This window comes from Pomacea canaliculata, linkage group LG1, assembly GCF_003073045.1.
Source record: "Pomacea canaliculata isolate SZHN2017 linkage group LG1, ASM307304v1, whole genome shotgun sequence".
NCBI classification, from domain to species: Eukaryota; Metazoa; Mollusca; class Gastropoda; order Architaenioglossa; family Ampullariidae; genus Pomacea; species Pomacea canaliculata.
This window is the reverse complement of record NC_037590.1, coordinates 19,372,590-19,488,848: the sequence shown is the minus strand read 5'-3', so window position 1 is coordinate 19,488,848 and position 116,259 is coordinate 19,372,590. Positions and strand designations below refer to the sequence as shown.

At 37.7% G+C, this 116,259-nt stretch overlaps 7 protein-coding genes and 1 non-coding gene across 13 annotated transcripts; 5 read left to right on the top strand and 3 right to left on the bottom strand.

Moving 5' to 3' along the window:
• Positions 1-10,581: 10,581 nt before the first annotated feature.
• Positions 10,582-14,308, top strand: LOC112565866 (D-beta-hydroxybutyrate dehydrogenase, mitochondrial-like). Of its 2 annotated transcripts, none has more exons than XM_025241728.1 (6): positions 10,582-10,744; positions 11,361-11,723; positions 12,527-12,739; positions 13,075-13,257; positions 13,537-13,669; positions 13,853-14,308. In XM_025241728.1, exons 2-6 carry the CDS (start codon positions 11,612-11,614, stop codon positions 14,157-14,159), a joined length of 948 nt encoding a protein of 315 aa, XP_025097513.1. In that variant the 5' UTR covers positions 10,582-10,744; positions 11,361-11,611; the 3' UTR covers positions 14,160-14,308. The 2 variants fall into 2 exon arrangements, with proteins under 2 accessions (XP_025097513.1, XP_025097504.1); XM_025241719.1 differs by having other exon boundaries at positions 11,355-11,723.
• Positions 14,309-14,934: 626 nt separating this feature from the next.
• Trnas-uga lies at positions 14,935-15,016 on the bottom strand. Its single transcript has one exon. It is a non-coding gene; the product is annotated as a tRNA-Ser (tRNA).
• A 170-nt stretch (positions 15,017-15,186) lies between these two features.
• Positions 15,187-20,823, top strand: LOC112573145 (dynein assembly factor 5, axonemal-like). Its single transcript, XM_025253239.1, is given in 11 exon segments — positions 15,187-15,608; positions 15,611-15,856; positions 16,376-16,618; positions 16,825-16,911; positions 17,332-17,564; positions 17,786-17,995; positions 18,165-18,308; positions 18,611-18,779; positions 19,335-19,633; positions 19,893-20,241; positions 20,502-20,823. Coding segments are annotated over 11 exon segments (2,505 nt in total). The 5' UTR covers positions 15,187-15,226; the 3' UTR covers positions 20,645-20,823.
• Positions 20,824-21,042: 219 nt separating this feature from the next.
• LOC112572807 (von Willebrand factor A domain-containing protein 3A-like) lies at positions 21,043-38,298 on the bottom strand. Its single transcript, XM_025252703.1, has 33 exons — positions 38,166-38,298; positions 37,700-37,855; positions 37,438-37,534; positions 36,916-37,043; positions 36,456-36,545; positions 35,970-36,024; positions 35,387-35,488; positions 35,123-35,229; positions 33,753-33,878; positions 33,161-33,269; positions 32,644-32,709; positions 32,198-32,329; positions 31,835-31,973; positions 31,312-31,415; positions 30,219-30,394; positions 29,863-29,982; positions 29,320-29,394; positions 28,612-28,706; positions 28,237-28,482; positions 27,819-27,937; positions 27,577-27,696; positions 27,219-27,312; positions 26,838-26,942; positions 26,394-26,491; positions 26,134-26,252; positions 25,738-25,880; positions 25,266-25,410; positions 24,327-24,471; positions 23,618-23,769; positions 23,272-23,398; positions 22,749-22,846; positions 22,476-22,537; positions 21,043-22,182 (listed from the first exon to the last, which is right to left on the bottom strand). The coding sequence occupies exons 1-33, from the start codon at positions 38,231-38,233 to the stop codon at positions 22,130-22,132; spliced, it is 3,771 nt and encodes a 1,256-aa protein (XP_025108488.1). The 5' UTR covers positions 38,234-38,298; the 3' UTR covers positions 21,043-22,129.
• Positions 38,299-38,494: 196 nt separating this feature from the next.
• LOC112574837 (2-oxoglutarate and iron-dependent oxygenase domain-containing protein 3-like) lies at positions 38,495-42,866 on the top strand. 4 transcript variants are annotated; one of them, XM_025256171.1, is made up of 10 exons: positions 38,495-38,723; positions 39,027-39,075; positions 39,380-39,429; positions 40,221-40,296; positions 40,534-40,576; positions 40,971-41,035; positions 41,484-41,540; positions 41,778-41,931; positions 42,270-42,393; positions 42,706-42,866. In XM_025256171.1, the coding sequence occupies exons 2-10, from the start codon at positions 39,038-39,040 to the stop codon at positions 42,846-42,848; spliced, it is 750 nt and encodes a 249-aa protein (XP_025111956.1). In that variant the 5' UTR covers positions 38,495-38,723; positions 39,027-39,037; the 3' UTR covers positions 42,849-42,866. The 4 variants fall into 4 exon arrangements, with proteins under 4 accessions (XP_025111956.1, XP_025111944.1, XP_025111959.1 ...); XM_025256159.1 differs by having other exon boundaries at positions 39,380-39,606; XM_025256174.1 differs by having other exon boundaries at positions 38,495-38,727.
• A 347-nt stretch (positions 42,867-43,213) lies between these two features.
• LOC112575382 (ras-interacting protein 1-like) lies at positions 43,214-54,688 on the top strand. Its single transcript, XM_025257252.1, is given in 13 exon segments — positions 43,214-44,364; positions 45,529-45,589; positions 47,171-47,995; positions 47,998-48,381; positions 48,384-48,945; positions 49,375-49,594; positions 50,023-50,060; positions 50,759-51,029; positions 51,663-51,879; positions 52,264-52,430; positions 52,764-52,908; positions 53,380-53,514; positions 53,741-54,688. Coding segments are annotated over 13 exon segments (3,858 nt in total). The 5' UTR covers positions 43,214-44,343; the 3' UTR covers positions 54,553-54,688.
• Positions 54,689-55,408: 720 nt separating this feature from the next.
• On the bottom strand, positions 55,409-85,686 carry LOC112564963 (integrator complex subunit 1-like). Of its 2 annotated transcripts, XM_025240146.1 has the most exons (46): positions 85,399-85,686; positions 84,961-85,245; positions 84,168-84,364; positions 83,327-83,464; positions 82,942-83,089; positions 82,406-82,523; positions 81,971-82,157; positions 81,573-81,718; positions 81,123-81,264; positions 80,716-80,898; positions 80,253-80,352; positions 79,424-79,544; positions 79,110-79,187; positions 77,923-78,080; positions 77,679-77,775; positions 77,303-77,394; positions 76,667-76,727; positions 76,158-76,233; positions 75,224-75,348; positions 73,954-74,083; positions 73,602-73,778; positions 73,167-73,316; positions 72,596-72,775; positions 72,155-72,250; positions 71,861-72,028; positions 71,412-71,523; positions 69,470-69,637; positions 68,677-68,919; positions 68,114-68,146; positions 65,312-65,433; positions 64,911-64,970; positions 63,543-63,596; positions 63,052-63,147; positions 62,691-62,898; positions 62,130-62,262; positions 61,528-61,785; positions 60,889-61,272; positions 59,574-59,703; positions 59,337-59,470; positions 58,533-58,722; positions 58,179-58,306; positions 57,378-57,586; positions 57,112-57,182; positions 56,847-56,938; positions 56,496-56,605; positions 55,409-55,992 (listed from the first exon to the last, which is right to left on the bottom strand). In XM_025240146.1, the coding sequence occupies exons 1-46, from the start codon at positions 85,439-85,441 to the stop codon at positions 55,862-55,864; spliced, it is 6,462 nt and encodes a 2,153-aa protein (XP_025095931.1). In that variant the 5' UTR covers positions 85,442-85,686; the 3' UTR covers positions 55,409-55,861. The 2 variants fall into 2 exon arrangements, with proteins under 2 accessions (XP_025095931.1, XP_025095936.1); XM_025240151.1 differs by lacking the exon at positions 68,114-68,146.
• Positions 85,687-85,953: 267 nt separating this feature from the next.
• LOC112561600 (NAD-dependent protein deacetylase sirtuin-1-like) lies at positions 85,954-111,435 on the top strand. Its single transcript, XM_025234178.1, has 10 exons — positions 85,954-86,251; positions 88,393-88,451; positions 89,384-89,492; positions 94,786-95,030; positions 95,277-95,429; positions 97,430-97,577; positions 97,733-97,812; positions 98,270-98,456; positions 98,758-99,774; positions 100,591-111,435. Exons 1-10 carry the CDS (start codon positions 85,984-85,986, stop codon positions 100,869-100,871), a joined length of 2,547 nt encoding a protein of 848 aa, XP_025089963.1. The 5' UTR covers positions 85,954-85,983; the 3' UTR covers positions 100,872-111,435.
• Positions 111,436-116,259: the final 4,824 nt, after the last annotated feature.

The window sequence follows — 116,259 nt, the reverse complement described above, 5'->3', positions numbered from 1 at the left end:
TTGTAGAGAAATAAGGTTTGTTTAAAACAGCCACAAAGAGATCTAAATAAAGAGTGGCAACACTTGAGCCGACGGAACTTATGATGATCCTAGATTGTTCTTCATAGATCCTGTATTCTAATTATTTGTTGTCTGTTTATCAGGGGAAGGCAGATCGCAGCGAATGCTACGCAATCACACGTTTTCAATAAATTCGATATATTTGGACAGTAAAAGAAAAGTCTAACCAGGCGTATCTAAGGCGAACTGCGGCTAATTAAGGTGGGAGCCATGCGACTACACGTACAGAGATCATATTGGTCGGCATGGCCCACGAAGGAATCGCTAAGCGTCGCCCTAGTTTACCTCGTTCTAATGGCTGATTGTCAAAATGTAGAGGGAATAAGTTCAGGCAATACGAAAGTTCCCTGGACAACAGAGAAGGCAGCTTGAGGAGTAGATCGAATAATAGCACGACATTGGTAACGACCACGTATTATTATTATTATATTACTTCCCTGTCTCATATTTTACGTCTTTAATCATTAGATACATAAAAATATTTATCATTAAAGCAAAAAATACAAAATTCGAAAATGCATGACATTAATAATCAGCGATGCCACAAGTGCGATCCACAATTTTTCCAACTGTTTGCTTAACAGTTGACCGTTATCCGATTTGATGGATTTTGGAAACAGTATCTGCGCCATGTAACTAAAGGTTGACAGTTTTTTCCGACCTTTCCGATCCTTGGCCCGTTAGTACAGAATGTTGCTATGGACGCTCCGACATGCGCAGTGCGTACACGTGTGGACACCGCCACCCACACTAGTTACTCACTCCAACTTGCTGCAGCTCCCCAAGTGGCACATTAATCCAGCGACCTCATGCACGCAACGTTTTCTAAAGGTTCATGCGCGATAATCATTGTGTCCAGCTGCCCTCTGCAACCTGCTTGTCACCCCGACGACCCGCCTACCTTAGGTCTGGAAATTGTATCTGCAGACTTGAACCTTAACATCTGCAGGTGTAATGCCTTAAAAAGAAGAAGGAAACAAGGCCGGCCCCTTCACAACCGCGCGGGCCGGGTACAATCAGATACCCTGCCATCTCATCAAGCCTAGTCGAGCACGTTTCCCCCCTCACCTCGGCATTTCGTCCTCCCGCGTGTTTTCCGCTGACCAGCATTTTTTATTTATTACACTTCCAGTAATCGTTTCTGTGAGTATGGACCAGTGACTTACTAATGTGGGGACCGATACGAACATCGCCAGTGAAAAGACACAGTTAAAGGTGGAAACACTGAAATGACTTTAATTGTGAGGTGCAACTTTGACAGCGAAAATTCAGGAAATCCTTGTGAAGAAATTTATGACACTATCTTCCAATGACCGAAACTTTACAAAGAGATTCATTCACGTTCTATGAAGTACGGTTTCGGAGCAACAGCCCCGCAAGATGACGAAGGTGCCGGACCATCGTCGGTACGATAATTTGTGACAGCGCGAGATAAGGAAGGAATATTTCAATTTCAATTTTAAATACCGTTTTTCTATTTTAAATGGAATACTGTAGTGGCGTGGACAGATCTGCCGTTGAAAGCACCACTACTCGGCAAGTCATAAAGGCCCCCCACAGCTCCCCCTTCCCCCGTTTTTCGGCGTTCTTTGTCGGTGACGACACCATGCATCGCCACGTGTCCCACTTTCGCCCCCGAAACGTCTGGTCACCTTATACCAGGGATATTGATACACGTCCTCCATGACCCCGGCCCCGCGCGGATGGTCGGCCCCAGGCCCCGCGTATTCCTAACGCTGCCTCTGACGAAAAATATTTACTTCATCTGTATTAATGAGTTTGTGAGTACCAGTTACAACGTCCTCTTATCAGTCTTGGCTAAACCAAGGTGAGATACGAAAATCAAGACAATTGTTATCTCTAATTTTAAAGGGATTTCGTGAGGTCTTAATTATTTTTGCTATTTGAAGACAAAGAAGAGCGCATGCGAAGTACGTTCGATTTTGTGTCATGTGATCTGAGACCGATTCAGATGCAGGTGAATGACAGCCTTCTCCAAACTGGATAGAAGGGTTCTAGAAAAATCGACAACACAATGATTTCAGACAGAATTAATAACTGTTTTAAGAGATTGGTGTAGTTATATTCATTTCATTCATATAAACCTGGCCAATTAATTTCTCGCGTTCTCTGTCATTGTGAAGGAACTTTTAAAAAATTTTATGTGCTCTCAATCTCGGTATTGTCAAAAACTACTTAAGAGAGAATTTTTTTTTATAACTTTAACTAATTCCTTTACGCTTTTGAAAAAAAGTTTAATCGAACATTCAAAATATGATTTCTGATATTTTAGTCTCGAAGAGGATTCGGGGAATTCTGAAGTGGTTTCTGAAATCCTCGAAATCTTTATCACTCCAGTTATACTTTCTTCCTCCACTTTTTTTCTTTTTCTCCTTCTCTCTCTCCTTTCTTTCTCTTCCAGCAAAACGTTGAGCTTGGAACTTAATTTATACATATGATACACAACTGCCCATTAGCAAACGGTGATCACTAACATGTACGTGTGATACACATGCGCCTTGACTCTTTTCTGTGCCATTTGCATATCTTCATATGCACTACAACGAGATGATTTTACTTTCGTCCATCTGTCTTTCTCTTCCCCTGCCCCCCTCATGAGGGGGCTCACCACGGAAGTTGCGTCACCTTTACCTGGGGTCATGAAAACAGATAAATAACGTGTAAACATTAAAACTGAGTTCAGATGTCCGACACTCGACAGAAATTTATTTCAGCGCAGGATATTTCTTAAAGCAGAAAGCGAAATTATATAAATTTCAGCCGGAAATGTTCCTAACATTTATTGTTAAGAATGAATTTATGACCATTTTATTCAGATCACGATTTCTTCTTAATTTCCGGACTGGCAGCCTCCCAACAAACTCTTCCCTTTATCCATCAACCCACCCACACTTCCACTGACCTCTTGACCTTTTCTATCATCTTCACGCGCAGCTCCACATGCAGTTTCTGCGTTCGAGCGGACTTGCCGCATGAAAATAGAGGTGAGAAAAACAAGATGGCCTTCACGAGCACGTGTGATGTTACTGCCCGACAAACAAGCTTAGTGCAAGGTGTGGAGACTGCCACACCTGTCATGTTAGCAGACGATATATTGATGTCACACGCTTGTCGTGCCGAGCACGCGCTCCCTAGACCTCAAGGACACAGATGAAGAGGACAGATTCCGGAAAAAAATAATAAATCTGTCGGAATCTGTCTGACAGTAAATGCCGGTAAATGACTTCGCTCAGGAGTTGTCCAACCACTATTTTGACTTCTTCTTTTTCTCCTATTTCTTCGCTTTATCTTCTTATTATTATTGTTATGATATCATCGTGTGTATTGAATATATATATATGAGTTATATAGACATGTGCGTATATTCATACAAAGATAAAAGAACAGAAAAGGTAATAAATCAGAAAGAGCACAATAAATGTGTGTGCGTGCATGTGTGTGTGTGTGTGGTGTAGGAAGATGCTTGGTTTTGGTTGGTCAACGCCATGGTAACAGTGAAAGACGTTCACACTCACACAGTACGAAAAAAATAGGAGGTGAGTGAGTGCATACATAAACATACAGGGTTACAGTTGTAGCATAATCATATTAATCACATTCAAGGTTTGCAAGTCAGTGTCTTCCCCCCCCCCCACCTCCAAAAAACCCTCTTTGATAAATTCCTTTGTTTCGCAATAAAGTAGTGCTTCCTTTTCCTTTTTAGATCAAGGACTAAATTAAAAAAAAACTTGTTCTGTTGTCCTCGTAAATAAAGCCTAATCATTTGTCTTTCTCTCCAACGTTTTTTGTACTTTTGAAAAATCACGTTTCTAGCTTTGGTCCAGGAAGTTGGGGGAGGGGCAAAAAGATATTCTTGCCTCCTCGGAATCTTTTTTGACGGTGCGGCTGCCCACCTCCCCCCACTTGCCCCACAGGTTCCTCCGCCACTCTGTATTTGTGTGCATGTGTGCGTGTGTGTATGGGTGTTAGAAAGAGGGAAAGTCGAAAAAAGGAAGAAAGTAACAGAGAAAAGTGAAAAGAAAAGCTCAGAATGTATTCGCAGAGCATTTGGGTGAGTTTTTTTTTGTTGTGCTTTGTTGTCTGTGTTGAATAGAGAGGTTCTAGGAGTACATTTGGGCGGTTTGTACGGTTTTGTTGTGCTACATGCCGTGCTCAACGTGACGTTTAGTGAAAGATGTCCTTTTGGTAGACAGTCCCACATGTGTGATCATTAGGCTGATCGAACGTTTTCATGCTTAGTCTTTCAAGCATGCCAAGCCTCTGCTGTTCTAAAGTCAGCAGAAATTTGTGATTACTACGAGAACGATTTCCTACTCAAATAGCTAGACTCTTAAAACTCCCACCCTCATTTTTTTTTTATTTATTTATTTTTTTTTTTTTTGCTACTTACCAATACCTATCCGACACTGACACGTGCATTTGTGGGCTAAGATCTACTAGACTACTTATCTACTTTCGAGTCATTTCGAGGCTTCGACAGGTGTTTCGTCCAGTCAACGTGACCACGTGGCGGTGCCTCACGCTTGGCCTTACAAATTGTGTCACGCGGAGACCTGGGCGTCCTGACGTTGATGGAGGAGGACACAGAGCGACCTGTCATAAAGTCTGCCTGGAAACAAGTGGAAAGAGGTCACGGTGGCTATATTGCTGGCGATGATTATTTTTATCCGTGCATATTTAAGGTAGTAAGCACTTTAATATTGGTTTACTGCGCGTGCGTTAACACTTTTTTCCGCAGTTCCATGCTCTCCTGTCCTTAGTCCATCCTAACGGTTAATCAAATCCGGCCACAACAAGCCCAAACATTCCCTCCCTAAATGAAAGGTCTGGATAATTTTATATTAAATATTTTAAATCTGCTTTCACGTTACACGAAGTTTCCTTCTGGAGCACAATTTTTGCGAAATCGTGTACTGCCAATGTAAGTTGTAAATAGAGGTGAGAAGCGACCACACAAAGGACGACAAGCAGACGAACAGAAATGGAGATACCATCCACTGACAGCAATTAGAACCTCATCAGACCTCATCTAAGATTAATGATGTCTGTTAGGTGACTTTACGTTAGTTTAATGACGAGATTCCCAATGGTTAACGATCCTCGTTAAACTCGAATGTGGAAGAGAGACTCTATGATTTATTTTCTTTAACTCGATTTTCGAAGGGAATGATCTTTTACATTCCTCCGTTGCTAAGCACAAGGGAAGAGAGGAGGATGAGGTTTCGGTGGAAAGACACTATGCTAGCGTTACCTTCATTCTTCTTGGGTTTGTTTTGTTTTTGTTTTATTTTTCATCCTCCTCCCGACGCGGGAAGAGGGAAAATCCAGCGATTAAACGCCCCGAAATCGTCTTCAGACATCGTCCTGGCGAGAAATTTGACAACTTCGTTCACAGTTGTGTTTTTCTTGTGCGCGCTATCTGGGCGACGGGAGAGTCGGTGTGGTTGAGTCAACAGCCCCGCGATGCCCATCTTTTCCCTCCCGCTTGACAGTGTCTTCCGGGCCAGAAACACGACCGATAACCCCGTCTCCAGCACCACTAACGCATAACGCCAGTTGTCTGCCCAAAGCAGCGCGTGCAGTGAGGGATTTTCTGTGGGTACAACCGAGTGTTGAAACTTCTACCAACCCCCTACCTCACCTCCAACTTGTCTCGAAAAACGAGCATTCCCTTCCGATATTGGTGTAACATGCTTTATCGTCCCAAGCCCTTGCTTCGGACTAATAACTAATCAGTTGCCTCAGTTATCAAAACCTTTCTGGCACCAAGGAGTTCACATGAATCATGGCCGAGACCGTCTTTACGACAGCGTTGGCAAAACACTGGTCTAATTTGTCAGACGGAAGCATTTTTTTCCCCTCCTTCGCCTCTGTTTATCTCACCTTCTATTTCGGTGCAATTTCTCCGTTTCATAAACATGGACTGATTCCATGATGTCCAAACGCCACTCCCCGTGAGGCGCCGCGTGGTTACAGCTTCAGGTCACGTGACAAGTGGCCTTTAACCCTGCGTTTAGAGGAAACGGAAACGACATGTTCCCACGTATCCCAATAAATCAAGAAGGGACATGCTCTGCTCAAGAGAATGACTTCATTTTTGAAGAAGTGCATCTCATTAGTGCAAATAATTTAATTGTTTTTGTGTAAAGTTCTTTACCTGTGAATTTTGAGACTTAAAACTGTGCAGTGAGTGGGTGAGCAAGTAAGTGAACGTATGAGCTAATCAACCAGTCTGAATACCCCAACAATCTCTCTTCTTTTCTTTTATTATCGTTTTTTTCCTCTGACCATCCATGTGATCAGTTGTCGACGTTATTGACTAAACAGCCTCTCTCCTCTTGTGGTTGGCAAATGGTTACCCAAGATAAATCTGACAAACTTAGATAAACTTCCTTGCCCAAGTCACCGACTGATTTAGAAATAAACTCAGACCCAGAATTCTAGGGGCTCACTCCAAATAAGCCTAACCCTAACACACAGGGTGACAACTTTTGGCTATTTTTTCAATAGCTTCGTTGTCTCTAGCACTTTGCTTTTTGTTACACCTGTTCAATCTTCCAAAGCATCGGCTTTGTAAGATAGTTTCCCTTGTCCGGTTGCTACTTTTTGCGACAATACCCTGAATGTAGCGAAACATTTTACAATTGCTGTCCCTCCAGAATGATCATTGCAAGCGAAGATGGACAAATCTCGCAAGATGTCCAGAGCCAGAGGTCTTGAGACAGTCTGAGAGTGAACTTTGAATACAGGATGCTCTACTCGCCATTCTACAATCATCCCGATTATTCTCTTTATTTAGCGCGGCATCGTCGGTCAAAGGAGAAGAATAGATGCTAAGTGTATTATCATGGAAGAGACAGGAAAAGGTCTCGATACATCAATTTAATATTCAGTCCATTCTTCTGTGTGGGCATGAAGACACACCATGCTCCTTGTCCAAAGCTTTAACTTTTCATCAAACCTGTCTTCGCGAAGTCCTCAGTATCAGGTGTCTATAACGAATCTCCAGCTCCAAGAGTTCTGGACATATCCAGAGTGGGACACATTATCAAGACCTCTCAGAAAGAAAATAAAATACAATAGACACCAATTCCCAATTCTGAACTGGAAACATATCTTCCAACAATTTGATGCAGGACATTAGACTCAGATCTGAAGACCATTGTACGAGGCCAGGACAGCGTCTGTTGGAGACTTATTGTTCGAGATGTATGCTATAATCGGAGCATGCATTTTTATCATACGCACCCCAGTGACCTCTTCTACTTCCCTACTCCGACAACTGCTTGAACCTTTTAGAATTTGTCAATTTCAAAGAAGAACTTCTAATGTCCAGAGCACGCCATAATGGCGACGCGTGTTGTTTGTTAACTATTAGCCAGTCTTTGACTCTCGAATAACTAAGGCACAAAAGTCAACATACTATTAAAAAGCCATACATCAAGAGAAACTTTCACAACATTTCTCTCACAACGTGGTCCCTCTGTGTCGCTTATTAGCGCATCGTTAATCATCCTTTTCTTCCTGACCTTATCTTGAGGGTCTCTTCGACGCCAAGGCATACGGACGTAGGAGGCCGATAACGCCAGCGGCCTTTACACGACCTGAGAGTGCAGCCCTCTTCACTTGACCTGCGCGCGCACTTATCGTTACATTTTTTTAACGCGTGCGCGTTGACCGATGATGCAGCAGAAAGAGAAGCCTTTAAAGTCGGGGCTGGCTAATGATAAACCGTATTCAACGCCAAACACAGGCACAGGTAGAGCTCATCATCGGAAGGAGACTGCGAACGGGAACTGATCGAGCCAGAGAGGTGGCTGCCTGGGCTGGATTTCTGGCGCCCGACGAGGACAGAATCTATGATTTTCCTATTAATGCACCATAAGAACAGATGCTGCGGCGCCCAGATAGGTTCCTTGTTTACGCAGGAAACGCGTGGTACGAACAACCACAACCTGTTAGTGAAGTTGTCTTGATAGACAGGCTCCATCTTGAGACAAAGACGCGCTTATGCAGAAGGCCCTCCAGGATGTCTGCCCCTACATTCGAAAAAAAAGTGCAAAGGTTGTCTTTCATCGGAGTGCTTCAGAACCTATTTTTACTCGACAGATCACCTGTGATATGCGGAAGGGCATGGGCAGAGGGCTGCTGCATTGTCCGTTGCCAACCAACCTTTTGCCATCCAGCCACACAACTCTCCCATCCCCCCCACCTCACATCTCATCTCCGCGCCCTCTTTACCATCCGTTCCATCGTATCCAGCCCTTTTGCTCTTTTACTGAGCTTTAGAGATTTTTATTGGCTGAAATGAACAGCAACGCCCCGCCCTCAGACATGAAACTGTTGCGTTTGTAATAGGAAATGCCAGTGATTTGCCAGAGCACCAGCTTGTTTTTTGATGGGCGCCAAAGTATTTTCGCTTTTTTTGTTTTTGCGTCTCAGTTTGAACAGAATCCTCCTGGGAAAGTTTTAGCTCTTAATTACGTGACTGCACGATGGCGCTAGTATTTCTTTAGTATGTTTTATTTTTTAATTAGCATTTTGTAAGTACGTTGACCCTTGCAGGTTCATTTTCCCCCAAAAGTGTTTGTGTTCGCTTGATCTTCATCACCGTCGTCAGTGGAATCTGCGCAGGGTGGTGGGTAGTGGTTTGCAAATGGCTATAACGGACGTCCAAAGAAATTTTTTTAAGAGCAAAGTGACATGATTGAAAAAATGTTTGTATTTTTCCGACTGTTGTATGTGGCATCTTCGATTTGATAGCTACTGTGAACTACAATAATAAGATTTTGTATATGTGCATTTATCTTGGTGTTTGCACCTTGTATTTGATGTTTCATGCGCGCGTGCGTAAGATAGAAAAGGTTTATGTATTACTCGCTTTCACAGTCATTTATGGTAAGATCAGTGAGACGATGGCTGATAGTGACAAAGAAGAGTTGAAAAGGAAAAGTAGTTCCGTTATGTGAGGTCAGTGAAATCAAAAGACATCCGCAGTTTCACAAGTGCATAGTCACCTCCTCTCTGTCACAATCAAGTCAAGGGTTTGCCGTTATGGAGACAGGACAGTCAAGGAGAAAGTTGAAAGTCGTAGATCAAAAAAGCCGCAGGAAATGAAACAGTCCAACATAAGGAAGAATATGCGAAAAAAAAAATTATGAAAACAAAGAGCACTTTAATGAAAAACATATGTCTGCTTCAGAAACAAAAAACACAGTGAGTTAGTTTTCCCGCTCAAATCAGTAATGCGAAGGGGCATCACTCTGCTAGCAAACCCAAAAGACACAACAGAGACCGTGACATCTTTCTAAGAATTCCGCGTTTTGATAAAAAATCTTTTTTAAAAAAAACCGTCACGGATGAAGTTTATGTATTCCTTTGATTTCTACGCTTCACACGGCAACGCTGACAGCTTTAGTGTTCTCGGTGAAAATACAGACTTTCAACTGAAAAATATACTTCTTAAAAATATATATAAAGCGATCTCAAAGGGGGAAAACCCCAGAAATATTGCATTTATTTTTAAAATTTGTAACTGTGATTACACCTTCCAATTCCAATTAAGATCTGCTGGCGTTAAATGTTGTCAAAACGCTATCTTTTTAATGAAAATCACAATAAAATTATTTTTGTAAATCGAAGTAATATGCAATAGTATATTTTGAAAACGAAACCATAAAGCGGCTGTTATTTTAACAAAGCTATACGCTCCATGTAGTTTTATTATGAGGGAATCAGATTCATGCATAGTAAGCAAACGTAGTTTGTTTTTTTTTCTTACGTATGATATAGTGACAGATCATTGTGATCAGTTTGTTTTTAATTATCTTGGTATAGGAAAGCCCAAGAAATAGAGTTAAACAATTTATTGAGTGGCAATGCACTGTGCATCTATCTATCTATAAAATTAAGTGCAGTCCGTAATTTTGTGGGAATGGCAATGAATAACAATTGTTTTCACTGTTATCAAAGTGTCAGTGGGAAGGATCTCGCTAAGTTTTCTCGGTAAACTCTACTTGGCTGGGTTGGTGCACAGGTCGCGAATTACTACATAAAGTGAGAGATCACCCAAATTTTCCAATTAAATTTATATTTTTGTTTGATTTTCTTGTCATTTGTTTGTCAATTGCTTAATTGACAGACTGACGAGTCTTTCTTTACTATGGAAAGTTCTGACATCGGAAGTCACCAGTCTTAAATTTTGTAAGTGTTTAAAAAAAAAAAACAGCGCTTACATCGTCGTCGATCTCTGGTAAAATAGCGGCCACTTGCTCAAACTTACGAATATCCATCTGAAAAGGAAAATGGAAAAATTATTTTGAAGCTCAGTAAAACACCGTCTAGTTAAGGTTCTACTTATGCAGTGCAGTGCAAACAGCGCCAGTACAAAGTTGTATTCACTATCATTCGACACAGCGGTCTTGATGGTTCTACTGGGCCAAGGGAAGCGACTAGTGATAGATACATCTTCTAGCTAAGATGTGTTGCCTCCCTTTGTCTTGGCGGACGAGGATGGTCGAGTGGTTACGACGCTGAGCTCCGCGAACAGAAGCGAGCCCGTGTAGTGGAGCAGACTTCCCTATGGTACCTGACTCCATAGAGGGTTGGGGAAGGTGAGGGAAAAGAGAGGTTCACCGCTCTCACCAAGGTGACTTCGAGGAAAGTGAGTTCTCTAACTCTAACATCTCACTCCCAGAGGACTAGAAAATGTCAGTGTGGACGACCTTCACCTTTTACCTTACCTTGTTCTAAGCAGTGTGTTTGCTACTCGTGTTCTTTGTGTGCACGGACGTGTATTACAAGTTATCGTGGTGTGTGTGTGCACGCGCGTGTGCTAGAGAGCGACATAGTACTTTAAGTAACAGAATAATTGACAGAATAATTTCTTACTTATCGTCTCAAGTAAGATTTCTTTAATTTTTTTTTTTATTTCGAGAAAAAGGAAATATTTAATTTCCTGTTTTTAATGAAAATCAATGTTTATCGACATGGAAAATGAATGAGATATTAACTTACTCAAAAGAGAGCAGACTGGCTTACATTAGGGTGTAGTGATGCCAGCGATTTTGACGAACATTTGAGGTTTTGTACAATTCACTATCATGACTTCAAATGTGAAAAAAATGTTGCTTTTGCTCTTAATTAGACAAATATGAACAAACGTGTGACCAAAGTTAGTAAAGTTTCTATATGACTTTAAAAAAAAATTGCTAAAAATTGTTCCAGTGTTTGTCCATTTTTTTCTGATTAAAAACAAAACCTTTATTTGCAAGCCACAGGCGCAAGAAAGTTTCACAGGCAACGTCAAAGCAAGACGATGTGCAGAAACTCCATCATGGTGGGCAGTCTCGGGCTGTCTTGATATTTAAAAAAAAAAAACTGCGAGTGGATCATAATCTTGCCCGAGAACGAAACTAATCAGCCACGTGACCAACACTCCAGATCCTCAGACGACAGATTCTCACGACTGCGGCCCACGTAGCAGAAGTGGTAATACACGTGAGGCGGTTGGAATCCGCTGCTACTAAAGATGCTTCACGTCCTTGGTGCTCTGGCTTTGGCAGCTGTCGTGCTTTTCCTTCTCAACGTTATCGTACGACGAAGAACGGTGATCCCTGGCGGGAAAGCAGTGTTAATAACAGGTGATATGAAGCATTTCTCTCTCTTGATCTCTTACTTTCTTTTATCTACTTAAAAAAAAAAAAAAGACACACACGTGGGAGCTTTCTGATTGTGTTTGCTGTTGGCCAGTACTATTACTAAGACATCAGTGAACACATGACCGGTTATATTTACGACCCTTTGAACTATCGTTTTCTGTTGGATTACATTAAGTTCAGCATGTGCATAGCTTGCCTATTTCTTATTGGCTTTCTCACTTTCTTTCTTTCTCTCTCATATGTGTGTATAGGTGTCTGCTAATGTACCTTGCTGTGTTTGTTTTCCCCTTGAAACAGCTGATAGGCTGTGCTGTTTTAAATTTGAATGACTGAAAAAAAGTGTTAAAACTTACTAGTACGACTATTATTAATAATAATCTTCAAGAATTTAAACAAAAAAGAATGTTGATCGTTTGGAAAAGATTTTCATAGTACAAAACCAATTGACCGAAATGCACCGGATGTGACTTGAGTGTGCGAGTTGAGGGTCGTGACCCTCGCCGTCTCAGAATAACATGTCCGACCCGTTTGACCTCCATGTCTTGGGGGCAAAGTGCATTCGATAATGAAGAGATAAACATGTCCTCCTCTTTGTCGCCACCGCCAGGATTCCCGGGATTACATGACGTGAGAATGACGTCAACAAACCCGCGTTATCGAGGCCAGAACTAAAATTAGACAAAATATGATAGAAATACAAATTGATTCAATAAGCCAACTTCTCACGAAAGCTGAAACACTATTTATTGCTGTTAAAAGACTGTCTCTCTCTCAATACCCACCAGGCTGTGACCATGGCTTTGGATGCATGCTAGCCGAAGCTCTGGACATTCTGGGTTACCGGGTGTTTGCCGGGTGTCTTAACGCTGCAGGAGATGGCGCGAAAGAGCTGAAACAGAAGACGTCATCAAATCTCGTCATCGTACAGCTTGACGTCACTAGCGACGTGCAAGTGGCTGAAGCAAGAGCCACAGTGGAACGTAGCCTGGATGGCTGCTGTAGGTGGTTGATTGATGGTATCATTTGAAATAAGTGTGACAGACCAGTAACACTGTTTCAGATCATTAACAACACTGACCAAGTACACGTACTATTTTGTGGTCCAAAACATGTTAAAACAAAATTTAAATGAAAAAAAAAGGACTATCAATCTACGAAATGCCTACTACGTTTTAAAAAATTAGAAAATCAGATTGGTTTTACTGCTCACACACACACACACACAGTCTTAGTAATTTTCCGAACGTTTTTGGAAATTGAAATGTTTATCACATTCACATAATTCCCGAGTAAAGGGAACCAAGGAACAATGTCAAGTTCTGTTTTATGGCAGGCATGTGGGCGGTGATCAACAATGCTGGCATCGCAGCCTTCGCAGAAACTGAGTGGTGTTCACTGGATGCCTACCAAAATATGATGGACGTCAACTGGATGGGTACTGTCCGGGTCACCAAGACTTTTCTTCCGCTGGTCCGTGCCGCTAGAGGACGCATCATCAATGTAGTTAGTCTAGCTGGTAAGTCATCCATAATAAATAACCGGATGCCTAACGAGGTGCAAAAGTCCCTGCGCCATGATATACCAGTAGTACTTTGTAATGTCATAGACTACCTGAAAGAGAGATGCAACCACAATGAAGCTAATGTTTGCCAGCTACTGCGCTCCTATCATTCCGCTGGGTCTGAGGTGCTTCGCTAGAATTAAAACAACGAACAGTCGTGCATTCCTTTTATTTTTCACTCTTTGTATTAAACGCAAACACACCTTTCTGACCTCTGACACTGTTTTCATTTAGGACGTATAGCGCTTCCAGGCTTCACTTCATATTCTTCCTCCAAGTTCGCCCTCATCGGCTTTTCCGACAGCCTCAGACGTGAGATGATCAAGTTCGGGGTCAAAGTCATTACCATTGAACCCACGCTCTACAGGTATCCACAGTGTCTAAGTTTATTACGTTTACGTGTTTACCTGGACTCTGGGCTCTTAAGCAGTTATTTTTTGCTGCCTATTGATGATGCTTACATTCATATTGTTATTTAAAATCTGATTGGTCTCTTTGTCACTCATTATTTTGATATTTACTTGTGTTTCCATATTCTACGCACACCAAGAACTGCCCTGTCTGACTGTGACGCACTGACCCGCCAGAACGAGAGAATGTGGAACATGGCCTCGGAGGAAGTGCGTCACGACTATGGCGAGACCTACTTCCGGAGTTTTCTCACCAAGCTTAAATACGTTCCTGCGATTCTCCCGGCAAAACCTGAGAGAAGTTGTGGCCGATCTTGTGCACTCGGTCACCTCTGCGTACCCCTACACCCGCTACGTGCCCGCCCTCTTCAGCGCTCAGCTGCCTTCCGATACCTTTGCTTTGACGCCGAATCTTTTCGAAGACTTCGTGCTGACTACGCTGCTTAAAGGAGGGGCCAGTCCGTCCTGTGAATCTCCACACAGATCCCTCAAGTAGTGTGATCCAGAAACGACATTTTAGAAATATTTGTACTTCTTTTATTGTGAAATCGTTGAAGTTATTACAATAAAACAATGTAAAGTTTTGGTTCATATAATACCTAACGATTGCTGTACAAGATGAGAAGAGAATTTAATTATAGCTATATATGTTTAATAAATATAAAGGCGTGGAAGGAAACTTCCACACAATCATACACCATGCGGGCAGCACGTTCATGTGAGCACATCGTCCTGCTCTCCCAGTACACTGACTGAGGGACGACAAAGTATTAGTGGAGAGTAGAAAACCAGAGTGCCCGGAGAAGACCCTTGCACAAGGCTTTCACACAAGTGTGTCCCAAGACGAGATGTGAACCACGGACTTTAAAATCGGGTCGTTGTTGGTCCGGGCCTTGACCGATCCCGCATGATGTTTTGTCAGCTTTTGCTAGTCATGATCCTGTCTACGGGCATGTCTGTTTTTGGTGGTGCCATTCTCATCAAGCCATATTACAATCTTTCCCCCATTGAGCCACTTTGGTCGTAAACACGTGGATACTGGACCATGGCCGGTACTCCCATCGTAAAATTTTTTTTTCTCAAATACATGTACCGTGTTTACATTCTGATAGAAATAACGTTGAGGAATGTATATTAAGGGACAAATAGCATTAGGTGTTATATGCATTTAAAAACACACTCACAAACAAACGAAAAATAGGCAGTGAGAAAAAAAAAGTAACGCTGCGAGCAGGATTCGAACCTGCGCGGGTATAACCCATTGGATTTCAAGTCCAACGCCTTAACCACTCGGCCATCACAGCTCGTGCACTGCCCTCTTCTTGATAACAATATGATATTACGAGATCTAGCTAACCGGTGTGTCTGTTTTAGTTTAAAGAAGTAACTTTATTTATTTATGCACATATCCACGAAAATATCTAGAAATATTTGCATGCAGTCACAATAAAAAGAAATGTCCCATAATCCAGTTTACTACACCTGGTGAAAGCGAGGCGTTGCGATCAACAATCATGGCGGGTGTGGAGGAAAATTCCAGCGCAGTTTTGCAAGGGATCGCTCGGCATGTTAACTGTTTGAAAGAAGACAACAGAAATACAAGGAAGAGAGCATTAGAAGACATTAAAAAAGATACCCAAGGAAGAAATCCTGCTTTTGAGGCTTCTGAACTACAACTTGTCTTCTCAGAACTTCTGAAACCACTGCTGAAAGGATTTTCTGATCCGGTCGAAAAATGTCGCGAGTTAAGCATTGGTATTGTTCAGTGGTTTCTGGAGAACGTGCCATGTCCCGAAGAGAGCCTGTCCTATGTGTTCCCAATACTTGTCCAAAGACTTGGTCAGCAAGAAATTGTGGAATCGTCCGAAGAAATTCGATTCAAGCTTGTCGAATTGTTTTCATTGCTACTGATAAAGCTGGACCAAAATTGCCAGTCTATTTAGATGACAGTATAAAAGTTCTTCAGAGAACACTTGTCGATCCATATCCAGAAGTGAAGAAGGAAAGCTGTAAGTGCGCCTCAGAAATAGCCAAAACTGTGCCGCAATATTTCTATTCGACTTCAGAGCATTTAATAAAACCTCTGCTTCTGTCCATTACACATCAACACTCCAAAATTCGAGCATTGGTTGTGGAAACTTTAGGTGAGTGTGCTATGAAGTATCTTTTATCAAAATTTTGCTGATGATATTATTTTTTTCAGATTAGAATGCAAAAGAGAGAGAGAGAGAAATGTACCTTCTGCTACCAGTATCAAATGGTGATCTAAATAAGCTTTTTTTAAAGTAATTTAAATTTATGTCAGTTTTTAAGATACCATATATGAAACAGTCTTTAAGCAGAGCATGAAAGAAAGAGAGGAGTAAACTTTTCAGTTATAATTTGACAAGGCTGAGATAAAAGTTAAAAGTAGAAATTCCTTAGTTATTTGTTGGATTTTTGTATTTTTAATATGCTCTTTATATGTCTTTGATTGTCAGATTGTATTATTAAAGGTAGAAAAGGAGGTACATTCAATTGCTGCTGAATAGGTTGCATGACACTTTCAAGCTTTGCTGCACATTTACCTCTTCACTTTCATCTCATTTTTATAATTATTCAGATTATTTCCACTGATTTTTATAATGATTCATTCACATATTTGCACAACACATTTTTATTAGGTGATGTAATCCGCTATGGCCATAATAAGTCAGTGGATCAAGTAACCAGCCATTTTGCTCAGCGTCTGTTCGATCAAGTTCCAATGGTGAGAAAAGCAGTGACACAGGTTGTGGGAATGTGGCTGCTAGACCTTCCTGATCGCTACTCCTTCCATCACCTGTTGGTACCATTGCTACTAACCAGTATTACTGATGACCAGCCTGAGATTTGTGAACTCGCTGACTCTCTCTGGCATGATGTTGGTGAGGAGACCATCCAGATATTTTAATCATATAAGTTTAATGATATTTTTAAGTCTTCACAAATGCTGTACTAATATATGATCTTATGGGGTTTTTTTTTTAAGACTCTTGTGAGAGACATTTGTAAAGTTAAATGTTAACAAAATTAATCCTTTTTTTTCCATGTTAAGCTTATTCTAAAGCAAATCATTTCTTTAATTTGTCAGGCATAAAGTATGAACAAGAGAATGAAGACGATTTTAAAGATAAGCAAGATTTTGTGGCACCACCACCTTCACATTATCCACCTCATGGTGAGTGAGAACAGTTGTATTAACCTTAACTAGGGTTTTTTTGTGTTTGTTTATTTATTTATTTTATATTTCTTCACCAGTTATATAACATATATACCCAAGTTGGTTCCTTCTTCTTAGAATACCAAAAATTTTGCCATTGTTTACATCTAAAAAAGAAAAAGATGATTGTAGGAAGATACCTTAATACCACTAATGGGCTTAAGTCTAAGACATTCATGAACTTATACATATAGCCTTTTCTATACTGATTGTCAGGAATATCAGTATGCAACAAAGAGTGTTTTAAAATTTATGTATAATATTTTATCACTCTTTAGCATTCATATGTTTCCCGGTCCTTTGATTGTGTTATTCATTTCTGGTATTTTTCTGTTCTATGCATATGATGCAGCATAAACATGAATGTTTTCTGTGCAGTTGAGCGCCCCAATATTGGCTGCCGAGTGTTGGTAAACCGTCATGCCTCCAAGATCTTGCCTGGGCTTATGCGTGACATTTGCGATTGGGTAGTAGAGACTCGGATCAAATCTGCAAAACTGTTGTACACATTATTGATTAATTTGGAAGAGTATACGACACAGCACATTGAAATCCTTATTAGCGGCATGAGCAAGGCCAGCCTTGACGAGGAAAAACGTGTAGTAGAAGAGGTTAGCAATCATATCTTCTAGGCATAATTTTTTTTATTATATGAACTGAAAAAACTGTTATTAAGAAATTATATACACTAATGAAAAAGAGAGAGATTGCATGTGCGTGTCTGTGAATGATGAAGATATATATACATATACATTTATTGCATGTACTCAGTTTTGTTTTCTGTGTGTACTTTTCGTAATATGTTGCAAAGTCAATCATCCTTTTTTTCCAGGTAAATAAAAGTGCAGAACTTGTTGGCTACTTTGTGAGGCCAGATATGTGGTGCAAGGTCATGCTAAAGACTCTGAGAATGAACCAGTCCTATGGAAACCTTTTCATTATGGCGGGCATCCTACGAGGTTCCCTGGCATCTGAGCTGCTGCCATATTTGGAGGATATCTCTACTTTGCTAACCAGCCCTGAAGTGTGTCATACTGCACAGGTGTGTTAATATGCATATGTGCACACTTTGATTCAATTATGTGTGCACTGGTGTCTTTAAATATGTGCATGTGTGTTCATATCTCATCTGGTGTCTTATTAATATTTATTCTTTCTGTATGCAGATCCTTATTATTTCACTCTGTTTTTAAACTACTCTTTTTCTTTAGGTTGAGGTTCTCACCCAGTTACTTGCATGTGTTGAGGCACTCGTTAAGGTCATGCAGTCTGAGACTGCAGTCATCAGCCAGAAACTTTTTGACCTGATCATCACCGTCATGGCACTGACAAATGATGGGACAGTCAGGGATAAGGTAATCTATCTTTCGTTATTTTTACTGCGACTGTCATGAAGCTGTGTAACTCATCCTACAGTACAAATTTATCATTTCATCAGAACACATTGTGTTTATGCAATTATATGATTTTAATAAATATGCCAAATTTTACTTAGAAATTAACAATAGTTGTTGAGGTAGCCTTTGTAACTATTCAGTGCAAAGCATATTGATGAAAGTAGTGAATAAAAGGAAAAGTATTATTTGTATGAAAACTGAAAAATTACAAGATTTAAATGTAATGACATTTATGGTGGTTAAAATTTGTTTTGCAACAGGCAACAAAGTTGATACAAGATATCACAGTAGCACAGGGTCTTGGATGTAAAGATGAGTTCTTCCGTCAACACACTCACCCCCTGCTTCAGTCCTTTGGAGACAGCTACATAGCTTGGACAAACCACTCACCAGAACGCCATATCTTCAACACTTTGTTGATAGAAGCAGGTTGAGAGATATCTACATGCAAATTTTCTAGCTATTCCTTTTACAGCTTAGTGGGTGATATTGATGCGGCCCTACGCTCTTCAAGGAGTAACAAGGGCTGAACTAAACTAACTTAGTGGCTGATATCATTAGAAAATAATTACTAATAGTACCATACCATAAATTCTGTATTGAGAAATCTAGCTTGGATGCTGTGACAGCTGTTGAATCGGGTAAGCCAGCTACTTGAAAATGAGCACCGACATGAAATTCTTCCAGGGGCACTGCATGACTCTTGCCTTTCTCAAGTCTCTTATTTCAATCTTGTGGTTGAGGATAAACACTGTGCTTACTTGGAACTCATTTTGGTATGCTGGGCATTGGGTGAAAACACAAAATAGATCCCATCCAACTGTTGTGTTCATGTGAACTGGCAGAAGCGAGAGTCAACAGTGGTAGACAACACAGCAATCTATACCATGATTAAACTCACAGTTCAGCTAAAAATTAACTTTTACAGTATTTTCATTTAAAGTATAATTCTTTTCTCTAAAAAGGGTTATTTTGAATTTCCAGGTCCTGTAGTGGGAGAGCTGTTAGAAGAAATTGTAGCAATATTTAAAAGCTGCCTTAAACCTGAAAAAGATCCTGAGGTGCGGTTGAAGTCTTTTGCCTTGCTGTCTCAGCTCATGATGAATGCAGCAGACACACTCAATTCTCAACAGAGGTTTGAAGAGTTTGCAGTAGTCATTGTGAAGGATGTTGTGCTGCCTAATTGCGTATGGCAGGCTGGACGCACAGCTGCTGCAGTCAGAACAGCAGCTGTGTCTTGTTTGTGGGCCTTGCTTCAGAGTTCTGTACTGACATCAGACAAGGTGAGTGGGGCACCCTGATAAAAATTACCATACCAGTTACCAAAACAATAGAGTTAACAATTATGCTGACAGGTATAACACACACAAATTACCAGTGAAACATTGTTTTGCTGAGTAAACATCATCTGGAAAAAAGTCGTCTTCTTCTTCTTCCTATTTATCCCCTTTGGAGCATACAGCGAGAAAAAGCCTACAATTAAAAATTATTTTCAGGCTGATGCTTGCAGTCAAAGAGCATAATTTGCTTGTCACGTTTCAGTTGGAGCCTGTAGCAGAAGAATTGATCACTCAAATGATCACTACAATGGATGACGACAACAAGAGCACAAGACTGATAAGCTGTCGAGTGCTGACACGCACCTTCGACACAATGGGCAATGCTTTGGATCAAGATCGCCTCCACAACCTCTACCCTGAACTGCTCAAGCGGCTTGATGACAGCAGTGATGAAATACGCATGATGGTGACTCGCACCTTTTTAGCGTACTTTGACTGCTTTCAAAATAAGTATGATGTGGGCCTGTACAGAGCTCACCTGGAGGCTCTGTACAAAGGTCTCCTTGTGCACCTGGATGATCCTGAGGAGAAGATACAAGAAGGAGTGCTGGGTAAGTCCCCAGAGTTTTGTTTCATGCTTTTTGTTTTATCACTGCCCTCTTTTTTTTTTCCTTAGGTCTTGGTATAATAATGTGTCATGGTATTCATTTTATTTAATGGTTTTTGTATCTTGCTGCTTTTACTCAATGAGAAATATTTGAGCCAGATTTTATGAGCGAGATATGAAAATCTCATATAACCTTTAGGAAGGAAAAAAAAGGGTCATTTAAAAAAAAAAAAAATACCTGATCAAAATATGTTTGGATTGCAGAGGTTCTGAAAAAAGCCGGTCAGCTTCATCCAAACCTTCTTCTTCAAGAAGTTGAAAATGTAAAACACAAGCACCGAGACCCAAAATTTTGTAACAGGCTTATACAGCACATGCAAGCAGTCCTTGCTGCTGGATCTAACTGAAAATATATTTCAGAGCATTTGGTTTAAATGTTTTGCAGCTGGAAAGCATTCATTGAGTATGAAAGCACATTTATGTCATGCCCATAACATTTATCATTTATTCTTGCATGATTATTTTATATAGACTTTAAATCTTCATTGTTACCTTCCCTTATACGAATAAAAGTGTTGAAAGTGAGTGAGTTGTGCTGTTGAAAACAAGGCAGAAAATCTGGCATAGATTCTTAGAACCAAAGATTCAGACAAAGTTAATCACAATTACAGTGATATGCTGTGATGTCTATTTTCCACCTTCATTGTTTTAAGATATGTTTGTCTTTGTAGTTAAAACCACAAAAAAATACACACTCAAGAAAATTCACGCGCAAATGAATAATTTAAGAAAAAAGAAAGCTCTGTACAAGAGACAGACACAAATTTTTATTTTTGGTCTATCAAAATCAGGTCAATAATTAGATTATCTCTGGCTTTATGAGCTGCATATGCCATATCACAACTTTTAAAGAAAATTCTTACTCTTTTTTTTTTTACTCTTTTTACATCCTGGCACTCAGGTCAAAAGAAAAAACAAATAATAACATACAAATAACAGCAGGGACAAAAATCCCAATTCTGGAGTAATAAGGGAGCTGGCTACTGAACTACTATGTTTCCAAGTACATCACCAATATTTGCATGGTTGCATCTTTAAATCATGCTTAATGACCATTTCAGCAATCAAGCCTAAGCGTAAAAGATGTACACGAGAACTTCTTTGCTTTTTTAACTTTCCAGAGCTTCTTTTTAATTGTTGCTATAAAAATTCAGGTAATGATAAAGGTAAAATTTATTAATGCAAAATTACTTTTGATTTAAGAAAGTTATATTTCTTATTTGATAATCATTAAAATAGCTTTAATGTATACTTTACACTGCATCATTGCATACTTGTAAGGCTTTATACATATATATCAAATAAAATAAATTTATAGAGCACTGTTTACCTAGAATACTACTCTGCAATTAACAAGTAACAACTATAATGACATCATGATACTTATAGTTTAGAACTTTGAAACATTTATTGGACACATCATCTATTTTCTTACATTTTATCACAAAGATGATGGGACAAAAGAGTCAAAGATGCATCGGAATATACACCTGCTGCAGATGTCAATTATTGTCATGCAGATCGGCAACTGCTTGTGGACACAAAAGTGGTCACAATTATGCAATAAATACCCCACACTTATGCAGTCTATAAATGATCTGTCATACATTATACCCAAGAGAGTACACATTGCACTAAAGACCCTCGTAAATTACAAATTACCACTGTTGCAGCAAGCTGCTGCACCTTTCTGACAACGTTTGTAGAAATGGAGTAACAGGCACAAAAGTTAATTTGTTCTCAATGGCAAATCATTGGCTTTTCTGTCTTTCCAATGGGTCCATTGAAGAGTGTGCTCTGTTCGTCCACAGAGTTTAGCTCTCAAAGAAACTTTACTTTGACGTGGCATGTGGGCGACCAACAACAAATGCTGGCTGATCAGGAGCTGTTAATAATGAAAAAAAGTCTCATGCACTTGTCACTCTGATGGCTAAGATCCAATGTGTCACTATTTTAAAATGTGTATTGTCTGATTTAAAAATTGTTTCCTGCCTTTTTATCATGTAAAGTGTGATAAAGCAATAAAATTGTAAAAGAATACTGCATGCAATATAGGAGACTCAGACATGCAGGTAAAAAAGTTTTAACAAAAGTACAAAACTTTTTTTTTTTTTTTTTTTTTTTTTTACATTTTTATATATCTCTTTAAGTCAAATGAGATTCCATTAAGGTACTTACGCTTTCCCCCTTTTGTGATGACTGGTTTCTCAGAAAAAGAGGTTTTTGATTTGTACATGTCTCTGCAAAATTGATTACATATATATTACAAAAATCCTGGGGTTTATTTATTATGGCCTTAGACTAGATGCAGGTCTAAGTTCATAATTTTGCAGGCAAAATTGTTTACTATCACCTGCAAAAACATTATGTTTTAAAATTTTTTTAAAAAATCTAGAGTCAATAGAAAAATTTTAAGCTGTAAATGATTTAAGACCAATTATGAAAACTCACTTGTAGATTTTGGCTTGTTTTAAGTACTTTCGAGCAAGTGCTATCTCTTTTCCTAATCTGCTCAGATCATCACCTTCAAAGTCTGGCAGATGTGGATACTACACAAACAGAAATACCCAAAGAAACAAGTTACATTTAGACAAGACAAAACAAAAATTTTCAGAATTATTAAAATTCAAAACTCAGACTCAGACTTTTTCTTTGGATTTAGCCCATGTTTTATCATCATCCCTTAACCACCTGGACTCTGAGCTAGCTGGCCCACCCTTGGGTTCAGCTTGCCAAAATCTGTCATAGGGGATACTAAATAAGATAACTACACTCACTTGTCAGATGGGCATTACTGGGCTGCACTTTGAAAACTAAATGGCTTGACATGCTCCAGAATTGATCCAAGGGAAACAACCTAGAAATACTCATCTGCTTGTTTCAAATTTCATTCCTTATTTTTAAAATAATGTCCTGTAAAATAAAACTTTCATCATTCTAACTGAAAAATCTCTGTTAAAGAAAACTGGCATACCTCATTATCATGAAAGCCTTCTGAGAGCAACTTATGAGCAAACATATCGGGATTGAAATCATCTGGACATCGATGGTACCTTCCTCCAGTCTCTTGGGCCAGTAGATGCAGAAAGCTATTTGCAGTGCTGAAAATTTTTTAAAACAAGCATGACTATGTGTTTGAAAAAAACACGTCTCAAGTGTTCAGAAAAAGTAAAAATTCCAGAAGAAGAGAAAAATTATTATTTACAGCTCTGACATAGGAAGAAAAAAAATGAAATTGTCATTCAAAAATAATTTCTACTCTAAAAATTTCATTTAAGAAAAAAAGACTTTATCTAAGCCATATTTTGCATTTCATATACCTGTCAGAGCAGTTAAAGGAGATAGTGTTCACGGGGATATCACGGTCTGCATTCATGCGAGCAACCTCTCGTAGAACTAATGAAGTGCTTGTGTCTGGCTTGCCATCAGTCAATAGGTAAATTGCTTCAATGGCTGAGTCTTCAAATGCCAGCTATAGTACCAAAAAAAAAATATCAAAGTGTAAATCATTTGAACAAGTTGTATCTGTTTTACAGAGAATTTTTTTCATTAGACAGTTAAATTCATAAAATGTAAGTAAATAATTGAAACTTCAGGGAACAAATATGTAGTACATTATCAACTCCCAATAATCAATGCAAAGACACACCACCAGTCCAATGCTTCAACTGCTCAGATACCAGGCAAATGATTTTAAATCTTAAATTAGGGAACATGGACAGTTGGTGGCAAAATGATAGTAATAGTTGTCATGTGTTCAGATTTTGGCTCTAATGCCTCTCTCCCTCTAGATGTTAACAAGGCTGACTGTTTGTGGTCATCTCTGGGTACTCAGCTGTTTCCAACACTTTGTGTGTGTGAGAGAGAGAGAAAGAAATGATAGTAACTGACTTAGCAAGATACACTTGATGTCTACTGAAGTGCGCTTGTGCACCTTTGTGCTGTTCATGTAAAGTGGCTTAAGCCAGCTTCCATTGGCAGGGAAAAATTATCATCTAAGCACATATAAAACCTCTTAACATAACTGACTTGCAGAGCCTCTAGAGTGCATGTGTTCCCATTGGCAGTCAGCATGGATGTCCATCTGACAGCATCATGACAGTTGCTCTCTGTGGCAGGTTGAATGGTGTTTCGCCACTTTTTGCAGGACCCAGAGAACTGGATAATGTTGAACCTGCAATATGAAGTTATAATAGCACAATGTATAAAGTAAAAACACAAGTGAAGACAGGAAAGCATCTAGCTGCTACTGGCATCAGCTGAATTATAGTTACCCAACAATCTATACATAAAAAAAAAGATGATTTGAACATTTTTATATGTCTGTGCACCCGCATGCATGCGTTTGTGTATGTGTGTGTGCATATGTGGCTGCATATATAAAGGCACATTTTTTTATGTCTAACCTCTTTCATAAGATATCTAGTTAGTAGTATAAAACATGACAAGCATACACGCACACAGGACAAGTACAGGCTTGGCGGTGGGGGGTAATTACTGCCCAGGTGACAACCCTGTGACCAAAGGAGAGCGGAAGGTGGTTGACTGGTGACAGGATGGAGGTGAGGGGATATTTTGGAGGCAAGTCAGACGTGAAGGTCGGGTGAAGAGGGCAGGAGGACAGAATGTGAGGGGACAGCATAGAGGGGAGAGCTAATTTTCATCGAGAGCGTATATGTGTTGTGGAGGCTTTGTTTTAGCCAGAACTATCGACTGGTGTTAAAGTAAAAAGACTTGGAACCCATGAGAGTGTTGTGTTTGTTTTTGTGGTGAGATCGGGAAAGCAACCCCATCTACCCTGTTAAATCTATTCATCAGTGTCCACAAAGTTTTTCATTGTCGCGAATAATGAAGGTTTGAATCTTGAGTCACCCCCAGGAGCCACTTTCAGAAATAGTTTTTGAATGAATAGGATTTTGTTTCCAAAAAAAATTAAGAAAGGAGCCCAATCACTGAGAAAGAACTTACTCTATTTCCATCTTGTATATCTGATCCCACATGAGAGATGCAAGTTCTCGCTTCAGCTCATTTAGACGTGACTCCATAGAACCTGACGTATCTACAAGCAGAACCAGTTTCTTGTGTGTGAGTGTACCAAACACCCGATGACTGCCTGCAGCACAGTGAAACAAATCTTAAGCATGTAACTTTATTGTACATTTTATCAAAGTCTTTTCTATACTTTTATTTCAATTTTATAAATTAAAAATAATTTCTTACAATATGTACACAATTATACCAGTGTCAACTTTCCACCTGATTTCAAGGTGATTCGGATAACAGTCAAAAAAAAAAAAATAGGTACAAATTACGATGTTAACTTTCAAACTGTTTCCCATCTGATACAAACTTAATGTCATTTTACAGAAGATACTTCCTTACTTAAACAATGCATAGTTATCTCTACAAATATCCCGTGCCCAGAAAACATGATCTGTACCAGATAAAAGCCACTGCAGCCGCTTGAGATAGCGCCGGAGAATGCGCTCTACCTGCACCTCGTACTCGTTCAGTTCATGTTGCGTAAGTTGCAAATGTTTTAAGGTTCCTTTAATGTTGACAGTGGGAAAGATGTCACAGTACCTTGTCAAAAATGAAACACCTTCAACTTAACAATCTACAAATGTTTATCATTAGAAATCATGCAATACTAAGCATTATTTCTGCAATTTTTATCATCGCTAGTAATAGCACTGCTGCATGATTATAACATAGCAATTTTGTGTAAGACTGTATAAAAGAAAAAAAAATTATGACAGGCAGTTGATGAAGTTCACTTGCTTAAGTAAAAACTAAGATATGTAGCTATGAAATATTTTAGTATAAAAAAACTTACTTCGCTGAAACCTGCTTTCGCAGAGCTTTGACAATATGCTCACTGTGTTTGCAGTCAGGACCAGAAATAAGGTGATTTAGGTCCAGCTTCAATCTGCTGAGACTGTATACTCGCATCCACTGAAATCATAACGATCATTTTGCTCATTACTTGTTGCTAGGTTTTGAAGAAACAGTCACCATTTCAGCTCAAAAGATTGCATAAATGATAGAATATAACTCATATTATTGGAAGGCCTTTAAATAATTCAGTCACCAAACCTCTTTCGTTGACACTGCATCCTCCAGTTCTGGTAGAACAGGGGCTGGGATTCCCTTTCTCGCAGTCTTTGGTTGAGGATATTCTTTTGTCACACAACCTTTGATATAACAACATATGACACCCGATATTAATTACGTTCCCGACTTAACAATATAGGTTAAAGCATCTTTTAGATTCTATTCATGTGTGAAGATGGGTGGAAAGGACAGAGAAATGTTTTAGATGAAGGTATGCATGAATTTTTCTATCTCAGTACAGGAGAGAGGTTAACAAGGAAAGGCTCAAAATGCAGGTATGGACCACAATTGAGTACTAGACTTCCACGTATGGTTATGCTATTATGCACTGAAAGGGCAAAAATTAGATATGATAATTATATATATATTATGGGTGAGTGTAGCAAGAAATTCTGATGTGTAAGGATAAAATTATCAAATCCACACCTGTTGCATGCTTTTTATCCTCAATAAAGAAGTGGGAAGTTTTCACTTGCCGAGACCTTACAGACAGCATTGGATCCTTGGCAGAGGATGGTCGAGGTTTGGTTTCTAGACATGCAAGCAAACCCATTCAATTACTTTATACCTGAATCAATCAAAAAGTCAAACAAAGAAATGTAGTTTTCATTATTTTATTAACATTTAAGGATTATGAAAGAAGTAAACTAAAAAGGTATATTTTATATTTAAATACATACATATGCACTTGCGAGCATGCACACACACATATGCATAATATGGTGATATGGGGGATATCTATCTTTGCAGTGTAATTTTACAACCTCAACATTGGTTCATACTTAATTAACTGTGGGCAGAGCTTACGTTTCGATGCAACATTAGTTTCTCGGGCTTGGGAAGCACTTGATGGCCTCCATGAAATAGCTCGCCGCTCGTACTTCTCATCCCCATCCTCTTTCTACAAAATCAATGAAGACTTCTTTATCAAAAGTTCTGTACTTTTATCATTATAATATAATGGCTGATGTAAAAGATAATATATGCATGATATAAAAGTCTTTGCTTTTGCAATGTGGGAATGCTTGAATTTTTTTATACTTGAATTTGTTCTGCTCTGAGAGAAGGTTTCTCAGGATATGAGTGGACAGAAAATGGCTAGTAGTTTTATTGTGCATGTCAGAAGATGTAGATTCTATTTTTTTTTTAAAGTGACAAAATTTACCTGTTTGCTACTGCTGCCAAATGCTGTGTATTTTGGTGCAGGAAGCGCCCTCTGTTGCTTGAACAGGTCTTGTGGTGCAGGAAGAGGCAGAGCTTTCACATCTTCCACAGCAGGGTACTGCTACAGATTTGACAAGCAGGATCCTCAATAAAAATTTTGATTTAGTGGCAGAACAAGAACTATTTATATTTAGGTTTATCAAAGAAACATGTGGAGTGTGACTCCGCTCTAAATTGACTTACAGTTCTCTTTTTGTACTTTTTCTTGACAGATTCTACAAGCATTGCACACTTGCGAGAGAAATTTAGTGCTCGGTCAATTTCTGAGTTGATGCGCTGAATATCATCACTTTCAATAATGCCTGAAAAAAAGACAAAATTATAAACACAGTTAGTATTAAGTATTATACTTCATCATATAATAAAATATAAACAACACTAAACTGTTCTGATAATGAAATGGGCTTCTCTTTGCTTATAATGTTTTAGAAAATATGACTATCCATGGCAATACAAATAAAATTATAGAGCATGGGTTCTGAACAATACACATTCTGTTAAAGAACAAAATTAGTAACAATTTAACTAATTCTAGTCCTAGGATAAGAAAATTAACTCCCTGACAAATATCGATTCATTAAAACATCTGAAAGAAAACTACCTGTTTCTCGGAACCAGTGAAAGCGACCACCAGTGCAATGTGCTAGCTGCCTGAGACACTCAGCAGTACGAGTGATGTTTGCATAACGTCCTGGAATGGCCCCACGGTCATCGTAGTCATCAACATTGAAAAGAATTGTGTGGATGGTAGCACCCCATGCTGATGCTGTTTCTTCAGCATAGCTGATAACAACATCTTGAGTCTGGTCAGGGACCCCACTGGTGAAGACATAGATTCCTTGTACAACTGTTGACAGATAAAGAAAGGTACAGTGCAAGTACAATCATATAATACAATATTCAATAATACACTATGCTAAGGTCAGAAGAGTGAGTTGAAATATGAAATATACAGTATCACATGACCCATACTCACACACATGGTGCTTCTGTTCTTCATCATTCTCCATCACTAAACGCAAGGCCGACAAAAAATTGCGACTTCCACTGCACTGCATCTCCAGCACCCATCTGCCAAACCAACAATTTGAAATCCTTTAATCTCTTCTACCAAATACTATAATAATTTTGAACAGAAATGACAAAAGAACTGTGTAATGTGTGGGTGTTATAGGTACATTGGTTGTTTTTGCTGTTGTGCAGCGATTTGATAATACAGAATGGGGTACTTTAGTAAGGAATGAGGATTTACCCAATCTTTTGCCATCTTTACAATCCTATCTATATACATAAGAGTGGATGCGTCTATATTTACTAGGTGTATGAGTGCGCCTGTTGTAGAAGTGTGCACGTCTGTTATATGTGAATATTGAGACATGCATGGATGTTGGTTATTCTGTTTACTTTAGTATATCATTTCTGTAAACTGTTCTTGTTTTTGGAAAAGCACTTTATAAATGTTCATATTATTATTATCTTTGCACAGGAGTGTATTGCACAGAGCAAGATGCAGCACACTGTATTGCTGTGGAGTAATTGACAATAGCAGTTAGGAGAGAGTTGAAGACTGACACCTACACATTCTGTGTATTCGTGTGTGGGTGCTTTAGCATGCACACAGAATTATGCACATGCATGTGGGTCATGATGAAATAAATGATGCAGTTTGCATAAAATAACTCACTTCCAAGCATCTTGCAGATTTTCAGGTGTTGGTCTCACCATAGTTGGCTTCCATGATTTTGCTTTGCCTCCAAAACTGACCACCAGAAATGAACCGTCAAATTTTTATTTAAAATATTCATAACAATAGACTTATTTAACAATAGCTGAATCTTTTGCTTTCAGGAAATATGTAATGAATCTTTACCAGTTTGTACTTCTCTTGAAACTCTTTCTTATTTCAGTTCTTTACATCATCACTGCATACTGTCAGAATTGTATCTTAACATATAATGAGACATCAAAGTCTTAGCACAGGAATGCCTACACCTAAACCCATTATAATAATGATGAAAATGCACTGAAGCAAAATCTTTATTTTAATCCACTGCAAAGCACACATACATCAAGTTTCTCTGGAAATCACTTCAAGATATATGGCAGGGATTGACTTTTGGGAAAAATGCTCTAAGAATGGCAGTATTTTCCTTAGTGGTCACTCCTTGGGTTACTGCAGGGAGACAACTAGTAACAAATTAATAATAGAAATACTGAAAAAGCTCACGTGATAATGTTGAAGTAATCTTTGTTTGCTATTTGCTGCTCTAGCAACAGGCGGACAGAGTGCTGGATGTGCACCAGGTATGAAACGTTTGACACTGATGTGTCAATCACCAGAACCACACTGCCAAAAAAAGGAAATAGAAGATAGAACAATTTATAGATCCAATCACACATTTCAAATTTCTAGTCACACATTTCAATTTACATGTAACCGGTGTAAAAGATTAATGTAGTTTTATTGATCACTCTTCTAGAAAATGATATTTAATTAAGAAAAATCTTGCCATAATAAATTAATAAGTGGAAGAAGTTTCACATGTCAAACTACACTTGGAATTCTTATAACACCGCTCTCACTTTTTCTCCACTATTGTTCCAAGGATCCTGCGGCTGCCACTGGCCAGCCAATCAACACGTCGCTCATAAAGAGAGACAACCTCTTTCAGCTGCTTCTGATACTCAAACAGTTGCGTCAAGTCTACATGTATATTCTTCGTGGATCCATCGTGCCAGGCAAACTGAACCATTGCTTTCTGAAATGGCAGAAACCATAATATTTTGTCCCAAAAGATCTCATAATAATCAGGTGTCTAAAGTTCCATAATGAAATTGTAGGAATTAGATGAAAGAAAGAAAAAAGAAAGGAAAAAAAAAGAAAATACAGTAAAACCTATTAAGACTTGCTTAATTCCATCCAAATCGGGTGGTAACTTAGAGGGGTTGTACAAAGTGAGATCAACCAGTCTGCTTTCATTCTACACAAAGAGATTTCAAACACATAAAATTCCAGTTCATTTAGTTAAATCTTGAAACAATGCTCTTAAAAACCATATTATCATGCTGTTTTATCATTTTTGTTTTCACTTGGTCATGCTTATTCTCTCATTGTTGGGTTTAACTAAAGATTTACAGGAGAACTAACTCCAGTAAAGAGGATTTGATCAATACATATGTACCCTGGCAGACAAAGATGCTCTCTTAGACAAAATTTTTATTTTTAAACGTAATTTCTGCAAAAAGTCACAATAAAACACAGTTGGTCACAATAATTTTATCTTTCCAAATGTATATTGCAAAGTAACTATTTTTATTTAGCTCTATTGATAATTTTTGACATTAGTTTGGGGAGGTAATCGTAATAAAGATTATGTTTCTATATAACAAAAAATGTCCATGAAAAATTTTTGGGTCGGAATTGGGAAGGTCTTAATAAATTAAGAGATTTTACTGTATTTTTTTCATTTGCCCATAGTCAGGTCAAATAGAGATGTAGCATTCCAAAGACAACATATTACCTAGTATGACAGTTGCTTAAAAAGAATCTTTTTCTTGCTCATTATCTTTATAACTGCTGACAACATAAAGTAAAGATTAAGCTATCACACTTGTTATACATAATGATCCCCTGAAACATATACTGTAATGCAATGTCATTGCAGATGTTACTGACCTCATGAACTTGAGACTGAACAGCTCGCTTGATGACAGGAATGAAATCCTCACGGTAGGAATAGGCATTAGGTGCCAGAACTTGGTACAGATCAAGATGCTTAGCTGAAAAGTTGACATACAAATTTTACCAAAAAACAAGTGTACAACACATCACTGACCTAAATGTGAGCCAAGGTAGCAAAGAAAAAGAAATCTTACAACTGAATAAGACTTTCAACAGTAAAACTAAGACTAACAAAATTGGAATCTTAACCCTAACCCAAAACAAAAAGAAAAAAAAACCAATTCACACATCTAAGCGATAAGGAATATAAACAGTATTTGAACAATTTTCTTCAGACAGTCTGACAGTTAAAAAGCATTCTAAAGTTCATTGTTACTGACTGTACTCTGTATTTTCAGATCATCAATGGATGATCTCAAACATGGTGGCTAAACAATCACCAAGAAAGTAACAAGACAGTTTCATTTTAGAAATGAACGAAAACAAGCAGCTTTTGGTGAAGAATCTTCATGTATACCTTTCATCCCATGTTGTTTGAGCCATGCAGTAGAGCACCTAGGCTGGAACTTCTGCACTTCAATCCTCAGAGGCATATCATGACCAGGTGGACGTGGCAGGAAACGTGACTGAGGCAGTTTAGCCACTTCATTTGTGATCTGCAATTAAGAAAAACCCTTCAGATGTTGTTGTCATACTATTGCTTTGTGCAACCAATATTTTTTTAACTGTTTAAATCATCAGTCTCCCATTAGATCCCATATGCAATTAACATCCTTGGGCATAATTAATGAAACAATGCAGATCTTTTTAGAGGTTTCAACTTAGTTCAAAGTGTACCCACAAACACAGCCTGGTAGAGACCTCAGTTCATTTAAAGTACCTCATTCATAATGCTGATCAGAGCACTACCCATCATCCCCTGGCGCATCTCTTTGATCTTATTGATGACATCCTGAGCGCTGTGAATTTCCTTAAGCAGCAGGCTAATGTCTGTTCCAGTGTAAATCTGCTCCTGAACCAAACAAAAGCTAGACCTTTGTGTATTGACCATGCAAGTGGATACAGCACTATGCCATCAACAAGTTCTACAAAAGAAACTACAAGCTAAATTCCATTTTAAGACAATGTGCCTTATTTATATTACATAACATCTAAAATTTTAAAGACATAAGTAAAATGTCCTACACAATGCCAAACAATAAAAATGCTGTAATATCTATGAAAGTTACAAACTTAGCACTTTCATTCATTGTATTGCCAATTAATTTAGTCTACACCAGTAAAATATGTGCTGAACAAAATCAAAGAGTACTGCTTACAACCCACCTCACAACTTGCAGTATAACAGTGGTATCTTCCCCCTGAGGCTTCAGCAATATTTCTTAGGGTCATCTGCATCAAAGGAATAAAGGCAGAATTAAATTTATTCTTAAAAATTACCAGTTACTTAACAAAAAGTAAGATAATAAATCAACATTTACACTTTTCATCTCCCTTTACTATCAACAACTGTTAAAACTCTCCAAGAAATATTCCAAGTCAGCTTGAATACTCATATACCTTAACCTCTCCATGCTTCTATAGTTAGTTTTAATTAAACACTAATGCCTCAAACATTAATATTGATAAGATCCTGAAGAAATATATTGATATATTAACATTTAAAAATTTACTGCGTAAAGTATGGGGACACATTTTTTTAAACAAAGGTACTTTAACAGCTAAAAATACTATAAGAAAACCTCTAAAATGCTACAAAAGATATTATCATAGTTAAGTAGGTATGTATATAAATATATTGTGTGATAAAGGTAATCATACTTCTAAATATGATGCTAATTACATTTGTGACTGTGTTACTGCAGTCATAGGCAACAGTGTGCAGAGGAATCTTCATCCCAATACCCATTTGATATATGAAATCACAGAGTAGTTCTGACTGCTGGTCAGGCCTAATGGTCAAATGTGAAGGCAGAAATTATCAACAGTGACTTAGGTAATAAATATAGATAAATAAATAAAATTAGAAATGTAAAGATTAGCTGACATATCAATGTTTTCCAAGACAAACACAGTCTCTTTCACCATCAGTCTTCATTGCATGTGCTCTCTCATCAAAATATGAAGCAAAAAAATTTTTTTTACACATATATATATATAAACAATTTTCATCTACAGCAAATAGCTATTTCTTTCATATGGTGATAAACAGGATTTTTAATGTCTTCATTTTGGATTTTTTATGGTTACTTTTACTGAAATGACTTTCAAAGTAGAGCTTTTTACAAGTAAGCAATGAACTATTTAATCAGAATAGTTTAAAATTATCATTGTTCAGAAGTTTTAAACTGCACAATATCAATCTTAAAGAATCAAAAGAATCAACAAAGAGAAAAGACCAACAAAACTTGATCCTTGTCTCCAAGGGCACTTACACACTGCCTAGAATGATGACAATGGTGTCAAGGTTTGAAAGTTTCATGACATGCTTCATGACTTTTAGCAAGTTGCTTCCACCTAGTTGTTTTAAGCGTACAACCCACTCCTTGCCTTCCTCAATGCTGCATCAACATGAATAAAAAGTGTGACATAGAAAATGTGAGTGTATCCATCTACGTATGGATTGTGTACAATTGAAATGAACTCATTAAAAATCTTTTCTGAGAGGAGGAGAATAATTCCTGTAAAACTGCCAGAAAGATTTCTGACAATTTTCTCCACCTGTTGCACAACACACTCAGAAGAAAATGTAATATAAAAATAAAGGCATGGCAGAATGAAAAATATGAAAGTAAAAATGAATATGTGTAATAATAAGATTTTTATAGCACATTTACCTACTATTAAGTGGGCACAATGTGCTCAAAAGGCACCAAAACAAAGTGAAATGCACAAACAAGGAAATATATATAGACTCAAAACAAGTCACATAGAGCCCAAAACTGGTCAGCAAACAGACATGGAAGAAAGAACACAACATAAATGAATTAGTGTGAGATCTTGATCAAAATATGGGGGAGAAAGTTTAGTTTGAGCACTGGGTTGGAAGCTGTGTTTTAAATAAACTTTTGGGGAGCAACACGGTAAAAAGCAGACTATGGTTATCACTTCCTTGAGCCATTAAGGAAGCATCAAAGAGCCCCATAGCAATTTAGAAACTCTAACAAGCAGCATTTCAATCAACTAAATGTACATGCACAGATCTGAAATCTAATGCACAGAAAAAGTAGCAAGAAAATATACATGGTTTAGAGATCAGAAAAAGGAAGATTGTAAGGTCTGCAGAAAAGAAAAAGACAATTTTCAGTGAAAGAGAACATTTAATCCTTGCTAACTTATAGTAGTTTTTATATGCTGTCATTTTGCAAAAAGTATATGTATAGCCATACTTTTGCAGATAGCAGCTAGCAAAATATATTGTGGTTTTTTTTTCTCACCTCCCACTCAGAGGAACAAAGATGACAGACTCAAATTCTATCTATTTACAGCGAGACAGGGCAGCCAGCCATATGGAATTTACTTGTGAATATTTGTTGGCCTTCTCATATGCACATAACTTATTAGTGAATGGTGCATTATTTGATCATAATATTTAGATTTTTTAATGCATTTTATGTGAAAAGTAGTCTCAGTGCATTTTACACAATACGCACACTAATATAGACTTCCATGAATAGAAATAAACCAAAACATAACAAAAATTTTACAGAGAAGTACAGCACTGCATCAAGTTATCTGATTTATAGGTACACAGAAGTGAACTATCAACACTATGTTTGTATCCAAAGATCATCAGATAACTTACATGCGATCATTCACATCACGAACAACTGGCCACAAGGGCTCAACATCAGTTCCAAAGCCCACCAGGTAAAGTGACTTCTTCTTGGACAACTGTTCATCCAGCAGATGCTATACATAAAGAAAAAAGATCATTTTGCATTTATTTTGTATTAAAAGCATCTTGATAGCAATTTCACAAAAGAAGCTCATCATTATCTGAAGAAGATCAGAAAAATTCTACTGTGATTAAGATGCATATGTTACACGCTTCTTAAAATATGCTTACAATAAGTGATTCTTGGAGAACTGTTTGACGTCCAAATCCTAAGTTTGCATTGGAAGAGTCTATGCACACAGCTATCCGTTCCCCTTTGACATGTCCAAACACCTAATTGAAAATGAACACTTATTTTATTGAAAACAACAAATGGAATAAATGTAACCTGAAAAACAAAGATAAAAAGTTTCCTTTAATGAGCAGCAGAGAAATTTCTGAGAACAGCATCCATACACAAACAGATCTGTTATCACAATAGCAGCATAAAATGCTGACAATGTATGGATCCCATGGTGAAGTACATGGGACCCATATACTTTCTATGGAGAACACACATTTGAGTTGCTAGAAAAGGCATGTCTACTATTTTAGCAGGCGGTATTCTGAAATGCCCATCACGTGCCACAAAGTCATATATGCTACTACTTAGATGAATCTTACAAACAAAAATTAGAACAGCTAGTTGCCTAGTGTAATGTTTGTTGTGTTAATAAAACAATTAACCCCTCAACAAAACCAATTATGTAAAAAGAAAACAGATGAAATGTTAACACATCAGTGTGTATACAGAAAACAAAACTTGCAACCTTACTCTTTTGCTTCCTTGAAGAAGCCACTTGATTCTCTTTGTATAAGTTTCAATGGCTCTAAAAATCAAGTGACAAAAAGTCATAATGTTTTGAATACAACACAATACAATAAATTTAACTAAGCATTTAAAAACACTGTGAAGTAATTAACAATACTGGACAATTACAAAATAAACATTAGGTCATGGCAATATGCATTTAGTTATGAAAAGCTCAAAAAGGACATCATCTAATGAAGAAATTATTGTAAACATTTTATTGTAATAGTTATTGGACATTAATTATAAACAATAGCAGAAAACAGAAGATAATCAGTGGACTAAAATTATTATTTTGCAATCAATAATAAGTAATAATTAAGAAGCATAAAAATTATAAAGGCAATTAAATATTTACCAACAGATTTTAAAAAATTAGTAATAAAGTCTAAAATTTTAGCTAATAATTTTAACATCACTGCTGGCTTTCATACCAAAAAGGGTACTCACACATTTAGTTTATATTCAAATTCATTGACATCATATGCATCAAATTCGATATGCTGAGTCACTTTTCCTGTGTCCTGGTCAGGTGAAAGTCTACAAAAGAAAGAATGGAGTATTATATTCTTGTTAATAGCAAAAGACATTATTTCAAGTGTTAGAAGAAAAATGTTAGAACAGAAATTTCAGAGGTGCATTATCTCCTGAATCAAATAATAAAGAATGATATATGACAAGGTAACACACATGACTTCATATATATGCAAGTTGTATGTTGAGGAGATGGGTAAGGTATAGAAAAAGAAGAATAAAAGTGAAACAGGGACAGGCAACCAAACAGAAACCATATAGAATCTCTCACTCTTATACACACACACAGAACACATACACGCACACACATACACAGAGAATTGAGAAAATAGACAGGAAGTAGAAAAAAAAACCTGTGGAAACTTAATGCACTCACTTGCCAATACGTCCTTTATCAACAAGATCTTTTAATGTCAGCTTCAGGTGCTCAACACAGTGGGTTTGTAGCCATTCTTCAGAACTTTGGTCTTCAGCTCTCACCATAGTCAGTGCTTGGTTAAGCCTCTGGAAGTTATAATGTATAATTAACAGTATTTTCATACTTATCTGCAAAAATAAGTTGTTGTTTATTATTAAATTATTAATAATTTATTTTATAATATTAAATATCAACAATATCGAACACTGAATTAGGGAGAAAAAACTGTTAGCTTCCTCTCTTTAGTGTGCAAAAATTGTTCTCCTTTACAATTGCATTCCCAACTTCCAAAACTTATTCTCTTCATAAGGCACATTTAAATGGTTAAGATAAAACTATTAAAATAATAGCTACTTTATTAACTCATAAGCTTCATATTATCTTCTCATTTCTATATACATTTAAAACTGGCAAATTGAAGAAATTCGCAAAATGAAAAAAATAAATGCCATTTCCTTGTAATGCTCATGTAAATCTAACCTGGAGATCTAGAGTTTGATTGACATGTGTAACAGTCAATGGATGTGGAGGCCTTGCATTTTTAACTTCCACATCTTGCCACTCTCTCTGTGGGCCACTATAAACAGTAGAAAACAACAAGAAACAGCTCATGCATCATGAGTTTTTACTGATGGAGCTCCACATATTTATGGAAAGTATTTGTTACGTAGAATACACTAAACGACTAGTGCCAGCAAGAAGTACTTCTTAAAATACAACTTTTGGAAACATTTTCTCATACCTAGTCAACTCAGTATCATCACTGTCTTCACTTTCCTCCTCCTCCAATTCCTCTTCATCATCATCGGCTGTTATATCTGTCACCTCCTCTTCAGAAACTTCATCATCTTCCTCATTTTTCTCTCTTTCATGTTGATCTGCCTTCTCCTTTTCTTCTCTGAACAAACGCATTAAAAAATTATTTTAGACTACAGCAAATGACAATAAACCAACACTGTACGTACATCGATTGGACATTTTCTGCAGATTAAAAAAATATAATATAAAGAAACACAGAAGCTGCAAAAGTATTAATACGTAAAATTCACATGTCAACCGGTCATATTTATTTAGGTTGCTTTCTGCTTTTATTCGTTTTATTGTTTTATTCATTCGTATATTTTACTTTATATAATAGTAGATATATAAGTCATTCATATATAGTTCCCTAAGACAATTAATTTTTAAATGTTAGTCGTTAATCTTACCCTGAATCATCTGCAAAAGAAACGTCTTTAAGCCTTCTCCGAGAACTTATTCCAAAAATATTTTCCATGGTAATAAAGTCAGCAAAGAAACAAGTTCATGTAAACGCGTCGTCCATAACTGTTTTGACGCTGTTGCTATATAATAATCAGCTCTGCAGCGAATATATTTTTGTCAGTTGGTTGAATAAAAGTTTTTGCCATGAGCAAGATTTCGTACTAATATTAAATTTTAAGGCAGTTAATATAGAGCAAGTTATAATAATCTAGGAATACAACACAACAGTGAATTAACGCCCAATAGCTTTATTGGTTGTGATGATGAGGGGATGGGGGGGGGAACTCAGAACCGCAGTTGCTGTCACAGAGAGGAGCAGATGACGCTTCAGCTTTAAATTATTTTAATAATTTTGTTGTCTTCTAAAATAAAGAGAATTGATAGAGGCATATTCTTTGCTTCCTGTGTGTTTGCTTTTTAATAGAAGTTGAAAATCAGAAGTGCTCTACGTTGTGAACATTGTACCACGGATATTCGTGGTTGTACGATCGTCTCAGGACCATGCAAGTTAAAATCTGTCTAAAATCTCCATTTCATCGTCATATTCATGAAGCTAACCTGTAGCCATAGTTACGGAATCACATTAACAAAATCTTGCCATGTTCTGTACCGTCTAAAAACTGAAGTTTAAAGTCAACTTTAAATAGCCATCTATCTGCAAAGATTACAATGTTGATGACTTGATGACAATTTTTATATTTTACTTAAGACTCATCTGAAGTTTAGATTTTTTGTATATTAATAAAAACACAGAAAATAAAATAGAAGCATCTATTGTTTTCCCTATATTTAGGCTTTCATTTCAGTTTGAATTGCAATGGGAAAAGAAGACACGCGAAAGAGAAAATCTACAAGGTTTGTGTAGGATTTATCTTAGCAAGCAAAAAACAAAAAGTTTTAAAAAACTGACATTTGCATATTAACAATAATGAACACAAAAATATTTTTATAAGAATATGCCTTAGATGATCACAATAATACTATTCGTAAAGTTTTGACTATGTAGTTATAGAGACATTAGACTTTAATAAAATGTGCTTTACAACAAAACAATCACCATCAGATTTAAATTTTAATTCATGGTAGAATTTGATGTTGTGTATATGTGTGTGTGTGAAAAAGATTCGAGAGATAATTTATAACTTTTTATTTTTAACAGAGATCCCAAACCATCGGTGTTGCCAACACCTCCAAGGAAAGATTACAGAAGTAAAGTGATATATCTCCTCCTTATTCCTGTTACATTTTTTCTAATCCGATACATGCTGGTTCATTTTCTTCTTGTCGGAGATGATTTTATTCAGTTTGTGGGGAAAAGTCCAGCCAGAGAAAAAGTTGCCGTTACAGTGCCTTGCTCTGCTGACTATAATGGTGAAGAGTTTGAAGGTAGGCATTGATTTCGGCTTCCTCTGGCCTTGTATCAGTTTAGTTACATATGGCGCAGCTATAGGATGTACACATCACTACGGCAAGAGTTTTATGTTTGACTTTTCAATATTTTTATTGTTAATACGTGATTTGTGCTTGTGTTTACATGCAGCAGGTATGGGTGTGTGGTGTGTGTGTGAATGCGTAAGTGTTGACAATTAGACTTTTATTCAACATTTTTTATGGGGCCATTACCTATCAAAATTGGAGCACATTTTCAAGACTATATTGGAATATATTTTGATAATTGATAATTTAGAAATATAGTTTCAGACTGATACCAATAGTGTGGATTGAATATTTTGAAATAATGTGTAGAAAAATGAATAGAAAGAGTAAGAAATAAACTCTGTGAATATTATTGTTTCAACAATTAAACTGATGAAGAGAGATCTATTTTGATTACCTGATAAAACTTTCTTTAATCTTCAAGTATATCTTTTACTCATAACCAAATGAGATTCATTCTAGAAGTTGGAGTCATTCATGATGCACAAAATAGTGTATATATTTTCAATTATATGACAGTTTCTTTTGACCCTTTCCTTCTGTATTATTCTATCACAACTTAGAGTGCAAACCAAAGAAGTGTGGGCGGGTGGTGATGGACAACTTAGTTGCAGAAGAAGATGCCAGACATCTTCTTGGGTATGTACTGTAAAGAATTCACTTTAGTCCATGAAGAAATTAAGACAAAGGAAAAATCAAAGGGCTTTGTTTGTCTTGAAATCTAAGGTTACGTTTAAATAGGAATTCTTACCTCAGGCATTTGAGTCCTTCAATTTTAATGTTCGGTTGAAAAGAGTCTTTGCATGAGATTGTTGCAATTTATGTGTTCTGTGATATTTGATATTATATGATAATAAAAACTTATTTTGTGTTTAGTGTGGCCAAGCGTGGTTTGTCTCTTGGAGGATCTCATGGAGGTGTAAGATAATTGTTCATAATTATCTTTCCATGTCATATTTTTTTACATGCAATACTTAAGAACATACAATACTTAAAACTTTTTAAAAAATTGCAAAAAATTTTTATTGTAAGTTTGAGAAAAGATAAATATAAGCAGTATGGGATCAAAATGTCTTTTAGATGAAAGGGTCTTTGGGATACAATTTTTTAAGTGGAAAAAAGATTAGGATTGAGTGTGAACTAATGTAAAATGTAAGTGAAGATGCTGTAGTTCTAACTGTAATGTAAAATATAAGTTAATATCATGTAGCTGTTGCTGTAATGTAAAATGTAAGTTTAGATACTGTAGTTCTGGTGGCAAGAAACAAGCATAGCGCTTAACATTATAGATATTTTTCTTTCTTTTTTCTAAGGCTTCTATCCTTGATTTACACTCAGGGGCACTATCAGCAGGAGAAAGATTTATCAACATTTATAGGTATGATGAGATTGTCTGATGTGTCTTCTGGGTATTCAGCTGTTTATAATGTGCATTTAATTTAAAGAAAGACTTTGTCGATGTGCTAGCTGCAGATTTTGTAACGTCACTGGGGATTGAAGGGTTTGTGAACAATATTGTACAGAAGCTTAAACTTAAATTTTAATTACTGGTTTAATTTCATTCTTTCTGTGGTAATCTACTCTTTAAAAAATGTTGAAGCATTTGCAGAGAAATGTAAAGTTAGACACTAGAAAGTCAAACTTAAAAGGTCACTTAACCATCATGTAAACATCTACACAGTGGAAATACTGTCTAAATGTTTATACCAAAAATATCTTACAAAAAATGATAAATGTTTTATCTATAGCATAGCATCCAAAGTAATTTTTAAGTGAAGAGAATTTAATAGTATTTATGAATTTTTTTATACCCTTTGTTGTGTCAGCTTGATGAAACAGCTAGATGAGCAAATCTTTGCAGAGGAAGACTTTAGAATATACAGGTACATTATTTTAACCCCATTTTATTTTTTAGTAAATAACATGATGTAACTTGTAAAATATCTTAAGCATGATTTTTAAAATGCATACATTTACTCCTGAGATACCTGTGCACACAACGCATACTTTTTTTGTCAACTATTTATCATTGTGAAAGAATATTTACACTCCTGTTTCATTACTTTTATTAAAGAATCATAAAATCCAAGGCCTTCTCAAATACTTTCTCATTTACACAGGAAGGTAAAAGACTTGATCAAAGAGGCGATTGCAGAAGAGTTTGAAATCCCAAAGCAAAAGTTGTTTCTCACTAAACCTACGTTCTTCTCACGCATGAATATGACTCCACCAAAAACAGTCCACGATGAGTACTGGCATCCACATGTTGACAAGGTATGATTGTCTTAATGCTTCTTTGCTGTTTCTGCTGAAAGGTTTGTTCATTATGAATATTTTATCTATAATTAATGTAATAACATTTGGAATTTTTAAAAGTGAGTGAGAAAATATTCTCTTATTTTGTTCTCATTTGTGTATCTTGTCATTGAGTATTTTCAAAACATCTTCAGTCTTTCTTTTTATCTATTTTTACTTCATTTGTCCTTGCATTTTTATCTCATGATTTTGTGTGTAGTGTGTGTGTTTTAATTATATCCTTTTTCGCGTATTTGCTATTTAATATCATATATTTATATTTATGACACTACATGGCTGGAAATATCTGTTACTAGGAAACATATGGCTCTTTCCATTACACATCACTGCTATACCTGTCAACATTTCAAGATGACTTTGATGGTGGGCGATTTGTATTCATTGATAAAGATGGCAATAAAACTGTGGAGCCAAGGTTAGGTAAGCATGATCAATAAAAGAGTAATGTTTGAAGATTTTTGTGTGTGTAAAATAAGCAGATACAGGAGTGCAGAGTATCTGGAATATACAGGTTGATGTCACGTGAGCATGTGTAGAGATTTGTATCAAATATGCAGACTTAGAGATTTTTGTAAAATATGATCTGAATGTAGACAGCACCTCAAGTAAGCTTTTATTTTATATAAATATTTTGATTCTACTAAAGAAAATATTTCATTTGATTGAAATTGATGTTCATTCTACATGACAAAATCATAAAACCATACACAACTGTCATTTTTTTTTTTTCAGGGAGAGTGTCATTCTTCACTTCAGGCTCTGAAAATGTTCATTTTGTTGAACGATTAAAAGATGGTGTTCGATATGCCATCACCGTGTCCTTTACTTGTGACCCCAGACAAGCTATTTCAGACCCATCTTTTGTCATGAATTAAAGTTCATCTCTGCCTGTTTGCTGAAAATGTTTTATGAATGTCTGTGCTGTGTGATTTCTTCTTTGTCTGAAACCATGGAAGAGGCACTTGTAGAGCATGAAAATTGGATTTTCTGCATAGATCTGAAGAAGAAGTGTAAAACAGTGATTACAACAACAGGAGTAACAAGATTTGTTCATATTTTAATGTACACGTAATTGTGTAAATGTAAGTGTTCTGTAAGATAAAATAGAAATTTAGTGAAGCTGTATCTCACTCAAACAGAGTTGTGAAGGAAATCTTAAGTTGAAATTTAAGAGCATGAATCATATTTGTTGACTGCTGCTTTTTTTTTTTTTTTTTTTTTTTTTTTTTTTAAAAAAAAAGGAAAACATAGCAGATGTTGCCTGATTATTTCTTTGCTGATAGAGTTAGACACCATGATGAGGAAATTCTAAATCTTCTAAAACTTAAAATGTGTCCTGCTAGATGAAAAAAAGGATGTGGTACTGTTGATCACAGTGACTATTCGGCATTTAACACTTGCTTTTAAAGTGAATTAAGACTGCCAATAAACATTATTTTATCTGAACTCTCACTTAACAATATCCAATCAAACTTCCAGTTCCACAGATTCTGAAAAGTCATCTTGAGTCTTTATTATATCAAATATCAAGTGTTTTTGTGTGTTTGCTTTATTTATTTTACATTTGGAGTTAAAGGGGGGTTGTTTTGACGGCTGAGTAGCCTGCTTCTCTCTTTTTTTGACCACACCCATATTATCAGATTATTGTTTGACAAACGTGATCGATATGCTGTGATATGTTCATACTGGTTTGAAAGTTTTTTTTTTTAACTTTTGAGTGGCGGGAGGAGAAGGCACAGAGTTGTAGTTTAATTTGTGGGTGACGTTGAAGGTTGAGTTTGGAATAGCAGCCAGTGCAATACTCATGGAACATGGTGCTGCTGAAATATGTTTACACTGATACAGGAAAGACTGTCAGCTCGCTTAGTGTTTTTCCTCACTATTCGATCTCTCGCAGACTGGTGGACGGATGTTCACAGAACCATTCTCGCGCTAACTTCATCTGCTCACTTCCCACGATTGAAATGTTGCGACAGCGCTGAAGGAGCGACACTGTGCACAAGCACTGCCTCGCCTATTCACCTGGGAAGTAATCAACCCTCAATATTTGTGCTCCAACAAAGGACGAAAGGTGGGAGGAAAAGTTGGGGTGGGCGGGGGTGGAGTTAAATTCCCTGGCCAACATACGGACACACGTAGCAGACGAAGAATGCTGCGCCCCCTACAGGCTAATGCCAAAACGACGCGAGGCTGTGAACAAGACCGTTCTTTGCTTCTTTCGCGTGGTCAAGAAGTGGGCAACAGGATTTTCCCAATCATCAATGTGGCGACTTGTCGAGTTGAAGGCAGGCAGGAGATGCTTCAGCCAGGGGTCGCTTCAGCAGCGTGACACTAGGAAGGACGTGGAGCAAAACCACCGGGGCGATCAAAATGCCGGTCATATTAAAAACGGTAATAATTATTGGTTTATTTTGTTAATGCAAACTTCTTTCTTTCATGATCGGTACATAGAATTCGATAATTTTTTTTTTTTTTTGCAGCACCACATATTTCGCATCTTAATTTAACTTGCTATTGTTGGTGTCCACCAATATGAAAAATGGTGTCAGAGATATCAAGAGAAAATCAGACGTAACTATAATACCTCACATCCTTCTGTCTGTCGGACAGAATCAATCAAATTCAACACATCGATGCATGCTTCTTGAACTGCATCGTGGTTACGTGGGAAATTTATGAAAAATCCTCAACATTGTTGTCACTTTTTCTGAGTCTATTTGCATAAAAGTAATGGATGAATTTATTTGGTGGGTGGCTTCGGATGTCTCTTTTGCGAGGTCAGCACCAAATACCTAAAAAAAAAGAGACAACAGAGTGGATTGAATCAAGAGGCTAATTCAGCAGGTCATCTAGCCTCATATTTTCTCATGTTTACTCAAGGCTCTCGGCCCTAACGCCGCCAAGTGCATTGGCTGCTGGCCGAGTTCCCCACCCTCAACCCCGCACCGAAAAAAAAAAAGCAAGAGTGGAAGTCACGTGGGACAAGTCGTTTATATAACGCTGTAATAGCCCCATCCATCCCTCTCTCTCCGGTCTTCCTACACACAGATTCAAGTACACGCACACACGATTCGAACAACAAAGTGGATAAATAACAGAAGATAAAATGTTATTAACATTTACGGTTATGAGAGGGGAAAACCGAAAATACAACGAAGAATGGATCGATATATATATATATCTTTAGTTCTTTTAGATGAATGAAATACAACCTCAGTTTCTCCTCAGTGCACTCAAAAGACGGCGCTGAGTAAGGTTTGGATTTCCTGGGTTGCGCTAAAGAAAGCGCAGTTGTAATTCTAGAATAAATGGGATAATGCTGCACTGCCTGTGTCCTCCACTTGCATGTTTACTACCTGCTTATTTGCTTCAAGTCGGGGCGCCGCAAACAAAAATCAAACGGTTCAGTCGACTCGCCCGGCATGAGAAACTGTAGTGTGGTCTGTGGTCTCTCAGTGAAACAATTAGGACATTATAATTTTTTTAATGTAAGCTTGGACTGAAGATTGTTACATAGGGTTTGTAACGAGTCTTTTATGCTTTGCTGTGTTGCAGATCCAAGCAGAAGAAGGAGCTTCCTTTAGGCTGCCCATGTCATCGTTAGCCTCTACAAAGCGTATGTACATTTGTAAATCGCATGGTGGTAAGAATTTAACGGAGAGACAGCTAGAGCTAGGATATATGGGCCTTTAGAACAAATAAACCAGTTCATTATTTATTCATTCCTTTGTTCAGTGCAATTCCTGTTTTATCGAAGCACTGCACACAAAGCAAATATCTTTTTTAGTATATATGGTATATCTTAGATAATAGTATATTCGCTTTCAGGTTGTATAAATAATTAAGGTCATTTCAACGGACAACAATTAATGAACCATAGTTCAGATACTTCGAATGCAGTTATGTAATATTATTTGGTGAGTAGCTTAAAATTAAAATTCTTGTTTTACAGCGGCTATGCTGACAGAGATATTTAAAAACTTTCGACTTGTGTTTTTTTTTTTTTTTTTTTTTCTTCTTTGGAATCTTTCTTTCAGATTGTATCTCAGTTTAATTCGTGACAGACTGCACAATCAACTAAGAAGTTTCCGAAAAGCGGATAAGCAGTATATACAATTCTACTTCGCTTAAGAAGATGAAAGAAAGCCGTTATTTTCAGACACGTTCTAAAACATAGTTTCTTGAATTTTTCACGAGTATTAAAGAATCTCTTAACGCAGACGACAGTCCATTGATCGCAGGTAATCTCCCCTTGTGCGCACGCAGGCAGGAGTCGTCTACCTTGGCTGGTACAAGGCTTTGCGTTTTGCTGCCAATCCTCGCCAGCGAAGAGCGAAAGACAACACTGTAGCTGTAGCTCCGATAGCCATGAGGATGGACGGGACCTTTTGTCACAACGACGTGAAACATAGCTAGACGTTTGTTCCGGCAAAACAGCACTTGACTGCTACACTAGAATCGGGCTCGCAGACCTGGTCGTGCAGTTTGCCAAAGGGACAGCAAGCTGTGCTGTATATAACAACTCGACTTTGTGTTTTTTTTAAACAAAAACTTTTTTCGGCTTAGATTGCTTCGAGAGAAATCACCAGTGTTTACTCACGCTGAGCACATGATGATGGAAAAGTATTACATGAATTCATCCCAGCATGGGCGCCACATGAATTAAAACTGTAACTTAACGAAGGAATAATGGTTACGGAGGAACACGAACGACACGCATTGAATGCGGTCTACATCGACACAAGTTATCAATAAAATCAAATAAAAATGTTCACCCCTAATTTTATTAAGCCCGGATGTCACTTTGAATCACGGAGAAAAGCAGAGGGAGGTGTGTGTTTGGGGGGTTGTTGTAGACAGAAAACGCCAAAGTGAGTCGATCATTCCTTACGCCCACTCACAACGCTCGCTCCCTTTGAATAGACTGGCAACTTCAACTGAAACAAGTAGGTGTATTCTACATACGCGAAGAGGTACATTTTAACGGATTATGTGCAGACAATTTTTTCTCTAGTTTATTTAGTTAATTTAGTGAAATCCACTCAGTTCATCCGGTAGTAGTCACCACTTCAATTTTTTATTTATCAGTAGGAGTAAAAAAAAAAGTGCATTTAGATGTCCAGTACTGGAACGATCTACTGTAAGCGTGTTTTTGTGTGTGTTTTGTTCTTGCATACCTGGCCTAAACAACTACCAGCTGGTGTCGGCGTCACAAGAAGCACAAAAAGCAACAATGATAAAGACGTCCACAGTGAGGACCACTGCGCCGGTCAGCTAACAGACGGGCCAGTTGCCAACCCAAGCAACGACAGGCTGGCGCTAGGTATAGGCCCACTGAACAAGTGCAAACCGCCTATGGGCCGAGGGCAGCTCTCACCTGCCACGAGAGCCAGGAGAACCCCGTTCGGAGCTGGAAACTCAGCGCCGTCCACACCCAGCACCGACAGAAAAGGGGCCACCAAGCCTTCTTCCTACTTCGACCGGCTGGGCCTGACGACGCTAGTGGGCGGCGGGAGTGGAGGAGTGGCAGGTCAGGGGTCAAGGCTTCTAAGCCAGAATCATCTCCGACGCCTGCTAGTTGCGTCTACGTCTGGCAGCGAAACTCGCGAGCGATCGGGCGGGAATGAGGGCGGAGGCTGCGAGATGTCGGTGGAGGCGTGCAACCCGGGAGTCATCAAGCTGTACGGAGAATCACTGGTCCATGGAGCGCAGTACAAATCAGTGCTGGCCTCCACACGCTCCACGGCCCGCGAGCTCCTACGACAGGCCCTCGAGCGCTACGGTCTGCCTCCCGCGGAAGTCAGCAAATACGTGCTTTGCGAGACCGTGGGCATCATCGGTGCGGGTGACGACGGAAGCGGCGAGGACAGCGATCGAGAGGTTTTCCGCCCCGCGACAACCAGCGAGCTGGACAACAGTCCCCTGACTGAATACGTGCTGGCCAGTGGCGGCTGGACGCCCGTGTATCATCGATTGCTTCACGACGACGACAGACCGCTAGAATTGCATGCGTACTGGAGGCCCAGAACGGCTTCCACCGTCGCTTCGAGCTGCGGCGGCGTGAGGACGTCGCGCGGCATGGCGGTTCTGACGACACTTCCGGTCTGAACGACAACGCGCGGAGAATCATGAAAGCGAAAGTGTCGCCTGTCGTCGTCTCGTCCGCGTCACCTTCTTCTTGCATCAGCTCGGCTGTTTACAGTCACGCGGGGACCTTCGCGAAAGTGCCGCAGACACAACCTTTACAGCTGATTGAAGCTCAGTCGGTCGGGCATAACACCTCGAAACAGTGTCTCCGTCTGTCGGGACTGATACACACAACAAGGCTTCTCAGTCTGTCGGGGTTGGCGCGATCAGAAAGGTATCCCAGACAGTCGGGGCTGGCATGCTCATCAACAGTCAACCGTATACCTTCTTGTGTCCCGCGGTGTGTCCGTACTTTCTAACTTTGCGTGGGTACGACGCCACCAAGGACTTCGTCATATACCCTTTGAAGGCAAAGACGCTGACAGTAGGGCGAAGCCGTGGACAAGAAGATGACATCGTCTTGGTGGCCGACGATGTGCAAGACGTCCATTGCCGCATTCAACTGCACACGTCGCCGCCAAATCATCCACACAAGCTTCACAAAGAAAGGCATTACTGGTACCATCTTCAAATAACAGTCATAGACGGGGCACATGTGTACCTGAACGGTCGTCGCGTGGATCACTTTGTCACGGTCGTTCCTGGGGATCTGCTGGGCATTGGCCAGCATTATCTGTTCCTGTACAAAGATCTGACAGCGGGGTATGATATACCCCAGACCCTGCCCTGGTACCCGGGCGCCTTCAACTCAAGCACCAGTGGCTTCAAAACCGACACGAATTTACCAACCGATCTGGAAGCAAACCAAGATCAGCCGAGCGGTCTGAATGGTGAGGTTCTTTCTTCGGAGCTCCATTATCGAGACAAGCTGACCAAATATTGCAGGTTAGTTTTAGTTTTGCCTCTAGTTGTCATCGCTTCTCTTGCAGCAAAAATAATACCGTTGTGATGCTATTAAGAAGATAATAAAAAGTGTTGGAAAGACTCATCCTCCATGTGGCAGGTCATCTTTCATCTTTACATTTTCCCAGAGGCCTCCATCCAGCTTGACTTTTGCCCATAGATCGAGGAGCGGATTAATCGGTACATCCTTCCAGTCACTTCACTTTCAGCAGAGGGCCCTCATGCCTAGGATAGATTTTTTCCAAAAGGCTGAATAGTGCCTGATTTCCACGATTCATTGAAGATGTCAGAAGGTTTTTTGGAGGGGTGGTGGGGGAGGTTCTTTGTTTTGGGAGAGAATCCCTTGGTTTTAGATGTTTGTTACTCAGTTGGGTAAACCGTTATTCAAACTGTCTCACTCCGATCTTTCAGTGTCGGAGAGAGACCACTCTTCCTGGCCTATGCGAGGCACAGAGAGAAGGACGTCGTCGAGTACATCGCCAACATCAGCTGCAACGAACGGGGAGACTTCCCCCTGACCAGCGCGACTCTGCTGCTGTGTTGCTATGTGTACGTGGCGAGGCATTTCTCAAATGACCAGCTGACCATATTCTTGAAACAAGTACTCGAGGCAGTGCGCAACAGAGCCGGCGTAGGTTTTGAACTTCTGTCTGAGATACTGACATCCATTTCTTTATGTACATCACTAAGTCTTTAAAACATAATGCGTATCTACTTCTCTCCTGGATGGTGGCGTGCTTGTGTGTGTATACCATCAAGTATTCTCCCAGCTGTTGTTTCTACAGCTGAATATTAAAATGTCCAAATGTGATTACATGCAACATTAAAAGGCCGAAACGTTATACACCTAACGTTTTAAATCCCAAATATTTCTCAGCAGAGTGTTGACTAAAGGCATTATCTTGAGATGTAGGCTTTTTTCCACGGGAAGTCGTCGAGACACATCCATTAGAAAATCTTTTGTCTTTTAGAGGATCAGTCATGTTACTTAGCCTCGAAGCAGTGATCAGGACAAACAGCGTTAAGCAAAGTCCTGACGTGTACCCTCTTTGATTGCAGGTAGTATGCGAAACCTTGTCTCAACAAAAGTACAAGAGGTAAGATCTAGTATTGGTAAAATGTATTGGAATATTTGATGACTTTCAAAAAAGCACAAATCGTTTACTGTATTTAAAGCTACAGATATCAGTGATTTAAAATTGACCTACAAAGCGTTTGTTTTTGTTTTTTTCAACATTTGCTACACTTGAATGAAAAGCAGAAAGCGAGGCAAAGGACTTGGGAATCACATGGGCCCAACTGAAGGGAGTTTTCCAAAACCGGGTCCACTGGCGAGGTGTTGTTGCGGTCCTATGTTCCTCGAGGAAGAACAAGGACTAAACTAACAGTTGAATGATGTTTTTATTTCAGCTTAGTCAAAACTATTGTCATTATATGTGTTAGTTTTAGTTTATTCCTCGAGGAGCATTTATTGTGTGTTAAGCAATAACCCAAAAGTTTTCTTTGAATGCTTTAATGTTTGGCTCTTTTGGCGTGTCCTTTCCAGTCTTCCCTTTTCCTCGTTTTCATAACAGCCACTTCATTTCCAGTCTAACAATTACATATCAACCATTTATTTGTGTAGAAATTTCCTTGAGTTGTTCAGAACTAAAATATGGGATCCTTCAGTGTTGGAATTTGCTGGAAGGGTTGCTCTGTAAAAATATCTGGAACCTAAGTGCCCAAACACGATCGTATCTCAGAAAAAAATATGCTGCAGCAAGCATATTAGCTGTATGAAAACTTACCTATAAAGAGTTCTTACACAGCGCTGTGTTCTTGTACAGCACTATGTTCAAGCTGGAAAAAGAAGAAAACCAGAGTGCGGCGACCCTCTCTTCGACTTGCTGTGCTGCCTTTCTAACGTCACGCACCTGTACAGCCATCTTTCTTCCCAGGACTTCCGGCCTCCTTCCAGTGACCAGCAGCCTCATTCTGAAGTCACGGAGACCTTTCATGAGGTCACTCAAGGGCTGGAGGAGGCGATAAGGTTCATGTTTCAGCAGACTGTCTACTCCGTCACTAAGGTGAGATGAAAAGATTTATGTTTCAGCAGATTGTCTACTTCACCATTAGACTGGGATTCAAGTCATCGTGGAAGAAAGTTCTGGGGATCGTCAAGCACCATGGTGCATGTGACGCTGGATTTGCTCCTAGAATTGCTACGTGTCCTTGCCGAGTGTAAATAAGGACGAGTTATCTGCAGTTTCACGTGTCTACGCAAGCAAACAACCGAAAAGGCGGATAATCAGCACAAAAGTGAAGAATGGATGTCAATGGAAATCATCGGTTATGTAATCCATCTCTTCGCTTAAACAAAAAACAAACAATAGTCCACAATGTACCTTAAATGAAACCATCGATTATGCAATCAAGGAAATGTTATCTTCTTTTTGTTTGTTTTGCTTTGTTAAACGCTTTCCAATACATCTGGGCCCGGTACATATAGACAAGGTAACTCTCGATGCATAGAAACAGATATTCAAAGGAAAATGAATTGATAGCTTTGCTATCCTTTGTATCCTTTATGGTGCAGACTGTTCTTTCACAATGTTTTAGAAATACAAATTTTAACATGTCAAACGAAGGAAAGGATACAATGGAAGATTACGCAACAAAGACAAACTTGCTTAAGAACCCTTCTCGCTGGCTGCTTTCAGGAGCTGTACATTCCAGTGGAAGAGATTGTGTCTACCCCGTCCGGACTTGACACAGGTGACCGGTGTGCAGCGACCATGGCGCGAGTGCTGCACGTGCTTCAAGTGACGTCAGACGTCGTGAAAAGCGTTGGGCTTCACCGTCTCGTGATCATCCAGCTGCTGACATACCTGATGTTCTATATCACGACGACTGTGTTCAACAAACTGGTGATGAATGGTAGAAATGCTCTAGCACCTGTCTTTCTTTCTTCACAAAGCAGAATTCTCTCGTTCAGCTAACACAAACTTCCTCTCTTAATGCTTTTGTCCGTTTCACGTGGGAGGCGGGAGCAAGTATTTAAATGTAAAAAAAAAAAACTATTTAATTTTTTCATTATTTTCATGGTTTTTTCTGCAATGCGTAATATTTATTAAACAAGGAAATTTTTATTATTAAACACATGAAATGTGTAGTGCTGTTAGAGTTTATGAAAATTAAGAACAATCTCGTAACGCTTGGTCCTTTTTGAGACACTTTTTATCATTTATGTCTAGTCATCCAGATATACAAACAAACTTACACACATATACATTTAACCAGTCAGTCTTTGGTATGGGTCAGGTTCTCAGTACCTGTGCTGGTCGGTGGGCATACAACTACAAGCGTGTGTCAGCCGCCTGGAGGACTGGGCAGTATCCGTGGGGCTGGGGGCGCAGTACCTACAGGTGGCCGAGCAGCTCGTGGCACTCGTGGACCTGCTGGCAACGTCTCGACACACTCTCTTCCGGGTAGATACCCCAAACAAGATTTTTATGGGATTCCTCTTCAGAACAGATAATCGTGTGATCACTCTTTTCTTTAGATTAGGGATGAGGAACGTCCTTCCCACGGGCCGCGAAATCATTAAATTTTGGTCTAGCCCGGCAGATAACCGCAGTCAGCACTCTAAATTCAATAATTTCATAGTAAGATATATTTATATTAAGTGATTCATAATAATAAATTTTAATGGACACGCAAGAAACGTCTGTTGTGTAACAGACAGCATGCATACGAATACATGACGGGACAGACACGAATGCTTCTCATCAGTTGCCCATAGTCCTTGGTATCGGTTGCAGATGGACTGGCACAGCTTTCACAAACAGTATTCTCCCCTGTCAGACGCACAGTTGCTGAGGGTACTGAGCGGATACCGGGTAGGAGACGGACAGCGGCCCCCAGAAACCTGGCTACCCTCACAGGAAGTACAACACAGTTCTGATGGTATATATATAGTTAATCTTTTTAATATTTAATTATGTGAACGACTGCAGAAACATATACCTGCACTTACACAGCAGTAATACCACTTAAAGAACAGACTGCGGGAACGATGTAAAATGATCTGTAAATTTAAATCCGCTTAAAAATGAATCTTGACTACCTTGAGCAGACTTCTACATTTATATTTATATAGTCGATCTCATTCTCTGCTGGTCTTTCTCAAATGTTGAAAAGCTGTTATATTTTATAACTCAAATTTCGGAAACTTACACAAATAATACCATTTGTTTCTTTCCACGCCTCACCCCTATCCTTTGACATTTTGTGCCAGCTCCACTATGTAGTGCATCGCGAGTTGTCCCACTATGTAAGGACTTTGCACATACTCAAATGCTTAACCTTTTCTCTAAAGTCAGGCGTGCAGTGTTTGTAGCAAGATATAAATATTATTGCTATATGGATTGTTCTCAGACGTGTCCATAGCAATGACCTCTCACCCTCCCTTCGTGATGCCGCGTGATGAGGAAAGCGGGAACATCACTGAACTGACGCCCGCTTTCTTCCAGCATATGGAAAGCGTCCAAAGACACTTTCTGTCCAAAGAAGGCAAGTCAGCAGCTGACCTTTTCTATCCCCCCAACCTGCCTCATGTCGGTCTATCCGGCTCTGTGTGTGATGTGCAAGCATATGACGCAAACCGCCCTGTCAATTTAGTGGATATTAGCTTTTTTTTTAAATTTATGTTTATATCTGTAGCATAAAAACAAATCTGAAAAAGTTAAGGATTCGTTTGCAACTGATCTTGAAGTTTCCATATCTTTTATTCTGTAAGCAGAGATAAACGTTTGCGAACCCAGTTCACCAGCAGATAAGACCAGGACTTCCTCTTCTGCCTTCTTTTCGAGCCAACCGTTTCCAGACACATTTTTTACCTGTAACTCACCTGCGGTCGCTCGGCCATGTGGTCTTCACCCCCCAGCTTCCCCATCTAATCCCTCTGAACAAATGTTGGGGACTGATGTGCTTTCATGTACTGGTCACCCACAGGATGTGCTGAGTTTTGACACCTATGAAGATGATCTGAACACTCATTGCGTCGCTAGTGAACAGCCAGTGCCGATCCCTCGGAGAGGTCTCTTTCACACCGCAGAATCCTCACACATTACCACCTCATTTGCTCCCACAGAACCAGAGAACCATGAAAACCACGGTCACGGCAGTCATCTTTTAGTCAGCATCTCAAATGTTGACTTTTGGCAAAGAGATCTGAACGGAAACGCAACAGATGGTTCTTTTCCAACCCACCTTCCTGTCAAGACGTCAAGCGTCACCATGGACACCACAGCTTTAGACTTTATATGGCCCTATACCCCATACAAGCAGGACCAGCAGGGGGACACTCCTCCGTCCAGCCCTCGGCGGTTTACGGGGGAACAAAGCCTGCCCCAGACGCAGCAGAACAGGCCGGACGTCGTGCAGCTGGCACAACACTCGAGCTGCAGTCACGTGACCAGACTTGCGCGATACCCAGACGACATATACATTGACGTGAGTCAGCTGGAGGCCAGTGGCAAGGCCCGACATTTGAAGGTTTTGTCCCTAGAAGACGGGGCAGGACCTCCAGCGTCCCGAGGTAAACCATAGGTCCCGATGATTATCCTCCGAGGATTGTGACTCGGGGTATAGCTATCACCCCAGGTACCCAAACCACCGATTCATACCTAAGGTCCAATTTTTACATAAACATTTTTTTGTTTTTACTTGATTGTATTTCTTCGCTTTAATGACACGATATCTTCAATGTCATTACTGTACTAATAAACTATTGATACTAACCAATTTAATTCTTTTTTCTTGATTATGAATACTACTAATTTAAATTTTTTGCACTTTTGCACGAGATGCACAGAAGTTAATATATGTTTTTAAATATCCTTTGTTATTGCTTTTTTGCTAATGTGATTGAATACACTTTTTTCAGACAGTTTCTTACATGCAGTGTGATAAACTGGATCTACATTTAATCCCACTAGAAACTGAAATGTCTAGCGCCTAGACGAGAAATGCTCTTAACTTCCATAGTAACTATAGAAATATGTCCATCAAGGACAAAATGACTGTGTAAGCACGGTGTAGGTTTTTCAACAGTGTAAATGCTTTTGAATATGCAACTAAACTGTTGGTGGGAAAAGAAAATATGCAAGTAAGCTTTTCATTAAAAGCATGGATCTAATATTCACACTGTGCAATCAACAGGATGGCGCAAATGCGACTAGTAATGCTAAAATCTCTGGGGTTTGCTGTGTTGTTAACACGTAATCGATCAGTTAATGAATTATTATGCTATCATGAAAAGTTCCTGATAAGCCTATGTTGACATTAATTTGCAGAAAGGATGAAATAGAAAGTATGATAGTCCTGAACATTTCATTTTCAGGCTGGAAAGACATTTCTTTATCATCATCAGAACCTCTCAATGTGGTAAGGTTTTGAATACATGATATCTTTTTATGTGATGAGTTTAGGCTCTTTATTTTGTGTGCAGGATGGATGGTTAAATTGAAGCAAGAAAGACTGATGTGCTAATTTTAAAAATTAAGGTAAAAATGATTGCAAGATATAAGCTACTAACATGCACTTAATGCATGTTACTTAAATTTTTTTTTTTTTAATTCACATATAGACCAGATCTCTGTCATTCAGGTTACATGAATGCACAGGCTTCATCAGAATTGGAGATGAAGCGTCACATCTGTAAATCATAATGTTTCATAAGCCCATTTCCAGCTTGTAGTCCTTAGCTTTAGATGCATCCTCTGCTGACTGCAGTGCAAAAATAATTCTGAAGACAGGAACCACCTCTCTTATTCAAGTGAAGACAATTTTTCAGGCACAAACAAATCTGTGTGCAGCCCATTATTTTCTCACATAAAAGGAAAGAAGAGGAAACCAATCAAGATGATGTTGAAGACAGCACAGTCTCTAAGTTAAGGAGCTGTAGTGTATCATTGATGTAAGATGAAGTATCTATCGATGATACCACACCAACATTGAATGCCTCCTGTAATAGTGTCTGCGCCTCATCTGCAATGAAAAATGAAAAATACATTTCAAACTAAACAAAAAGCTACCAACAGCATGTGCAAGTGAAGCTGGGGTACATGCTTAACAAACACATTTCAAATGTATTACATGAAAACAAAAGTGAATGCCAAGATTGAATAATCTATAGATAATATTCATTGTAATGTTTCTCTAAAGGTTTGTGTGCATGCACGTCTTGGTTTGTGTCTACACATGTCCATAATTGTCTGTATGGCAACTGCAAGCATTCATGTCTTGGTGCGAGTCTACAGTATATCAATGCCTGTTTTGATATTGTCTTTGTGTCTCCACATGCCTGTGTTATGCGTGCATGCAGGGACATACACACTTATATGTCTATTTTTACACAGAGGGAATATGCATGAATAAATCATGTTTCAAAATGAGTAAAGACACATGTAAGTTACATATTTTACTCTTTTTTAAAACATTGAGGCATCCAAAAATGTTATCTCCCTTGTTTTTTCCGTTACGTTGCTCACCCTGGCACAAGACTGTAAACTCTGGCAGGTTCCTAAGTGCTGATGTTGCAATGTCTGGATTCTCATGGGCAAGGCAGTTTAAGAAGCATGACAAAAAACTGTGAGCCTTCCTGTAAAAATTGTCAGAAGGATATGGTTCTGTACAGAGAATTCAAACATGGAACAAAGTACACCTAAAATAACTAGACCTCTGATTACAAAGGCTAAGAACCATTTTGAAGCAGAATTTGATCATTAAAAATAACCCTATGTAAACAATTCAACTCTGTCAAATCTTTCAAATCTAAAAATCTGGTACTCAATGATTTTCAACATTGTAAGTCTCTGATCATGCAAGTAAATGCTGCTCACCTGGGAGAATGATGGATATAGCGCATAATCAAGCTGAAAGCTGTGTTACGACACCGGTCATTTACATGAGTTGTCAGACGCTTAAGATCACTCTGCAAGAAGGAACAGTCACCATCCATTAAGCTAACAAAACATTTTATATGAAAAGCCAAAAGACAACTAGCCCCTCCCCCTCCTAAAAAAGGATCTTCTAAAATGTTACTGGAAAAATGTGAAAGGCAGAGGAATATGACACCAACTTTGCTAAACAGAATGGATTCTTCACCTCAAAATATTCCAGGACTGCAACTTTGCGCTTGGATGTTTCATCCAGATCCCCGAGAACTTCAAGCAAATCTGAAATGAGACAGCAACCATCTTGAGATTAAGACATTTTTTTTTTTAGTACAGACTAATATGATTTGCAAATAATGATTATGATGATATGATAAAAAGCATATTTGTTCTTTTTTACAACCCAACTAGGAAAGTAAGCGTTTTAATGATCATGGCTCCTTGAAAAATACACACTATTCTATATGAGCGAATTACCATCAGTTGAAGATTCAGATTTGATTCTTGCCAAAAAGGGCTGCAGATATGCAAGGGTAAAACCACTTTGAGCCTTTGAAGGCAACGTGCCAGACTCCTCAATTTTGGGCACAACTTGTGCCTCATCAGTATTGTTTTGGCGTGGCAGAGTTAGTCCTGTCAGCAAGGACTTGAGGTCAGGCATTTCAGGGTACTCCATAGACAGGTCACTGTTTGGGGAAGAAGATTGCACAGTTCAACAAGCTACACAAAAAGAATAGATTTTACATGAAAAAAAGTGACAATGACAACCAAAGAAATGTGAATGCCATCTATATATTTTTAATAAAATATTGAACTATCTTGACCATTCTACTTTTGCTTAGAATGCATATATTTTTGTATAAATTTGAGCTTAATGACAGAACTTCCTGACAAATGCACTCTACTGCAGTCAGTTACATCATTTTGGATAGATTTACTACAAGACAGAAAAAATATTTTGCAAAGTACAATATTATATGAGATGCTCTTTAAAATGGTGTTTGGATTATGGTTGTCTTTACTGTAGGTTTAAAGGAGCATGTTTTAATACAATGTACTTTAACATTATCTCTTAACAACTGAGTATATAAAGGCATATGATTGCAAACAATAAAAATATTTTTTAACATAAAACCTGACCTTAGAAAGAATACATGAAAAAATGTCGAGTTATTGACATTTCACCATTCACAATAACTCTACACTCTACAGCCACCACTTTTTAGGTTAGTACACGCCTGCTTTACTGGAAGAGGAAATGCTAACAAATATCCATACCTGAGAAGTTTAACATATTGTTGAAGCATACTGCTGGCTCGCTGTGGGTCATGAGTCACAAAGTTTTGGAGGAACATTACAAACTTGGCAACCATGCTCCCGAGCTGACGAGTTTCACAGCCATGAGCCTGATCATACAATCAGGAAAATGCCATTACTATGAATGACAATACTTAAGAATTGCAGGTGACAGATTTAAGTCCCTCACCTATTTCTCCTTTTTCTCTCTCTTGTTTGCATGCTTACACGTATCCTTGCTTGCAAACACAGGATATCCTAACCAGTTAGTGGTATTTAAACTTTTTTAGGTCTGAGTTCAAAGTCCCAAATTTGACAACAAAAGTGACATTTTACCTTGAACAGCATAAAATAGGCCTCAAGAATGCTAGCTAAAGCTGTGTGCTGCTGGTGGAAGATTTGTGGCTGCAATAATTCCAGCAGCCCAAGCACGTGAGTGAACAGCAGCAACAGGTTCCTGTTTTTCATCTCGCCCAGTGACAGCTGGGTGCGGCCACCCAGGACTGCTGCAAGCATGGGCAACTGCCTGACAAACCCAAATGTACAATGGATCAGCACTAAATTTTCACATAAAAAAAAAAGTAAATTAAAAAAATCCCCATCATAAAACAAGCTACATGAAGAAAAAGAAAAACAAAGTAACCTCCCCCCCCCCAAAAAAAAAGTTCTTTCCAGCCAACAATGGTTTCTGAGTCTTCCCCTCACTGATAGAAGATCCAATAGAAACATCCCACTGTATACAGTAGACCTAGGTCTGGTTGCTTAAACTTTAACACCTGCTCTGTCTATCTCCCATTAGTGAAATGTCATGACATGACAATAGTTGATAATTGTTATCAAGAAAACTATCTTAACTGTGGGATAACAAGCACAGAAGAGAAGTTATAATAACCTTTCAAGCAATTTTTTTCTTCAAAACAAAAATAATTATAAGACAAACAAAAAAAAAAAATAAAAAACAACAACCAACAAAAGTTAACTTTTAGATTATATTGTTTTTGTTTTTTCCCCACTACTACTGTTTTATAGCCAGCAGACATGTGTAGATTAAAAAAAAAATTGCTCTGCTGAGACTGAAAAATGCTTATAAGTTCAAAATCCTTTGAACCTTCTTTAAATCCAACCAAAAAAATTACCTACCTCAAAAACAGAGCAGGGTGTTTAGCAGCCAGTTTGCGGCAAGCAATGTTTGCATCATACATCCTATTTTCTGTAGCTTTGCCTGGAGCAGCCTTCCCAAGTACTGTTATGAGGCGATGGGTGATGGTGTCAAGCTACACAGAAAGCAAAACATATTAGCCACATCTTTGTATTCTACACCTGCGTAATCTATATCTGCATGCCTCACACCTGCATGCTTCCAAGAGCACGACTTACCTGAGAATGTACTTTGTCAGACACAAGCCACTCAGATGTAAGAGCATTGTTAGGAGGTAGCCATGATATGATGTAAGGAAAATGCAGATAAAGTTCCTGAAACAGCTCCTGATAGGCTTTTTCTAAAGATCTGAAAAAAATTTGAACACCTCAATTAGTGAACTGAACTAATACTTTCAGCATTAAATTAACTTATTGTTCGTTTTCTGCTCTTATTTGCATGAATTGATCAGCTTGCTAGAATGTAACGCATTGTGTTAATATGGATAACAAATTAAAATGAAAAAACACACTGTACCCTTCAGAGAATATTTTGCCATGAATGGTTCTCTTTAACTATTTGCTTTTCTTTTTAAGTATGTGACTTTGGGACTGCATCAGCAATCCACACATTGTTTTTTTTAAAATAAATGATCATGTTGCAAAATACATGTATATTTCTAATAAAATATTGAATTTGTTGTATGCTGTTTATATATGATGTGTTAATGAGTCTTTTTTTAAGTTCATTCATGTCAGAATATCATGACCACAGCTTTCTGTTCTTCACTAACCTTCCTCCACTCAAATTTTTACTACATAAGAACAATATATACATATATATCTTGAAGAGTGCAGCATTTAATGGGTTAAGAAATGCTCTTTAAAATGGTGTGTGACTCATGATTGTCTTCACCGTGGGTTTACAAAGGTTTATGCGTCATAATGCAAATTTCTGACACTGACATGATTAGACAGTGAATTAACAGTTCTATTAAGCATCCGACAGCTATTGGATACTGGATTTAACATCAACTCCCAATATAAAAAAAGTAAAATACCATCATTAAAGTAGGTACTGTTTGAATTCTGTTACTAATAAATTACTGAATTATTTTGGGGCATATCCTATTTGTTTATAATGTGAAAAGAATATTTTTCCAAATTTCAAGGGCTGAGACTTTTTTTATGATTTGCAGATATTGGCTCTTTTTACACTCTTTCAACTGGTTCTAAGAAAACAATTAAAAAAAAACTGATAGCATTTTATAATAAGGAAATTTTCTTTGAATTTTGGTATGAACTTTTATCGTATTTGTTGCAGGTGTATATCTGTGTTTGAAAATAACAAACTTTTGACTTAACTCCACAAAATACTTCTGAAGTGACAAGGTTGTAGAAAATGAAGTTGTGGAGGGATATCAAGACTGTGGTGTTTCTTTTATCCCTGGCATGTATTAGTGTTTTGCTAAAGCAAAGAAATTAATATAAAACACAGTGGTTACTTCATGAGCCATAGCCTCGTAAGGCAGCCAATTCAGAAGTGCTTGCTTACCTTGTAGAAAGGGCAGCTTGGTTCTGAATGTGTCTGACAATGGTTCTGATTCTATTATCATCATCACAAATACATGACAAAAGCAGATCTAGCCGATTACTTGTTTCAAAACATTGTTGACCTGAATGTCCGAATGAGCCTTGATCTACAGCATATCTTTCAGTCTGAACATCTAAACCAGTTTCAGTTTCACCCTTGTAGTTGCCTTCAGGTGACTGACAAGATTCTAACACTAAGAAGTCCACCAATGCAAGCAGCTGTTCAGTGTTGAGGTTGAGAATATCTTCTTTGGCATCTTTAACACGTTTACGCTCCCGACCCTGCCATATTTTGGGAATATGACAACAGGCGCTCACAAAATCCAGTACCGAGGAAGGGTCCAGACTGAAAAAAAAGATACCAGAATCCCCTCTAAGTGTCATCTGAATGCTTTTTTCAACATAAAATTTTATTTTTTTATTATAAATCAAAATATCATTTTAGCAGAAGAGAATCTGAGTACAGTTTTACCCAGCTATCAAAAGCTTGTACACTTAAAAAAAGTTTGTCTTAAATCAGAGCAAAGTATAAAAACATAATGAGTGGGTAAAATGGAGAAGAAAATGGTTTTCTCTATGCTAGGATAAAGTTTGGACTTACTCTGACAGCTTGTCTTTTCTGAGGACTCTGCTAAGACACCTCTGGACTGTGGCCCATTGACTCTGATGGATGAGAAGAGCCAAGAGATAAGGATTGCTTCTGCGTTTCTCTGGACTACCTTCCTGGAGTGGACCTGCTTTCTTGTCTTTTCCAAATACTAACTGCTCTTGAAGATTTATGTTGAAATTAACAATTTCTGGGTCAAGCAGCTCCAGCCAGTCTGTGAACAGAGGTACTGATGCTTGCTGTGCCAAGTTCCTGGTGATGAGATCATGCGATTGACATTCACAGTTCAAAACTAAAACAATGAGTTAAGGATTTATAAAGTTGTAAGGATATTTTCTACTGATGGAGATAGTAAAATTCCTGTCCAGGACATACAATTGTATGCAAATCCATCAACATGTGAATCAGCTTTCAATTTTGCACTCAGTGTTCAAAAGGATTAAAAGGGGGAAATCAAAATAAATAAAAATGTGAAAAACTGTAAAATATAGATTTTGTCTTACTGTTATAAAACAAGAATATATGAGAAAATGTTTGTATTTTTGCATCAGAGTGTAACACTTTCTCATTATCCCATAAGAATTAAAATGTCTTACTCCTTTTTATTGCTTAGCAGCATGGTGCATGCCACAGTGATGCCCTCTGATGTACGATGCTGATGGATGGCTTCCTGCATGTACTGTTTTACCAAGGGCTCCAAGCGGTCTTTATCCGAAGTAGCCTGAAGGCCTACAAAAAAAGCATTCAAAGATAAGAAATGACAAGTTGGTAAAAATACGAGCAGTATATATACATGCAGGCACTGGTAATATTCACTCAAAATGTCAACACAGTTAAAGTATAAATAAAAGGATTTCTTCAAAGCTGCTTGGAAAATGGCCGTATACTCTCCGATCTTAATATCACTTTGCCATCTTAAAATTGTAACCAATTTTCTAGATTTGACAATCTTAACATGTTTACGAAACTGTCCCTCGACAGGCACAGAATGTGTTCATGAATCAACACAAAGCCCTTTTTGGAGACATGTTTACATTGAGAATGATGGAGTGCACCAAGTCTGATGCTAGTAAACCAGATAAATATGGCATTGTAAGTGAATTAATTATGATGTTATGTGCAAAATGAAAAGTACAACTGAAAATTCGGACACTCACATGAAATGAAGTTTTCTGGGCTGACCTTGCCATGTGACTTCATGAGGTCAAGATCAAGAGAAGCTTGCTGTTCCCGTGACACAGGCTTGTCTGGTTTGTTTTTCTCTAAATACTGGGAAATGATTGTTGTTAATGGTGACTGCTGATCCGACCCTGCTGCTTCTAAGATGCTGCTCAGCATCTGTCTGAGCATTTTATCTGATTTTTCCTGTCCAAGACATGAATGCATGAATCTCTTTACATTCCAGTTCTCCATTCAACATTAAAATATCAAAATATACTTTAAATTTGACAAAAAGCATTAAATTAAATGTTTTTCCCACTGAATTTAGGGACTGAAGGCTTATAACAAGAATAGTACCATTTTTGACTGAAGAAGCTTTATCAGGGGACATGACCTGGCTTGGTTCGTGAGCAGCTGTTTAGCAAATTCTTGTCCTTGAGCTGACTCCAATTTCTGCACCAGACAGCATTGTTATTGGAAAGGGGATGTGAACAGTGTAAAAATTAAAAGCAGGAAAGAAAGCTTACTTTAGATATGTCACTGCAAGCAATCAAGCACACAAGAAAAAAAGAGAGATGATTGTTATACAAACATTAAAATAAAATAACAGGCGATAATTACAAACCTTCCACAATACACAAACTAATGAAAGGGTGAAAGGTGAGAGAAAAGACATAGACACTTTCACAAGATGTAAGATAATATTTTCCAACAAAAATCATAGTGTAATAAAAGTTCTGAAAAGAAATTAATGCAGTGTGGAAGGATAAAAAAATAAAAACAAAGTGGGAAAAGAAGCCCTCCCCTCAACCCTGCAAGATATCAGATCTCAAAAGAGGAAATCAAACCTTGGTGATAACTTGAACAACAGCTGAAGCCTTATCTGGGTCTGCTAATACTGTCTAGAGAAAAAAAAGCAAACGACAAATTTGTCATATATACTATTTCACATATAATAAATTACATGATTCTGGAAAAGTGCTATTGATGGTGTAGCTTCTGTTTTAAATTATTAAAAAGGCTAGCACATATATTTCTCAGACAATTTAACGCTAAAACAGTGGCTGTTTTGGTATATATTAAATTTACGGCTGGGATGCTACATCAGCTTTATAAGGCTTATCAGTTAAAAATGCATTGATGTTTTAGTTTTGCTTGGAAACTGTTTTCACTTATATAACTCCATTATGCAGGTAGCTGCTGTCAAACTTTAGACTCTGTTCGTGGGTTGCAGCAGCGACGGTCATTTTCAGCATTTTTATGCTGCTTTCTAGTTACACACAATTTTGTTAAAAGAAATCATAAATATTTTATTCAATTAGTGCCTAAATGTAAAGCCATAGCTCAGAAAAGAAGAGCTAAGAGTTGACTAAGGACTCATATGGTGATAAAATTCATTGCGCCATATTTAGAACATCTATAATGTCAAGACTGTAAACTGTTTTACTATTCAAGACATCAACCATGAAACTCTTGAAGAAATGTATTTCAACTGCTGGAACTTTATGGCAGAACCTGAAAGTAATTTGCAAATCTCCAGTGATGACAGAACTCAAATCAATATTTTATTGCAGCTGCTCAATATAATTTGTAAAATATCAAAGCAAAACCATAAAGACTATAGTATTTGATGTCACAGAGCTGTAAACTTTGCATAATAGGCACTGTTTGCCAAACGGAAAGCAAGAAAAGAACACGATTCTTTACTATGAGAATGTGTTGAGTCAACATGCTCAATACCAAGTAGAGATAGATGTATATGATGGGTGGATGAAGAAGACAGCAAAAGACTGCACTGTGTACAGTGACCACACCCCTTAGTACATGGCTGTGTATAGCGCTATCATTTCTTGCTACATCAATTGATACTTCCCAGTGTTCTAGGTACAGACAGCTGTATCCTACACTAACAAATGCTTAGTCAAAATTTGGTTTTGCTGGTATTTTTTAAACACTGCAGGCTAAATAAGTAAAAATCATATTTTACTTCACTGCTTAATAATTTAGCATGCTTCAACATTTTCACTTGCATCAATTGACACATACAGCTGTCCTAGTGTTAATGATGTTTGTCTCATTTTATTTTGGAAGGCATTGACAAACTGACTAGGTGTTTGCTTATCTATGATTCTTCAAAAACCATTTTCTACATAGTATCAAAAGACACAAAGACATCAAAATATAAACAATGTCTTACGTATTTTTATGTATAGTACCTTTAGTAAATTCTGGAACAACTGGGGAACTTCCTGACTTTTGGTACCTGGGTTGAAAATCTGCCAAAATGTAAACAGGTCAGCAAATAAACAAAGCTTTCTTATCAGAGCTATTTCTTGAGAGCTTTTATTGGACCTAAACTGTATGATGCTGTCTGCAAAATTCATGAAGTTTGACTCAACAGAGATCACACAAATCTTACAACCTAATAACCAGTGTCATCTGGTTGTGTGAAAGACCTCATGCTAGCCTCACTTATGCTATAATAATGACACTTGCTACTACTGCTAATCGCTACCATTAATGTTTCTACAAAAGCCAGTTCTCCTATATTCCATGAAGGTTTCTAATGATTTTGTTATATGTTGTTATGTTCTGTCCTGTGTATATAGTAACATACTTTTGCCAAGTCCTTTGCCAGAGCTGTCTGTGATGAAGTTTCAACCTTTTGTCTATGCATGACGTGCCACAGAGCTGGACCTTGTACTACTTCATTTGGATCTTTTACACTGAGACAGTCATCTGAAAAACATGTATTCTTTATCATAAGCATCCAATATTTTCGTCATGTAGACAGCATGATCACAAGCATAATATCCTTAAAAAGCAGCATACAGTTCAAAATCTAGTAAATGATGTGCAGAATCAAACAATTATTTTCTTTTATATCCTGTCATTTTAGCATCATACTCAACTGACACACAATTTTACTCTGACAGTCACCACTGAAAAAAGCTTTATGTTAAAGCCAGCCTTGTTCCTTTCAACCAATTCAAATAAAGCAGATGGTGAAGAATTAGTCTGTCTGACCACTGAAAACATCCATGATTTAAAAGCTGGGTTTCTTGTGTCATTAGCATGAATGGAATGGAAAAGAAGGAAAGAATGGTATGTGACCTTGACATCAGTGCATTAGGCCTTATAAGTTAGTCTCTGCCATTACCTTGATTTGCCCAGTATTGCATAAGTTTGAATGGGAGAAGGACTGATAGGAAAACTTGAACATTTTTGCCTCTCATTTCTCCTTTGCTGTTCTGCCAAACGCTTGCCGTATGATGTTAACATGCTTACATTGAATGTCTGTCTTCCTCTTGTTAGAAGTATTTATATGTTTTGTTTTGAGCATGGAGAAAACGCAGACAAACAGCATCTTCATAAAACAAAGGTCACAATTTATTTTCTCTCACTGTGTGATTTTGAATATCTGCATAAGATTATTTCATCTGAAAGCAAAGGGATATTATGTGCTTCGTAGAAGTCAAATAAGCAGCATATGCAAACTGAAGGGGGCTCGGGGAAATTGATGTTTTACGCTGAGCCAGCAACTAAACTATATCACAGTAAGGCAGCCAGCCCTGTAAACAGATGCCACATGCAGAGAAAGAACAGCGTGCCTGAGATCAGAGCTGAACCCAGGACACCAACCTTCACTGTATTGGTGACAGGCGCTAACCATTGTGCCACTGGTCTGCCCTCATGCAAACTGGAAAACAAGCACATCAGACAACAGGTTTGCTGGCTCTCTTTACTTTTCCAATTGTTTCAGTGAAATGAATTACAATAAGCTGAAAATGCAAAAAAGCATCTTCAATGTATGTTCTTATCGTTAGATTGAAAAAATTGATTCAGCTGCATCATCAGAATAATTTTAAAAAATACCATTAAGATGCTATACATAAAAACAACAAAACATTAGTATTGCTTTGTATTAGTGTAAGTACCAAGAGCAGTATATGGTAAACTTTTATATAAATTTATTATTAAGATGCATGTAACAAAATATTTTTTAGCGTGTGTTTTCCCAATATAAGACAACAAAAGCTAACATGCACACACACACAAACATGCACACAAAATATCCATGCAGACACTGATTACAGCATTAAATTAAAGCACTCACAAAGAAACAACAACTTAAATAATTAAGTTAGGAACTGGTAACCATTGTCTCTGGTTTTATGAGAATTATCTACCCAGACCCCAACACTCACAGTGGCATACCAGGTGAACCCACTAAATGGTCTACTACAAATACTATTTGACAAGAATGTCCCCTTTCTACACTCCACCATGTTCTGCAGGCAATATATAGAGGTTAAAAAAATCAGAAGAATTTTAATTACTTATTGTATTTTATTTCATCTTTTGTTTAAACAGGAAGATTTATTTCAACAACTCTTAACATAATCACATTCAGAAAATTTCTTAGCTAGGTTTAAGTTTAATAGGAAAAAGTGCTTCCGGCTAAAGGCGACTTGACACTGTGAGGGAATGAGGGTGTAAAGAATATGTGGAAGGAGAATAGGTGAGGAGGGATAGGGGTAAGAGTACATGTAGGAGGAGGGTTGCAGTTCCCTGAGGCCATAGTGCTGGTTACTGTTGTTGGTGCCCCCTTTCAGTTGTTCTTCCTTAGTCTCAGCATCCAGTCATGGTGTTCTGTACTAGCTGCCAGATCTTCAATGTTGCACTATTTCCTAGACTTCCATTTAGTTCTGGACATTATTTTTATTATTTTGTTCATTATCAAAGTAATTTCACTTTTATTATGTTGATACCCTACCTTAGCAGTTTGTAAAGTTTATGAAATTATGACTTATAATTGTTAAATGAAGACCACATCTTGACTATTAAGTGTAGAATTAACCTCTTTTTTTACATTTTGGATATTGTCTTGAATCTTTCAGTGTCTGGGATTAAGTTTTATTTTATTTATACCCATCCAGGCTGTTGTAAATTTTTGCAATTTTTTTTTCTTTAGGTGGGTCAAGAGATTTAATGTAACTTGATGTAGTAGTTACATATCAAAACTTGTAAAATAAAACCACACAAAAGTCTTGAAGTAGAAATTCTTTGAATTATTTTTACCTTTATTTGAATTATACTGAATTATTTGACTTTTTGTAGTTTGTCCAGATTGTACCCATATGTCAAAGTGAAGTCATCTCTAACGCTGAGAGAGTAACCTGGAATTTTCATGTTAGGAAAAATTCTGATCTTTAAAATACTGTTATGGACCAAGAGTCTCTCTGTTATCTATTTACATCATGGTCAAGATTTTCAAAGGAGCCTTATAAGTACAACTGCATAAAAATATTCTCTTTTTTTCAAACAGACAGACTAATTCTCGACCAACAGTCTCATTTAACTCAGTTAAACACTATTAGGCCAGTTTTACATGAAGCAAACAGCATTTGGTACTTACCATCACTAATGTTCTTGCTTGAATGAGCCCAAACTATTAAGAAGCAAGCAGCATTTTATACTACACATTCTTAGTATTATCACATGACAGTGTCTAACACTAACATGACATTTTATTCTAAGCCATCACAGCTCCTCATGAATGATAAAGTCACATTTAATAGGTGAATGGTCTATAATTTGTAACGATTTAATAAAGTTGTGCCTGCCATTTCTTTTAAACTATAAATGATCCCAGCTGATGGGAATAATGCTAATAATAATGTTGATTTGTTTAGCTCCTTTACCCACCATCAAACCAAGCTTAAAGCACTTTACAGAAACAAAACGCAAATATAACTGCTAGAGGCATTAACTACTAGGAATAAAAGCTAGGAACATTACTCAGCACTGCTTCTGCTGCATTATATTTTACAATGAACAAGGACATATGAGTATTTAGCAATGCTCATAAGCAGTCATGCCAGAATTAAAAAGCAAAATGGGTCCCCACCAGTGATGGACTCAAATGTTAATAGCCATGTTAACTTAAAAAAAAAAAAAAAAATCTCAAAATTAAAATACCAGGAATGGTTCCACCCTCTGTCAGCAGGGAGTAAAATTTTTCTCCAGTGGTGACACCCCTTAAGTGCTGGATGTGAATGAGCTTGGCTATGTATGCTGGATCTGTCACAACATGGTGCAGAGCATTGGGATCGGACTCAGCCGTGTTATCCAAACATTTCAGAAGGCATGACATGCTGCTGACTGGGATGCCAAAGGACTGGACAAACAGAATCAGTTGGCGAGGGTCCAGTTCTTGTAGTGCTGCAAAGCAAAGATCAGCAGTCTTTTTGAGCTGTTGGTTGTTAGACATTAGACAGTTCCTGCCTGTCTGAAGATGAAAATAAAATTAATGATAATGATATAAAAGCAAGAAGCACAGTACAGTGATAAAGAATAAAGCATATAAGAAAAAGTTAACAGATAAAGAAAAAACACAAGCCGTAGCATGCAGGATGTAAAGGGCAGATGAGGTGCATCCACCTGCACCCTATTTGTAAGAGTAAAATAAGAAACATGATTTTCAACCTGAATTCTAGAAACAAAAACACAGAACAAAGATCAGAGTATGCAGCTTAGAAAGATTGTCTAGGCCAAGCCTGAGACTTACTTCGGTGTCCCAGAACACTAAGAGTTGTCAACTTTTTATTTTTTCCATCTTCATCGTTCTCTCTCATGCACACGTGTTCACACACTAACATGCAGACTTGCACACCACATGCTCACCATACACACAACATGCAACACACATGCTCTCTCTCTCTCTCACAAAATCAAACAACAGATATGATACCCTGCCCACAATCTCCTCTACCTGCTGTCACTAATCGTGGTTCTGATGAGCGTATCATACGTAGCTTAAGCCAGTCAGGCAGCAACAGCGCTTCTTCTGATGTGTCCATCAGAAAGGCTTTAGGCATGTGATCCTCGACAGGGAACCAGACATCCAGGAGAAATTTGTACATGGCTGCAGCCTCAGCGCCTATCAAAGACATTAAATTAGAATAACTGCTTATTTCTCATTCAATGAACATTATAAGTAATCCAAAATACCTTTCTCAATTCCTTACAATTCTTCCTGAATTTGAGAATAAATGTCATTCATTTATTGATGGGTACCTGCTGACATATGGTTATGCAGGTCATTGGGATAGTGATTAACTATGCTTGCTAATAACGCATAACTTGAGTGGTGGTGTGCTGGTCTTGCATGCAACAACCAGTCTATTTAAGATTTGCAAGCAAGTTCTTCCTCTGCCCACTTCAGTATCAACCACCCTATGAAGTATGCTGAAAAAATGGTCGTAATCAGACTAAGTTGTTGTGCTGGACCACATGGCTGAACTAGAACAGCTTGAACTGCTTCACTGTTGCGAGAAGAGGTTCCTAGATTCCAACAAGGGTGTCAACTCCACACAAAGTCATTGGTTTTCCATTCCATGCAGGAGATTTGGAACAGCCTCCTCAGGTACTTGGTCTTGAATACCTATAGTCTCCTCTCCATGTTGTCAGGCAGAGTCCACATCTTGCAGTATCAGAACTACAAGGGGATTCATACAAATATACCAATATTTCTGCATCAGATCCTGTCCAGCCTGGCTATTGCTGCTGTCATTGTTGTGATCTAATGTGGTGGTCTGCAATGCATAAGAATGGCTCCCAAGCACTTGAAACTGAGCTGTATGCTCTTTATGTACATCTCTGCTTTGCTGCTGCTGATGGTGTTAACAATAATTTTGCTTATCAGTGCTGGACTCTGTTCCTTGTGTGTTCACACCATCTGTCAGCATGTTGGTAAGGTCCTGCAGGTCTGCATTACAACAAGGAAGTAAAGGTTTGATGGTCATGAGGGTTTCTCACATGATGTTCTGCAAGATGTTGAACAGTACAGGTAATACAGGGACATCCACTGAAAGAAGTCTACCAGTTGGTTGTTGAATAGTACTGTATTCACAATGAGCTTCTGGCCAGTGCTTTGAAGACTTGAATGAGGTCCTCTTTGATGTTGAATTATTGCATCACGTACCACAGCCCTCAACCCAAACTCTGTCAAACATCTTTATAAAAATGATGTAATTGTGGAAGAAATCATGCTGGTGTCATAAATGCAACAATTAAAGATCTATTTAACTATGTTCCTGCCTGGTATTATGCAAATCTGTTCTTCTGCTAACAATTTCTCAATGGTGGTGTTGATGTGCTTCTGGATTACTTTCAGGCAGATTTAGCTTGGGTAGCTGATTAGGCTGATGATTTTGTGCTTTAAGTACTGCTCACTGTTTGCTTTATTTGGAAGGGGTATGACTAGTAGTTGTGACCATCTTTGCATTTCCAGATTCTTTGAAAGAGCAATAAGTGCCTTTGTTGTTTTTTCTCCACGCTTCTTGAGCAGTTCTGCTGTGACTTCCTCCATTCCAACTACATACTACTCTCTCAGCCTCTTCCCATAGGAATAGTAGGTCTGCAGACAGACTGGTCATTGCCTGGTTGCTCTGGAGGACATTAGCATCTGTCCCCAGGTGGAAGTTGTAAAGGTCATTACAATATTCAGTTCCCTCGTTTAGTACAGCAGTGCCAAACTATTGGGATCTTGATTACATTATATTTTAATGATAAAAAATTTCATAGATACTATTTGTTTTCATTAACTAAACATTACAACTGAGATGGTGAAGTAAATGTCAAGGACAAAGGGTACTGGGAAAAAAAATAAAGCAAAATTTTTGGATACTATGGAATAAACGTATTCTGCCTACCTGGAAGAGGGTCGTAGGTAAGGATTATAACAATAGCATGCACCACAAGAATATGCATTGTGGCTGATTCTCCGGAACGCCATTGAAGGATGATTTGGTCTTGGATATTAGACTGCACAGGCAAATGAAACAGCATTTATGACTAAAATTTAAGCTAGTTATGTTCATTTTAAAGGACGTGTTTCTGGCACACATAAAGTAACATACCTGTAAGAGGTACAGAATAATTTCAAAGCCTTTCATGTATAACTCTATAGACATTGTCTTCCCTAAACTATTAGAATACTCATTAGAGATGAAAAGGTTTGGAATGAATTATTTAATTATGTTATAAACTGTACTTAAGAATATCCAACCTTCTTCACTTCACATGCTCTCATGCTGTAGGAGTCAAACTTTCACATGCTTTAAAAAAACCAATGTGGACAAGTAACATGATCCCTACTTACCCAGGAATATTCGACTTTTTCCAGACGACGTACTTTCATTGTATAGTAATGATACAGCTGCAGGAAAGCTTCCAGTGTCTGGTACTGCTCTGATCCTGGTTCTGTGCTTGAATCTGGCAAAATGTGATTCATCACTGAGGTGCGCTCCACAATCAGCTGGCTTATATCCTGCACAAAGACAAACCAATTTTGAACACCACCTCATAAAAACATGGTGTGGTAGCATATCATGATCAATGCATTTAGGTTACTCCTCATGTTTGAAAATATCAAAGACTGAAGATACAATATTACCAAAGCAAGATCATCCAGAAACTCCACCAGTGCATGTTTGGACAGGAAAATGATGTAACTGCTGACCAGGCTTGGGTCCATCTCTACCTGGCATGCCTGAATCCAGTACATGGTCAAAAGGTTAAATCATAAGAGCCAACATAATTATGCTTACTGTTCTCTTCTATTCATTCTCCCAGTGTGTGTGTGCTCATGCAAAAGCTTATCTCTAGAGTTTTGTTAAATTGATAGATTTTTATATTAAAGCTAGAAATCCCAAACATTATGCCAAGTGATTTTCTAAATAATCTAATCAAGTAACCATTAATGGTGATCCTGTTTGAATGCCCATGGCTTTTTGAACTAACGTGACTAAACTAAATTTAAGGGAGAAATGACTTATGATGACTGACATGTATGCATGCACACATGCTCCCTGTAAGAAGACCAATGCTGCCTTACCTGTCTTATAGCATTACACATGTGAGGTTTAATGTGGTGGAAGACTGGAAGCGATGGCAAATGCTTCAGAAGCCAGTCATGGTTTTGCTTTGATGGCTTTTCCTCATCTATGTCCATCGCTGTCTCACAATCTGACTCTTGTTTGTCAGAAACAGGTGGCCTCATCAACATAGAGAGACCCTGTTGAAAGTGAATGCATAATGTAATGCAGCTGAAAAATTATCCTTACTGGAATTTTTAATGATCGATGGTGGTGAATGAAGGATGACAGTGATGAATGATGACTGAGAGACAATGGGGGACTGTGGATGGACAGACTGATGATAGATGGATAGTGATTGATGAATAATGATAAGGATAACAGGAAAATTACGATGATACTAACATTTTTTAGGTATCATGCATGTTAAAAATTTATCTCACAAGCCCACTCTTAAATAACATACTCCAAGCAAGTAACAAAGCACAGTGTTTCAAACTTAAACGACAGGGGACATTAAATATATTTTCTATAATAAATCTTGTATTTTTTCTAGTTATTTTAAGGAAACTAGATTAATTACATTTTTACCTTGATGGCTTGTTGACGAGCACTGGCTTGGTTGGATGCTAGCCGCTGCAGAAAGTAGCCAAAGACATCAAACATGGTGCCAAGATTATCTGATGACCCATGTACCAAATCTTGCAGTTGGGTCAGAAGCTGTCGATGCTTACGGATTCTCTGTAGGAGAAGGCATTTTACGTACTTCTAAATCACCATTCTATATTAATAAAATTAAACACTCCATTGTTGCAATAATTTCTTTTTCTCAAATATGATCATAAAATAAAACAAAAGTGTTTTTTTCATGTTTTCCTTTAATTCTGCATGTAACCGAAAGAAAATGATTGGCTTACTGAATGAGTCAGCTGGAATTTAGCTGACCACTGCTTTCATGAGCTATGAAACTATAACTGTCGACCTTTCATAAAAAGAACGAAGAACGGCAAAGTAATTTTACGCTACCTGCTTGCGTCGTTGCCTTTCAGCCTTGCACCCATCATCATCAGAGGTTTCTGGGGTGGATACCTGGTGGGGATCATGAAGGAGAAACTCACAAAGGCACTGAACAGGCAGCATGTCCAAGGAACCTTCACTGGCTTCCACCAACTCTGCAAGCCATGGCATGGACTGGGATGTGCCCTTCAAGAATATAATTGATGACATTAAACAAATGTTCATCATTCTTGAAGACCGAGGACACACACACACACATATATAGAGTAAAACAATGGCATCAAAAGCGTCAAAATGGCACCTATAGATACATAAAGACAGATTATAAGGTTCATTCATTTTTTCACTTTGTATCACTAACCTGCCTCTGGATGATATCTAACAGGAAGTCAGGACTGCGACTGCGACATAACATCTGTCCAATTTTAAAAGAGGAGTTGAGTACCTCCAGTTGCTCCAGTACTTTTTGGGGTGGACATCGTACCACACCGCTAGCAAGAAAAAAAATGAGATTTACAAAACAAGAAGTTTCTTGAATTTCATATCTGGTCTAGACTTCATTTGAAAAACACGCAAGGTGGGGAAAACTGGGATCCTCCCATGAGTGCAATATTTAAAAGATGTCAATTATAGTTTCAGTTATTACACGAAAGCGAAACTTCTATCAAAAGTTTTCTCCCTGGCAGTGAGCTAGTATGCGCCTTAAGTGCGAAGCATTCCATTAGTCAGGTGAATAACAGCTCTCAGATAGGTATAAAGGTGAAAGCAAACCCCATACAGAAATTTTTCTTTGACCATCTCTCCATCCAAATAAGCAGTGGGGAGGGCCTCAACATCCTGTCATGTGGAAAGTCTCAAGGAAAAAGAATTTACAATAAAAATGTCATTTCTTCTTTTACATTACCGGATGACATTACCATAGAAGACTAAAAATCAGGAAGGAAACAAAAAAACTCATCTGCAGTAAACAAGTCATAGTACACCACAGAACCTTCCACAAATCACAGCCGATGGTAAATAGCTGAAGCTACATTATGACAGAAGGCAAGACTAATGGCAAACTCTCGTACATCATTAAGGGATACATTAAGCCAAAAGCAAGCCTGTGAAGAAAAATTGTCATCTTTAATCACCATATAAATCGAGGACGACAAAAATTGATGCAAAACTTTATGCTGGCAAGAAGAGTTGAGCTTAGTTCCACAATACCAGCCTTGAGCACAATAGGAAGATGCAGAATGCATGGACCAGGTCCTGCAAGTAAGCTAGGTCATGTTGTCCAGAGGCTAGCAAGCCCTACAGGTGACTGGTGGAGCATGTGGCTCAAGAGCAGAGCAGCAAACTGCATGATTGAACATTACTGTAATCATCAAAACACTAATGTGTTGGCCTTGCTTTTGCCTCTGTTTTTTTTTTGTTTTTTTTTAAAGCTGTGGGCTGTTACTTACCTGACTTGGGAACAGCCTGCAAGCCAGAAACATCTAACTCACTATCAGGGAGACAACTTTCAATGGTTAAAGAGCAATTTATCTTCTATGGTCATGTCATCTGGTAATGTCAAAGAAGAAATCGATAAATGTTGTACAGTATAAATATGAAATGCTAAATAAAAAAGACAACAGAATCAGCACCTTGGGTCCATTGTGGTCAACTGGTCAAGTAACAAACTGTTCTGCTGAGTAATGGTCACTTTGCTGGTGGCTGCTGCCAGATGGCTTTCAAACTCTAAAACCAACTGCATCTCCTGCTGGGCAAGCTATACAATAAAATAGGTCAGTCACAGCTGTGTCCATTAATGCAAGTAAGAACTAGATAAGTAGATATGATACTTTTGAAGTTTTAATAGCATCTGAATAAATACATTCCTGTAAGTTCTGTTCTGGCTGATACAAAACGTTCATAGAGAAGGCTGGTTATTTAACAATTTATCTGAACACAATATGCTGTGGTTACTTTGACACAAACATCATTTAAACACTTATTCTTTTGCCTTGTCATGTTGTAAAAAAACTTAGTTTCTTTTTCAAGTCACTACAAACATGTTCATTACCTAATATACATGACATATATCACAAAAGCAACCCAAGACAACAACACCAATATCCAGTGGACCTTCACAAAATAGCTGGAGGACCTGGACTTTGCAGATGACATTAGTCTCTTACCTCATTAGCAACAACATGCACTGAGTAAGCTAGCAGAGGAAACAGAGAAGTCTGGGTGAAAGGTCAGAGGATTAGGGATTGGTGTTTTACACCAAGCCAGCAATAAAAAAAGCACAAATGGGGCTGGATAGTACACCCTGCGCAAACCAGCTGACACCACTGCCAAGCAGGCACTTGACTGGAATCCTCAGGGGAGACCAAAGCAGACTTGGAAAAGAATAGTAGAAAGTGAGGCAAAGGACATCAGAACCACATGGGCCCAACTGAAGGGGGCTGCCCAAAGACCAGGTCCGCTGGCGAGGTGTTGTTGCAGCCCTGCACTCCTCAAGGAGTAACAAGGACTAAATTAAAACATCACAAAAGATGTAAATATTACAAACACTTAGTCCATGTGACTTACTTGTCTTTCTGAGCTGCGGATATCCTCCATCATCTTTTTATCCGTTGCTGTAGTTGGTGGAGGGAAACTATAATTACTGAAAAAATTACAAGAAAGTGAGTTGTGGATTGACACTGAAAAAATAAACGACAGATGTACTAAATAATATTTTTTTAAACAAAGAAAGAAATATATTTCTTAATCTTTCCATAAAATATCGGTAGATGCCCGAGGAAAATTCTTTACCACAGGTATGCTAGAAAACTTTCCAAATCAAATGACTACAAAAAAGCTGCAATCATGTGAAGAGCCCCAAAAAGTTTGCGAATCATTATCCTGCAACCAATGTTTCACACATCGAAATTGACAGAAAGTTATCTCCACCCATTTCCCTAGAATTGCACAAGTTTCATTTGTCCTATTTTCTTCAATTTTAATTTGCAAATCTATCTGATAGGGAACAAACAGGATGCTACCATATGGCTGAAATCAAAACATGCTCTAAAGATGAATGTTTATTCAACACTCACTTGGTCATGACCATTTCCATCAGGCATCTCAGAATGGGATACTTCTCCCAAGAAACCACACCTGCAACACCACATGGTTATTATCAGTTTCCTGATCAAAATTCCCAAAAATGAATTAGGTTGTGCCCTTGACTGAAACTTATAACCAAAAATAATAGGCACCAAACACAATCTCTTCACCAAGTCAAACATCATAAAGACTTAATTTTCTTTTGTCATATCCATTCTCCTTGTTTTCATTATCTCCTTTTCTTAAAGATTATTTTATCCCCATTTACTGGAAGTTATCCCTCATGCTTTTTACCCCACCTTTCGACACAAAGAATCTGTATGACTGAAATGGGTTTGTGTAAATGTATGTGTGCATGCATTCATGTAGCGATGTTAACTGCATGAATTATATGAATAAAGTATTACTAATATTGTAGGTTTTTTCATGGCTGGTCGCATACATTTACAATTAGCAATGTCACAAGAATTATCTGGATCCTGCATATATGCCAAATAAAAAGTAGTTAACAAAATATAAAAGAAAAGTTCTTCATGAATAAAAATCCTAACTGTACTGAGCAGAAATTGTCTTTTATTACTTCTTTCCCTTCAAGCCCCACCAGCTCCACACAAATGAAAGCTTACCAAAAGTAGAAGGATTGAAAGCAGTAATGATAAGCAACAGAAGCCAAGCCTTCCAGTACAGAGTGGAGATTGCAAGAGTTGGTGGTGTGTACCTGCAAAAGCAGAGACCAAAAGACATGGTGGCATTGGCCTGCAGAAGATTAAAGTGACTTACCTAAATGGCTTACCTTGTGCACCCCATATAGACAAAAGAAGATCCACATAATAATTGAGCTATTCTGTGAAGTTTTGAAAAAATACTTCGAAAAAAGACTTGCATACTTTAATTCTTAAGAAAGAGAAATGTAAAATAATAAAGTAAAAACTGCTAACCTAATTTATAAACAAATTATTATACTTGAATACAGTAGCTCGGTCCTAAGAATGTTATGCTCACCCCTTTGGCAGGACAATATTTTCTGGGTAGCGATAGGCACACAGGTTAAGTAAGGCATCAATTATCTCAAGCTTTTCCACGTGCAGGACCTGAAAACCTTTAAAGTCACAGAGTCCTTTGTCAAATATTTCAGTGGTATCTCAAAACAATATTTAAGCCTATTTTCTTGTTTTCAATAGCCATGCACATATACAACTGACTGCTTGTAGCCACACAAAAATAATAAATAAAAAGCTTTACACACCTTCTGCATAAAGTTTTGCAGCACGGCGAATCAGCTGATCAACCATGTCCACACCATCAGCACTGCTAAGGGGAAGATCACGAGACAAGCCAATTACCATGATTCTCATCAGTGTATCCTCTAGGACAGGTGCTTCACATACCAGACGCAAATAGAAGCTGTGAGCACAAACAAATTAAACAAAGTTACATATTTAGTTATCAACAGCCATGCTGTTAACTCTTTCATCAAATAAATTTCCCTCACCTGATTTACACAGATAATGTAAACAATTTTCTATGTAAAATTTATTGATATATTTAGTATTTGTTATCGTTTTTAATGTAAAATCAGTTTTTAAAATTATGCATCTAAAGATCTACAAGGAAAACAAAATATGATCCATGATAACTTAGAAATCACATTTTCAAGAATAAAACAAATTTATAAGCCATAAAGTAAATCTTGCAGGAAATCTACAAGAAGCAGGGTATGTGAAAATATCTTAAGAAGTCTTGGAGGAAATGAGGTTACCTACTCACGTATACATGCACTAATATTTTATGAGTAGTCAGTTTAAATGGCATTTTATTTCAAAGTTTGTTCTTTTCTTAATTACGAAAAGTCTACAGTGAAATAGGTAACCAGCACAACACTAGGGTAAATGCAGACAACTGGGGATTTGTACTTGGTTTTCTGAAAGTGTGTGTAAGCAAGGTGTAATATGGTCAAATGGAGAAATTTGAACCGAAAATTAGCCCCTTATCTGATACAAGTGACTACTCTAATAGATGAGACAGGTTGCCACATGCCCATTAATAATCAAGATGCACAACCCAATGTCCTGATTGTATTAAAACATCACAGCACCACTTATGAAAATAGTAAGCAAGCAAGAATTTTTCATGTGGGTCAACGAAATCAGATCAAAAGTTGCATTGCTGAGGGCAACAGAAATGAGATAAAAGTAAGGTTTCTTATGCTCTTCCAATGAGCCTCTCACAACTAATAACACCAAGATAATCTTAATAAATCAGTTATCACAAAATAAAAGAATTTGACAGATTTCTGATATAACTAGTATAACCTACCCGTTGCCTTTCAACATCTACTGTATCTTTTATCCCAAGGTGAACATGCACATTATCTGATTTATAAGCATTCTCTCATTTGCTTGCTCACTCACACTCACTTTCTCTCTCTCTTACTTTCGGTCTGTTTCAGGAGGCCAGTTGTCTTTGTTATAGTAATGCTCTGGAGACTCCATAAACAGAACCTTTCTGAGACTGAAATAAGAAATTATTAACAGGTATAAATGATCGATAATAGAAACAGAAAAACTTAAAAAGCATAAGCAAAAAACATTTGCTACTCTTTTCATTGCCTTCATTCTGACATACTGACATTCCAGTTGAGCTCATCTTATCTAAAATGAATTAAAACTGCATATTATAAATTTACATAAATTAATTAGACATTAAAACTGCACACAAACACTATAAAGACTATAGCACAGATATACCAATGGACGTATTCTGCTGGTTTGATCTCCATGATTTTGGGCACAACAACATGCATCCACCAGATGGCGTCTCTTTCAATAACAGCAAGCTGCTGCTTGAATTTTTGTAGTACTTCTAAATCTGTACAAAAGACCATCAAAACATTCACAATTGGTACAGCAGATCAAGAACATTTCCATGTTTAAAGATACACCTAATAGTTTTAATCACATCACACTCACTCATGGCAATAATGGATCAAGTGTACACTAATACCTTGGCCCTTTTTACGACTCGGTTGGATGACTGAGTTTGTTGAGCTATAAAAGTATTAACAGCTCCTCCTTTTTAAAACTGTTTCATGAATATACCAGACAGAAAGCACAATTAAAGTACAAAAATCTCAATGAAGATCCAGAATCACCCTCAAGCAATCACTTCAAGGTCAGCATCTCAACTATCACAATATCCATGCATGCATTTATGCACACACACACACAGATGCACATGCTTACTTGGAAATTTTTAATGGCATTTTGATTGTTGATATAGTAGAACTGAGATTTGTGGACATGAAAGGCAGTAGATCTAGAGAAGCTGTGCAAGCTTGCTAAGGGTGAAAAGTAGTTACATGCAAATAATTTGGGTTCTGAGTCCAGAGAAATGTGTTCCTACAGAAAGCAAATGTAAAAAGCAGCAAGAAAGTGACTTTTTCAGGATTGTACTACAGCATCTTGTTAGCTTTTGATCCATTCATGATGTTTGGCTGCTGAAAAAGAGAACATGTTCTCTGGTCTAGTTGATTTTCACATTTATTATTTAACGTGTAGCCAGGAAACACTCAGTTACCTTTATGATCAGCCCGAGTGGCAACTTCCTTCACTGGTGGTGTGATCGACAGTAACATGCTAAGTGGGATCAGATCAGCTATTGACATCACAAACCTCTCCTGGAAACAAATATCATTCCATTTTAATTATAAATAACAGCCTGTGTTTTTCCTCCTTAACGAAGCTTCAGCATGTTTTTGTAAAAGAATTTATCTTTCATCCTACTCTTGTAAAAATAGTAAATTACTATGCATGTTATTAAAAAAAAATTAGGAAGGAAATGTTACAATGCTTTAAATATAAAGGAAGTGTGATGTTATAATCAACAAAAGACTAGCCATCATGTCACAGTCAAGCTCCATCACCCACTCCCCCACAAAAACAGATATATACATATCAAGTAAATAGCATACAGAGTTTAAAACACTAGTGCACAATTTATCTGATAACATCTTGCATATTCCAAACTTCAACAGAACTACCTTAAAAGCTGGCTCCATCTCAGTAAACCTGGCCTCCTGTCTCTCTTGCATAAGGCCCAGACAGAAGATTGGAAAGCTTATGTCGTACCTTGTGGCTCGCACAATCTCCCTCAGCAAGCCTCGTAATGCTCTAAGGTAATCATCTTTGTTTGCCAGCAAGTCCTGGAAAACTTCTGCAAGGATCTGACAGAACAGAAATTGCACATCTGCTGGCAGATAATAAAATAATTTTAAGCAGCTGATGATAATAGCTGCATGTATTTGTAACTTTATCAAATCTTTATCAAAATATTATGTACACTTATGTTAATTGAAATTTCACTAAATACACCCTTACATTACAGAGGGAATAAGAGGGGAACGCCCACCCACCCCATATGCATGCAGATCATCCAGGATGCTTTTACCTTGCTAGCAGCCTCTGAAGCATAGGAAAAAGCTATTCCTACAAGCGCCATGTTATTTGGGTTGCGAGCATTAGACAACTCATTGTAGATGGTGTGGGTCAAAAGGATTCGAATGTTGTCAGTATGCTGAGCAAGGAGCTCCCTAATAAAATTGGAAAACACACACAAAGTATATAGTCATCACTAAGCAAAAATCTCAAAATGCAGTCATGTTTTCAAAAAAACAAACTTTACAAAAAATATCCAACTTTTTTCCTATACTCATTTTCTTAATGTTCTGGGACTGATGGTATTCAATGTTTATACAGTATTGTTGCTGAAAAAGTTTTTAGAAAAAAAAAAAGCTATGTTGTTAATTTGATCCCCAAATAGGCATCAATAGTTAAGAAAAAAACAAAAAAACAAAAAACAAACAACCCAAAACAAAGAAACTTGTAACTTGCTGATTACCTCATGCAAACTAGATAATGAGAAACAAGTGGCTTGGTCTTTAGGCGAATCTTCAGCAATTGAGAAATGACTTCCAGGTCAACAGAATCTTCTTGTGTACAGTTTGTGCAAACTGCTAACAATAGATCTTGTGCAGTGCGAGTCAGCTGCAAAAGAACGACATTCAAACTTTTGAAGGTCACCAATTATTTTAAAAACTATACAAAGGAGTAAAGCTCACTGCATTTCTGACAGAGATGCTTCCAAACACAAACCAATGTTTTAGATATTTTGACCCCACCTTCATTTTACTAGTGAGTAAAATAAACTTGTTAAAGACATACCATGGTTGTTTTTCTTTTCACTTCATGACATTTACTTCTCCACTTGCAAAACCAGATTTAAATAAGAAATCTCACCTTGGGATTCTGAAGCCACATTTCTATTCTCTGAACAGCCATAGATCGGATCTCACCATATCCTGAAGTGGCCGTCATCAAGCGAATAAGGTTACGACAGGAAGCGTCCATGGCCTGCCGTCTCGCCAGCTGCTCCCTAACTACTTCCAGTACTGATGCCTGAATGCTGTTCTGCTGGTTTGGATATCTATACCAAAAATAAAACAATTTGCATCACACTCATAAAAACATACTTTGGAAGACAGTATACAAAAATCCATATAATATTTATGCAAAATGTCGTAAGTTTCACAATCTAGAAGATAAGGCTGCACTCTCAACTGTATACATTTAACTGTTTACCTGGTGACCCCCACCTCTCATTTGTCCATTTTGGACAAAGATTTGTATATGTAATTTAAACAAAAAACAAGCCATGTTTGCATTAACATATACCTGGGATAAGTAGCAAGGTCAGCTCCAGGAATACTAGAGGAAGAACTTCTTTCACTGTCCCCTCCATCTGAGCTTTTAGAACCTTCATCTTCTTCTGTTAACCCCTGCACTGGACTACCTATCAATCAGATATGCCCACACAAATACACACGAGTTTACCACATTTTAACAGTTAAAGGACATTGTCTGAAGGTAAATAATTTTAAGAGTGGACAGTGTGAAAGACTATTCAGTGACAGATATAAAATATTCTTGCTTTTCTAACATCAAATTTGTATGTGTTTTAAGAACTCTTTAGCTATATATTTAAGCACTGTTCAATGTAAACTAAATTTTAAACCATTTCATGAATTTTACCTCCTCTTTTAAAGATATTTACGCTAAACAAATGAACACTGTTCTACTTTTGAAGTAAATTCATATATTCAAAATGTTCAAGACCATTGTGAGGTGATCGCAATCTTTATTTATTTATTTTTTTGGGCTACTCCTGTCGCTTATCATTCTGATTCAACATATTTAAAGTCTGTAGTTACCTCCCCCTGGAGCAGGTTCCAACCCACCAACAAGCAAACAGCGTGGTGAAGCTTTTGTTCTAAAGGCAGTTTGAATGTTTTCCACAAACCCCTTGCAATCTTCTCTGTCTACCCAAACACGTTCACCCAGAGAATCATCAATATACATCTGCATGAAATAAAAATAAATAAGACACAATATGAACAACAGAACTTACTTTCCGTTAAAAATAATTATTGTATACTCTGAAACATATTTTGATTTGATTAGTTAATTAATTAATGATGCAAATCATAAAAAATGTGCTTATACAAATATCAAATTTACAGTAATATATATTGAGCAAGAAAGCTAACACACCAATAAAGTGGCTTGTTAGATATCCATTTTTAAATGAAGTATTACCTTTACAAAGTTGTCTGGCCAGTTTTCTTCCTCAGAAAATGCTGACATAAGAACATTGCAGGCAAATACTGAAACCAGCGGATTTCCCTTTGCCTTGAAATTTAGAGCCAGATCTCTCTTCAAAGTGCTACAAAATGCCTACACAAAATAACCAAACATTTAGTTTCCTGAACCTTTGAAGCTCCGCTGATCAGGAGATGGCATATTTATCCTTTTCACTTGATCAGTGTTTCCTATCATGTAGTATAACATAAGATATGTAAATGACATAGGAGTGCTCTAAATCATGTACAGAAAAAATTTGCAAATGAGGGTCAAAATGCAAATGATTTGGGGTTGGTAGTCTTAAAACAGAAAAGTAAAGTTTAAGTGCTCATGAGGCATTTTTTCAATAAATTATATATACACAAGCTAATCTTTTATCATTATATATTATAAAATATTTCTGGCATAGTTTTCCATGCATTAGAACATGACACCTAAAATTAAAGCAGTTTCTTGATATCAAAGTAATAATAATACTGCCATGTAAATTGATTTGTATTATTCTTTCTGTTCCAGGAATAGTTCATAAGGCCCATATTAATTTTATTTGAAGGTCTTAAAAACCCTCAAGAGTTCTTAACTACAGGTCTGAAAGCCCCCAAAACCTCTTCTAGTTTATGGATGGAAAACACTGCTTGATAAATAATATTAATATCCAATATGATCACTGTTCAATTGAATTACATGTTCAAGATATCAGTGCCTACCTTTTGGACAAGTTAGAGTGAGGTAAATTTCTTTTTTTCTCATCCAGCTTGTTATTTACAGTTATTTTACCATGGTGACAATAACTTACTTCAATGACAGTCTCTGACTGAAGAACTGTAGGTCGAGTCTTAGCCAGGTACATGAGTGTCAAGAAGACAGTCTGATCAGGCTTTGAACGATTTGCTCGAAGATGTTTTACAGCTCCACAAAGCAGTCCTTCTACCTTATCATCGTCTCCATCTTCTTCTGCATCCAATACTTTTCTCAAGATATCAGAAGGCTCCACTGCATTTATGAAACGTATTTATGAAAATTAAAAAAATTGAAAAGGATATTAACAACTTACTGACATGGCTGAAAGATTAGTGTACACTTTATGTTTAAACAGACGTGCACACACACATATGAAGACATATAGGATCATTTCAATAATTGTAAACTAGGTGGTAACAGCTCATTTCATGAAACACAAATATCCTCTCCTTTTTTTTTTATTTAATATCAATAATGCTCTTCCCCTACCTGTTTCTAGTATCAGCAAAATTGACTAGCCACAAAAGTTCCCTAAACCCATTATTTTTAGTAACCTGGAACAGTCTCATAGCTCGAACTATTACACTCAAAATGATAATAGTAAAAGTAGGCTCAATGTGCTGTACAAAAATAAAACCAAATTGAAACACAAATATAGACTCAATATAAACATCATACAAACATAGACCAAAATATATTAAGACACATTAACATGGCATCGCACAAAGTGAGATCTTGTATTTCTTGTACTCAAGGTAAGATAGAGAAAGGTTTGTCTAAGCACTTCTTGAAATTTAATTTGTAATGAAGGAGAATGTATGCAAGGAAAACATTAATTGGTAACCTACCATCAATAGCTACTTCTTCATATGGCAATGGCAGTGAAGGGGCTGGAGAACTTTTCTTCTCGACATCTCCTAATGGCCGCCCAAGGGGTGTAAATGTTTGTGAAACAACTTTTGGTTTCTTTGCTGCAAGACCACTTCCTCCTAGAGGTACAGAAGAGGAATCTCTCTTTGCTGGCACAGGTTTGCGAACTACTGTCTGTGGACTTGCAGGCCTCTTTATTTCTGGTCTTTCTGTAGGAGCTGTTTTTCCCAGAGCTATGAAATCTCCTGGTGGTGGCGCCTGGCCTGTAGAAGCACAAAATCATCAAAATATTTGAAAAGATTGATGTAATTTAAATTCACCAAATGAGATGGATTGGAAAGATTTGAAGCGATGCCGACAGATTTACACACTCTCTCACACAAACAGATATTACGTATGGAGGGAATATGGTGTACCTCTGTTTTTCTTTTTAACATTAATCGCTTTTTGTCGATCCATGGCAAAAGAATTTGGTATACAATCTGGACATATCAATTCGAGACACAATCTCAGATTGTGTGCATAACTTTCCCTCCTAGATCATCTATAAACTGCTGCAAAACTGACTTTTGTTTTTTTCTGTCAAGAGAGTTCTTAACATAGGAGCGCTTTCTGTTCATATCCCTATTATTCAGTGATATTGAATATGTATTTAAATTCTTGAAAATGTAGATTATGAATACTGATAGTTGCGAGGTAATGACTGCGGGCGTCAGTCCAGGGATTTTCTTAATTATTAACCATCTACTATTTAGGTGAATGCACAAGACTAGGGAGACATAATATTGTGTTGTTATTTTAAAAAATTAAGTTGATCATATTGCCTATAATAAATGCGTGCGAAAGCTTTCGATTTAAATAAATAATTATTAAATATGTAAGTAAACATAGCTTGTTTCATAAGATATTAATTATTTTGTTTAAAGTTCTATTTACTACATAATGCATGCTCCCTCATAGAATACGCATGCGCGGGGCTGTCGCGTTTGGAGAGGAGCAGAATGATGCGGATGGGAGAAAAGGAACCTTCTCAGACCTCCGCGAAGCGTCCAAAGCTGGGTGGAGATGTTTGTGAAGTGGGCATATCTTCTCAAGGCTCTTCTGAGTCCAAAGAGTCCGGAGACTGCTCTGAGTTACATCAAACAGTAGATTCCACTGGCCCAGCTGACTGCGCCATCATTAATGTTGCGCCCACAAACAGCAGCAGTGGAGTCAGCATCTTGGATTATTGTCCCGAAGGCGACCAGCAAGAGCATAGTGGATCAACAGGTTTGATGAAGCGTGTGGTAGATTAATTATTGCCACATTTCGTTTATTTAAATTGTTCCCTTTTTTTGACTTTATATTTTGGTATGTTGGGTGCAGAGATTCAGCATTTTAAACTTGTACCAAATTCTGTCAGATCAACATATGATCTGAACAAGACTCAGCATGAATACTGAAAAAGACATAATTTGTATAAAGTGTATTAATTTGTACGAATAGTAAGTGAGCTTATTTTATGTAGAAGAGATGATTAGGAAAAGTTTAATCAGCTTTCAGTAGCACAAATAAGGGAAAGTAGAAGAGTAGTTAAACCAAAAGCATGAAGCCAGATGCATGTACATGTGTACATTAATCAGTTCAGTACTGGTGTGGTGCAGTGTTCTTGTCTTAGTTGACTTGTCAATTAAGTAGTACCTGATCACTTAAAAAGTACTTGGGAAAGGAAAATCAGTAAGGGAGAGGAGATGGGCACCCCCCCCCAAGATAAGGGCAGACTCCAGCACCTCACTGTCCAGTGACAACAACAACAACAGCAAAAAAAAAAATCACGAGAATACCTAAACTGCAATATTGAAATTGAAGTATATCAAGGTAAATATAAAGTTGTTCTGTCACTCTTTGATTGTTGGGAAGTGAAATTTTGGAGATTGCATTTGTCTCAGAGTCCTCACTGTAATTACCTTTCTTTTTCCAGCCATCTTTTTTTCCTTATTTGTTAGGTTATACACTTAGGCTGGGGAGGAGGGTGCATGGTAGCCGTGTCACATCTCTCTGCCTTCATTAGGGGGCATTTTTGGACATGCTCAGGTGTTTGGTCTTCTAGACCACAAACAAAGATTGATGAGTGTCAGTTTCATATACCTGAACATATAGGCATTTAGTCGGCAGTGACCTGCATGTACTTGTAGGATCACTACCTGTTGCCATCATTCCAGAAAATGGTAGGCGTCACTTGTGGGAAGGGTTGCATTACTAATGTCACAAGGGTTTTAAGTTTAAATTTTTCGTCTGTTTCTTTAATGTCTCTTCATTTTATCTGGTTGAATCATTATCTTTGTCTTTCTTCTCTGGCTTAGGAAATGAATGGCAGTTATCTCCTCCATGGCTCTGATTGGTGTAGTTTGCATGGACCCAGTGGTCATTTGGAGGATTTGTTTTAGAAACTAGTGATTGCTCTTGGATATCATGGTCCATGCTGTTGCCCCATACTCTAGATGCATTTTGATAGCTCTTTCACCAGTATTTGATCTGCAAGTGGTGCCAGCCAATTTACACATCATTGCCAATTACTTTCTGAATGTGCTTCTTGCAGTTTTGCTTGTCAAAAGTCACAACTAGGTAGGTGACCTCTTTATCAAGGGCATGTCTTTAACTTCTACAGCTCCATTTAGCTTCTTTGATTATATGGTAAACAGTTTTGTTAAAGACTTCTTGTTTAGACCATTCATCTTCCTGTGCCATATGTCTTTCAGCTGTTAACTATAGTCTGGTGTGGCAGTTGTGGCATAATCTTTGTATTCTCTTATCTTAGGGCTTTTCCACTGAAAAAAGTAAGTCTACTTTAAGAATTTTCAGAAGGAATCAACTCGGGCAATACTGGGTTTTCCAGTGAATCTAAAGGAAATAAAACTGATTTGCTTTTTAAGAAAATGTTTCTTTGCTTATTTTTATTTACAACACTTTTAAAGCTGAGAAACAGTTATCAAATTTTTCTAGATGTGACCTCAACTGAATACCCTCTGCTATATTTACTACTTTCCATTTCATGCTCTAGATCAGGGGTGGGCAATTAATTTTCCCAAGGGGCCGCATGAGAAATTGGGATGGTTTTAGAGGGCCTGACTAATATAGTTAACTTAGTTTTACCCAATACTGTATATATATTATATATACTGGTGGGCGGGCCGGTCAGAGACAGGAGGAGGGCCGGATGCGGCCTGCGGGCTGCCCCTTGCCCAGGTCTTCTCTAGATGCTGCCTCTGTGAAGTTGCCTGTTAACTTTACTAGAGAAAGATCACAAGGTGTTGTGTGTTTTGTAGATGATTTTTTTAAAATACATTTTTATAACACTTCTCTTTTGTATTAATAAACTATTACTGGGCATATTTAGTAGATTAAACCCTGCCTCTCGTTTGTCTCCTCAGGTTTTGATGATTCTGACAGCCAAGACAGTTCTCAAAGCACCAGTCATAGATCTGTTCATGTAAGTTAAGATACCTGTTACACAAAAATAAGAAAAGTTCATAGACATTAAATTTAACTGTATTATACCAGTTTAAAGCAAGCAGTTAACATGCACAAGTAGTTGGTAATTACAATTTTTATGTTTTTGGAATTTAAGTTGATTATTGTGTGAAAAATTATCAACCTGTAGCACAAGGAAATGAAAACTTCTTTCACATTAAATTCTGTGATGCTCATTATTTTAATTTCCTAGAGTCAGTCAACTTATGGAGGTGACAAAATATACCATGGGCTCTGGAACTGTTCTATCATGACTATATGCAGACCCCTTTACCCTGATCCCCATTTAAATGCTATTCAAACAGTAAGAAAAGAAAGCATAGGGAGACTTTCTGATCTGTATGTAGTTTTCACTCTTTAGATCTATTCCATGCAAAAAAAATTTTATTATCTGAGATTACCTCACTTTTTTATAGTGATAATGCCAGGCAAGCAAGAAAAATGATGTACCGGTATTTAAAACTACACAGTTTTTGGAGCTTATTTGTTAGTTCCCTTTTTGCTTTATTGTAGATTGTCCCTAGTGTTTTTGGGTAGAGCAAGTCAAATTTTTTTCTGTTCCACTTGGCTTTTTCCACATGGAATTGCATAAAAAAGGAAAGCTTTGAGTTCATTACAGTATATGTCCACTATAATTTATGTCTCCAAGAGGCAATAGCTGTATCATCTGTAGTTATTTTCAACCTTTTTAACATTGAACAAAATTCATGTGTCTAGTAAGTGAGGATTACCTTTAGGGACAGGGAATCTGCTAAGTTAATAGGTGGTCAGAACCTAATTTCTGCTTAAATACTTAAAAAGAGACATGATGACAAGCTTAACAAGGGTCTCATTTGTCTTTTAATGCTACATAAAGCTGTTTTATTTTTTCTTACATTTGAATGCCTTCAGAATGATGCTGCTGAGACTGATTCACAGGGCAACAGTGCTGATCTTGATGACTTGAGTGAACTTAGTAATTTGTCTGGACTAAGTGAGGAAGCTTGGCAGCCTGTAGCAGGTAAGGTAAAATGAAGTGGTAAATGAAGCATTTGGCATGTTTGTTTTTGGAGAAACAACTTTTAAACCTAAAGGCGGCGCCACATGGGGTTTGGCAAAAAACTGTTTTCTTGTGAAACAGCCCCTTTGCCGTGTGGCATACTGCGCAACACGTTTGACAAACCGAAAGGAAACCAAGTTTTCCTCGTGTTTGCCGATTTAGAACTTGCTCTATTTTGGAGGGCAGTTTTACAACATGGCCGCCAAAGCCACAGGCCTGCTTGGAAGTTTGAATGAGGAAAATACCTCCTATTTAATCGAACTTTTTCAAAGCCATCAGGAATTGTGGGACCCTAGTAAAGAAAAATATAGAAACAGACCATTTAAAATGGGTCTGTGGCTTTCTTTACAGACTTCGTTCTCGAAAACGACAGGGATCGAGTGCACAGGTACGCTCCAATTTTAACTTTTTAAAATTTTTAAATGATGATCGCTTTATCGTATCATTAAAATCCTTTGATTAATGAAGTTATCCCTATATTTTATTTTTAGAATTAAGTACATATTGTTCTGTATAACTGTTTATTGTGAAACGAGCATCAACTCAAAGAAAAGAATCAGCCGATACGGCCCACGTGCGCACAGTGTGACTATTATTATTGTTTTGGTTGCACCTATGTTCCAATTTTAATTTTAAATGATGATCGCTTTATCGTATCATCAAAATCCAAGATGTTCTGTATGCTAGTATCATTTTGGTTGCTATTAGTAAAGCAAATCCAATACAAATTAGCCACTAAAATTACAGTCTGCTGAACATGAACAGATTTTGGCAGTACTGGAAAACTGCTAAATTTATCTAATTGTTTAAAAAAAAAACAATTAAAGGTACATCATAAAGCATAACATTTAAAACATCAAATGCAGAGCCATGTATACAACAGTCATCACAATTAAATGAGAACCACAATATTAATTTGGGCAGCTGGTTATTTATTTAATAAGATTCTACTGTTATGTTGCAGCTGACAATATCCAAGCAAAGGTAGCCAGCCTTCGAAACACATTTTCAAGGGAAATGCGTAAAATAAATAAAACCAAAGTAAGTGGGGCTGGAGCATGTGATGTCTACAACAGTTCATGGCCCTTTTTCCAGCAGCTGAAATTCCTGTTGCCAGTAATGTCTCTAGTGGCACCAACATCTTCAAACTTGGTAAGCAGAATGATATATATATATACACAGTAACATATAATAAGTTCATTACATCTTGTCACAAATGTTGTTTAAGGTGGCTCAAAATATCCTACTGTGATCAGTTTCATAACAATTTTGTTGTCAAGTCCACCCACCTCCCACTCAATTTTGTTTGTCATGAAATATTCAGACCAGAAAATAAATTGTATATCACAGACAGATCTCTGAGCATACACTGTAATTTGCAAAATACATTTATTAAAAAAATAATACTTTATTTGGATAAAACTTTTTCTAAAAACATTATCACTATACAGACATTAAATGACAATGTGAGAGATGGCTCTATGCCACTACATATAAAAAGTTGTAAATAATTGCTCAAAACTATCAAAATCAGATCTATAAAAACACTACAAAATATATGTCAATTGGAACTATTTTGAACAGACAATAAATTTAAAAAAATGAAATGTTTCTGACTAGCTCAGCAAGTTTATTTTAGGAAAAAAAACTGATTCTTAAAGATCATGAACTCAGCCACATACATTGCAACAAATAGTTTTATATTTGATCCCACTGCCAGTGAACCTCACCATGAGCCCAGAAGTAGTCACGAAATTTGTTTCTCACTTCTCCTGCAGAAAGAGTAGAATGATTACCTGTGAAAAAATTCTCTCTTTCTTCAGGGCTATCCCTAAACTATGCTCCATTTCTGTTCTTTATATCCTGCCCATATGCCACATCCCTCTGTCCTAAGAAAGTTGTGTAGAGCTACACAGCTTTCTGTTACACAAGCAACCACATCAGGAGATAGATTTAATGTGTTTGACAACACTCTGAATCAGTTAACCAATATCCCAAAGGCATTTTCAGAGACACGCCGTGCTCTACTTAAGCGATAATTGAAAATTCTTTCATGATCACTTAGTCCTCGTTGGGGATATGGCTTCATAAGGTATTCCTTCAATGGGAATGCCTCATCTCCCACAAGTACAAATGGCATTTTAACATCTGAGTTAGCAAGTTCCCTTGGTGCAGGAACTTGTAGGGTCTTACTTTCAAGTGCCTTGGAAAGTGTAGAGCTGCCAAATATTCCGGCATCATTGTTCCTTCCGTTTGCCCCTACATCATACCAAATAAACCAATAAAAAGCATCGACCACGGCAAGCAAAACAATTGAATGAAAGTCTTTATAGTTAAAGTACATAGAACCACTTCCCGGTGGGGCCTTTATAGCAATGTGCTTTCCATCTATAGCCCCAATGCAGTATGGAAATTTCCATTTTTCATCAAAGGCTTCTGCAATGGCTTCCCATTCTTCTGTTGTATTGGGAACCTGTAAACATAACGGACCAGAAGTGAAACAGTATCAATTAAATTAATGCATGTAAGAACAGGAAAGTACCTTTTACACAACCATTATAACAAATTATTTGGTATTGCATTGTAGGAAACACAAGTGGTGAATCACCAACAGCAAAGAGATCATTTCAACCAGAGCCAGACAGAAGAGGAAGTCACTGAAACTCAGTCTGAAGAGGGTAAAGAGGATGATCCAGCATTTTCACTCACTTCAAGCCCTTGCGGGTCAAGAAGCAACTACTCAGATGCAGGCAAAAGGCAAGAAAAAAGAAGACGAAAAGATCAGGGGGATGATCTGACTAAGTGCGTCATAGAGTATTACAAAAATAAAAATAGCCCAAAAGAAGACCCTGAACTCATCTGGGCAAAAAATCTTGCTCAAAGAATTTCAGAAATACCAGATATTACACAAAGGAAGCTTATTAAAATAGATATTGATGAGCAGGTATTAAAGGCTTTAAGACAGAGCTTAGCAAAGAACTACTAGGACTCTACGCTTAAAGGAATTAATTTTTTTTTTTAGGTGCCTATGCATCTATGACCTTGACTGAAATAAAAACATTTGCATTTTATGCTGTTTGTAACGTGAGTCACAATTTTCTCATTGTGTCTGATTGAATGTATTACTGATGTGCTAGTGTAGTATACTGAGAATGGTTCAAAACAAAAACAGACCCCCCCCAAAAAAAAGCCAGAAAAACTGACATCCTACAAAGACACATATCATAAATGAAATGAATATGCACACACACCAAACTTTCATTGATCAATGAAGTTACTCCTATATTTTATTTAGAATTAAGTACATATTAGTTCCATGGATGGAACTTCTGGGAAAACTAACTTTAAATTTAATAAAGAAGTTTCAACTTTTTAAACAAGCAAAACCATCTCCTACCTTCAAATACTGATCTTTCAGAGCAACAGTAATTGCTCTACATGTGTCTGGAATGATTTCCCCAATGGTACTTCTCCCCAGACAATAGAGAAAACATAAGGACTGGCAAGTGTCTCCTGAAACAAATTGTTTAACCAATAATAACCAGCTTTATTTGTCCCAATGGGCAATGTAAATGGGAGGTGTGTTCTGTTTTCAATATATATATTTAGAAAAAGTCATTATAATTACAATGCAGTGGAGTAGAGATATTAACATTAGCAAGAGCAAAGAGAGATATGGGCAAGACATTCCTATGCATACCTACACATCACACACACACCGCTGTCGTCCATCTGTGATTGAGCAGCTGGACTGCTGACAGCACAAAAGATTTCAGATGCCTATTGCTTTTGCATATAGGCATGGCATAGCGTTTGCCTGAACTTAATAATACAAAGTCCCTGGCTAGCACATGTTCAGGTATTGACAGAATGTGGGAAGCTTTCCTTACTAGTTGTTGGTCATAGAAGGAAAGTCCCTCCGTTTGATACCAATTATCTTGGAACAGATGTGAACAATGCTATTCAAACTATTCCTATCATGGACAGATTACAAAACCAGCATACAAATGAAAAGGTTGTTTGATGTGATTCCTTTTCTTCTTTCCCCAAAAATATTATTATTATTAAATGTTGTAGTTTTTATCTGTATAATTTAATCTTGAGCAATCTGATATTTGAAAAGATGCCATTGAAATTACAAAAAATACTGAATGTAGTAGGACACTGACTAAATTCAAATAACAAGGATGAAGCATTCTGCACAAACAGTCATTATTCACAAATGTGAGAAACATTGAAAAGGCTTCGCAGGGTGACTTGCACATACTGCATACAGCTTAAACATTGTAACAGCATCTTGGTTTCTTTGTAATAGAAGACTTAATTTTAGCCATAAGTAGTAGTGTTTGTAGTCTTTATGCAGACACTTTTTCAACAGGCTAATTAAAAAAAAAACCTCACCTGTGGCTAGAAATCTCGGCGTCACACCAAGCCTTTCGCAAGGTGAGATGCACTCGCGCATATTTGTTTTTTGCTTTGCGATGTATGGCTCTATACATGCGAGTAGCATCTGAAAGTGCTGAGGGTCCATTCTCACAAAGTTGTTGTCTGAATCCTCAGCACTCAGCTCCCGCATCAGAGAATTGTAGGCGCCTTGCTGGGCTCTTCTTTTAACCCATGGTCTTACCCACCACCTTCGCTTTGTTTTCTTTTGCTTTAAAACTTGAAGAGCTGTTGCAAGCATCAGCATCTCTTCTTCTGATGAGTCCGCCATTGCAGAAATCAAGGGACTCTACTGTCGCGCACTTTTTAGTGTTTTCGGAAACAAGTCTGCCCGTGTGGCATCGCAAGCCGGTAAACTGTTTCCATGAACCCAATTTCCTTGGTTTCGGGAAACTGATGTTTCAAGAAAACAGTTTTTGCCAAACCCCGTATGGCGCCGCCTTAAGGGTTGGTTCTCCTATTTGATAGAAATATGGTGTTTTACTCTTGGTTTTATTTCCTTTAAATGTGTTTTAGGTGAAGAATAACAGTCAACATATAGAGAGTAGACAAGTACCTCTGATGGCGAGGAAGAGAGATTTGCTTTGTGGCAAAAGCATAAGAAGATAGCTAATTGGTTCAGATGGACACAACAAAAAAATTTCATGTTTATACATTTTGGGAGTGCTATTGAAAAACCCTTCACTCTTGCAGTTTTTCATATTTTTTAATAGGGAAAGGTATGGCATTGTGATTTTTCATTGACATTTTGTCCTTTTTTTTAAAAAAAAAGTTAATGAAACTAGTTTTGGTCATTTTTGTTTGAAATTAGGGCCCATTTCATGGGTGCAGCGTCAGATGGCAATGGGATCAGACCCTCGCAGTATTCTTCAAGAACTGATTCCAGCAAATACAGAGATTCCACCTGAGTACGACCAGCTGACACTGTGGAAGATAATCATCAACTTGTTGTCAGAGCCCCCTCCTCGTCAGAAACTTCCCCATATTAATACTCTAGAGGATGTCATAAGTCTTTTAAAGAGCTGCCAGAAGATCATGGTGTTGACTGGTGCTGGGGTGAGTCTTAACTGTTTTTATTTTATAGTCATCTTTTGGGGGGGGAAGGGAGATAAGTGAGTTGTTTTAAGTTTTTATTTTAATTTGTAAAAACACTTTTAAGAATTCCACTAGTTTAGAAATGATGGTACAGTTTTATGTAAATCTTTTTATTCATTTTGTAATTTTTTCAAAACTAAATGTATGTTTTTGTATTTTGTTAGTCTTTGTTTTCTGGAAACTTTTATTTGTGTACTGATTTAATAGGTATCTGTGTCATGTGGGATCCCAGACTTTCGCTCACGAGATGGAATTTATGCTCGTCTAGCTAAGGACTTCACAAATTTGCCAGACCCCCAAGCAATGTTTGACATTCAATTCTTTAGATCAGATCAGCGACCATTCTTCAAATTTGCAAAGGTATTGCTTCACTTTTCTGAATATTTTTCTTGACTGCTATTGCCTTTTTTCCATTATTTAGTGCATAAAGGCAGGTAATTGACATGCCGTATCAAGAGGAAGATTATCAAGACATTTACTTATAAGAGCAACATAGATCATTCTCTCAAGTGGCGTGGCTGTGTATTCTTCGAGTACTTCCTTTATAAATACATTTAAATATTCCCATTGTGGAGTGATGCTTTTATTTTCCATGAATTGTACCTTTTTTCATTTTGTTTTGAATTAGAGAAAGAAGGATTAGTTCAAAAACTTGAAACCATTTCGGCATCTGTAACATAACTTGACAGCAAAGCAGATGTAAGAAAAAAATCTTATTGGAGAGGTTGTTGTCTGCATTAGGTATATCTTTCAACATCTTAAACTTATATAATATCTCTATTACAGAGTTGCATCTTGTTACTTCTGCACAAGTAATTTGCTGACATTTGCAATGTTTGTGATGGCAGGAACTAAAATATCTAAGCACTCAAGAAGAAGGCTTGTGGGCATTGGGTCTAACTGGCAAGTTGTTGGCTTGGCTTTCAGAATAATATATCGGCATCAGAAACTGGTCGAAATTTTATCAGAGAGCATCACAGGAGAACATAGCAAGAGATGCTGTCGGGTGCCAACATCGAGTCCAAGGATGATCGAATTTCTGATATCTTATTAGTGAAATAATCACAGAACACTTGCAGCAGCTATGAAGCAGGATAGGCAGTGGGCAGTGGCTAATTCTAGTCATTCGACTGCAAATGTCAAAAAGCTCCTTGGAGGAGGTGCAATTAATTATAAGTTTTGCTTTATGGTGTTGTGGATGGGGAGTCCTGTCTTCTGCCAAACACATTCAGCTTGCCGGCAAGTGCACTTCAGGTCATGGAGCTCAACACAAATCTGCGAATACTAAGGTGCATATTTAGACTGGTGCATCAGAGATCAAGAGACTGGGGCACAGTCATCAACCAGTGATCACCCTTTATTGCTGGAATGCAGCGAGTCTTTGCATCGTTCTTTGTTCTACATGTTCATGACTTTTGTGGCCTTGTTTCAGCCCTATGAGTCTGCCTTTCGCTGAGATATTGCTCTTTATAAATTCTCACTTGTTATTATTCTTTCAGTGTGGCATTCCAAGCAGCTTTTCAAATGTCCTAACTTGCATCAGTGTATGCCAGCAACGTGGGTAGTGCAAGTGAGTGAAAGAGCATGTCTGTGTGCATGCACCCAGTGGTGGAACTGACATGCTCTTGCCTGGCTGCATCAAGGGGTTGTGTGTACAGATGCCTGATCCCTTGGTTCTGCTGCATCTTCACCTGTGGTTTCCATGTCTGGCACGCGTTTAACTGTCCTTCCATTCCCACCTCTTGTGCACTTTGTGACTGTGTTCTTACTAGCAGACAAAAAAATTGCCCCTGAGATGTCACTCTCTTCATAGACGTCATTGATGCCTCTGCTAGCCGGCTGGCTGCGTTTTGCTTACTGTAACCACTTACGGCTGTCTCTCACTTGTAACACCACTACCTTGGCACATATGCCTCCTTAGTTGCATAAAGAACCTCAAGCCACTCTAGACCCTAGTTGGAGCCACTGTTACTTCCCCAGTTATGTTACCATATGACAAAAAGATAAACTTTCAGGTTTTGCCCTGGCTATAGGGAGTGATTAATACCCTAGTATTTTGGAAATTAGTAAACAGCTGTTTTCTAAATAGAATTGTATTGGTTGCATTGTTATTATAATGTTGCAGAAAATGGGTTTTTGGCATAACAGCAATGAATATAGTTTTATTTTTGCTTGCAACAAAATATTGTACATTTAGTCATATTTTGCATATTTGAAACATTAGAAGTAAATTTAATTGTAATATAACATTGAAATAGAGCTGTTTTTATTGGAAATCGGGAAACAAATTGATTGCATTCACTCTTTCAGCATAATTATCTTAAAATGGATATTGTTATTTTTATCATTTGTTCCATCAGGAGATATATCCAGGTCAGTTTGAACCATCATTGTGTCATAAGTTCATCAAACTAATAGAGGATCATGGAAAACTGTTGAGGAACTACACGCAGAATATTGACACGCTTGAGCAGGTGGCAGGTGTTAAGCGTGTTATTCAGTGTCATGGTGAGTTCTGATTGCAGATTTTATTTACCTGTAGTTGGTTTACTGTGTATTATTGCACTTTTTATGAAATGTGTCTCTGGACATTCACAAATAATTTATTTTTTTATACATGCTGTGGCAAGAATTTAATATTTCTATTTATCCATACTTTGCAGGTTCGTTTGCCACAGCCACCTGCATGATGTGTAAATATAAGGTGGACGCCGAGGCTATTCGCAAGGACATATTTGACCAGGTACCCCTAATCTTTATTGCGCATAGATTATTAACTCCTTTAGCAATCCACTCCATACATCTCTATATCTAATCTCAACAGTTACCAGAAGCATCATTTATCTTTTAGGTAGCATTGCCATGTGTTGTTATTTTCATGGATTACATGCCAGCTAAGCAAAAAACATATGAATGTCACTGTTATTCTACCAGTCTTCAAGATAAACATTCTGTGGTACTAGATAAAACCACAGCTTAGGAGTTTTCTAACTATATGCTGAGGAATGGTGAATCACAATAATAATGAGGATGCACATAAATGAATGATTGTTCATGCTTTGCAGTTATATATATATATAATGTGCAGTTCTCACAGTTAGTGTGTATGGGCAGTTTTCTTTTACCTTATACCAATTGTATAGTTTTTTTTTTTAATGTTTATCACTTGAATTTATCACTGGGTTGCTGTTTTTGACCAGGTAATTCCCCGTTGCCCCAAATGTCCTTCAGACGTTCCTTTAGCTGTGATGAAACCAGATATCGTATTTTTTGGAGAAAGCCTGCCTGGAGAATTCCATCGTCAGATGGCCAGTGACAAGGACGAGTGTGATCTTCTCATCGTTATTGGATCTTCTCTCAAAGTCCGCCCTGTCGCCTTGATTCCAAGTATGTTGCAGGTTGACAGTCATGTAGAGAGAGAAAGATATGTTTGCATTTTTAACATCCATATCTCCTACATCACATGGTATACCCTCATTTTGATTTTCTTGCAGCCCTCTTTATGATTTGTTTTTTTAATAGGCACATACATTTACTGCCTTAAAATATTTTCTTTTGCACCTGTGGAGAGTAGAACTAGAACTTTACAATTATATGCCTATATAATATTGATGTGAATGCACTTTGGTGCTTTCCAGTCATATTTCATGGACCTGTTTTTTATTTTATTTTTTCCTGTCCTTTTTAGACTCTCTACCCAGCAATGTGCCACAGATTCTTATTAATCGTGAACCACTGCGCAACCTTCATTTTGATGTCGAGCTGCTTGGTAACTGTGATGACATTGTCAGTGAGATTTGCAAACGCTTAGGTGTTTCTTGGGACCACCTAGCTCCACCTGGACCCCTTGCCACTCAAGTCCTTCAGTCAGATCTTCCACCTTCACCTACTGCATTTGAAATCTCAGCATTCTTGGAAGAGAGGCCTCCACGTGATAAAAAAGAGAAGGTCAGCAAGAGAAAGCTCTCATCAGATGTTATTGAACACAACACAGACAGTGGCCTTGGTGATGTTGAACCTGTGTCTTCCAGTGATTCAAAAAATATTCATGACAGATGTTCATGCATGCATGGTAGTTCTGTTGCTAGTAGTGGAAGGCGGCAGAGGTGGAGTCCCTGTAACAGTGAAGTAGACATGAACCCTTTGCCAGGTTTGGAATCTATCAGCAACCCAGCAGATAAAAGTGTATCCACATTTTGCAGCACATATTCCAGCACCAGCAAGCAGAGTGTGGCCTCTCACCAAAAAGCATCCTCAGAACACACACAGGGTGGGACTGCATTGCCTTTGGACCCTGACCAAATGTCTGTAGTGAAAAGAGCTGGTGAAACAGATTGTAAAACTATCCCTTGTGGAGAGCAAGTTGCAGAATGTTCTTCTGTGGGCAGTAACAAAGTACCACATGAAGTAGAACATGTTTGCAGCACCACGGAGTTCTCTTGTATCAAAGCAAAAAATACAGACAGTTATCTTCCCCATGCATCAGTCCCATCCTCAGGTCCTAACCAGCCAGATTCGACAGTCAAGGAGAGTCATACACATAAACACCGGCTACATTGCAGTGGAAGTGAGATGGAGGGAAAAGTGGACTTTGACAGAGAGATGCGCAAGGACAATGCACATTGTTCTCATAATGACACTATGGAAGACATCCGCCGCATGTGGGTACCAAAGCGTCGTTTAAGTAAAGCAACAAAAATTTCAGGTAAAGATACAGTTCTGTACATCTGTCTGTGCTTAGCAGTTCCTCCTATTTCTTGCTCTAATATTTTGTGGGTTGAGACATTTTAAAAAGCTGAATATCTTTAGCTGCTTTGATTTATAGCATGCATGTGTGATTTTTCTACTCTTTGAAGTCCTTTGGTGTTCCACTCTTATTCCTCATAGAACATCCATTTTTTAAAATGCTAGCTAATTTAAAAGAATGGACTGGTGATACCACGTAGCATAGCTCAGCGTCATCCAGTACCTCTCCAGGATTACATGATTTATTTTTTACAAACAGCAAGAGGCTGCATTTATCTGATACAATTATCCCATGATTTTGCAAAGAATGCTATTTCCTTATTGCTTGCTAACATTTGGATGCAGGTTATGATGTGGCCAGGGGTCTGCAAAAAATGGTTTCTTCTGCATCTGCAAAGAACTTGTTTATAGTATCATAGGGGTTGAATTCATATTTATCATGTCTTGGGATTTACTTCAATAAGGATTTGACTATCTGGAACTGCTAGAAGTACTGTAGTACAAGAGTGGTTTGTTTCCTTTCTAATTGTCTTTTGTCGTTATACTTACATGCCTGAAAATTTACTTCCACTTCAATATATACTCTGCTATACTTCTTTCAAACACTGGAAAGTGATTCGGAAGTTTTGGGAATGGAAATTTTTTCTTTTAAATAATTAAAGGGCAAGTCTGCAAGCACATTTATTACAATACATTTATAGTGTTTATTGTTTATTTTATTAGCATCTTTAATGCATCATGAATGGTAAAATGTTTTTTGTGTGTATGTTGGCAGATCATCAGTTCCTGTATTTACCTCCAAGCCGATATATATTTCATGGAGCGGAAGTTTATTCAGATGATAGTGATTCAGACAGTGATGACTCCATGGATGATTCAGACCAAAGTACATCAGAGCATGAAAACAGCAATGGTACTTGCAGGAGCACTGAGAACGTTGTGAAACAACATGCCTTGGCTGAAGAACCCCAACCTGACTGTTCTGATGAGCCACAGAAACTACCCATAGTTTCTTCCTCTGCTGTTTGTGGTGATGGAAATGCAGCTGACTGTTAACATGGAGTTTCAACAGTTGGACAATCAAAAGGGAAAGTCAACAGTATTTTGCTGAGTTCTGTTTCTGCTCGCATCTGCCTGATGCCAGTTTGTCCCCTCTGGGTCACAGATCTTGCAGATGCTGTTAGTGATGTTGTTTTATTGTAGTTTTAGATTCACAAAACTATTATTTACTTTTTATGAGTTCTGCTGGAAGAACAGTTTTCATTGATTTACTTATGATGGTGATGTTTTTAAGTTTTGAAAGGTGCAGAGTACCCTTAAGATATAAATGATTAGGCAACTGCAATCAGTTTCTTTTCACCCAAGTGCTCATCACTGTTTCTGTGTGACTTATCCATGTGGGTATATTTACACAGTGATGCTCTCAGAGTGCTTGTTAACTTATTTCACAGCATTTGTGGATGTGTGTTAAGCATGTCAGTTTTAATTACTTTCTTAGGTCCAGAATTATTACTGTTAGACAAGTTTTTCGGAACAATTCTGACACTAAAACAAAAACTGTCAGATATTTCTTACCAGCTTCATGGCCTTTACTTAAACTGTTGAGTTCTGCTGCCTTGCATAAACCAGTGTAACATTATGGTTTTTCTTTTTTAAATCATGGTCATGTTTCAGGCTGAACATGTCACTCGTGAATACTGGTAGTCAGGCAGAAGAGAGTTCAGCAATGTTTATTACAGTGGCTTTGTACATATTAGCATTTGGCTTTGTCACCCATGATTTATGTTTAGCATGATAGAAGAAAGTTTGATAAATGTAATAAAATGTTTAAAGACAAGAATAAAGTCAATATGTTTGTGGACTGATTTAGATGTGTGTAACATTAGACTGTGCAAGGTCATCAGCATTAGTGTTTATAGGCAGAGCTGTCTGACTGGCCATTCTGTAGAAAGTTTAAAACTACAAGGCCTGGAAATAAGGCATACCAGATGTATGTAACAGAGCTGAAAACTGTTGTCCTGATTTTAAAGTAGGAAAAGGCAGGTAACATGCTTACAAAAGGATCATTTTTGTTTCCAAAATTAATAGGGAATAATTTGTAGTGTTGTGAAAAATATACTGTCCCTTGATAAATGACTATTTTCCCTTACAGGTGATATTGAATTTACCAAAAAAACTGTCTTCAGTCATTTAAATGCAAACAATTAGTTTTAATGATTTAGTTAGTGGCAAGATACATCTCTAAAATCTAAGCAAACAACTACACTATATAGGTAAGAGTCTAAAACATCTCAGCTCTCAACGGCCTTCTGAACATTTTGTGGAAAGATCCAAGACATCATATCCTGCAGCTTCGTAGGCTTGCTGTTACGCCAATGCCTTATTAACTCTTGCATTGGCTGTGGCCTTCAATTAACTTCAGAAGTTAAAATTTAGGTAAATCCACATGTGCCTTTCTTTTAAAAAAAAAATCAAAGACAGCAATGCATTTTTGTGAAAAAAAAAAACATGTTCTACCTGTCTACAAATTTGAGTGTTTAGGGTAGTCTTTAAATGTTTAGAAATAGATGTTGGTCATGCATCTTTGTGAAAGGTTTCCTTTTGATGCCACAAAGCCCATACTCTCTACCATATTAAAAAAGTGTTGCTTTGATTGGTACTGGAAAGATGGATGCCATGAAGTTTATCAGTTTTCTTAACTTTCAGAGACCTCAGGGACAATTTTGCCTTTTCTTGCTCAGATTTGATTTAAAGTTATTGATGCCTCAAAATCACTCACAACTCAGTCTGTTACTATATTTTGTCAAACTGTGAAGTAAGTTCATACTGTTTTCAGCCTGGGTTGCAAAGTCATTTGTGTTAGAGATTTGAGAAATTTAAAGTATAGGTCTATAGTCATATGTTTTGTATTATAAATGATCATGGCACTGTTGGGGGTTCTTGAGCAACTTGTGAATATTTTACACTTTTTTTCTGGCTCTTGTATGTTTCAGAGCAACATTTAGTTCAGAGTGAATGTTCTTCAAAATGAACAGACATTTAATCATTTTTTGGAGGTACTCATCAAAGTCTCCTGATTTGATAAAAGCTGCTTTTCAAAGATTGTAAATTTGTTCCAGGCTTGCCATCTGACAAACTCTCCAAACTCATCATCATCAGTTGTGATTAAAATTTATTTTAGTAATAGTGATGTTTTCTGCCGATGATGTTGGAGTCTAAAACAAATTGAGCTTGCGTATCAGATGAGATGTAGTTTTTGCTATCATCATCAACGCCATTAAAACAACATACAGCAGTTTCATTTCTTCTATAACTGTATGACTGAGCAGGTAGAATTTGACATTTGTTGTTAAATTTCAAAGGCATTTATAACACTAACACAGTTTTTGTTTTTTAAAAAAGCCAAAAGAAAGTGTTAATTATATGCCAAAATATTATCAGTATCTTGCTGAAGGACTGTTGAAAGAGCTAGGTACATTATCAAAACATTGTGGTGTGAATCTAAAACATGATGTTTGGTGGTCCTTTAGTTTTAAATCTAATTGCTTGTTAGAAGCTGCATAAACTGGTTTACCTTTCTCTATTTTCATGATTTTTAAAAATATTTAATCCTAATACCAGCTATGTGGAATTGAGGCTGCTCCTGTTAGGCTATTACTTTATTCTCTGAGAATTATTTTGCTTGTTTGGTTTTTATTTTAGCAACGCTGCTGGTTTTCCTCAGTTTCACATGTCACATGATGCATTCTTGTTCTTTTTAAGCTTGTTTTTTGTTTTGATGACCGATTGTTCTCTCCCTATTTGATGCAGATTTTATTTTAATAGCTGTTACATTCTAGATCCAATCCTGATTCTCTTTCCTATTCTTTAGCATGGCGTCATACTTTCAGTTTCTAATCTATTAAAATAGTATGTATTGTATTGTCCTGTTTTCCGATCTGTCCAAAGTACAAAAAAAGCTTGTGCTTCCCCAACTCCTGGACCATTTCGCATGTCACAATCTACTTGAACCATATCAATCAGCTTGTCTGTGAATTATTCAGCTGAAACAGCATTGCTACAAGTACCAAATGAGTTACTATCTACTTGCAACATGGATCACACCTTACTATGATTTCCATCTGACCTCCTTGTTTGAAACACTGAGCCAAAATGTTCTCTAGCACATTGTTATTTTTTACTGACCAAGTCCAGTCTGTTGCAGTTAAAGGCACCACATCATGGTCTTCTGTCCAAGCCTGGATGTCTGTTAACGAACTGAAGATGAATGATGACAAAAACAAAATCGTTTCAATAACCTCTGCAAATAAATTGAAATGTATGTCTTTCTCAGCTACTGTTACTTTCTCTTTCCCAGATCATCTGGAATCTTGATGTTATCACTGGCACATCATTGTCTAATGTATCTTATATCAATGCAGCTACAAGCTCATTTTCCTTGAGCTTTGCTGGATGAGTCGAAGCCAACCCTTGCTGTCAGTTTCTGCCACCAAAAAGCTGTTATGTTGTCCTGGATATACCATGCTACATCTTACATGGATTACAAGATCGCCACACCATTGTATTCATGGCCTTGCCCCAGCACAGCTATCTGAGCTACTGACACCTTGCCACCCATTAGTCTCTTCAGTTTGCTTGTGTTGCCATTTTTCTTGTGCCATGCATCAGATGAGAAATTTGGCAGTTGCTTTTTCTCCTCTGCACACACTGTTTGGAATTATCTGTCCCTTTCTCTTCAAACTGTGTCTAAACTTTAAAATCCAGCATCAAAAAATCTTTCCTAATGAAACATTCTACTTCCCACTTCTCAGTTTTTCATTTTCATTCATGCACTTTCATAGTATTTGCCACAGTGTCATCCTATTGCTGACACTTCTATGCACAGCACATTAAGCTCACCTCCACAAGGGAAATGTAGGTCACAAATTTAATTATTATTATTTGCTGCTAAACAAATACCAGATTATTGAGACTGTCAACAGATGTTTGGCTTACTACTACCTTTATATACTTGAGAGAAGTACTGTCTTGAAAATCGTAAAAACTGTTGGAAAACAATTATACATACTTGTTTCAGCAAGGTGGGACTTTTTTAAAACTGAGATACTAGACCGGCAAGCTTTTAAGGAACTCAGTTCATCATTTTGCATATGTCGCATCATACTTTATTAATTCAAAGTTGTTGGGGTTTTTTTTTTAGACTGGTTTGATGTTGACTGTAACTGACAGTTGTGTTTACTCCCTAGCATCACTTGGGATGATTTTAGCCCACAACCAGTATTGAGCCTGAGAACTGTTCATGAGTAACTGCTCCTATATAAAATGCCAAGCATAGGAGGTTGATGGATTTATGGTATGCTATTTCTTTTCAGTTGATTGCAGTTGTATACTGATACTAGGCAACACCATTAAAATGTTTACCATGAAGCCAATCCATTAAAGAGCTAACATAAGTAACTGAACATATATGAATGACATGCCTTTTTCATTCTGAGAACTTTTTTCTTAGACTTGATTTTGCATCTGCAGATCAGGTCAACTGAGGAGACCTTGGATCAGGTGCATGGCATATTGTTAGGTGCAACCTAGGTAGTGAATGTGAAACTGTCAGTTTAACTATCTTAAGCTCATTTGTACATTTGTTTATCCTGTGTCCATTTTCTGAGACACAAACATCAACATTTATTTTCCATTGTAGTACATGAAGGTGAAATAATAGTTTAAAAAAAATATTTTTTTATATAAGGAAATAGTAATGTTATGTTAGCTTTGTGAAAGAGTTCTTCAATTTTGTAAAATAAATCTTTGTTTCTTTAAGTATTCTCTAACTTTCTTGGTTACTGTTTTAAGTCTGCTTTACTGTTACATAAGAATCATTGGGCATGTTATAGGGCAAACCTCTACCTTAGGGCAGGATAGAATAATTTGACTAGGGGAAGGGAGGTGAGGATTGCACATTGCTGGCTATCCTAATGACCATGCTTTGCTGATTGCTTTGCTTCCATGGCTTAACAAGTACCTTCTTCCTCCAGGTCAAACCATTTTTTCCTGCCAGTTAGTGGAAGTTTGGCCTTAAAGTAAGATGTCATTTTATTTTGTGTGTGTGCTTGCATGTTGGGGCATTTGCATTGTTTGTGTTTTGCAAGAAAGCAGTGTGGATGGTGCATTTTTTTTTATTTTCATATACTTGCCCATTATTGTAAGATGCATTCTTTGTACCCCACTACAAGATAGTCTACCTCAGTGGCAGCGATTTTGACTACAGTGTTAAAGTGAAAGCATTACTAATGTTTAATTCACTTAATCTTGAGAGGACATCGTTGTCTTTGATGTTAATGTTTTATGTTATTTTCAAATGTTTTGTATAGATAAATATCTGACTATTATCATCCATGGTGTAATAAAAATTTTAATTTTACTTGAAAATTAAAAAAATGTTTTGCTCAAGCATAATGATTATGGTGTTTATTTTTTGCCTATTGCAGCCACTTTTTTAGGGTAGGAATCCTGTTTATGTGAATTTTCAGAATTTTTTTTTTTCAGTTATTTTTTTTGCACATAAAATTTCACTTTTTTAAGGATAGAGGGGAACAGTTTCAAAATGAAGATAAGAAATATTTGAGCTTATTACTTTTTCCTTTTTATTTTGCATTCCGTTTTTCCATGACTACTGTCAGGCTACCTGGCAATGAAGGTGGCAGTCATCCTCAGCAAGTCTGCTGGTTCCCACAGTTTCTCTGTTAGCTCCACTGCCTCTGGCCAGGTAGACAGCATGCCATAGCCATAAAAATATGCAGGTTGGAACATATCAGCTTGTGCGTTCTGCTCCTGCCTTCCAAGGTGTGGGAGGTCATCAGTTTCCGGGCCCTGTTATAGTCATTCTGTTCAGGCAGAGCAGTCGTCTTTGGAGAACAGATTTTGCCTTGGCATAGGAAACTTGGTGACAATCTGGTTCCTAATTCCCGTGAAGCTAATGAAGATTCCTTCTTTATTATTAAGTCCTTGCTCGACTGAGCCATCTGTATACACATGGGCTCAAGTATCAACTTCTCTAGACTCGGTGTTCTTTGGAATAAGTCTCTGTGGTGATGTCAGGCAGGTGGGGGATAATATTTAGCTCTGCAACACCCCATTTCTTACATCACTCAATGCTGTATGGCTTAAAGAGAAAGGACATCTAGATGCTTTTGCTAGAGAGTCTTAGTCATGCGTTTCTGTCATTTCAGTCTGTTCTTAGTCAGCTTCTGCAGTCTGTGGTGTGGGTGGTGAGGTAGTCCTTTTAGCTTTTCCTCCTGCCTGAGCATTTATGTTCTCATCTTTCTTCCAGGTGTGGTCCGGTGTCACAATGGTTAGCACCTGTCACCAATACAGTGAGGGTTGGCTGTCCTGGATTAAGCTCTCATCTCAGGCATGCTTTTCTTTCACAGCATGTGGCATCTGTTTACAGGGGTGGCTGCCTTGCTATGACATATCCTCAGTTACTGGCTCTGCGTAAAGCACCAATTTCCCAATCCCCTTATCTTTTTACCCAGAAAGTAAAAACCCCTTGTTTTCAGGGGGATTTTTAAAACCTCCTGTGATGAGGGTAGGAACGACAGGGCAGCATTCTGTTCTGTCCTGGTCTTAGTAGTTATGATGAGGAAATACTTCAGGTAGGTATGGTCATATACTGCCTCAGGATTCTGCTGTTTGCACTCCACTGAACAGCTTTTTCATTATGGCCATCTTCACAGCCTTCTCAAGGGCATTGAGGTGTGCCCTAGTTACTTTTCTGTAGAGTTTTACTGCAAGACATGTTGGAGGATTCCTTTATTTTTGATCTTCCAGCTGTACTCTTTTTGGTTAGGTGAAAGAGAAACACACGTGGCTTCTGTTTTTGTTCTAATAGGGGTCACAAACCACTAATCTGCCCAGCTTAAATGCTCTGTTGGTGTGATGCAGTCCAAACTGCCAGGTCGCCAGCATAGAGGGCTTTAGCTGGCATGTAAACTTGACATGTTAAGACAACAAACAGGGTGAGTTAGATTATTCATCTTTTTGGTACCCCTTTGCTAAGTTTCACCAAGTGGCTAATATCCCCTCAAGTTTCACTCTTGTAGTTCTCTGGAACTAGAAACTATGGCTCCATAAATATACTTTTTTATAAACTTTTTGAGGAACAGAAGGCTTACCCTCCAGACCTTGAAGGCCGAATCCAGGCCTGCAAAGACAGCCAGGGTCATCTTCTGTTGGAAGCCATTTTCCCTTTCTTGTGCCAATTATAATTTGGTGCTCAGCACTTATGTTCTTTTTTTTACTGTGATGGGTTGATAGTGTTATTTTCTTTTCTAGATTGTACTGCAGGCAGTTTGAGCTGATTTAGAATGAGTGTCAGAAAAGTAGCAAGCATGACATGTGAGAATAAATTTATTTATTGATAGTCAAGCTATAGATTTTGAAATGTGAAAAATAGCAGTTCTGATGACAATATTTGTCTCTGTGACATTGGCTTTGCCTGTTAACATGGCACTAAATGCCAACAGGAAACCAGTATGGCTTAACAGATAAAAAGTGGTTTTTTGATCTTTAGTTATACTCATGTAAGCACAAGACTTTTACTTACATATTCACAAGTTTCATTCTTGAGAGAATCAGAAAGTGATGAACCAATAACATGACAACTGTGCCAGATGTCTTTATAACAAAACTTTTTTTGCAGAACAGAAGGAAACATGATGAACATTTTAGGACTAACACATAATGTAGAAAAGAGTAATCTCTTCAGCTGATGGATGCATTTTTTTGCCTTTAAGTGTGCAGAGCCTACACATGATAAATTTTTTATTATATTTGTTGTTTTGTGAAGGGGAAATGCAATGGAATTTATCTGTTTGGAGACTGTGATGTGCATGTGTAATAGATGGTAGTGTGGATATCTGGTTTGGGAAATCTTGAGGAAAACGATTAGTTAAACTCACCATTATAACAGATCAAACATACACAAAAAATCAGGCTTAGGCATGCATCATGTTCAGATCTTTTGTGATAGGAAGCACATTTCTTTCTTAAATATCATATACCATGGCTTAGTCTTGGCAGGTGCTGTTCTCCTGTGATAACATTGTCCAGATTGAGGTGTTAAAGGACATTGGTTTACAGCGCTTGAAAATAGCTCAAACTTGAGACACTTTACTGGCCTTAGTTATGTAAGTCTAGTGAAGCAGAATCTGTTTATGAATTTAATGTAGTCAGGAGTTTGTTGCAAATAATAGATTTGTAGCCTTATACATCTTTTTATTCATCTTTAATATTTACTTAGCCACTTTTTAAATTAATAGCTTTTAATAATTAGTGGGGTTGTTTCTTTTTGAATGTCATGAGAGATGAGTATGTTCTCAGAAACAAAACTACTCATTTATTGCTATCACTTTGTTGTGAAATAAATTGTAAATTTGAGTTCAAAATCTTATTCAGAAAAAAAAGCTATAGAATATAAGTGGTGGTATGGATTATCTTTAAAAAATTGTTCCCAGTTAATGCAGGTCAGTAAATTAGGTGCTTGTTAAGATATTTTCATTCATATTTCTGGTAGACAAAATAATGCCTGAATGCAAAACTATTCCAGATTATTGTACATGTTTTGATAGCTTAGTATTTAACTGTGCCAGTTTTAATCATCCAGCATGTAGGGTTACAGTACTGAAGCATTGTCATTGTCGTGTATCATCAAATTTACTGGGTGTCTCAATGACATTTTTATGGCCCGGTAGACCTATTAATTCTGTGCTATTTCAAGCCATCTTGGTTTTATCATATGTACATAAAATTTCACTTTTCATGTTACTTAAAAAAAAATTTCAGGATTTTTGTTATTTCATTTTCAGACTAAATATATGAAATGAATTGTTTTTCCTTATTTTATGAAATAAAACGAAGCTAAATACAAAAAAAATTAGATCTTTTCTTAAAAAAAAAAAAAACTTCATAAAATTAGAACTGGTTATAAAGCAACAAAAGCAGAGCTAAATGTTTTTGCATATGAAGTAGAGCTGTGTTTTCCAAGTACAAACGATCTAAACATACTATGTATTCTTGAGAACACAATTTGATAATGATAAATTTTGTTGGATGCACATTGTGGAATGCAATTTAAGAACAGAGAATAAATCTCAAGAAAACTCAGTCCTAAATGTTTAAGAGCATATTTAGCAGGCAAGCTGTAAATAAATGCGTCCAGAGTGCTGACATATTTTACCACCAGTTGAGAGGTGACCTATGTTAATGCTGGGCATCATAACCACAAACCTCAATTTCATTTTAACTTAAATAAGAAGTTATTTTTAAAAGTTGAATATGAGATTGCATTAAACTTTCTGAGGGGTACTTCTGCCTCTTTAAAGTATATAATTATAAAGTATAAAATTAAAGTTTCATTAACCAAGTGTCTTGTAAGTTGACATCTGAGGAAGCCTCCATCTGGCAAGGATTGTTTAGCATTTCAGTTGTATAAACCAATTATTGGAAATTCTCTTACTAGGCTTCTGCAAAACGATAGCTTGGGTTAAAAAAAGTTCTTAAAATTAATACTTTCTAGCAGATTTCATCAGTGAAAAATTCCTCCACTTTCCACTAATGATGTTAATCATGTTCATTCCAACACTGATGTTCTTTCCCGTCTAATGGATTTGAAATTGTCATGGAATTGATAAATGACCATTCAAATGAAAACAAAAAGCCACTTTGTCAACATTATTAATAATAAGTGCAAGATATGTATACCACACATTCACACTCATAAGGAGCATGCTTGCGGCGCTTAAGAACAAAAATGAGACACGGATAACAAACAGGGGACAGAAGAACAAGCAACATGTGAATGACAAAAGATAAACAGTACTGGTTATTGTGTTAAAGTGGAGGAGTAAATATAATAAAATTATGGTGCAGTGTGCAAAAATTGATGAATCTGTGTACTCCTAGTATCACATGCCCAGTGCCAAATAGAAAAAGCTTCTATATTTGTAATAATGTCCTGCAGCAAAATGTGATGGTTTACAGTTATAGTACAGAGTCTTAGATGAATGCATTAACATTTTTTTAAAACATAAATTGTTAAATATGCAAGGTATTATTGTCACAAACCAAAAAGCTTGCTATTTAAAAGAAAAAAAAAACCCCTTTCCAAAGAAACAGTTTTAGTAACATTTTTTCTGTTTAGAGACAGAAAATCATAAAAATAATACTGTATATGTTGCTAAATGGAGTCTTTTATGGACTGTACTATGCTAGTATCAGTTAAAATGTACTGCCACTGCTAGCAGTAGCAAGAGGAAAATATACAGTTATCAATGTAAGTTTTCTTGTGAAATCAGGTCATTTTATAGACATTTTGAGGGTATTGTCATGTCTGTAACTCGGGAGGTGAGAAAGAGGGTGTTTCATCTCAGATTTGAGTCATTCATTTGTGAATGCTGCATTTTTCTGGACTTGTCAGAGAAGAGTAATCATTCTTTTGGCCAATAATTTTTGTGTTGTTGGTTTTCTCCATGTATGTAAAAATTCACTTTTTCTTTTAAACACCACTTTATTAACTTGAATAGTTTTCTATATCGTCCTATTTGTAATAAATATCATCGCAGTATTTTTGTGTCGCTCAATATGTCTTGTATGTATATGTGCACCTTTCATTATGAATTGAACATAATTCTAAAAGTTGAAGTACTTTAACTACCAGTAAAGCTGTGGCCTTCAGCTATGAAACAAAAGGTAAGCTATACTCTCTATAATGTGCTGAGGCAAAGTAAATGATATTTAAAACCTATAGGTTCAAATTCCGTAGTATTTTTCAGTAATTGAATAATAACATTAACTCATAAAGTGATAACTGTGTTTTAACTGTGCTTGTGTTAAGCTTTCTGTTCGTAGTTCTGTAAGCACAGTTCACAGTACGCCTAGACTCCGGGATCCCGTTATTAAAAACATGCAAAACGAGTAGTCAGAGGGCAACATTCCTTTATTATGTGCTGGTATTAATTTTTCTTTACATGCATACAAAATGAGGCAGTGGAGAAAAAACTATGTTTTTAAATTTGTCCATAAATGTCATGTATCATACATTCACCTTTCACCCCGATCGATTACCTGTGGTTAGCGTTGGTTTATCACTCGAGCAGCATCTACAGATCAGCGTTCGTACTCATTTTATAAAATGTGCCACGTGAACACAACAAAAGTCAAAAGTCGTTGGTTGCAAGAAAAGAAACCGAAGTTGAAACATGCGAGGGATGTCCAAAGTTCAGCAAAACGTCTATGACGACATCAAAAACCCCGTGTGCGTCTCTCTCCCTAGAGGATCGAACATCTTTGTTTTTCGCTGAAGGGGTTATCGCTTGGTTTTGCGAAACCTTTGATAAGATGATCTTCGTTTAGGTGGGTTTGACAGTACTGAACGATGTCAGCAATGCTGACGGAAACCTTCTGGCGCCTGATGCTTGCTTCCACCTGCAGCTGGGACAGCAGATCTTTCTGACGCTGCACTGCTTCTTGCAGTTTTCTGGAACGTGCGTCCATGGAGCCTGACTTGCAAGCGTAGTGTTCAAATTGTGTCAGCAACTGAAAGATGGATTTCCCTTTAAGGAAAGTTGACATGCAGTGTTGGATGCCTTCTAAGATATGACAGACAACTGGAACTCAGATGTCACGAATGAAGTTGTTAGCTGAGACTGCCAGACGACCACGACGTGTCACAAGCTATACAACGTAGTACAACGTCAACATTGTGCAAAAAAGGCGTAATACGACGTCATTGTGCTGCGTCATTTCTTAAAAAAAATAAGACAGAGCCTTTCATCTTAAACATGGAGAACATACAGCGTGGTGTGTAGTTAGTTTCGCAAAGTTCGCATGCTCTATGAACGTGTATTGCAACTAATGTTAAGATAAAAAGAAAATTTCCTGGCGTGTTGAACAAATGATGCGATTGGTAGGCATGGATCTCAGCCTTTCACCAATATGATGACTATCTGTATATAGATGAGGGGAACCATATCAATGATGAAGGATTGGGCAGGTTTATTTTGATGTGAACTGCTTTGACGTAGGGATCGATATAGAGGAATTTTAAAATGGGGAAGAAACTTGAGTATTCAGGAAAAAGAATACAGAAAGGAAAAAAAGCGACGACCAGCCCTTTTTGTGTCCTAGATCTGAAGCCAAAACATTAAGATTATCGCTGCAGTATATGCAGTTTTACCATGTTTCACTGAGTTTTACATGCTAAAACTGTATACAATTGCAAGCTTTGACTTGCAGCTTTACTGATATAAATGTCAAATGATTTTTGATTGACCATTGTACAAGATGTTCTGGAATCTCTGATGGTTGATATATATATATCTTTTTTTTAAAAAAAAAGACCGATTCGTGGTGCCTCATCATATCAGGCAACAGACGTCCTCCAATGCGCAACGTACATCCACCTCCACAAGCAAAAGCCCTGCCAGCAAGAATCCCAGCAACAACCGACATAAAAAAAAAAACGCGGGGGTCTATAATTGTGCCATCATTTAATATTCTTAAAATCATAAGAAACTGAAATTGTATTACTAAGTGAATAGGGTGTCATTAATAGTTTAAGTAGAATTTAAAAAAAAATTCTAACAACTGTGCTTGCATTTCCCTAAGATATTTACATTTTTAATTTAATGTAACAGTTCTATTGCTCAGCAGTTAGATGCCATTAAAATAAATAATCATGCCTCTGAAATCCTAGCTATTGCCATTTTCATGATGCTTTAAGCGTCTTAATAAATAATAAATACTTTCTGAATAAATGCATGTGGTTATAGTTCTTGTTTAGTGTTGCTGACAGCCAAGGAAAACAGTGTTGTTTGCATGATTACAGAACACGAGAAAGCTGTGTAAGTAATATGTACGTATAGGTATCCAATTAGCGCTATTAAGTACAGTCGGACCTCGATAAGTCGACCTTCCCTAAGTCGAAAACCTCCCTATATTGAATTAATTGTTAGTTCCCGGCCAACTTCCGTAAGACCAAAGTATTTTAGATCTCCTTAACTCGAAGTTTTTTGGCTTCAAACCTCCGTTAGTCGAATTTTGAGTCATCACCAAATTAACCAGACGCAACTATGTCTCAAACTGTTCAAAACTATGTTCCAAACTGCCTCAAGAAAGACGCTTTACCCCATTTTCCTTTCGTCTTTGTCAGTCTCTTATCGAGACGAGCACTCAAAAGAGTTGGTGTCGGTTTGGTTGTGCCCATGCGGTATGTGCCGCTGACATGGCAATTGTGGTCAGCGTCAGCTGACAACTTTGTCAATCGCAGAAAAAGTTATAGTCATCATTTGATTGTACTGTTCGATAGTACAATACTGTACTACATGCATCCATATAAAATGATAATATAATAAACTGTTATAATACAGTAATTTCAAAAGGGCATTTAGTTTTGAATTAAAATGAAACAAATGCGGCAATTTAAATTTGAAATTCATAGTACAGACTGATTTTTTGACCTTGGTGGTCCGCCATAGCTTTTACTTAAGTAAAGTGGTCCGCGGTCCGAAAAACTTTGAGAACCACTGTTGTAGAAGATATGTACAGTGGTACCTCGACATACGAGTGCCCTGACATACGAGTGTTTTGAGATACGAGCCGCCGAGCGAGCGATATTTTGCTTCGAGATAAGAGCAAGATTTGAGATACGAGGAATCGCACACTACACCGCTGCACACGACCCCAACATGCGGGGCGGATGTTGGGGTCGTGTGCAGCGTCTAACAGTTTCTCCCACCTCAGACTAGACCTCAGTCTGTGTGCTTGTTTCCCTCGTTTTCGAAGCATATTTGATAAGTTGGGTTCGCGTTTTTTGCTTTTTGTACATTTACAAAACATTATCCCATTTATTTTTGTAACCATGGGTCCGAAGAAGAAGATGATGTCTATTGAATTAAAGCGCGAAATCGTAGAAAAACATGAGCAAGGTGTGCGAGTAACTGACTTGGCGAGGATGTACGGGTGTAGCACATCAACGATATGTTCTGAGCTTAAACAGGAGTTGATGAAGGGTACAACGCCAGCTAGGGGCGTTACAATAATTTCTAAGCTCCGGACTTCTCTCCATGAAAAGATGGAGAAACTATTGACTGTGTGGGTGACAGAGAAGCAGCTTCAAGGAGGAACCTTAACACAAAGCATCATGTGTGAGAAGGCACGAGCGATTTACGGTGATTTGCTGAAGCAGATCCCACACACTTCCACAAACGAAGAATTTAATATGTTTTTATAGAATATGTATTTGTTATTCATAAATAAATGTTTCTTCTTGTAAATACACTTTTTCTTATTCAAAAACACTTAACAAAAAACAACTGAGGTGGTGTTTTGGGAGCTGGAACGGATTAATGGCATTTCAATGAATTTCAATGGCGAAAATTGCTTTGAGATACGAGCAATTTGACATACGAGCAAGGTTACGGAACGAATTAAACTCGTATGTCGAGGTACCACTGTATATGTATACACTACTTTGAAGACTATACGGCAGCGGTAAAAGTTTCTTATACCAGTATTAGTGAAATTAGTTTACATTGTGTAACCGAGTGGTGAGGGGGCTCAAACTCCAAATCTCTCCTCCCTATTCAAGTACACTGTCTCGATATGCAGTGACTTCTCACTTCCAAAACTCAAAACACAATCCCCCTCTCAACAATTAAGCCTCCAATAGTCCAATCTCCCTCCTCTCGCCTTTTGCCCTTGTTCGTCAGGGCCTCGGGGGGGGGGGGGGGCGCCACAAGTAAAAGGTTGAGAACCACTGCTATATGGCATCATATCTTAAAAAATAGGATAAAATGATAAATAAATGAAACCGTCGACAACATACTTCCTCACATTAACTGATCGGCTGATCTGAGACTCATACGCCAAGTAGGAATATAGAAAACTACATTGTGATCCCAGTACAGTCAAATCTCCCTACTATGCCACCCCGCTACTATGCCACTCTCGGTATTATGCCACTTTTGCTCGGTCCCGACTATAAATTCAATGTAAAAAAAAATTTATTATGCCACCCCTACTCTCGCTACTATGCCACTATTGTGTGACTGTTAAAAGACACAAGTTGTGAAATTCCGTGCAGTGCTCGATTACTATACTGTATGGTAGTGTGGGACATCGCAGTTAGGTGGATGGAACATAGCACGCACACAGGGAGGGTGGAGGCTGGCAATGTGGGGGGGGGGTGTCGCTGGCCGGGTGACAGTCACGTGACAGAGGGAAGGTGTGAGGGGGTCGACTAGCGACAGGATGCAGGTGCGCGGATGTGGTTGGGAGGGGTGGAGGATGAAGAGGTGAGGGGGAGAATGAGAGGAGACATTGAGCGAAGCCGACGATTCTTGACAGCTTTGGGCCAGACCTGGGCAAAGGCCTCCTGTCTCTGACCGGC

What these genes read in the sequence shown, in the direction of transcription:
- LOC112565866 (XM_025241728.1), top strand. Translation starts at nt 11,612, where the DNA reads ATGCTTCACGTCCTTGGTGCTCTGGCTTTGGCAGCTGTCGTGCTTTTC. An exon ending in GAAAGCAGTGTTAATAACAG is followed by an intron (nt 11,724 to 12,526) that starts GTGATATGAAGC and finishes AATACCCACCAG; the next exon opens with GCTGTGACCATGGCTTTGGA. An exon ending in ACGTAGCCTGGATGGCTGCT is followed by an intron (nt 12,740 to 13,074) that starts GTAGGTGGTTGA and finishes GTTTTATGGCAG; the next exon opens with GCATGTGGGCGGTGATCAAC.
- LOC112561600 (XM_025234178.1), top strand. Translation starts at nt 85,984, where the DNA reads ATGATGCGGATGGGAGAAAAGGAACCTTCTCAGACCTCCGCGAAGCGT. An exon ending in CATTCTTCAAATTTGCAAAG is followed by an intron (nt 95,430 to 97,429) that starts GTATTGCTTCAC and finishes TTGTTCCATCAG; the next exon opens with GAGATATATCCAGGTCAGTT. An exon ending in TAAAGCAACAAAAATTTCAG is followed by an intron (nt 99,775 to 100,590) that starts GTAAAGATACAG and finishes GTATGTTGGCAG; the next exon opens with ATCATCAGTTCCTGTATTTA.
- LOC112564963 (XM_025240146.1), bottom strand. Translation starts at nt 85,441, where the DNA reads ATGGATCGACAAAAAGCGATTAATGTTAAAAAGAAAAACAGAG. An exon ending in TGAAGAAGTAGCTATTGATG is followed by an intron (nt 84,365 to 84,960) that starts GTAGGTTACCAA and finishes TCATAAATGCAG; the next exon opens with TGGAGCCTTCTGATATCTTG. An exon ending in CAATATGTTAAACTTCTCAG is followed by an intron (nt 57,587 to 58,178) that starts GTATGGATATTT and finishes TTCCCCAAACAG; the next exon opens with TGACCTGTCTATGGAGTACC.
- LOC112574837 (XM_025256159.1), top strand. Translation starts at nt 39,038, where the DNA reads ATGGGAAAAGAAGACACGCGAAAGAGAAAATCTACAAG. An exon ending in TTGGAGGATCTCATGGAGGT is followed by an intron (nt 40,577 to 40,970) that starts GTAAGATAATTG and finishes CTTTTTTCTAAG; the next exon opens with GCTTCTATCCTTGATTTACA. An exon ending in AACTGTGGAGCCAAGGTTAG is followed by an intron (nt 42,394 to 42,705) that starts GTAAGCATGATC and finishes TTTTTTTTTCAG; the next exon opens with GGAGAGTGTCATTCTTCACT.
- LOC112572807 (XM_025252703.1), bottom strand. Translation starts at nt 38,233, where the DNA reads ATGGAAAATATTTTTGGAATAAGTTCTCGGAGAAGGCTTAAAGACGTT. An exon ending in ATCAAACTCTAGATCTCCAG is followed by an intron (nt 37,044 to 37,437) that starts GTTAGATTTACA and finishes TATAACTTCCAG; the next exon opens with AGGCTTAACCAAGCACTGAC. An exon ending in TCCTTTAACTGCTCTGACAG is followed by an intron (nt 23,399 to 23,617) that starts GTATATGAAATG and finishes AAAAATTTTCAG; the next exon opens with CACTGCAAATAGCTTTCTGC.